The 143,518-nt window shown below is 43.2% G+C and overlaps 3 protein-coding genes and 1 long non-coding RNA gene across 4 annotated transcripts; 2 read left to right on the top strand and 2 right to left on the bottom strand.

Annotated features, from left to right (window-relative positions):
• The first annotated feature begins 1,943 nt into the window (after positions 1-1,943).
• Positions 1,944-4,098, top strand: LOC123017214. The gene is made up of 3 exons (XR_006413553.1): positions 1,944-2,119; positions 3,558-3,680; positions 4,043-4,098. It is a non-coding gene; the product is annotated as an uncharacterized LOC123017214 (long non-coding RNA).
• Positions 4,099-29,602: 25,504 nt separating this feature from the next.
• Positions 29,603-55,819, top strand: BEND4 (BEN domain containing 4). The gene is made up of 5 exons (XM_044418385.1): positions 29,603-30,095; positions 41,743-42,306; positions 45,471-45,562; positions 50,139-50,379; positions 55,602-55,819. Exons 1-5 carry the CDS (start codon positions 29,603-29,605, stop codon positions 55,817-55,819), a joined length of 1,608 nt encoding a protein of 535 aa, XP_044274320.1.
• Positions 55,820-62,969: 7,150 nt separating this feature from the next.
• Positions 62,970-92,264, bottom strand: SLC30A9 (solute carrier family 30 member 9). The gene is made up of 18 exons (XM_044418026.1): positions 91,992-92,264; positions 89,487-89,660; positions 85,830-85,886; positions 84,534-84,633; positions 83,054-83,146; positions 82,546-82,628; positions 81,938-81,996; positions 80,734-80,801; positions 80,097-80,199; positions 79,366-79,421; positions 77,906-78,041; positions 76,699-76,738; positions 75,970-76,041; positions 75,068-75,175; positions 74,092-74,257; positions 73,741-73,870; positions 71,462-71,575; positions 62,970-70,234 (listed from the first exon to the last, which is right to left on the bottom strand). The coding sequence occupies exons 1-18, from the start codon at positions 92,107-92,109 to the stop codon at positions 70,190-70,192; spliced, it is 1,722 nt and encodes a 573-aa protein (XP_044273961.1). The 5' UTR covers positions 92,110-92,264; the 3' UTR covers positions 62,970-70,189.
• A 10,940-nt stretch (positions 92,265-103,204) lies between these two features.
• Positions 103,205-113,071, bottom strand: TMEM33 (transmembrane protein 33). Its single transcript, XM_044418341.1, has 7 exons — positions 112,805-113,071; positions 110,300-110,394; positions 109,417-109,604; positions 108,358-108,425; positions 106,159-106,292; positions 105,002-105,085; positions 103,205-104,089 (listed from the first exon to the last, which is right to left on the bottom strand). Exons 1-7 carry the CDS (start codon positions 112,859-112,861, stop codon positions 103,960-103,962), a joined length of 756 nt encoding a protein of 251 aa, XP_044274276.1. The 5' UTR covers positions 112,862-113,071; the 3' UTR covers positions 103,205-103,959.
• Positions 113,072-143,518: the final 30,447 nt, after the last annotated feature.

Genomic DNA, 143,518 nt, shown 5'->3' with positions numbered 1-143,518 from the left:
CGTGTTCACATGTTACAGGCCGACAGAGTACTGCTCTGCATACCTGGTTGAGGTGGGGGTGCCTGGGGGTGCCCGTACCCCCTACATTTGGGCCTGAGCCTGCCTTTCGAGTTTGTTTTGATGCTGGGGTGGGGCTGGCCACCGGTGGGAGTACCAAATGTGGCTGTAGAAGGAAATCTAGACCTCATTCATGACCTCCCCATCACGAGAATTTTAGTTCTTGGAGGGCAGACAGGGATCTCATACAGAATTCCAGGTGCCCCCACCAAGTCCCAGTTGGTGTAATTCACTGAGGAAAGCCATGACAATCTGACACATGACTAATATAAGCTTGTTTAGATACACCTAGGGGCACTTTCACACTAATAGGTTTAGGAATGATCTAAGTTCCAGCTACCCTCCTCCCCATAGCCCTAAACAGGGTTGCAACTGCATGTTCTGTTGGTGGTGCTTTTTAAGAAGATGCTTAAACTGGTAATTCTTTCTTTGAAGAAGAGCAGGTGTGGTAGTCTGAGCTGGAAGGTGCTCCCAATTAAGATCAGGGCCTCGTCATCAGTTTCCTGTTGGAATGTTTTCTCCCATACCCCCCCCCACACCCCCTGGCTGGAATTTGTCCCCTAAAGTTCCGATTGCATTAAACTTATGGGACAAAAAGCAGCAGGTGGGGATAGATTGTCAGGAGGAAACAAGAGCAGGCTCCTGATGAGGAGCACCTTGCACTTCAGAGCACATTCCCCAAAAACAAGTGAATGGTTCAAGCAACTTGAAAAAGAAAAATGTAATAATGCAACACACCTTGTGCCAAGCAGATTAAGAAGAGTGATCCTCTTCCAATTAACGCTAATCTATGTTATATGGCACCCGAGGTAGGCAGTTGGTACCATTGGACCAGTTTTCCAACCTCCAACCAGCTTTCTTCACACACTTTTTAAAAAAATTAATATTTTTTCTTACCAGTGGTTAGGATTACTGTACAATAGTTTTCTGTTAGTCCCAAAAACTGTGGGTTCAAAGGAGTTGTTTAGTTGGTTGGGACTCAGACCCCACCTCTACCACCTGTTCAGTCTTTTGGACCACTTGCTTGTCCTTTGCCACACTTCTCAGGGCATCCATTTTGTGGTAGTGCCCAGGAGTTTCCAAAATTACCCACATCCTAAAAAGATTGCCTACCATTGAATTAGCAGGATCGGCACAGGGAACACACAACGAGGTGGCCATAGCTCTAACCAGCAGGACATACCTGTTCAGAGGGACTGTTTGTATGTTCTTGGGCTACCATGTGGTCTTTCTGCCCTACCTGTTGATGAATTTTATGGTGTCCATGTTCGGTATTGTCCATTTCACATCATTTTCCCAGCCTCTTGACAGTGTTTTTTAAATGTCTAAATCCTCTTTTAAAAACCCATGCAAGAAAATATTATTGTGCACGTTCCTGATAGCAAAAACACCATCAACTGCTCCGCATACTAGAAATTCAGAGACACAGTAAGAAATCAATAAAAACACAAATTGCTCCATCAATACATGCATTCATTTATACTCTTCAAGGTTATCTTTGCAATGTTGATGCAGAGGCGCATTTTCTCTGTCATGCATATTAAACCAGGCAAAGAGTTATGGAGAGGAAATCCAATCTGTCAGAACAAATCTAGTCTAGCATGTACAATAGATAGGTGCCATGAGTTTCATACCCGCACCTGTCCAACCACACAAACCCTCTAGCTGGATGTAGCTGACATTTCGCAATGTGCATAGACTGTTTGATCAGTACTTCTAACCCATCATATCTTTCAAATATAATCAATAACACCCCAAGGTTGGCACCACTATTATTAGCATGCAGTGGGCTCATATTCGTCTTATCTACATACCAAAGGATTTACTAGTCTGGTATGAAAGGCTTTTATTATTTTTCCAACAGATCGTTCCTGTGCAACAGTTTTCCCACACACAAAACAAAAAGCTAGCAAGTCCTTTCATAACCTATTCACATGTGTAAGCTTTTGGCAAAAATAATGGAAGATTAGGAATCGAGTCTGCTATTCCTCATAAGATTCTGGATCACTAAAAAACCTTGAGATTATTGAAAAAGGAGAAATGGAAACATTGATTGTTGAAGGTAAAGTAATAACTTCTTTTTTTTCTCTGAATGTCAATTGTAAAAGGAAAAATGATGTCAAATAGTCACACATTCATCCTAATTTAAAGTCTAATTTCCATCCTGTTGCACTCCTTTGGATGGGCTGGACTACAATTCCCATCATGGCTCAAATGAGGAAAATCATGGCAGCCATGTGGAAAATCCATGAGGATGAGGAGAGTTTTATCATCATGGAACAGGCCAATAATTGCTTTCTGCATGCTATTTTTTAAACTAGTTCTAAAAATGGTATGTTTAGGACAGGTGGGCAGAGGTTAGATCTCCATATTATAGGGACTTCAACTCCCAGCATTCCTGATCATTGGCCATACTAGCAGGACCTTATGGGAACAGAAGTTCAAAGAGTCAGGGGCCACAGAGCTTGAACTGGGAGCCAGGCAGGTTTGGTTCTGGGTGTCAGCTTTGTGCACCATGGACACATGGCAAAAGGAGGACCCACAATTTGACCAAGGACACTCTTATCAATATGGTCCAGAATCATTTAGGGTTCTGAAGTGGATACGGATATAGGAAAACTCTCTTTCTGTTTGCAAATCCAGTAAACATCTTGTTTGCAATCTCAAATGTGTAGCACGAGTTCTTCTCTCCCCAAGAATATATTTTCAAATTCCCGAATTAGCTGTGGTGCTTGAAAAAAAAATCATTTATTTTTTAAATGTGCTATTTGAAATGTGCACATTTCAAAAATACACATAGTAATATTTTGAAGAAAAGGAACCTCCCTCTGCATTATGTTCAAGTAAGTAGGTAGGTCTACTGAAGTATGTGCACAAACATATGCAAAAGAGAGGATCAAAATTGTCGGAGTGTCCTCTAAAAGCAACAAGAGTTACCAGCCCCCCAAAGAAGTGCCTCTTACATAGCATTCTATGTTTATACAGCGGGAAATAGAAACTTATCCAATTACTATGTTTGTAAATTATAACAGCCACATCAATTTACACACACTTAACTACTTGCCTGTTGGAACAGGCACAGACTTCAACTTGTATTGAAACAAAATGTGAGATGTTAGGACACAGACAACATCCTGGGTTATTACAGATCAGTGAGATTTACTGTATCCTGAGTCTTTGCAAGAATGTGTGCTAATTGGCTTCTCAGCACATACACAGAGTTTACTTTCCCAACAGGCCTAGCTGACCAGACAAATGTTCCAAGGGCTGAGCATCTCCTACTTCTACAAATGTTTATGGGAGAACTGCACCTCTTTGCAGAAATGTGCTCTTTTTCCATTCACAACTAAACAACAATTCACAAATAGCAGAAAGTCAGATTAAACTCCTGAGTAATTTCCGCAGAATTTAAGAGAACTCAAATAGGTTGTTTCTTCTGACCCAAGAATCAAATAACTCCAGAGAGTCAGCCCTGTGTCATGACTTTCTTCTGCCTGTAGCTCCCCTCAGCCTGGACAACTTGTTGCTTGAGGAAGCCACCAGATTTCCTGTCTGTGGTGCTGAATGATCCAGCTGGCTGCTATCTCCTGCAAATCTTCATGCTGCTGCGGGCTGGGTGCCAGGTAGCTTTCCCTGGGGATTTCCTAAACCTTAACTTGCATGTCTAACCATCTAGGACTGGCTTACATATTCTGGGGTGCATTGGAGTACAACTGCCAAGATTCCTGACTGCATTGGCTGGGCTGGTGGAGATGTAGTTGGAAATACGCGGAAGGTCGATCCAGGGTTTTTAAAGGTTAAAAGACTCTTTTTGAGGCTTTTAAGGACTGACTTGGCCATGCATTGGTTGAGGGGAATTGCTAGGTATTGCACAGTCAGTCTTTTTATTATTCTGTGTATTTCCTATTTTATCATCTTGTTTAAAACTTTTTAATGCTTTTTATTTTTCTGACATTTTTATTGCATTTTAATCGTTTGTTTTTAGGGATTGTGGACACCTCCCAGAGATCTTTGGCTGTGGTGTGGTATAGAAATAAAGAAGATGAGGAAGAAGAGGAGGAGGGGAAGGATCTGAAATTATGCCTGCAAAACAACTGGAATCCAATAAGCCCGCTGGTGTAATGAGTTCCCACAACCCACCCTTCCTGTTAGGTGTTTATAAATGAAGAAGCAGCTTGTGTTCTATCATGAAAACAATATTGCATTTTAAGTAGAACCACAAAATTATGCAGAACAAAAGAAATTTCTCTCTATTAAGCAAGGAAAGTGATTTGCAGTGGTACCTTGGCTCACAAACTTAATCCATTCCAGGACTCTAGTCGTGACCCAAATTGGTCGTGAGTCAAGTTAAATTTCCCCATAAGGTTCAATGTAAATAAGGTTAATCCGTTCTGTAACCATTTTTTAAATCAGAAAAATGTGAAGCAAAGTGACAACAACAAAGATCGCGGCCATCTCCCCCCCACCACCCAAGCACAAGCGCAGCCATCTACCCGCCCCACTCCCAGCACGACCGAGATCGCGCCCGTCATCCCTGCAGGCGCCCGTCATCCCGGCGCGCTGGGGGGTGGTGGGGAGAGACAGCCGTGATCGCAGGTGCACTGGGGGGAGGGAGAGATGGGTGCGATCTCGGCCATCTGCCCCGCCCCTGCCCCCTGCACAATCGCAGCCATCTCCCCACTCGGACTGGATGGCCGCGATCGTGCTGACACGTCTTAAATGCACAAACGGAACTATAATCGCGGCCATCTCCACTCGGGGGTGGAGGGGGGGAGATGGCTGCGATCTTGGTCGCCACCCAAAGCGGAGTTTGCGACCCAAGTCAAATTTTCATGAAATTTTTGTTCGTGACCCGATCTGTTCGTGAACCAAGGCGTTCGTGAGCTGAGGTACCACTGTACTTGTTCGTTTCTGTGTGCTGAATGCAAAATTTGGTGCTGCTTCCTGCACCAGAGGTGGGGAAAGTAAACACCAAAGTATCTTAATAATGCAACTGTTGTCATTTTTGGCCATTCAGTGTTCAATATGGAAATCTTTGTAATTATCTGGCAACCTCTGTCCCAGATTTTGTTTTAAGCAGGCAAGACCATAAAGCATTCTGATTAACTCTGATTGTAAAACACCTTCCATATAACAAAGATATAAATTATAGGTTCCCTTAACAACTGCAAATCACTCTTATCTAGTTGCATTATATTATCTTTTTCTGCCGTTTGACTGTTATGAGCTATTAGCCACCAGACCTTGCATGTGCAATACTAATGCTACGTTTTGCTTTCTCCTCCTCAGAAATGCGTATGCTCCCATTGCTAGCCTGGTCCTGGCTGCTGACATGCTACCTAAGACTGTTGAAGATGAAGCAATAACCCTTTTCATCTGCTCTCTCCCCTGCTTCGGGGAGCAAAGCCAAGCAGACAGATCCCATCTCCCTGGCAGAGTCCCTTTGGCTGTGGCTGTGGCAGTGGACACTCAGCTGGAAATGTAAAGCCCATTAAGAATAAGGTCTACAAAGTGAAGTGAGACTTTCCCCCACCATCCCCACTAAAAATGCATTGGTTGGAGCAAGTGATTTGTGGAAAAAGCAACTGCCAGACAGGGGGCTGCTTGATTTGTAGCTCAGCCCCTTAGTCAGGTTTCTGTATAACACAGCAGGAAGTAATCAAACAGCACTGAGGTTGATACGAGGAATAATATCAAACATAAAGACCAAATTTCAGTGGTGCATATTGCATCATGAAACTCTTATTGGCTTTTTATTTCTATCACTTATGTGGTCCACAGAATTATTTTTCTGCTGTACTTTAACAAAGTGATTTGTATTATGTAGAGCTTTAAGCAAAGGAGCCCAGGCCAGACCTCTTATCTTGCATACTGTATAGATATTTCAATGAGACGGTTACTGCCCCAGCTGAGAGGGCAGTAAAACTAAAAGGCCCATTCAAAACAAGGTTGCTGCTGCTTGTATTCACAGAAAGGTATGACTGCTGCAGACATACTGTCAGGTAAGGGTGTGTAGATTGCAGGCACCCGATTCCCAATTCAGAGTCTTCTGTGTGCACATGGAGGGTCTCTTTTGCCTAGGGCTGCCCCATTGTCTGAACACCACACTCACTGGAAACCTGAGTGTGGTTTTAAAACCATATGCTCCAAGTGTTACAGAAAGCCAATCTCTGCCCATCTCTCCTCCCTTTTAATGGCTTTGAGCTACTTTTGGGGGATATATTTATGCTTTGCATTCTAAGGAGTCTTATTGCTAATAGGGTGGGATACAAATCTAATAAATCAATAAATGAGTACTTTTATATCAATTGAAATGTCGCTGTGTTCCATGCTTAAGCACGCTGAGGGGACCGAGATTTAGAGATGGCTAGCAAAGTAGTCTCTTTACAGAACTACAGTCTCAGGATACCTTTGGGCCTAAAAAGACTTATAAGCCCACGTAGTTGTGCCCAGAGTGAGAGAAACAAATATACCAAAGGCTGGACTTTAAGATGCATAGTTACAAGCTAAAAATATGTGAACAGTGTGATTAGTTTCCTAGTTTTTCTTACAAATCCTACAGAGCTAAATTTCATCACAACTGACGTTAAAAAATGGCATTTCAGATGCAGTGAATGACCCAGTAGATCCATTTTCAAGGACATTTCCCAAGTATCAATTTCTCTGCCTTGCTATCGCATCTCAAAAGCCAAAGAAATATAACTGCTGATGATCAAGCACGACAGCAGCAATCTATCTCCATATATTTGTTTGCATAACATTTTGGGTACTTTTGAAGTGGGCCATCTGGTTTTAATTCTTGGGAAAGCCACATTTATAAGAACAGTACCAAACAATGTGCTTACAGATATTCAATCTGCTTTGCATACATTGGGTAATCCCAACAGTGACCCTATAAGGTAGAAAAGTGTTATCACTACTCCCATTAATAAAGTAGATGTCCTTATATAGGTAGGGTTCACCAACCTGGGGAAGGCCAGAAGCAGTTAGCTTTATCCTCAGTTATGCAAGGATCCTGTAAACATATTTATTTGTGTATGGTTCCAGAGCAGTGAACAATAAAAATATAAAAAGAATAAATTCCTATATTAAAAGAGAATATTTTTTAAAAACCACTCCATACAGAGAATGGAAGGCATTCATTGATAGGGTCACCATAAGTTGAAGAGAATTTGACAGCCCATGACAACAAAACTTTCACTACAGCACTACCTTGAGTTTATACATTCAATGTGTATTTTGGGCTTGTTTCATCCATGAAAGAAGAAAAGAGCGAAGGAACGAAGAGGACTGTCAACTTTTGGTGAGCTGTCTATGACGAACTCTATCAACTGAATGTGTGAATTGACTCCATTGAAAAGCATGGCAAACAAAGAAAGCAAAGTGAGGCAAAGTGGAAGTTCTGCCTGTGGTACTGTTTTATTTGCATGTTATTTCCTGATTAGCATGTAGTGTATAAATTCACCCTAAGTGCTATGAATATACGCTGGGTCAGATCCAGACTAAATCAGTGTAATTGCATTTCTGTTGCAATCAGTGGGACCACTTAGTTCCCACTGATTTCCACCCCATGGGAACCTGGTGAAACCAAAATAGGTTAACTAAACCTGCAGAATTGTACACATTAACAAGAAATGATGACGTGCTGTGGGACAGAAACGTTGCAACATTGACATGCAATTCGCTATGTCAAAGCCATGGCGTGAGTGAGTGAAGATGGGACCTTTTCTCATAACCGTCCTCATGGATTTGAGGTTTCCAGTTCAGCAAATTCATGGAGAGGGTTGTTGAGAGCCACAGTTTAAATGTGTACAATTACTAGCTATCGCATTTATTTTAAACTGACCACCTAAACAATGCTATTCTTTCAAAAAGCAATCAGGAATATGCTTCCTTAATTAAATCAAGGGAGTTGCAGAAAAGGCAATTACATGCAGCTCACAAGCCAAAGCTGGAAGCCACTCTTCAAGGAAACATTCCTAAGCTGAACTGTGTCTACTGCATTTTATTTTGTATTAATCGGGATGACATTCTTAATGCTGCCATTTGAAAATCCATAGGCCTCTGTTGCAATCTATTTTCCTTTTTCTTCATCCTGTGACCTTACTGCAGCAAGTATGAAATACGTTTCAAAGTACAGCTATCAACCCATTTGCAACTAATTATAACAGTCAAGTGGTGCAGTAAATGGAACCACCATTTTTTTCTCCATATATATATATATATATATATATATATATATATATGCGCGCGCTGAAGCTTTCTGATCTTCAGCAGGTGAATTCCATGCATAATGTAAGACAGGCAATGCTGTTTGCATAATAAGCTATTTTCTACCACAGAAGCAGAAACATTTTATCACTATAGAGAAAACTCAGATTATGAATACATTTTCCATATATATAAGTTGATTTATGTGAAAATTACCAATAAAAGCAGAGTGTAGCCATCAACAAAATGTTTACTCCCAGCTTAATGTTCTCTGAAAGTTACAAATAAATACTTACAGCAGCCCACTAAATGCAGTATTTTTAATAGGATACAGTAAAGTCCTCACACTGCAATTATATTTGGTGCTAAGTGTTCTTATGGCTGCAGGTACTTGACATATTACTTGTTTTTCCTGCATAGGAAAACCAGCATTAATTTCACCATCATGCGTGTTTCAAATTGTATTTTGTGAACTGCCCAGAGAATTTTGTTCTTGATCAGTTTCTATAAAGCTCATAAATAAGTAACATATTCAGGAAAGCTGCAATTGGCCATGGGTTCCCAGTGTGAGTTCACCAAATGTTTACTCATATATGATAATAATACATAGTTATCTCCATGTGCCTGCATTTTCTACCCAGAAATGCATATCCAAAGAAGCCCCCATTCAGGTTATTTTGGCAATGGGCCAGTAAATCTAATGGTTTCATGCAAGCATTTCATCTTCCATTTCTCTAAAACCACACATAACAACCATCTGATTGTAGCTATGCACATAAGAAGCATTTTAAACTCAGGAGATGAACTTGAACTAAATGCCTACTTCTATTCATGTCCTGTGAAGCAGGAAAGAGTTGGTGACTGGAATGTTAAGATTTATTCCCTGTTTGCACAGTTGCATGATCTTCTCACAATCTCCAGTGAGGTCTGCCTCATCTCATAGGACCTTCCTTCGCGGGAAGAGAAAGAATTTGAAGCAGTAAGGTGAGAAGAGACCACCATAATCTAAAGGCCCCAAATACACAGAATCAGTGCTGTCGTACAAGCTTACTGCCAGCACTAGGGGACGATTTATTCCCACACACCAGCACCAGCTGCTTCCTTCCGCCCCACACATCAGACAGCCTGCCTCAGGCCTTGAACCAGAAGCCCTGCCCTTCAAACACTGCCAGTTCAGAACACAGGTGGCTTTTCTGTGGTTTTGCATGTATTTGTATTGTTTTTGTCTGCACAGTCTTGCAAGGGCTCTGAACTTAAAGATGCCGTAAACATCATTATAAACAGTTCTAGGCAAGTTCAGCTGGGAACATGAAATCCACAACCTAGAATTCTTCTGGTCCTGAGAATCGGACGATGCAGGGAACCAGTTATAAGTCACAGCCTACTATAAAGTTCCGGATCCGGTGTGCTTTTTCAATCCGACAGCAGTGTGGTGTAGTGGTTAAGGGCGCAGGACTGGGACTCAGGAGACCTGGGTTCTACTCCCACTCAGCCATGGAGCTCACTGGGTGACTTTGGGCCAGTCACAGTCTCTTGGCCCAACATGCCTCACAGGGCTGTTGTTGTGTGGACAAGACTGAGAGGAGGAGGAGAAGTATGTGAGCCACTTTGAGTTGTTGGAAAAAGGCAGGATATAAATTTAATAAATAGATAAATAAATTGTAGGAATGGAGTGGGTGGCAGAATGCCTGTGTTCCATGCAGCGCCCATTGCTACATTTCCCGCTGTTGAAACTTCAGTAAGGGAGCAGTCTAACGCCACAGTTATGCAGGAAAGGTCAGCTTAGCATACGTGATGGCCATTAATCAATCCTTCCCATACTCCCTAATTATCCAGGCTGGCTTTACTGAATGAAGTGTGTTTTACAGATCATCTGTGTATTAATTCACTGCCTTGACTCCTGCCACTTCTCTTGGAAACCCAAGGCAAATTTCAGCTGTGACAACTCCCTACAGTGAGGATGCCACCTGCTTTTTGTTCCGAATCACTTTGGGTATTGATTTCTGGGGAAATGGTGGCCTGATATCTACTGCCATGTTCCAGGCTCACCCTAAATGGAGCAGGTGCAACCAAATGGGAGGTAGATGTTGGTGGAGTCGTCTTAGAGTCCAGAGCAGCAGCCACATCTGGGTTCGTGTGACAGAAGGCTTTCAGAGTTTCTTGCCCCTTCCAGGAATAACAAAAGGCTTAAATGACACCAGATCAAACAAGCCAGGGATTAATGCTCAATTTGCTTAATTTATAAAAAAGGTAGCGTGTTACTTTACTCACTGCAGGAAACTGCTTTGATACAGTTTTCTGAAGAGCAGTGAACACCCAGTACAGCCCTTCCTTTGTCCCATTATGATGTAGTTCAATCCAAAGCTACTTTTTTAAAAACCAAGCCAAGAGAGCCAAAATCTGTCTCTCAATGGGGGGGGGGGGGGCTCTCTCCGGCAGGGAATTCCCCTCCACCTGTGGCTCATCATAGGATATCAACTTGGGGGTACGTGTGGCCTTGGGGTGGGGGATGGGGACACAGGCAGTCTCTAGGACAAGTTTCACAGTGTTGCTTTGGGATTAGGGTGGCAATTTTCAATTAGCATTTCCTCCCCACCACCTGTAGGATGTCTCAGCATGGAGTAGGCAATTCACTGAATCTCATTCACTTTATCTACTGGATATGCCATGTTAGTATGATCTTCTTCTGCAATATCCCTTCTTTGGGATGGGAGTGGCATTGATCCTAAGTTGGTCTATCACACAAGGAAGGGGAAATTTCTGCCAGCCCCACCATCTTCTGCAAACCCCCAAAAGATGTTCCAAACGATCAACACTGTCCTTCAGCTGCTGTCCAGGTGCCGACGCGGGTGCTCTGGGTTTTAAAAGATGTTCTGCTGTGGTTCTTTCCTTTGTAAAGCACCTTCTTCTAACGAGTGTGGCTTCCTGATAACTTAGGAGCCTTTATTAGGAGTCTGGCTTTAACAATAAAGCATGATTGTGATGATCAGGTGCTTGCTTAACAGGGACCAATGATCAGTAGAGGATTATACAGCTTTGACTGAAGGTCGCTCCCTCCCTGCCAGGATGGGGTCTCAGACTAGAGAGAGAACATTTGTATGACAGCAGGAAAAATATATAATTTTATTTTCTATCCGTGCTGTTGCTGGCGGTGGGGGATGGGAAGAGGAGTCTCCCTTCCCATAAAACCTGTGCTCATTATTTTTGCCATACAATGTGATGTACTCCACCTACAACAGTCATTAAGGGCTCATTTTGAAGCTCAGCATCTCTTCCAAAATTGCATAGTGCTGCATGCTCAAATTAGCAGACATGCCGCAGTAATTGATGGCCAAAGATTATGTCATATCCAAGTAGGTCCACAGCTGTTATTGCTTATGTGATGGTAGCTCCACTCATGGCTTTGGCTATGTCAATTCACCTAGCGGTGGTGCCTACACGCAGCACACTTCCGGGCTGTGTTCTTATGCTTTGGACTGCTGAATACAAAAATGCACCCACACCTGCTCCCAGGATGTGTGCTAGGTACTGTGATGCCCATCAGCATCGCTGCCTAGCTACCAACAGGGGAACATGGGCTTAGCTTGTTCCCTTAGCTTGCACATTTCTAGTTGCTTAGAAGCAGCCCCAGATCATACAAAATGCAAAACTCCCCCACCAAGTTTTGTCCCCTCCCCCCCCATTTTAGCAGTGTTCAAATTCAGTTTGTTTGGTGTGTTGAGTGACACCAAGAAATACCATATTTCAATCTGTTATATTTTTAAAATATTTTTAAAAAATATGCCATAAATATTTTTATGGCATACTTTACAGCAAGGAGATGATTCCCAACATTTTTTTAAAAATCAAAGGTCAAAATGACCCCTATAAATATTCAAATCGATTATTACAAGAAACAATGGTAATGCGATGAACCATAACAATAGTGCATAATACATATGCTGCACATTTTCAACCTGAGATCCAGTGTGGGGCAGCGGTTAAGAGTGCAGGACTGGGACTCAGGAGCCCTGGGTTCTAGTCCCACTCAGCCATGGAGCCAACTGGGTGACTTTGGGCCAGTCACAGACTCTCGGCCTAGCCTACCTCACAGGGCTGTTGTTGTGAGGATAAGACTGAGGAGAAGGAGAATTATGTAAGCTGCCTTGAGTTCCTTGGAAGGAAAATCGTAGGATGCAAATAATGATAAATATATGTAAAATATATGATAGAGTCTGTCACTGGACAGTCTGAATTTGGAGCCAGTTGTGGCAGTCGCAGTTTGAAGCTGAGAAAGCTTCAAGGAATAACCTAAGGCAAAAACTTGGAGAATGCCTACAAGTGAGGAGTGTGAATCCCCTGAGCAGCCTTCAGGCAGGAGCCAAATGAAACTGATGGCAGGAAGCAGTGGACCTGAGGCAGCAGCAGTTGCAGGACCAAAGAGAAGTCTTGAAGGTACTTGAATGTGCAGAGCCCTTAACAGAGTGAAGACTGCAAGCAAAACCCTCAGTATGGTCTGCTTATTAACTTAGATGGAGCTTTACAGGAAATTGACTTGAGGTTGGATAGTGGACCTAGAGCCACCTAGCTTTGTGCAATGTTTGTTTGAGAATGATCCATTAAAACACACACACAGTAAATTATTCTGAAATTATTGCAGTAAATATACATTTTAAGCAATATAACTTTGTTTTACTTATATGGGTCCCTGGTCTGGTTTGTCCTGTACCCAGATACTAGAAGAAATGGGAATAATAGGTGAATAAGAGTCCACATTTTATGGGTAAAAGAACTGAATAAAGGGATAATTGCCACAAAGAGAGAACCTCCACATCACTCCAGGTAGTAGTCCTTACATGTGAGTGGTGTGGTAACTTGAGGGCTCCCCCACCCCAAACACACACGTGCTGGTTACCTGTGGCAAAATCCTAAAAAGGCTGCTTTCTTCAGCTTATCTGGCAGTGGGATCCCTCACAGCATCATGGTGATTCAACCACAGCAACAGTGACATGTTAAAAGCAAAATGCACTGTTAAGCTGGGCTTGTCCCTGCCCTCAAGCTCTGGGGTCTTGCATTTTTAGTTAGTAGAACAGTTAGTAGAACAATTGTTAGTAGAACAGTTGGAGCTCTGGATGAGAACTTCAGATATCTTGTTTCGTTATGTCATCAAAACTGAATTCAGGCAGAAAAAAATCGCTTGCTGCTGGCAGATTAAGATTTCCCTCTAACTTCTTGCATAGCTTTTGCAAACCACCGGTCTGATGTAAGTCATCCAAAATATCCCCCAGGCGAATTTCCCCGGAGGGTCTATTACTCCCTCAAAACCCGTGATGTGTGACTCCCCCAAAACCTGTGACAGTTACTCATAAATAAACCCACAAATATTTTAAGGCAAAAAGAGCTATTTTGCCTGAGAAAAGTGCATCACACTGAAATGAACCTGCATATAATTCTCTTCAGATCAGGTAAACATCTCTTTGAAAGATGAATAGAAAAATGCTGACATCCATTTTTTATCATTTAACCCTGCAGGGAACAATTGTATGTAACTTATGTTCATTTGCCAACCAAGAGAATTTTTTTGCATTCCAACTTAGTTTTAATGAAGTATTGAAATGAGATATAATCCAGATATCCCATCAATGACTATAACTGTTCATAAGCAAAATCTACAGGGGGCACAGCCCCTTCGTGTGTCAAAGGAGTTGCACTGTAGGTGTCTGCTTCGACTCGATCTACATATGAGATGTAATTCAGACATTCCAGAAAACTTGAAAAAAAAAAGGCTTTGCTACCACTTAGTGATATATTTACTCTATTTTGGTCACATTTTTACAGTGTTTCCTAATGAGCCTATAACAACTGCTGTAGACAGAATTCGTCTCATTCTATGACAAGAGGAACAAGCACATGTTTTCTGGCAAGCATGACCTTGAACATAATTTGATACTTTCGCCTCAATGACAGGAAAAATGTTATGTTGACTGTAGCTTTATCACATCATGCAAAATTTCAACAAAACTGTAATGGGGTGCAAGTAATGATTTGTTGATTCGGCATGCAGTGTCCCCCGTGCACAAGTGCACATGCGCACACACATGTGCACACAAGATGTGACTTTACTGGTTTACTGGCTGGGTTCACCTAATCCACTGTGGTTTATAAGCCACCCATCGGGAGTGGCTTATATTTGCTCACTTGTTCGTTGCCTGGGAGGACTGGATCCCCAGTCCCAATCACAAGAAAACAGACACCAACAGCTCTTTGGTCCAAAAGATTTTACTAAAAGCAAGCTGCTGCCAGGATAGAAGCTCCAGCTCATGCCAAAAAAGGCTGCACACCCAGCCTATACGATCACAGTCAGTTATACTCTTCTGTCCCAGACGGACATACAATCTAAATAGCCAATCAGCAAGCTATGCATTCAACTGTCTGCTACTTGCTCTACCTAATCAATGTCTAACAGTGCAGCTTTTCCAATTTGGCTTGGGAGGCAGCATCTAGGACTTCAAAGACAAGAGCATTTAGGGTGTGTACGTGCTTCAGTTCCTAGAAGCAATGGATAACTGGATCCTTTTCTATCCTACATTTTTGGTGCAATAGCTTGTTCTGGGGTTTAATTATCCAACTGTGGCCCTTTCCTTCTTGTCCCCCATTCCAGGTTCCTTGCACACGCTCCTGCAATTGTGGGAGAGCTGTTCTTCTCACAGGAGTGTGGACCAGGAGGTGGGTGACTGTGGCCCAAGTGCCAGCATGCAGCCACTGTCATCCTGCTCCCCACAGTGCTCGGCACACCTTCAGCATCCCCCAGGAGAAGTAAGGTGGGGAAAAGGGGGGGGACCTCATCCAGCTAGGGGTAGACTCACAGCATTCTGCTTCTGCCCACAAATGTGCCCCTAGATGAGCAGGGCAATGCTTTCCTTGTAATATGTTTAACATTCACTAATTTTAATAATTTTGTAATTCAATGATATACAAATTGTCTAAAGGCTACAACAAAGTCCATCAGCTTGCAGACTGCCACCGTTTAGGGTGCTAGAATGGCTCTCTCCTCAGGCTCATCCTTTTTCTCATTTCTGGTAGTCTACTTTGTTCTTCGAGTGGGTTGATTAGCATTTCTTCTGACTGAATTGAGCTGTAATCTGCTCTGATTCTCAGGGTGTGTGCTCAGGGACTTCACTTTTTCTGCCTCCCTTCTCCTGTTATTTTTTACTCAAGTAAAGCCAATAAATAAGCTCCTCCGAATGCCTTCACCTTGCTTCCCTCAGGATTCTTATGCCTCCTTCGGTATCTGATTGTTCACCTCTAAAAGTCCTTTCTCATCTAATGTAGGGTTGCCTTATTCAGTCAACTAATTGTTTAGATTATTATTCTGATCTATCTCCACCGTGCTACCCAGTGTGTCTGGGATGTTATTCCTCTACTGTGAGTGCTGAATAAGAGTATATCCTGAATTTTATTTATGAATTAGTTAATCCTGAATTTAATGCATGCATGTACACACAGAGAGAGAGAGAGAGCGCACAACCAGAATCAAGTAACTTTTTTATAAAGTCAAGGACAGTGAGGGCAACATCACTAGTTACTTAGTGAGTTAAAATTGACTAGCAAAATGAGTGACATCAAAGATGGTGCTTATCTCACCATTGGACAAGCCAACCATCCATCTCCATTAAGCAACTGCTCTCAGACTTCCATAATTAGGTAAAGCGTCAATTAATTATCTTGCTTCCCAGAAACATGCAATCATAAGTCTAAATATAGTCACACTTTGACTCTTCTCTGTGAGGGACTCTGCCCATGCTCTAAAACCCAAGATCCTATGCAAGCAAGTAAATTGTACTAAGACTTTGTTTTTATTTGAAGAATGTGCTTGCGTTATACAAACGCAATGTGTGTGTCTCACACATTCTCGGATAAATGTCTTATATTTGGGTAGTCTGCACTGTTTTAAAAGTGCATCCCCCCTGCCTGCAGGATTGCACAGTTGCTAAACTCCCCCTTATGTTCTTGGGATAGTTCACAAGGTTTTGTTAAGTGCTGTGTCTTCTGGCCAAGTTAATTCAAAGCACGTCCCGTTCTGTACTGTTCCGTTCTTCCTGGAGCAGTTTGACCGAAGAGCAGAATCTACGCCAGCCCAGGGGGCTTAGAATTCCCAAAGGAGGGATGGGGGCACGGCATGCGATCTGCCACTGACCCATGGTCCCCTATCCCAGCATGCATTTGTATGTGAATGGAGAATACTTACTTAAGTAAGAATACTTACGTGAGCAGGTAGAATACTTACGCAGGCAAGAGCGCTTCCTCTCATCCATTATGTTTGGCAGGCAGCTATGCTGGCCCAGTGGTAGTCTCGCAGCTCCACTCGCAGCTATCTGAAGCACAGGCGTTCCAGAAGCATTCACAGAAGCAAAAGCCCCCAGCTAAGCAAGCGCAAGCCCTTCCTGCCCCTCATCCAAACCCCACCCTTCCTTACATTTTGACAGAGCTCAGTTTGCTTAATTATACTTGCTCTGCCAAGAGCCAGGTGTGAACCACACTGGACCACCCTTGTTATAACTAATGGAGCCAAACTCTCTGCATTACGAGCTGCATTTTATCTTCTGCCCCTAAATAAAACGAGCTTTTCCTTGTGTTCACAATTGGATTCCTTAAAATATTCATATTTCCCCCCACATCTGGTGTCAGAGCCATTACTTCACCCTGCATACCCTTTTGACTATTTTTAAATAATTCATTCATCAGTTCTCTGGGGAGCACGTTCTTCTTTTTGGCATACAACATGCTCTTTCCAAGCAAACACTCTCTCTTTTTCCTTCTATTATTCTTCCTTGCTTTTGTTTACTTCATCCAAGTATTCAATTTGCTATGGTTTCGCTAAACTGCACAAGTTAAAGCCCAGTATGAGTTATATCTGCTTGCCAGTATGCACCAGCTTGTCATCAGTAGAGAACCCTACTGTAATTAAAAACAAAACAAGGCATGGTTATTTACAGATACCATCTTGGTGTGTGTACAATAAAATAGCTTTGTTGAACCTTGTTCTGCCCAGGTGTTGGATAGCCGAGAATGATAGGAGCTGTAGTCTAATCCATCTGGACAGCACCAGGGTGGGGAAAGTTGATGGAGGGGATGGGAGGGGGGAGGGGGAATAGCCCACCCCATGTGCTGGACTTAACATCTTCCTCAGTCAGAGCAATACGACAGAGGAACCAGCTGCCTGGAGAGGTGGTGGGCTCTCCCACGCTAGAGGCATTCAAAAAGAAACTGGACAGCCATCTGAGTGGGATGGTGTAAATCGGTGTCCTGCAACAGCAGGGGGATGGGCCCAATGGCCTTCATGGTCCCTTCCAACTCTACTATTCTATGATTCTTCCTGAGCTACAGAGCAGGCCAGATGCAGCCTTTATTGGGAGCAGAAAAACCACTGTAGTGACAGTGCCCATGACCTCCAAGAATTGCTGGCTTGGCCCAGCTCAGCTAGGTTGATTCACACATACTTGGGTGACTGAGGGTTCAACTGGCAGAGGATGTGGAAGAGCTGTTCAGAGGGCATGTCCCAGAAGAAGGAAGGAAGGAAGGACGGATGGAAGGAAGGACGGAAGGAAGGACGGAAGGACGGAAGGGATTCCATCTTCCATAGGTGCAGGGGTGTGGGCCCCCACCCCAGTTAGCATGCTGGATTTTGACACCGATCAAGATGAGGAGGGTTTGGTGAGACCAGTGGCACCTAGACCATGCCTGAGCTAGAAGCTGAGCCAGCTGGGACCATGGAATCCCAACTAAACCTGCTCACACACCTACCCGTAACAAGCCATCCTCACCAAGGACTTGATGTGTTCCCCTGTCTACCCATCAGGAAAGTAAAAAGGAGGGGCTCCAGGCCAGACACCTGCCCTGAGAAAAGGGCAAAGATTGGGGGATTTAGCCCTGGAAAAATAAGAGGCTTCTGTGGAGCCTTGGAGGAAATGGCTCACCTGGAACTCTCCAAGGTCCTGCAATCCCAGGCTGCTTGCCAGTCCATCAACCTCTTGTTAAGGTCAGAGTGTGGGCATCAGCCCATCTTATGTCAAAAGACAGGGTGAGCTCTCTCCAGATCTCTTTTCTTGGACCTGGAAGCCACAGCTTACTCTAAGGAAAGGTAGAGCATTGTCAGTCCTTCGCTCCAGCATACCTTTCCAGATCCTTTTTCTCTGGGGCTCTCAATGGTAACTGCAAACTCTCTCTTTCTGATCTGTCCTCCTCTCTCCATCTTTTTCTTGCATGCTCTACTGTTTAGGAATCTGCCCCTTCTGCTTTTCACACCCTTCCAGTTGCCAACCTATGCCTTTATTCAGTCCCACTGTTCACGGGCAAGAAGTTAGATTCCGTCTCTCCCTCTCTCAAGCACAAAACAGGATTCCTTCTCTTCCTGGGTTGGCAGGACATCCTATAGAAACTGGAGGGAGGGAGGGCACTGGAAGCGCAGGTATTTAACAGTTTGCTGAGAAATTGCAAGCCAATGTAGAGAGTTAGAAGGAGTATGAGTGTGAGAAAACTGCACCGTAAGACTTAAATTGCAACTTCTACTGCCTAGACAAAAGGAGGATTCAAGGTTCCCTGACCCAAAAGCAACCCTGCACCTAACAGTAAAGCATCAGGGTGCTACCTTTTGGGTTGTGTTTCCTCCTCTGTGGGTCAAGTTGAGGTTATACTCTGTGACTGGGATGGGAGGGCAACTACCACCTGATCCCTAGAAATAGGTAGGTTGAATTAGTTGCAAGACAGTAGGACTTTTTAATAGAAAAATGTGGACTTTCACAATAGTATGCAGTTGTAGCTTGTGCACTGAATATGTGCCATTATGACACACCTGTGCATTTTCCTTGGGTATACAAACATACTTTATTGCACAGAGACAAAGTTCATTACATTGGATCAGGGTTTGGAGTTCTAATGGTGTCTGAATTATTTACATTGCCATTTTATGGTGGCTAATATAATATAATCTTTCTATGACTTGAATTTCTAAACTGGGTAAGATTCTTTTGGCATTGCACATTTTCTTCTGGAACTGCACACATTCTCTGGATGCACATTAAAAACAAAAAAAGAAAGCGTAAAAAACTGCAACACGGGAATTCAGCTGGCAACTCTTTTCTGGCTCTTCGGACTGAAATCACGCTGCCCTGTAGCTATATAAAATATTTGTGTTGCAAGGGACAACAAAGGTTGAAAATCTGGTGAAGTGGAACATTTGTGTGTGTGTTATGACAATCCCCATAAATTTGCTGAATGTTCAAAATGTATTTCCTCTTATTCATTTGAAATCCACATGCTAATGTTGCTTTTATGGCTACCGGTATCACTGGTGTATCTCAGAGTTTTCAGCTTTGACAAAATGTGCCTGGAAACAGCAATGGGAATTGGCACACCAAACTTTGGACATCCACTGTAATATAGCAGTGTAGTTCAATGACTTCAATTCCAGCTTTAAGTATCAGTGACATTAGCAGCTGGCCACCATTTCTTAATAAAATGCAGCTATACATGTCCATAATCTATATTGGGACCATAATGTAGCAGGGTAGAGGGTTTCACTTTTTCTCCTCTGCACCATTTTCCTTTCCAAACTCCCCCAAATCTATTCTTCCCTATTTAAATTATATTATTAATATCAATCCATCATTTTTAATTGATCCAGACAACACCCTCCCCCTATAAGATTTATATATCTGTTGGCATACAGAGTAAAATATAAGGGCTTCACTGACCAAACTCAAGTCCTAAAACTATTAAAACAAAAAAGCAAACCAATACACATGATCAATTAAATACCATTTCAGCCAATTTTCTCTTTGCTTCAACAGATGTCTAGCTACACTTCCTGTAACAAATTCTTTAATATCAGACAGAAGAAAAGGGACACAGTATCCACATGATTGGCTGGATACAGAAAGTAATAAATTAATTAACACATTGTAAAGATGTGTTGTTAAAGGTTATAGAAATGAAAAACACAGCTTAGTGTTGTAATTTCTTCTGAACAACAAGGATATAATCTGCTGGAATAAGGTGTCCCTCTGAATTCTACTACTAAGGTGGTGTATTATTAATATAACAGATGTTTGTATGCAACCTGTACAACCATCTCCCATGCCCATCTGTACTTAATACTTACAGGGACAATAATACTGGCCTGACCTGCAGGGTTGTACACAGTATTAAGATAATGTGTGATAAGTGTTTTGAGCACTTAAAGTGAAATTCTATACATGCCTACTCAAAAGAAACTCATGCAGAGTCCAGTGGGGCTTTTTTCCTAGCTAGGGAATAAGCATTAGTAGCCTTAGAAGTCCACCATAAAGATTATTCTAATTGTAATTAGATTATTATAAACCAAGAGAATCCATGTGGCATCTCAAGTGGAAAACTTATAGCTATTGGACATATGGAATTATTCGGGTATTTATTCTTGTAACCCACCGTATAAACCAGCAACAACTCTAATGTCGATAATCTTATAAAATCACAGAAAAGGCAGTCAGTAACATTTATCAGTTGGAATACACACAGATATACTTCATCACAAAATTACATAATTAGCTTATGGGTTTCTCTGCCCCAACATGAGGTGATGACGGCCATTCCATGAAAGGGCTTCAGAGGGAATGTGGTGGGTTCATTGAGGATGGTTCCCTCAAGCAACTGGCCAAGATCTCAAATGGAATCTCTGGGTTCAGTCCGAAGCAGGCAGCGAGACTCTGAATACCACTTACCGGCAATCCGCCACAGGGGAGTCCTTTGGGCATTTGTCCAGGGCCCCACTCAGTAGAATGAGCAGGAATGACCCTAATTTCAAAAGTGTGGCTTACTACCTTTTGAATAAACACACACATCCCAAACTGGCATCCTCCCTCAGACAATGAAGTCCCGAGTCTAACTGCACATCTGCTTGCGGAAGAATATCCAGTGAACGGGGTGAGTACACTGCCTTTGCACCTTGCTTGTTGGCTTCCCAGAATCATCTGGTTGGTCATGCAGGAATCAGGATGCTGGAATAAACTTTTGGATCGATCCTGCAGGACTTGCCTCCCATTCCTGCTCTCCTAACATTATCAAAGAGTAGATTCTTCTGCATATTTATTTGCCTTACTTTGTCAACTGATTTTCGCATTGATGGTGATATATTCATCAAAATGTAATAATAAGAAAACTATAATTATCTTATTTATTAGCATCAACAAAGTACTGACAGAAGCAAAGAATTTTTTTGGCTTCTTTGGAAATTTGCAGGTTATGAGTGTATTTGTTATATTTGTGTAAGATTCTTTGGCATTCTTATTATTCTTTTACATTTTTCTTCCTTTCTGTACTTTTTTCCTCTTAAGAAAACACAAAATTTTAAAAATGTACTAATAATATTAATTGAAATTAATTTCATTTTAAATTTAAACCAGAAACAGGAAAGAGTGTATCATATGAAACAGCAGGAATATGGAGAGGAAATGTGAGGATCAGTTCCATTCCAAAACCTGACAAAGCAAGGACATTTTTCACCAGTCTGTAGGTAACTCTTCTCCTTGGCAGACTTTCCTTGAAAGAGGGCATGCCCATAAATGTGGTGGTGTTACTACAGAAGAGGCCCTGCCTCATGTAGCCATTAATGATTATCACCTATAAAGGCTTAAATGGCTTGTGGCTAGGATACTGTATCTGAAAGACATCTCCCTCTCATAGAAACCAACCTTCATTCATTTTCAGAGGATCAATTTCATGTCCCATCTCCTAGGAAGGTGAAACTGGGGACGAGACACAGCCTTTTCCACAGCACTATTCCACTGATGGAACTCCCTCCTCAAGAAACATTCAGTTGGCTCCCCCTTTAATAAAATGATATTAAATCAACAATTAAAATATAACAAAAACAATCACTTTCAAAACCCTATGTATATTTATTTATTTATTTATTTATTTATTTATTTTATTTATTAAAACATTTCTATGCCGCCCCATTCACCGAAGCCTCGGGGCGGCTCACAACATAAAGTCTATGTCCTTTTTTTGAGTCCCTTTAGCACAGTCTCAAGAAGAAAATGTTTGGGTTGCTGAAATCAATCCAACCAATGCAAAAATGCACACAAAAGAAATCCTTTGTTATATAATTCTGTACATGTTTAGATAGGAAGCAGTCACACACTGCCCAGCTAGCCGCCGGATGTCGAACTTTTTTCTATCTAGTCATGTTTAGAGTTGCAGCCTAGATGGCTTTGATCCAAGATACCTGGGGAATTGCCTCTGCCCATAATGACCTAACCATTCCCCAAGATCAGAAGAGGCCCATCTCTTCGTCCCACCTCTGGTCAAAACACTGTTGACACTAATAAGAAACCTTCTCAGTGACAACACCAGTACTGCAGAACACCTGAAGCACAGGTGGCCTCCTCATGTTCGATGAACACTTTTTTAGTCCGGCAGCCTTTAAGTCATTTGGTCTTTCCCTCTATCAGATGTTTACTGAATATATAGTAGTATCCCCCTCTTGGATGCACCCCTTAACATGGGGAAAGAGTCTGACAGTGTCAGAGAGGCCAAGAGCAATGACACCAAGAGGCCAGGCTTCCTCACTAGTCTCGTCTCCTAGCAGGGTCACTCAAGGCAGAATGGTCAAAGCCGAGACACACCAGACGAAGATGCCTCCACCCTTCTAAGGAGTAAAGGGCACATCCGCAGAACATGGTGGAGTTTCCAGAGAATGGGGAAACCCCTGAGGGGCAGCAGCGGTGGGCAACACCGATGGAGGATCTTGCCCAGATGACAGGAAGAGGAGGAGGAAGGTGACACATGGGATGGCCCAATTCCAAGCCCACGGCCTTGAGTGTGCAAGGGCTGAGCAGGGCTGTCGAGGACACGATGCCTTCGGGGGCACTCACTCACAGGGCCGCCACAAGTTGGAGACAACGTGATGGCATGTCACAACAACATAGTTTTATGCTACATTGGGGCTTGAAAATGTTCAGAGCTGCTCCAGGTGGTGCCCCAGCACTAAAGGTGCAGGATATACCTTTTTATATGCCAGATAAATAGCGTGTGCTCCAGGGCTTTTCCTGGGTAAGAGCCGGGCAGCGATATTCTACACCGGCTGAGGCCAATGTGCCAGCTCGGCTCCACAAATACCCGGCACGCCACACCCCGAGTTAGCAGGGCATGCACGGCAACCGCAGGATCTCAATGCTTGCAAAATGATTATCGCACGTATGAATACATCGCGACTAGTGCCCTCCCCACCTCTTTTCTCCCTGAATGTACTGGTGAAATACAGCCAAAGGAAAGGCAACATTTCCCCATGGAAAACTGTGTAAATCTATTGAAGGGGGCAGTGCTTAGTTTAGCTGATGAGTTATGGGAGGCCTAAAGTTCAAGATCATGATTCACTGGGCTGACCCCATCTTCACTGCGCAACCTCGAAGCTGGAATCACCAATACGGTTCAAAACAGAAACGAGCCCTGCATAATCTATAACCTCAGGGGACTTTAAAAAAAGAAAAGAGATGCTATGTCAATCCCATTTCCTTGTTAGGCTCATTACCATAATTGAAGGCCTATGGTCTGGAATGCTGCTCTTTGATACCTTTTTTTTTGTTTTTGGTCTATCAGGCAGTGCTGAAACACTGGATTCTGCTGTCATCTTTTCCTTTTGATCCTCCTGACTATTTTGTTTCGCTATTCATAAACATGAACAATCGAGCTAGGCTTCAATTAGCTAGCTAAAGTTAAAGGTTTCTGGAAAGAAACAAAAAAAGATGGTTAGTTAGGTCTGCTCAAAAAGCGTGCTAGATTACAGGGGCGGGGGGGGGGCAGTTGCTGGTTGCAGCATTTATCAGGCATGCCAAATCTAGACAGTAACACTGCATGTGTGGGGCATGGTAGTGCTTGCCCTCTGTAGGGTTGTCAGCAATTGTCCGGCATTAAAGGGAAGAGATTTAGGCATTCCTTGGAAGGTAGACATAAATTGCTTTTGTTCTTTGAGTATTTGCTTTGTTCTTTGAATACCACACCTTCAGACACTGACACATTTCATGATTGATAGCCCATGTCTAGACTGAGTATTTTTCGATCTACTACAAACATGTACTACTATGCGATGTTTTCTCGAAAGATGTTAGAATATAAAGTAATGTAGCCATCTACCCAGCTGCCTTTATTATTTTGCTTGATTTTAATAACAGAAAATATTCAAAAACAGGCCACGTGTTCAAAATTCTGTTCATTTTATAGCAACATTGACTCTCTAGGACATGAGAATAGATAGCACTTTAGTTGCTCCTCTATTAATGGCTGTTCTTTACACTGGGAAATGTAAATACAGTATGTACATGCCATGCACACAGAGTCTTTGCAAATTCTTTTTTGTCCAGCTCCAAGGGCCGTTTTTATTGCAGGGTTTAAGCACTACATAGTTTCTTTAAAATACCTAGTGATTTACTGTATTACATATAAGCTGAGCATGGGGGAACAGGAAAACATCCAGCCGGTCTGTCCGCATCATTTCTCTGCCTGCTTCTGGTGTCCCCAAGTCTTCATCTTGCATTCCGTTTCTATAGACTTCTATGCCCCTTTTTTCTTTGCTGCATTCTGACTGCCAAACTATTTCTTTGTCCAGTTCCCATTCAAGAAGGCAGGTTCTACCAGCCATCAGTGGCCATCAACAGTCATTTAAGCAAGCATCTTCTAGCCATCATGGTGCATTAAAAAAAAACCCTGGCTGGTTGCTTGGGGCACAATGGGAGATATAGGACTTCTTTCTTTTTAAACATGCATAGGAGTGTACCTTTAATTTTCAAAACACAGAGAGTGATTGCTACTTATGTCCTTAATGTAAGGTATGATTAGACCTTCAAAGCAGCTATTTGACTACCAACTGAGAGCAGCTGTACAGCTCTTCTCCCACTAGTTCTTAAACCAGGCCCATGATGATTGTCTGCTTGCAAGACTAATCCGGAGTGATGGAGAGGCGCTCCAAAGATTAACAAGGGACCAGGGGAGGGGCCATTTGTTAGAAGGACCCTCTCTGTGGCATGCCCTGCCCGAGCAGGCTTACCTGCTGCCAGGCTGGATGCAACTTCAACCTGAGGCAACCCCCTTTTTATCTGCCTGGAGATTAGTGTGCATAGCCTAAGCTAGCCTCCATGATGGTTTTATCCATTCTGCTGAACTTGATGCCATTGTTTCAGCTGCACAGGCATTTTTCTGCAAACAGTAAAGACCTTTCTGTTTACAGCTGCCTTTGTGAGGTGGGAATTCAATTACTGAATTTGTAATTGCTTTTTGAGTTCAAAGCAGCAACACCAAGTATTTTGTATGCTTGCTACTGTGGCTGTTAAATTTTGCATCTGACTGTGCTCTTGCATGTATGCCACTTTACGGCTGTGTAGACCTGCAAAGCCACTTTAAAAAGGCACTGAGGGCATAAGCCTATGCATATGCTGTCAGGAAAGCCCTACCAGACCCAGCATGTTTCCAGCCAGCCATGCTGGGAACCACAGAGCTTTTCCTCTGTTTAAATATCCTAGGATCACACCCGAAATGAATACATGGCTGGCACCTTGCAGAACTTTTTCTGTCTAAATATGCATATGAATTGTTCCCTTAAGCTATTAGCTAAACAGAAGGCTTGAGAAAACGTTGTCATCTCACTTGACAGCTGAAACAATGTGGTGCTAAAGCATCTATTTACTCTTCAGCCATTTCCACACCAGCAGGTTTGCTGGTAATTAGTCCGAGTTTATAAGCAAGGCCCAGCACTTTTCTAAGTGGCATCTTCTCAGAAGGTATACCTTTGCTGGCAAGTCACTGGCCTCAAGCAGTCCCCGCAGTGATTGAACTTACTAGGATATTGTAGATGAGGGCAAGCTAATGCAGCCTTCTCTGTCGCACAGCATCACCGGCTCCTAGGAATTGGGAGAAGTCCCTTTGAGATTTTATGCCCCAAGTGTCAAAATAACTTGGTTGGCTTGAGGTATTGGGCACATTAACTGGCAGTGGAGAAACTCCACAGATAGCCCCAAACTCCACAAACAGCCCACTCTGTGCTAACTGGCTTGCTTTCACTGTTAACAGTGAAATATATAGCACTGGCTTTTTTCCTGTATGCCTTTCACACTCCAACTTCCTTCTACGAATTGGCTTGTCCTTCATGTCCAGGTCAGGTTGCGCTGTGCGGATCACCAGGTGCCTCTGGAAGATTTCAAACAGGACATGAAAGCGAGGGCAACCCCAATTTTCACCTGGATTTGATATTCAAAGATATATTGACTCTGCCTACAGAGGCTCCACTGTTCCACATTCAAATAGTTGTTCATTCAGAGGACAGGAAATAAGGGATATGAATCTGGAACCCCTATTTTTTTCCTCCCAATAGGTTATTTTATTCTACCAAGCTAGAGTGAATAAGAAATGAGACAACTAACTTGAAGCACCAACTACTCAGGTAGCACTAAAAATGGCTGGTATAGAAAGGCAGAAAAGGGCAAATGCTTGGAGGCATTTCATTTTATTTAGCAAATATGTCTGTGCCAAGTACTGAATCTTACCAAGCTCTGCAAATGGTGCCCAGCCTCAAGTTTAATTTGCCATTGGAGGACTGAATGTCTCCGAAGTCCTTAGGCTTCAAATACGCAGAATGGCACAATCTATCCAGGGCTAAACCCACTGATATCAAGGGTGAGGCCTTCAGCCCAGCCCAATTCTTGTGTGTCAGCTTTTCAGCTGTGCCTTGATCAGCAGCTTGGCGCATGGGTGGATAATGTTCATCTCCATGGTGTGAAAAGGCAGCCCTCTCAAGGAATCCTGCTCTATTGGCCTGGCCATTTGCTGATCTGTTTCTGAATTTGTTCTTGAGGGCTAGAAAGCAAATGCATTCAGGGATGGGTTGTTCCGCCAATTTGCCAGGCCCTGACTAGAAACACAGGCAGTTGCCTTCTGCTAATTGCAATCTCTGATCTGTCAAGCCCAGTGTGAGCCATACTGACTGGCAGCAGCCACTTTCCAGGGTTTCAGGCAGTATTCCAGCCCTACCTGGAGATGCTGGGATCAAACCTGGGGCTTTTGGGATGCCAAGCAGGTTGAGCAGTGGTACCCAGTTGGCATCTGCAACTCAAGTGGCTTCTTAAAAGGACATGAGCCAGCCAGACAAGGCTGTTTCCCTGGTAAGCTGGCAGTGCTAGAAGCCAGTCGGATTTCTTAGGGCCAAGTAAATGCATTGAGCACTGCATCCTTAATCCTCTGCTTAACTTTCCATTGAATGCTATGTCACTTTAGCTGGAATGCGCAGAACCGGTTTGTCCATCGGGGCCCTCCCAACCCTCCAACAAGAGCCAAACATAAGTTGCTGGGGAAAGGACGAGGTGTGATCCTGGCAAGCAGGTAACCTGCTCTAGGTGACCACACAGCTGCGTTTTCCCACCTTTCAGAAGAATATCAGGAATGAGGAGAGCTGGAATTTGGCACCGAAAAGCCAAAGGCTTTATTGCAGTCCTAATGAGTGGTAGCAGCGAAGCAAGGCCTGGAAGAAAGACAGCGACACTAATGCAAAACGTGTGCGTGGAAAGAATTGGCCTGCCTTGTTTGTTTTCCCTCCATTTCCTCGAACCGCCTGTCTCTCGTCTCGCCCATAGCGCGGCCCCGGCGCTGAGACGCGGGTGCCGGCGGCAGCTTGCCTTGCTTGGCCTGAACTATGCCCCTTCCCTGCCTGGGGGTGGGGGGCGGCCACGTGTCCACCTCGTTAAAGAGTTTGGGAAGCGCGGAACGCCTCTGATCGCGGAGGGAGAGAAAGAGAGCAGCGAGTCTTTCTTGCAAATCACGTCGAAGGACGCGATGAATCTCTGGCGTTCCTGGAGAGCTGACATGCCTGAGTTACAGCGCCGCCGCCGCCGCCTCTCCGATTTCGCCATGGAGCGGCTTTTGCATAATGAGAAACAAAATGTCCTCTGCGCGCTAATCGGCGCTGACGGCTTCCCTAGGCTCCCAAATACTTTTATTTATCGGCATGCTTGATTTCCTCGCTAAGCGGGGCGGGGGCGGGGTGGGGCAGGTATGTCTGTCGGTGTGTGCGCGCACCAAGACCGCCGCCTTCTCGCGGGCGGGCGGGCGGCGCGGGGAGGAAAGGGAGACATGCCGGGATAAGGGGTGCATGGCAATGAGGCAGCCTGCGTGATCCCAGTCCCAGGGGAAAGGGGCCAGCACGATCGCGCCCCCTTGCATTTGCGGGGATGGGGCTTCAGGCGGCGGGCTCTGTAGACTGTCTCGCGCCCAAATTAACGGCGGAACCTTGCGCATGTTTGCTCAGAAGTCCCACTGAGTGCAAATGGATTTAGTCCCCGATTGGTGCGTACAGGACGGGATTGCAGCTTTGCTTGCTATTTTTCTTGAGGGAACGAAGTGCGTGTGCGTGTTTCGGGGGTGGGAGGAGGGGGGTCGGAAAAGCCCAGGACCAAAACTGACCTAAGACTTTCAATGCGCATCTGGAGGTTGTGCCTTCTCGTTTTTACTCTAGAGTAGATGCAACGAGCCCCATCCGGATTCTAATAACCCATTTCTTCCCCGCGCCCGCGTTTTAGGGCGCCTGATCCAGATGGGCTACGCCTACTTTAGAATAAACATGAAAATACACAGCTACTAGACACTCATTTAAAGTAACGTCTTTTTGACCCCCGGATGCAGTCCTGCGCAGGTTTAACAAAGTTGGGAGGAGGATGACACCCCACTGGCTTTGCTTCTGAGTAAAAGTGCCAAGGACCCAACGGCGGGGCTGCCCCCACGCGATGCGCTTCAGTTCTCTCGGTTCAAGGTCTCTATCGCAAAAGTGGGCACGGCCGTGGGCAGACGCACAGCGAGTTCTATGGGGCTTCCTCCAAAATAAGCGCGCAGAAACTAGCAAGCCGCCTACCCACGGAGAAGCCGGACCTGGCTCGGCCAGCCCCACATACTTTTGTGGCGCCCCCGGTCTCCTCCCACCCACCCCCTCGGGCGCTCCCGCTTCAGGCACCTGCCGGGGAGGCGCACTCAGCAGCGCTTCTGGCGCAATCCGCGTCGCCCTTCTCCGGGCGATCCCGCCTCCCCACCCCGGGCCGTTCCCATTAGCGGCTGGGGTGGCAGCTGGGGGCTCCCTCGCTCGCGCTTCACCTCCCTTCTCCCTCCAGGCATTGGCGAAGCTGCCTGTCAATCACACGCCTACAACTCCCCCCGCCCGCATCTCCCCCAGCGCCGCGCGACGGGGCTCAGGAGCGCGGTGCCACCATCAAGCCCAGGCGGCGGCGGCGGCGGGAGACGGTGCTCTGCGAGCCGAGCGCGCACCGGCGGGGCGAGAGCGAGCGCGATGCTGATGGAGGAAGCGATGCAGCCGGCGGCGGAGGAGGGCCCCAGCGTGGCCAAGATCTACAAGCAGCAGCGCAGCCCGTACAGCGTCCTCAAGACCTTTCCCAGCAGCAGGAGACCGGCGCTGAGCAAGCGTTACGAGCGACCCACCATGGTGGAGATCCCGCAGGTCAGGGCGGGCGTCGGGCACCACCAGCAGCAGCACCCCCACCACCACTTCCAGCCGCTGCCGGCCGCCTCCTCCTCGTCGTCCGCCGGCGAGCACCAACAGCCGCCTTACCAAACGCACGGCTCCTACCCCGGCGGTAGAGCCTCCTCGCAGGGCCATCCCCCCCGGACTCCAGCTCCGCAGCTGGGACATCAGGCGGCTCCGGCCGCTTCTTCCTCCTCTTCCTCCTTCTCGGCCAGGTACGGCCACAGCCACCAGGGGGCAGCAAGTAGCAGCAGCAGCGAGGGAAGCGGTAGTAGCACCGGCAGCCTGGAACTGAGCGCAGGTATGAACTTTCGGGAGGGTTTGCCGGCCGCATTTTTATACAGTGCAGCTTCTAGGTACTCACCCCCCCCCCCGACGCTATGTATTTTGTATGCCAGCTTTTCTTTTCCTGGAAGATGTAAAGTAACAAGAGTGTCTCTGAGCATGTGCAGAGTGCACAAGCCATCGTTAACCGCTTTCAGATATTGCAAGGTGCATGTGGAGCATTTGAAGTGTTTATAGGCATTCTTTTGACAGCACTGCTGCAAGGCAGGTTAGTTTTAGATTTGGTCATACGGTTCTTTGAGGATTGGGGTGTGGAGGCTGAGAGAACGTGTTAATACAGGGCTGAGGAGAAAGCAGGGCCTTCTTGCTTGCACCCCAAGCAACAATTATGTGCTTGGGAAAGGCAGGGGATAGCTATTACTGTGAGCAGCTTTGGCTGCCGGACGGTATAGAAATGTGATGAACAATAATAAATAGTAACAACAGTAGTAGTGACGATAAGGCTTCGGGCAGCAGGTGCTGGGGACTGGGCAAAGAGCAGAGGCCCGGTGCTGGCCACAGAATGGCCACATTAGCCTGCCAGTGCGTCCCGGGCTAGTCTGCTGCCCCCCTTTGCGGAACGGGGAGGATCTTGTCCCTTGCTCCAGGCAGCAAAATGTTTAGGGCTGGCACTGCTTATGAAGTACCGTAGCCTCCCTCACTGAAAAGGGCATTTCGACATTTGGAAATGAACCACTCCTGAACGAAATATTGAGTGTCCCTTGGAAATGGCCTAAGGGTAAAGTAACATTTGAGCAGGAGCGATACCTGCAGCAGGGGCTGTGCAAAAGTTTCAGAATCTCTGAGTGGGGGGTATATGTGAGTGGGGGTACATTTTCAGCTGCTATGATACCAGCTGAAAACTAAAGTTCTCGAAAGATTGGGGGAATGGTCCTCCTCACCTCCCATCACCTTCCATAATTCTGCACGGCCTCAGATCCCATTTCCAGTGTTTCAGGATTGTGAGCTGCAAGAAGAGCAATCTCTGCCCATGCACAGAGTATCTTACCCTGGCTGCCAAGCCATAACTATTCCACACACATCCCCACGGAAGATTCACAGGAGGTGCTTTCCAGGCTTGCCTTGAGCCTTGAGCAGTGAAAAAAATGGAGCCGGGTGGGAACACCTTCTGGGGACAACATAGTACAACAGACTCTGTGGGGAGCTGAAGATTCTACATGTGGAGAACAAGGCATGCTTTGGAGCTCCACAGCTGAAGCCCTAGTTTCTTATTTCTCCCTTCCCCATTTGTCTGCTCAGAGACAAGAAGGGGTTGTGGAGCAGGACTTCATGCTGGTCAGATCTGAAGACTAGGAACAAAGCCCAGCCTTGCCACCATCTTCAGTGAGGTCCTCCTACAAATCCTCCTTGCCGACCAGGAGGGGGTTGCTCTTGCTTTTCGTGGAAAAGGGGGCTGGAAAATAGCCTGGTACAATTGTCAGACTGAATTCAGACTGCCCCCTTCAAATCTTTACCTCCAAGCTCCTTCCTCCCACTGTCAGCTCTTTTTTGGGCAGCAAAGCATACAAGACCCTCACAAAGCTCCATGTCAGAATTTGTCATTTGATCGCCTCAGCATTAGAAAAGGACTAGAATGGGACATCTCAGACATCTAGCTAGGAATGGAGGTGGGAAGGGGAAAAGCACCTGCCGTTTAACCGGATGTTCCATGTGTTACCTGTTCTTTGGAGCAAAGTTGTGTCGGAGGTGTCTACAGATGCTGTCCCTCAGATTGTCCCTTTGCTCCAGGAAGCTTCTCCCAATTTCAGCCTCCCTCGGCCTTGTCCAGTTGGAGCAAAGCTGCCATAGAGGGTTATACAAGAAGACCTAAAGAATACCAAGCTTGTCTTGCCTCAGGGACTCCCAATGTGTCCATTGGCCGAAAGTCAAAATAAGCCCTCTTTAAAGCAGAGCTGTGAAAATATCTGCATCTTAAGTCCTGACAAGTCCTTACCATTTCAGTGTGTCCATTCTGGGTAGGACTTCCATCCTGGCCAGATTCACAAATCATGAAAGTCAACCCTGAGTAGCTTCCACTATGCACTGACTGTGCCTGCCACATTTCTGTGTTAGTGTGGTTTCTACCCTCCTTCCTCAGTTCTCCTGCTGTCGGCTCATTAGCCCACCAGCCACTGTGCCTGAAATTCAGTCCCACACTGAATGGCTCTTTCCAGGGGACTCTGGCAGCTGCATACCAGGACCATGAAAACCACTGGCTTTAGACAACTGCAGTAATCCTGGTGAAGTGTGGAAACCATAGAATAGACCATTGTTTCTTATTGTGGTTTCTAAAACCCAAGTATACCATGCTGTAATACCATGACAGGGTTCAGACAACACAACAGACCCATCTTGTGCAAGAAAAAACTGTGGCTTCTTGTGGCAAGCAAACCCACTCCTTGTATTTAACTGTCTTTACCATTTCTGGATCTCTTTTAGCCCTGAGATTCACTGTCGCTCTGATACATCCCTGGTCTGGCCCTATTTCTGCTCCCTTGCAAATGGATTTAGGACTTAATACTTACAGAAGAAGTGGTTATCTGCAGTACGCTTGGTTACAAGCCCCCATGCTTTCACCAAGCTACTTACACTGATTTTTCACTGTAGACCAGAAAGTTCACAGTTTTATCATGGTAAGTTATGTTTTTGCACATGGAAGAGAATCAGGTCCAGTCCATGGAATCTTGAGTTAAATCTCAAGGGCTAAGAAAGACCTCAGAGGCAGGCTAGTAACTGGAGTAGCGAAGTGGATCATGTTGGCTACCTATAGAAGACCCACCTATAGAAGGTCCAACTCCACCTAGGGCAGCTTTGTATGCAGAACTTTTTAGCTTCTGTCAGGCCCATATGATTTCTACCTGAAGGGGTACTGTTGATCTTATACTGTGAAACTCCTGCCCATGTGGGATGGATGGAAAAGACGACAAAGTTTTCCATGCCCTATCTAAACCCTTTTGTTGCAAATGGACCCATTTTCTCATAGTTGCCTTGCAATCAAGATGTTTTGCTTCACTGTTCTAATCTGCAATCGCTCTTTCAGAAGAGAACCAAGTGCTGCTTCTCCAGTAAGCTGAGAAAAGGCAAGGCCAAAATAAGCACCTCTGTTCACTTGCTTCTGTAAAATAGGAAGACCTTATATATGGACTATTAGCAGAAAGCAGACTAAAAATAATCCCAAGAATGGGCCCAGAGAATTTGATTTTTAAAAAATCTTGAGCCTTGGGGAGGTTAACTGAAATGAAAACAAGATCAAAATATTTCTTTCTCTGAAGGTATAACCTACTAAAATGTTAAATGCATCCCTCTCTCTCTCTCTCTCCTTTCTCTCTTCTACTGATGGCTTGGTGTTGGAGCTCACGTAGTTCTTGATATGCAGCCTAAATTTGGCACCAGGAAATGGGAAATTGCATCTTTAAGCAGACTACAATCAAAAATGAATTACAATAAATCCTATATAATTGCATAGGTCATTCTCTTTAATGAGATTTTATTAACCTGACTGTCAGGCTTTTGAGTCAGGCAGATATTTTATCTTCTTCAACTGATAAAAGTGTCAGCTATAAACCACCATATAAATATTCATAAATCTACACATCTGTGGCAGCCTATCAGCATCATTCTTTTGGACATTAAAAGCATTCTAATTACTTTCTGTCTAGCAGAGCTGAAAGGCTGCCTGTTATAGTACAGGGCTTGGCAGGCATGATTGCTTTTGTTTGCCCATCACAAATAACAGCATCTCTGTTTTATAGACTGTGGGTCCAAGAAAATAGTCAGGGTTTGACTGATCAGGCTGAATACTGGGAGGCAACCATCTGGTACTGAGCACACTGGCCATTTCTACTCATTTGTTTATTTTGACACATCCCTTCCTTATTTATTTATTTATTTGCTGGGGACAATGGGGAAGGAGAATGGAAGCCAGGTTATATAGCTGTGATGGCTTCCCCTGCCCCCTCTTTAAGCAAATATGATGATTTTAAAAATGTCTGTTTCCATCAGAACCATTAGTTATGTCAGATGCCTTGCTTAATGTGTGGGCTAAAAGTACCAAGGGGAGAGCCGCTGCATTTGCACCCAGCCACAGAGCTGCTTCCCTGCAGTTTGATTGTGTGCCATGAGAGAGTTTGCTCGGAGGAAGCAACTGTGTTGTTGGGGCTGCTGGAGCAGAGGGCTTCTTGCCACCTGATCACACTGGGCTGGGAAGGAGGGTGACCACCAGGTTGGAAAGACCTATGTGACCGGCCAGCGCATGCCCCTGGGGGTGTGGAGTGGCCCCACGAAGACATGTGACTCCTGCTCTCCCCCTGGGGCGTGTGAAGGAGGGTCACAGGAGTGTCTTTCCCATCTGAAACCTCATGTGAGCTTGCATGCTTGCGTGCAGAGGAATGCCCCAGATTGCTTGTGGCGTTTTGCATATCGTAGGAGGCTGCAGGAAAGTCCAGGGTTTTCTGCCACATGTAAAAGACCACACTCCCGGGCCTTTTCTGAACCAGTCTTTTTGTGATTTCCCTAACTGTTTTCTCAGGGTATATGTACCACGCAAACTGGAGTGTTAGTCATTGTCTCTCCACAGAAACCTAGTTTGAAGGGGCCAGCATATTCTTAGGGCTTTCACCAAACTACAGTTCCCTGTTGCAGAAGGCCAAAAGGTATAGAACCTGGGCATCTGTACACACGCCCAAGGAAGTTTCAATATCCAACATCAGCTTTTTCCAGCTTGGTACCTTTCAGATGTCTTTCACCACACTTCTGCCATCCCTGAATGGGGCTAATGGGTATTCTAGGCACCACTGAAAAGAAGCCCACCCTATATATTTGTATCCTTATTAACCCTTATTCCCTTATTAACCAAGTGTTTTCATTAATGTCTGCAGATTCGATAACATTATTTTTATTTACGTAATATAAATGACATTGTGATATAAATTATCCACATTTTGATTCTTCTTTCCCCTGCCCCACCCTGGATGTTCTTGGATTCTCTGCCGTCTTCTGTGCAATGCCTTATCAGTTACACAAACAGACTTTCCAAACTTGTAATTATCTGTATTTTACTTTGTATTTTACTTTGATGTCCTTATGCGCATTCAGCTTGGCTGGGTGGAAGGGAGAGAGAGAGAGATGATGATCTTGTTTCATTATCAGAATAACAGTACTGCAAAGACAGAAGTAGGATGCCCTTCAGAAGACATTTAACTGTCTGGTAAATATGATTGGATGCAGAGTATTATTGCTTGATTGGTCTAAGAGAATGAAAGGTGCAGGAGGGTAAGAGTTATGCAGAGGTGTTGTGGAAAGAAATAGCAAAACAGCAGCATGCCAGCTCAGTGCTGGCAGTGTTGTTGCTTACTGAAACATATTTTGCACTTGCGGGTAGGTGAGGACACAAATGTTTTTGCATCACAGGGTTATTCTTCACATGAAATGAGAATGATGAACAAGGTGAATGAAAAACATGGCTCACCAAGAATGCAAATATCTTTGTCATTTCAGGCAGGTAGCAACCTAATCACATAAACATGCTGCTGGCATCAGAAAATTGACTAGCAGGGACAAGTGCAGGTTGTTTTTAAGGCCCACAGGCTAGGAGGACCTTGCTTTTGGAACTGAGCAGAAATGCATGGCAAAAGCAAGGCGAAGGACTAATGCTCGGTTCAGAAGAAACCCTCTCTTCCACGTGGTCAGCGAGGGAAAAGGATGACTCTTCTGTCCTGTCTGCAGGATGCTCCTATCCTGTCTGCTGACACCACTAGGCAGCTCCATGTTGCAGTAAAGTTTTCATAGGTTCTTGGTGCAGGAGATCTAGTATTATAAGACCAAATCACAGAGCTGATTCTTGAGCATCACTGGAGTCAAGAGAAAGGTAATTGCACAGTTAAGATCAGGGGAAGCCATCTGCTGCCCTTCTTGATGTTTTGGCTTGCAACCCCTCTAAAACCCCAGCCAGGGGCAGGGGAACTGTACAAAAACTGGGAAACCTCCAAAGTTTGGTAGCTGGAGAGAAAGGGGTGAGGCCATCTGGGAAACCCTGAGGGGCCACGTTAGAACCTTCAGAGGGCCGCATTTGGCCCCAGAGCCTGGGTTCTGCATCCCTGCTGTAAGAAGATCACTAATTTGTCTTCACATGGTAGATTGGAAAGGGAGTGTGAAAAGCTGCAGGTGAGTGGCTTGCCATGTAACCTCATGAATTTATGGCTTAATTGCAAACTTTCCACCTCTTGTTGTGACCTGCATTCTTTGTGGCAGTAAAAAGGCCAAGACCCCCTTCCCATGCCACTGGTCTGATCCAGATTAGACTGCTCTGGGTACAGCATTGTTTCACATCTTGCGGCTTATCCATTCAGCAAAGATGTACCGGCATCTGAGACCAAATCCACGTTATTGCATAGATTCAAGTGCAATTTAGTTATTTTAGAATATGTATACACTGCTTCCCATTTTAAAATCCCAAAGTGGTTTATAACAAATGATAAAACAATATGTCATTATAAAAGCACAGCAGTATTTGAATAAATTAATGGTTGAGAAAAGCCATGAGACATTTTTAATCAGCAGCAAAAGCACATGACCATTGGGACTTGATGTATTACAAAGGGGAGATTATTCCAGAGGGCCACAAAGAAGGCCTCTCTCCCCCTATATGGACCCATTAGACCACCTTATTGGGAGATTATTTTTCAGATAACCTGGTTCTAAGTTGTTTAGAGCTTTATACATCAATAATAATAATAATAATATCTTAAACCCATCTCAGCAGCAAATTTTACAAGGCACACAATATATTATTATTGCCATGGAAAACAGGGATGAGCATTGCAACATTAAGTGACGTGACTTCATCTGCACCTGCACCTTTTCCAATAGCACGTTAGCTGGGCATTAAATCTGCAAGCAACCTGACCTTTTGGAAGGAGGCACAGGTGAACTTCAAGCAGGGCAGAAGGTGCTCATTGTGTGAGCTTTCTCCTTACCTGGAGCACACGCAATGTTTGTTTCTCTGAGGGACCTCCAAATTTTCCATTTGCATATTGCCCCTGAAGAGCGCAAAGAAGACGCATGCCTTGCTGCTGTGCTTTGTCTCCACCAGAAAGCCCACCTTGAATTCTCCATGTTATGACCAGGGTAAGGGACTATTTTGTGAGCGTTTGACTTGTACCACTTCAGATCACTATGTACCACTACACGAGTGGACACCACCTGTTTGAAAGACTTCTTGTGTTTTAAAACAAAAAAAAGACAAATGACACAATTTCCCTGCATGTAGAGAGCTAATGAGTTGGGTGAGGGGGCTTTATCCTAATTTACCCAATCTGCTAACCTGCCACATGTGAGATCTTTTGTTTGTTGCAGTTTGAAGTAGTACAGTCCAGGAAGGACTGTGCTTTGTGCTGTGCCTTTACATGTGGTGCCAGCTCTGTGTTGCAGAGTACCTTTTCAGTAAGATGAAGGGCTCATTATGACCTCTTCTTCATTCGGGCCATCCAGTAGAGAACTTGGTGGTCCCCTTTTATAGCTCAGCTTGTCCGGATAACATCTTTGAACTGGAGCAATGTAGTCAGCTAGTCCATGCATTCTGATTCTGTTTATGAACTATGCGCCCATGCAACTGTTGATAGCACTGGAAGATTAGGAACATTTAGCCAACATTCAGTTGTGCTGAAGATATGGAGAACTTAAACACTCAAAATATCGTTCAAAACTAAGACTACCCAAACCTGTTTTAGATCCACTTTGTTCCTTTCATTGTACAAGCTGGAACTGTTCCTTCACTTGAACAAGGAGGTTCCACACCACAAGTTTTCATTTTGCTTGGATGTGCACAGTTTTGGATGAGCTTCAAAGAAGATGAACTTGAACATGACTCAACATCCTTGCCATGAGCACTGGATCCTAGAGGCAGAGACACAGCCGCAGGGCCCAAGAGGGCAGGCCTACACAGAGAAATTTTAGGGCCCTTTGCTTAGGTACATTTTCATTTGTTGTTTGAGCAAGCCTCTAGTCCCTTTACTTTAAGATGAAAGGAAATGTGTACAGGCATTCTGCTCAGTGCAAAGGAAGCATGTTTCCAGATTCTGGCTAATGAGTGAAAACTTACCAAACTGCTTATATTTTAATTTTTTGCTGTTTTTTAGTAAATTGTGACACCGTCTCTATCATCACAAAATGCACTGCTACAAATTCATGTGTGTTTAAAGGATTGCAACTGCTTAAGATATTAGTTGGAGATAGATTTTCAATTGTCCGACCTTGTTCTGTGGGACACATTTATCTAGCAACAATCCGATCCTTCTAGACATCTCCTCGTCACCATCAAATATGTGAAAGACTTGTGGTCTGGAAGGCTGCAAAGAAATTTATTAAGAAAGGTCCTGTGTTTCCTAGACAGTTGTCACACGGAGCATAGGATGGTTCAGGTGGGAGATGGCGCTCCAGCCTTGGAAGGGAGTTGGAGATCTGACCCCTAACCTCTGCCCCTCACAGAGACAACCACACTTGCTGCCTCATCAAGGCTGGGAAAGCAGCCTTGGAGGAGATGGAGGAAAGAAGCTGTTCAATGGGCCGGGATGGGAGATGATCAGAGAGGCCAAGATACAATTTATCCTGGACCCTGTCCAGTCTTTCCCTTGCCCTCCAAAGCAACTTAGCTAGGCAAGCTAAAAGCCTGCCTAGCAAGGCGCAGCCAAGATGGAGGATCACCTCCACCACTGCTTTTGCCCTGCCAGCTTGAGTCCAGCAGGGTAGAGGATTCTGAATTTGGGGACATCTGAGCAGTGAACATGCAGTCGATTGGCTTGTGCCCTAAATAAATTAAAGAAGAAGAAAGGAATAAATGTGGCAACGACTTCTCTTACAAAGTTGTTGCTCTATTCTGATTGGTTGCTGCCCAATTTTAAAATGTAGCAAGTTATTGACATTTATATTTCTGTTTTGTCAGTAAATGGATCATTCCTCTCTTCCAAGGAAAGCCATAATACTCAACAGATTATATATAACATTTCAAGCATTCATTCATCTCTTGCTTCCTTTGTGCTTGGGAGAGGCAATGAAAAGCTACAAAAGGGAGAAGAACTTCTGAAAATTTGGGACCATTATGATTAGAATGCACACAGTAATGCTTCAAGTCTAGAATCTGATTATAGGATTAAAACGAATGAAAAACTGCTGTGTATCTGCATTACAAAGTTCCAATCAATATCTTCCTTTGATATTTTTCAAAAGAGAAATGGAATGAGTGAATAATGAGGGAAGCCAACCTTGTATTGAGGCTTCCACTGCTATTTAAATTTTCATGATCCTTTTATCATCTAATCAGAATGTTAACAGTTGCTCTCATTTTGTGTGCATGCGCATGCTAATGCATGCCCTCCCCCCCCCAGCCCCCCACCCCACAAAAGCCTATAGTTCCGTGGCTTGTGGTCAGGATTTGGGTTTTTAAAATGTCTCCTATTTGGTGGCCATTACCTACATCAGCATACAAGAGCCGAGGTTGTTGCTGGTCAAGCAGCAACTGAGAAATGCACTCCAAACTCCTTTGCACTATGTTGAAGTGCAATGCACAATCTAGGAGTGTGCAATGTGAAAATTATATCACATATTTTTTAAAGAAGTGAATCCATTTTGGAGCCACACTATAGCTGAGGCTTCCAGGTCAGCTGCAGCCTTACTTGTAGTCTTGGCTCTTAAGAGTCATCGGGCCCCACATGGTATTGAAGCATAAAGAGTCGTACACCGCTGTAGTCTTATCAGCACTGTAGGCCCAAAGTTGGCAAGTGTCCATGAAGAGATCTGTTAGCCCATACAAAATTAAGCCCCATGGATTGGCAGCTTTCCCTTTTCTAAATCATATAGTCAGGACACATATTGTTCTACCCTTTTCCGATCTCTGTCTAGAGACATTAAGATTCAGCTAGACGTTGGATTCTTTCAGAGCCATGCCCGGCATTCCCCAGGAGCTCCGTGGTGCTGTGGTGCCTTTCTCCATTGAACCCTGGGCCAAATTTGAGTGTAATGTTGCCTGGCCCAAGGATGTGGCTGGCTTCGTTTTACTGGAAAGGTAGCCTGCAGTTAGATGTAAAAGAATTTCAGGAAGATGACAAACAAGATGCCACGCACATGTAGCCCGGATCTTGTTTCTCCTACATTTGAAAAATTTTGCTGCAAAATGCCAGTATAAATGGCCTGTTTGCAACTACTGCTTCCCCACTTCAAAGTCTAGTTCCTCCAGAAAAGTGCAAGCATCAGCCATAAGTACTGTAATTACATTGATTATTATTTATGCATGCCTTTATTTTGATTTATAGCCTACTCTTCCTCTCAAAGGGCCCAGAGTGGCTAACGACCTTTATAGAACACAGTACACCTCATAAACACCATTAAAATCATAATGCTAAAAATCACACCTATAAAATACTATAAAACCAACAACTTAATCCTTCAGTCAGAAACCAAAAACGAGCAGAGCACTTCTCCATTCTCCCAAAGCCTGCACAAAGAGATAGGCACTTAACTGGCACTTTTACTGGGAAGGGAGATATGAAACAAAAGCAGACTGAGTTTTTTGGAGCAGGAGTGCCTTTTTGATTGAGAAGGGGGCACTTTCCTCCCCCATAATCTTAAGGCCTTGTGCTCAAGCTTTGGGAGTGCCTACAATTGCTTTCTCCTGAACCCAGAATGCAGTTCCCATCATTCCAAGCCAGCATGGCTGTTGGAGCCAACAGTCTAGATCCAAATCATTGTCTGGTTAGAGTGGGGCTGGGGAACCGGTGTCCCTCCAGATACTATTGGGCATCCACTCCCATCAGCCCTAGTCAGCATAGCCAATGGTGAGGGATGGTGGGAGTTTTAGACCAGAACTTCTAGAAGGACACGAATTGTCAATTGCTGATAGTATTGGAGAGAATACTTAAAGGAACAAGCCCATGTGTTTGGATAGGGGTCATTTCTCACTAATATAATTAGATTGTTAATGAAGCTGCCTTTGCTGCAACATGTGGGAACACACCTTTTGACCAGTGTATACTATTGGGATCATATTGCAAATTGAAGGTGTAGATTTTAACCTTGAAATACCTGAACAGCTTAGGACCTGGCTTTCTAAAGAATCACTTGTTGAATTATCAACCTGTTCCGTTATTGAAAACTGCAGAAAAGGTTCATTTGTCAGGCACATGCAAAAAGGTTTTCTTCTGTGTCACAGTAAATACGTTTCCTCAAAACTACCATTGGTGCCTATCTCTTGGCTTTTAGGCAGGATTTGAAGATGTTTCTATTCATATCTTGCCTCCTGAGTTGCACAGTTTGCTTTTCATGCTTTAAAGCCTTAAGGCTCAATCATAAACATGTTTAGACAGGAGAAGTTCCTACAACTGATTGTAAGACCCTTTCTTGCCTAAATGGGCATACATGTTCTAATGGTTACTGTTTTCAGATTTGCTTGTCTTAAATGGCTGAATAGCCCAGTGGCTTTTTGTTTTTTGTTTCAATGAGGAAGTATTTACAGAAATGTTAATGATAGTTAAGTAGATCTGCCCACTGCCTCACATCTGTCTGCCAGCCAGCATTTGTGCCAGGCGTGTGGCTCTGCCTCGGGTTTCTGCGATTCATCTTTTCTTCTGTTTCAGAGAGCCGTGTGATTCTGGACGCCTTTGCCCAGCAGTGCAGCCGGGTGCTTAGTCTTTTAAACTGTGGTGGAAAACTTCTGGAGAACAGTCGCTCTCACACCTTGGCTTCCTGCGTGAAGCAGGAGGGCATGAGCTTTAACGAGAGACCAGAACAGTGCCAGCTTGGGAAAATGGTCCATAGTCAGACGTCCGACAACCTAGACCTAGAGTTGCAGTACATGCACAAGAAGCAGCAAACCTCTGCTTTTCTGAGGGTATTTACTGATTCTCTGCAAAACTATTTGCTTTCTGGAAGCTTTCCTTCTCAGAACACTTCCTCCATGAGCGATTTTGGCCACCTGGCAGACGTAGATCCACTCTCAACCTCTCCAGTGCACACTTTAGGTGGGTGGACCTCCCCAGCAACCTCCGAGTCCCATGGTCACCCATCATCTTCTACCCTTCCAGAGGAGGAAGAGGAGGAAGAGGAAGGTTACTGTCCTCGATGCCAAGAGCTAGAGCAAGAGGTCATTTCATTACAACAGGAAAATGAAGAACTCCGAAGGAAGCTGGAGAGCATCCCAGGTAATCTCACAAAACCAGGCAAAGTATAAGGCCCAGCAACTAGCATCACTGTTGGATAAAGTGTCCAAACCATTGTTTCTAAGAGCATATTGGCCCAGAAGACTTAGGTTACAATTACAGAGAGCAAATGCTTTCTGAGCCTCCCTCTTAGTAGCTACGGATAGAACTGTACGATTCACTGGTTTTGCGGTCATTGCTTCTCACCAGAGAGGAACTGTTCTTTGAGGAGAGTTTTGGACAGACCTTTCCCAGCACCTGCCCTAATCACAGTTTCCAGGATTTCTTTCTGTGCTTCCAAGGCAGCTATGCAGCTTTCAGATTTCATTCAGCCAGCTGCAGCCACATGGACTTGTAACTATAGATCTTATTCCATATTCTCAGCACAGATCAGGCACCCAGCTTACCAAAATATAAACAAATTAAAAGGAGGCAGCTATAAATATACTGCAGAACATTTCCTCTATATAATCTACTTTCTGGGATGACTTCTTATTGACAATTTTCAGAGCCTTGGCCACATTAACCTGTTGCAGCAAAAGCAAGACTTTAAAAGCAACAGTTTTATTACCACATCAGCAGCCTTGCACTAACTGGCAACCCCTTCCCTCTCTCACACACACACCATGGCTCCCATCATCCCCATCCACTCTGGCCTTTCAGGATAATGGTTGTTGTAGCCCAGTACACAGGGAAGGATAGCCTCCAGGTTTATGGTCCAGAATCCAACTCAGAAAATGCCTGTGCCATAATAATCCATACCATTTAAATAGCACATTCAGGTAGCTTCTGTCCCTTGAGCTCAGCTTTTCAGAGCCAATATACATTGTAGTATTTGGTAGCCACCTTCTCTCCCATTCCTCCAGCATTATCCAAGCATCTGCCTCCCAGTGTTATGCTTCACCGCCCTACTCACCTCTCACTTTTTCTTCCCATCTTTTCATGCCCCAAAGTTTGCCTTGTCCTGTTACTTGAGTTCTGGTTTGTTTGGGGTTTGGGGGCAGAGGTCTGGACTTCCTGTTCCTTCTGTGTTTGCTTTGGTATCTAGGTGTTCCTGTTGAAAACAGGAATGACTGTTCCCCTCTGTTCATTATTCTCTGGCCAACTTTGCATTCCTTTCTCATCTGTTTTGGGTGTGGTGGCAGTGGCATTTTCCTTACTACATCTCCCTGTGTGTAACTAACTTGTGGATGGCTTTTTAAAAGGGTTAGACAAATTCATGGAGGACATGGCTATCCACATTCGGAAACAGTATTTCCTTGCATACTGGAAGCAGAGGGCAAGGAGCAGGAACTGGAAATTTCCATCTTGCTCAGCTTATTTTATTTATTTATTTGGGATATTTCTAACTTGTCCAATCACTATGCATCTTTGGACGGCTTCTAAGCCTGCCAGAAGTGTCTGGCTGATCACCACTGGAGACAGTGCACTGGGTTATATAGAGGCTTTGTGCAATCCAGTATTTTGTTAATGGTGGTTGTTAGAATAATGCCTTCCTCATATAGGCCTGTGTGGCACACAGAATCACTTCTGGCATGACACCATGCCATGCTTTGGTGAATGGGAATACACAAGCCCCCTTCTGCCTTGCATTTGTGTACCCTCCTCCACATCTTGGTTTTCACAGCCCGTAGCTTGCCGTGGCATCTGTCTTGGCCAATGTGTGCTTAGGAGATTGCCTACAAGTCACACTCCATTGAAATGAAATTGCAAACCAGGGTTTGAAGGCTAGTACTAAGCATCATTTGGATAACTTGCCACAGAGAGCTAGGAAGGGGGAGGGGGGACCTGAGGGTGTGAGGTGAGGGAGAGAATGAGGCAGGTGGCCATGAACCTCTGCAGGCCCTCCCCACTACCAGATCTTGGTTAGGTGTGATACCTGACCTAAACTCAAGCTGAGCCCGGACATATCAGAGAGTGAGACTGGGGCACACCTTCCTCTTGGGTGATGAGCTGCGCATCTCCTGCTTGTGCTTCTCAGTGGATATATCTGTATACCTGCAGCCACCAGAATCCATGCCCTTCCTCGTCATCTCTCTCCCCACTGCCAGGCGCTTTAGGTGGGCTGTTTTCTTGCAAGTGCCTTATACCACCTGTATGTAAAGTTCAGTATTTTAGAAAAATCTTTTTTAACAAAGAATATTTAAAAGAAAACAGAAAAGAAAAAGTAAACCAGTAACTATAAGACAAGACTAAGATTTTTTAAAAAAATAAAAAAGAAGCAGTTTTTTATTCATTTAGGTTGCAGTTCCATGCATGTTTAGCCAAGAAAAAGGCCTATGATTCCCAGCACTCCACCTCTGTCAGTGGCTGGAAGGATGTTGAGAGTTGTATGACTTCATTCTGGCAAAGCTTGCCTAGGATTGCACCCTGACTGTGTTTCTCCAAGCCTGCACTCTCATACAGTAGAATACCAATAAGAGTATGGTCAGATGCAAAATTTAACAGCCGTACTTGCAATTATACGGAGCACTTTGTTCAATGTTGCTTTGAACTGAAAATGCAATTACAAACCCCATAATTAAATGCCACCTTATGAAGGAGACTTCAAACAGAAAGGTCTTTACTGTTTGCTGAACAGCACCTGAACAATGGCATAAAGTCAGAAGAATGGTTCAAACCATCATGGAGACCATTTTATGTTACACACTGAAATCTCCAGGCAAATAGCAAGAGGTTTGTCTGGTGTTGAAATGGCATCCAACCTGCATCAGGGAAGCCTCGTTGGGTCCTATTCAGTTAGGGTGGTGACTTAGTGATTGACACAAGAGCCAGCCAATCATGCACAGCATTATCATGTATCGGCCAGGTTTCTCTTGGGCTTGATTCAAGTCTCCTCCTACCAGCAACACAACCTCTCTCTTTTCAAAAGCGGGTCTGTGTTCTCATTTCCCATCCCTGGTGATGTATTTATGCCTTGGCTATAATTGTATCCCACTCATCCTCCACAGGAAGCACTCTTATCCTTGCAACAATCCCAGGGGGGCATTAAGATTGTCCATCAGAGGACTTCTTTGCATATTACAAAGCGGCAAACCCCCAAAGATATGCAACCGGCCTTTGAGGAACCTTTCTCCCCTTTCTGGAACAATGTTTGTTTTGCTGATGCGATTAACTTTTAATTACAAGCCGTGTCTTCACAGTCATGTGTGTGATCTTTTCCACAGTGCCCTGCCAGACGGTTCTAGATTACTTGAAGACTGTACTTCAGCACCATAACCAGCTAATGATTCCGCAGCCAGTGGAGCAGCCGGCTGAGGTAGAGTACGGTGACGTGAAGAGACACTTTTAGACAGGACACCCCAGCAAGCACATCTGGGCAGGGGGAATAAGTCAGTCCACAATGAACACGGGTTGGATCCCAACGTAAATATCCATTGTTTGGCCCTATTAAAGTCAAGGGAACTTGATTTTAGTTAGTTAGTTGGATATAAATCCTAGTTATTTCAGTGGACCTGGTATGATTATAGTAAATCAAATCCAGCTTTATCATCCTGTTAGCATGATGGGTTACCCACGAGTAGTCAAGAACAAGTGGGACTCGGTGTGCTGACGCACTCACATTTGTGCATATACAAACAGCTTCTGCTGAACTCAACAACTTCCTGGGTTATTGATTGTGATGTTAGAATGAGGTATTCTGTATTGTTGGGAAGAGACATGCCAAAGTTGCAACTCAAGAACAAAGCACTGGTTAAAACTCTGGTTTGCGTTCTCACCAACAACCCAGAATTCCCGGTTTGGACATCACAGTCAACAAACCAGGAAAGGGACAAAGTGCGATGTCCAAATGGAACAGTTCTAGGTTGTTTAGCTCAGTAGCAGGGGGCTGATGGGTGCCCACTCACTCCATTTCATCCACAGTTATCCATGGTTAAAATAACCCATGGGTAGTCATAACATGCATTATCATATCTACTACTTGTTTAAAAGTAGTATTTTGTAACAAAACTCTTATTACTCAGATGTAACATATTATTGTATTTATAAGACACAGAAGTCCATTCATTCCCAGCCCAGATTTTCCAGCATACCTGTCCTCTCTCCCACCAGGCATAGATTGTTTAATTTACGTTGGGCACTTCATTGGAAAATGGCTTGACAATTAGGCTTTGTCAAAAAGTAAAGAGGTTCTATGCAACCTGTGAGTAAGGTTTACTTGTATCAGTGAATCTTTAATGCTTTAAATCTGTGAGCAATGTTTGACCTGCAGTTCCCATCAGGCCTTGCCACCAGAGGGGATTGTAGGCCCTTCAAAATGCCTTGGGGGCAACAACTTGCCCAAAGTGTAGAGCTGACACACCTGGTCCATGTGTGGATGAATGATTCATGTTGCTATTTCAGTCTCAGACATAATTCACACTTGCTTCCAGTTCAGGTCAACTGATTGTGTGCTTCTGTCATATGCCGAATTCAATTCATAGTAAGCTGTAAGCATTTAGGTCTGCCTAAAAGCCTAGACTAGATTCCTTCCATAGCTGCAGTGAATTGTGGCCCATACATTTCTGAAGGCAGACCCGTGCTACAGATTTAAACCAGCTTAACAGCGTTTCTCTCTTCCCTAATGCATGTAATTCATCAGGGAAGAGGAGCATTCAGGGATCTGTAATAAAATATATTCTCAGCATATCTCTCTCTCAGTGATCACTCCCATAATTATTAAGAGGAAGGCATGGCAATTAAAGTAATGCAAAATCACTATAGGTTTGCACGAAAAGCTAATGTTGGCCATTAAAAATAAAAGTTCCTCAGAACTGAGGAAGCTTTTGAGATCTGCAAATATTGTCATTAGTCAAGAAGTTACAAAATGTTGGTGGGGTCAGGTGGAGAGGAGTGGGAAAAATGCTTGGTTGCAGATTCTGTGACCTCTGCATCAAGTCAGCTTCATGTTTTTTCCCTTTTGCCTCCCAGTCCATGCACTTTGTTTTAAGTCTTTGCTTATGAAGTGCTCTAGAGATGGCAAAAGCTTGCACATTTTTGTTGACCTTTGAGTTGGCTTAATAAAGGCATTATCCTAATAGGAGTTTATACATTTATAGTGTCAATAAAGCTGTTGTGTCACAGGAAAACAGAAGCACATCTGAACATTACTTCACATCTCTCCATGTCAGGCACCGCTCATGTTCTGTTAGAAGGTTTTTAATTCTGCTTTGCAAGCCTTTGCCTGCCTCTGTAGGTAGCATTTTCCAGTAAAGAGATTAAAATGTTTTTTCTTCTAATATTTGCTACATTCCTAGCGTTTGTGCCAAATAAAGCATATTTCTGCAAAGGGTTATTGCATGTCACTTACAGAGATCCATGTCAGTCCATCCAGACCATCCCTGTGTATGCATTCAATTATAATTGAGGTAAGGGCATGTTAATGCCGAGGGTCAGGGAGTGATTTGAGTGGTGCCATTTGTAAATTAGGTCAGTTTTAATATTTTCTGATAGGAAAAATGAAACATTTTTCCCTCCAAAGCCTCCCTCCAAAGCATTTTGGTTATGCATTTTACATTGCATTTAGAAGCTTACATGTTCACTGGCAGAGAAGCTAATCTTGTGCTGACCTCGAGGGCAAAGAATTGGTTGCTCATTTTGGGGAGATATTAAGCACCCATTGACATTTTACACTCCCACTCCCTTTTCCAAGCAGTGAAACAGGCCAGAGAGCCTTAATGATATAAAGCCACAATTTGCTTATCTAAGAGAGTGTGTCCCATTTAACTTGATGGAAGTTGCTTCCGGGCAAACACACATCTGATCAGATGTTTTGCTCAGAACAGAACACTGGGGATGGTTTCATCTTTGCAAATATATGGGTTAAGCAGGTGTGAAAGGTTGTGTACAGCTAACACCCAAGACACACTGATGTGATTTGGTCCTCTTACTCCTCAGACCACACCCTTCCAGCTCTTCTGGTGTGCACACAAACACACAACACACTCTTACTGGAGACTTAAATTTAGGAAGACTGATTTCAGCTTCTACTGTCCACTGCCTCTCACCAATAATTAGGCCAGAGCTGAGAGAGAGAGAAAAAAGGGAGCAGTTTCTACACAACAGCACAATTCACTGCAAAGCGTGACCTTGAATCCCTGAGCATCTGAGTTTCTTTGGAATTTCCTCATTAAGCTTGTGAAACAAGCCGAGTTTGTTTGTAATTCAAGGCCAGACATGATGAACAATCTGTATAATATAAATTTCTTAAACAAGGGACTTTCCTGTGTTTCATTCTTCATGGAACTCTCAATTTTAATTTGTTTGTGGGAGAATTCATGAGCACCCACCATAGATGTCACCTTTGCAGCTGAGAATTCTGGGCCATGGTCTTAACCACATGCACATATTTTAGGGCACATGCCCTAAAACAGTTGAGCCTCGCTGCTGTGCCCCCTGTAGTGGGAGTGAACAATTGTCTGATTGCAGTTGCAGTGCATCACAACACTAGAGAGACTTCTTACTCCTGTATGAGAGATCCAGCTGTGTGACAACCTATATATGAATGGCCTACGCTCCAGAATGTTTTGCGATCCCTGTTTTTGTATGACTGTATTATTAATTTCTCAGGCACCATCACTATACATGGGTTTTACAGAGTAAAACCATACAGCTCCCTGCCACTGAGAAGCTGTTAATCTAAGCAAGTAGCCATTAAAAAAGAGGAAAGGAAGTGGCAAGGAAAAACAAGACGAACATAATATATTATGTGAAGTGTGCAATCCCATGCATGTTTTGATGGGGAAAAGAATCTTACAACTCCCAGAGTTCTTCAGCCAGCCTTCTCCAGAGTTCACCAGGGAGTCATAGGGAGATTTTTTTCTGAATGAGTACCCTGAAAGCATTGTTAATTGTGGGTAGAATTACCCTGCTGTCATTCATTAGAAAACCTCCTCACTCGGTCTCTTGATCTGGACTGCAGAATGGCCAAAAGCATCATTTCCCTACCACCAGCACCCCATTTACTCTTTCCCCAGCTCCTCTTTCCCCTTGAAATCCTCTTTGCTGCAAATTGATGTTTTGTGTGGGTGGGTGATTGGATGGCAGTTTTTGGAAGGGTAGCCCAGTTCCAGTCTGGTTGGTGTAGCTGGTTCCGCTAAAGACGTTCGGTCAGTTTGGCCTGCAGTCACTGACATGCAAGATGAACGTCACAGTGAATATCTGAGTCTAGGCTCCCTTTTTACCCATTTAGAGCAGAGTAATGAAGGTAATTCCAACCAGGAGAGTCCATGGGAAGGGTTGTCTCTGACAGACATGGCAGGGTTTGCACAAAGCTGTCGTTTGCATTCTGGCAGAGCTCATTAATAGTCATGCTGCTTTTCATCTTATAGTTTTAACTTTGCTTATGTGCTTTAAAGTTTTTCCCGCGACATAACTGCTGTCAGGTTCTAAGAATGTTAAACAAAAGGTAATATATTAATTATGTAAATAGATTTATTCAAAAAATAACTTCTGAAGTAGCTTTCTGTCAGCTGCCATGAAAAGGCCTGTTTGATCATGCTCTTCAAAAAACATTTTTACACATTTTAATAGATTAAGAGAGAAGATTATATTTAAATAGCTTTCCCAATCACTGGATCTTGACACTTTTTAACCTACCTGTGAAAGCACGTTATAAATAGCTTTTTGCTCTCTCAAGGTGTTCATTATACCTCACTGGTTCTTGTTATAAAAAATGCAAATGCAATTTTCCGTTCTTTTTTTATTTTTTCCTTCTTAATGCGCATTGTCGGGATGAGCAATCCCTTGTTCCCGGCAATGTGTTCTCATTGTCAGCATTTCACAGCTGCCCAGTTCTTATTTGACTCTGTCCATTTAATTAGCCTTCCGAGAAACCGCTCTGCTTCTTTCTCCAGGGGAGCAAGCAGTTGCTGAACAACTACCCCGTGTACATCACTAGCAAACAGTGGGACGAGGCTGTAAACTCCTCAAAGAAAGATGGGCGGCGGCTCCTTCGCTACCTCATTCGATTCGTCTTCACAACCGATGAGCTTAAGTACTCGTGCGGCCTTGGAAAAAGGAAAAGGTCAGTGCAGTCAGGAGACACTGGTCCTGAAAGACGTCCTCTGGATCCAGTAAAAGTAACATGTCTCAGAGGTACTGCATCTTTTCACTCGGTGTCCACCATATGCAATCTCATTTCACCACATCGGCTCTGGCTTAATGCAAAAGCAGCTAGCTCCCTGTAAGCGAGAGGGAAAGGGGGATGCTTGCAAACATGAGAGGCCTTGGGGCTTAGACAGATGAAGGAGCTGCAAATTAAATTACCTGCCTTTTAATGAATTGACAAACTGTACTCTCAGGAGCGTTGAGGCTTCTCGGTGAGAAAATTAGCAATAGTGGGGAAATGGCTCTGGAAGCGGCTTTGCCTGGCACCATGACCCATCCTCCCCTGCACTTCCCAGCTCTTGGAGGTGGGCTCTATGAAGCCTACACCACTGTTGCTGGCCCTCACCAGAGCATTTGCCATAGAGCTTCCCCACAATCTTTCGCAGCCAGCTGAGGCACTCTTCACGGGACAAGTTGGTGGAATAAAATGTCTGAAAGAGGAAAAGTTTGCTTGCTACAGAGATAATTGCCTTTTAAGCAAGCATGTTTATCATCAAAACCTCGACATAGTTGCTATCCATAGTTAGCACTTCCTTCATAATTTACAATGTAATAAATGTAAGTGTTTCATTGTTAAATGAGAGGGCCATGTTTGACATGTTATTTTTTCATTCATCATAGCAGAATTTCTGATTAAAATAGCCTCCATGGAGTGCTCTTACACCCAAGCCACATTGATTAAAACACACGCACGCATGCGCGAAGAGCAAGCTGGTGCACTTCTTCTCAGAAGTAAACTCCATTGAGTCCAATGGAATTTATTCATGGGTCAATGAGAATAGGCATGGAACCGTAGGTTAGAGTGTCTGACTTCCTGACATCATTGAGGATGGCATAGGATTATTCAAGTCAGCTCTGAGAACCTGTGACTCCAGTGGATGAGCTTCCACCCTGGGAAAAATTGCCCCGACCTCCTCACTGAGGTGGCAGATTGGCTCCAGGGGAGAGGAAAGGTTGGGGCAGTGAAGGGACAGAGCTGGGCCTGACTGCTTGAACCATGTCCTGATGGTACCCCAGCCTTCTTCTCTCCCCTTCACAGGTTTCATCTAGGCAGTTGGAAATAGCCATCTAGATTTCAAAAGTGTGAAATAGCTTAAATGAGATGCTTTGTTTAAAGGAAATAAGGTTCAAAATTTTTTCTGAAACCTATCTTTCATAAGGAAATTATTGGTAATTTATTGAAAGAAATAATAAGCAAAACATATTGAATTGTACAGGCCCAATCCAGTTCCAGTAGCACACAACTAGTCAGTCACATCTGGATCTGAGACTAGTGGGGCACAAATAAACAGCATAACACCAAGACAGGTTGGCATATCGGCATTAGCCACGTTCATCCCATGCTGGATTGGAACACTTCTTTTGTACCTTCTAAATGCGAGGGGTGCCTTTCTAACCTTGCAGTGTGACTATTCCATTTTGCTTTGCCTGTATTTTCTAGAAGTTGCAAGAGGTGGCATGCTAAAGTTATATAAAATAGCAAATATTTTCAGATGAAAATTAAATATGCTGCCTGACCTGTATACTGCTCAGGGAAAGGAGAAATGCAGAGGCAGGGGGAAAAGAGAATAAAGCAGAGACTGGCCCCATTCCAGCTCAAGGGGCCTGCAGGCAGAACCACAGCTCATCCCTGTGGCAGGCCCAGGTCAGCCCTGAGCATCCTGGAGCATTTCCAGCACAGTTGAGTCTGCGGGGGCAGATGCTTTGCTCACCCTTCCCATCCTCTCTCTCACACTACGCAAAAGCAGTGGCTGCAGTGAGCTGGAGCAACACACGGCACAGCTTGTGTAGGCCTGCTTACGTGTGAGAGGGAGGCCAAGGTGGGCAGCTCTGGCGGTGCAGCCAGGGGGGAACCCAGGCCTGGGGTGGGGCAGCAGGGCATCCTGCCCAGGATCCACAAAAATCCGGGCTCTCAAATGGGATGTGCCAACACTTGCATCTGATTAGCTCAGTGGGGCCCAGCTGCGAGGCAGGTGCATATTTGCATGTACCCATGGAAGGTTAGCTTGCAGCCATATGCCTTGCTGGGTTGAGGCAATTATTAAAAAGTCACCATTCAGAGGCCCCTGGCAACTGGGCTTATTTAGTGGCCAAATCAAATATAACACGCAGGTGTTAAACCTTCTGAGTGTAAACTGTGCATTCAAGTCTCATCAACATTGAATAGGTCATTGGTTTTGTTCCTATCCTCGTTTTGTTTTCTGAGGGTATTCGACACAGTGAACACTGCTTTGTTGTTGAGCTTGTTAAAAATGTGGCATGGGTTGGTTACCATTTGTGTGACTTCTGAAGGCTTAAAATAACTTGTATTTAGGCCCAACCAAATGTGGCCTAATTTGGCCTTGATAAATCCTATGCTTGAGATTTTAAATACAGGGGGCGGGAGTAGGGGAGGCTGTCCAGCCTCTGCCCCCACTGGCTGCATTCAGCTTGGGGAGGCACAAACCATACAGACCGATGTCCTGCTACACTAAAAAACCCTGAAAATTATCAAGAAAGGAAGCACCAGCATGTTTCCTGGTGCTTAGAGAAATCTATCTGTATAGTACCGAGCTTTCAGTCCCCCTGTTGGATGCAAACCGTCCAAAGTTCATTTGAAACTAAAGGGTCCAAGATTTGAATTCAAGTTCAGTTAAATGCCTTTTAATTTCAGATTTTAAGTTCTGTTGAAACTGATGCACAATATCAAACTTAGTCCCTCTCTCATTCTCTCATGTACCTACCCCTGTCTCTGCCACATAAGGCGCAGTATCAGGTTTTGGTCAAGGCCAATCCCTCCCTTGATTGGAAAAAGATGTGCAGACTGGATGATGACCAGTATCCATAATGTGATGTGCATTCAGTGTGTCCCTTTCTCATTACACGGTGCATTTTTGTTCACATTGCAGCTTTTTCTTTGGGGTGGATAGGGGGCCTCAATCTATCATCCCCTCAAAATAGCAAGCTGCCAATAGGCTGAGATGCCTGGCAATAGAAAACCATATGTACCTTGCTGGATATCTAGATAAAAGGCTCACTGGATGAACAGGGTCTCTGGATAAATTTGAAAGGTTGCCTCAAAACCCATGATAACCTACATGCAAGGAATATGGGTGGCTGTCTGACTATGGGTTTTTGGACAGCCATGGCTTGGTAACCACAAACAAACCATGAAAAAAACCTGTGGTTCATTTCTGGGTTGTGAACTGTGGATTGCTTACCACATTGGCACCCCTGGGTTCAGACAACATGATAAACCACAGTTCAGCAACAGTCCACACTCAACCCTTGAACATGGGTTATCCTGTTGTCTGAACCCAGGCATCAAGATGGTCCTTTAGGCATCAAATGACTTTTGTTCCTGGAAAATTCCTTAGGTACCTAATGCACAAACCCCTAGAGGATTTTATGATGCCATTGGAATCTTGAAGGTGTGGATGAGCTTTTAAGCAAGACCTTTTCACTGGCAGACTGGGCCTAGTTAGGGCATTTCCACATGGGGCATACACTGTGCACTCATAGCTCCTCCCTCTTGAAAGTTTACAGGTCCTTTACATGCTGGCCTCATCTTCCCAGGCCCTCTCCTGTATGTTCCCACTATTTTTGCAGTAAGGTGTGGGCTTTGGAACAAGGAAAATGCAGTAATTTGATGGCTGGCACCATCACATGTCACAAAAGCCTACTCTGAAGTCTAAACTCAATGTGACAGCAACATCCCCCTCTGTTGCATGTAATGAAAGGTACAGAAACATCTAAAAAGGCAGAGAGGAAAAGCTCTGATGAGAAATCCCCCTTGTAGAAGGACCTCTTCCTCTCACATCCTGGGTGAAGCACCAGATTAAAAGCTTCTTGTAGAGAAGCACTTACTGCAGTGTGGCGAGATCGTGAAATCATCCCACTTCTTGAGTTCTTCAGTTTCTTTAGAATTCTAAGACGTTTCCATTAAAAGAAAATTATGCTTGGAAGCATCCTCATTAGGCTGATGAAACTGAAAAGACACAAGTGGGTTCTTCAGTCCCATTGGCACGTCTGCTGGCAAGGGTACAGAGATCGCCATACGCTGCAATTCCACAGGAACAGGAGAAAAGCACAGAATATAGGGAATAGAAGCAGACTCTGACTTTTAGAAAAGCAAAAGGAAGTGCCTAGCCCTTTGTGATTGCAAAACTGTGCTTGGAAACAGCTGGGCTGTGCCTGCTGATCCTCCAAAGCCAGTTTCAGGCCTGAGAGAAGCCTTTCACGCCCTACACAGCTCCATGGCGCTCTTGCAGTGCCCAGCGGAATCAACAAAAAGTGTGCACAACAGCATGAAACAGGGAACGAAGTATGCAAAAGCAGTCACAGAAACAGGAAGCTATCCCAGGTTCTTCTACCTGCATTAATTTTGCAAACTAAACTGGCCACTTTTTGGTGCAGAATTTTATTTAGTTAGTTATCAATGTAGATAAGCAAAGTCCCAGTCAGAGAACAGCAGTGTATCTCCAGTGCGTACATTTTCACACTCTTCTTCCTCCATGTACACCTGCCCGTATGCTGGCTCTCCCTGCATCCCATCACTCTTTTCTCATAACCTGATTACTAACCAAAGAGGAAAAACTTGTGGTGCAACCATCCTTCTACAAATTATTTTAATTTTCATAATATATTGCATTCCCATAATAGAAGCTGGAGGGAGGGTAACTTCCTAAGTGATGATGTTCCATAGCTGTTTATTGCATGGGTAAAGCAAATGTATTCTAGCAGCTTTTCATCTGACTGCCATTCCATTACCTATGACAGGGATGCAAAAGCTCAGAACAGGGGCCAGATCTTGCCTGCTCATTTTCCCAGATGGACATGCCCACTTCCAAAGTCCTTTTCTCTATCCAACAACGATTTGGTGGTTTCCTGACTTGTGCACCATTTTACTCCCATTCGAAAGGGTTGAAGTTTCTCTGCTATAGTTCAGTTACTGTGAGAGGAGCCTTCAACTGAAACAGTGGGTTTTCTGTCCCTGCCCCTTTTATCTTTGGCTCCTCCCACAAGTGGAATGCAGCCCCCAAGATTCTCTGAAAAGGAATTCAGCTGTCAGGCTAGATGAGGTTCAACATCCAAGGAGGTCTCCAAGGATGCATCCCTGGAAATGGGGCACTATCTCGGCTGTGTAGCTAAAGGTACCAGCCCAGCTAGCAAGAACTAATGACATTGCATGCCAGTGAGGCAGATGGCCTAACGTCACATTTTCCTCTCAGAATTCATTAGGATGCACTGCACGTCCAACCCAGATTGGTGGATGCCTTCTGAAGAACAGATCAACAAGGTGTTCAGCGATGCCGTGGGACATGCTCGGCAAGGGCGTGCGGTGGGGACGTTCCTTCATAACGGGAACTCGTACTATGAAGGGATTGACCAGCACAGCTCACAAGATGATCTTTTCAGTAGGGGTGTCCATGATGGGACTGGAGACTGAGGAGCGAGTGGTGGAAATCCACACAGACGTGTCTGAGGCAGATGCCAGAGACTGTGTGTTCAGTGTACTGTTTTAATGTGACTTAAGTATCCAAAGCATGTTCTGAGCCCTGTTTCATCCAAGGCCTACTGATGAAAGTCCATAGTATTTAATGCCTAGTCCACACAAACCGAATGTCAGGACATAAACCTGTATTGGGCAGTAGCACTTTAGACTCTAGATGGGGGATGGAGGACTCTTCCACACAAGAACAAGCAAAATCACTACCCCTTCAAAATTGGTTTGTCAGGGGAACATGCCTGGCTGGGACCCTTTTACCTTCAGCATTAGTCTCATTTATGTAAAAGATTTATTTGCTTCCTTTCTACTTCCCACCTTTTGCATTTTCTCTTATGTGAGCTTCCACCTGAGATCTTAAAGGATACAAAGCCAAATACAGGTTTACCTTCTCACAAGCTCCTTAGGAGAAATAGGCACAAATGTGAGAACTAGTTTCACATATGAACATCTCATTGACTTTACTTGGGTGTTCACCTGCTTACGTGAAGGGCTGAGCCATGCAAGGAGACATGGGCCATGCGCTTAAGTCTCTGAACTTCCACACAGAGGCCTGTGCAGATCTCATGAGCGTGAACCCTGCCTTATCAGCACTTCTGCTCAAGGAACTCTATGAGCATGTTCAGCAGAATGTGCTTGTGGAGACCTGCACAGTTCTTCCGCAATGCACAAAGGTATACAATGGAAGCTGGAGATGCAGGGATGTTGGGGCAAGGCTTCTGTGCCTTCTCACATGGCCCTACAAATTTAGCTCTACACACAAACAAATGTCTTCTTAGGGCTTTGCCCTCTCCTTATATAGAAATATCTGTATCTTCACAGGAATGGCCAAATCGGAATTGTTTTTCACCCATCTGCACACTTCCCGCATTATTCTGCGTTATTGTGCAATTTTAGGATGGAACAAAATAGGTTGTCCTTCACAATGAAGTTGGAATGTGTATACATTCCATTTTATTGAAACTGCAAGGTATCAAAATCAGGGAGAGATCTTACACTTTTTTGTTTTGCTTTGGAAGTTTCCTGTCTTTAGTTTATACTGCATTTGTTTTTGGTCACCTAAAAGAGTAGTACTGCTCTGTACTGTTTTTGCATTACCAATGGATTAGGAAATCAAAGCACAGTTCTAAGAAAGAACTTGCTACTCTGCAAGCTTTCTGCATTGCTTCAAAGATCCATAGTCTTGTTTTTGCTTGGGCCATACTTCTTGTTTTATTCACTATTACCATTTCAGGAACACTCTTCTTCTGTCTCTCAGGCATGCAACTTCGACAATTGGTTTGATTAGTTAAGCTTTTCCACTGAAGGAGGATTGCTGACTCAGTAGGATGAATCAGGATCCAAGCCAAGGGCTCTCTTGTAACCTCCTCCGTGTTCAGAAGAGCAACGGAGAGGGTGGAAGATGTCCTGCCGTCATCCCCTTGGCCACTGGTTCCCATGCCAAAACCCATGCTATCCCGGACGGTCTCCTAAGCTTCAGGTGACTCCTTTGGGTGGGCATCAGGGCCTACAGTAGGAAAGAGAGACTAGGAAAGCCCCTCCTTTGGATTCAAGCTCCTGTCACAGAGACCAAGTCTTCCACCTCCAGTGTAGATACCAGATTGGCTGTTCTGGAGCTGCCGGTGGCCTGTTTGAATGGTCAGTTGTATCCGTGCCACCCTTTCTCAGGGCAAGCGACCAGCTCCCTCCTTAAAAAAGCAAACAAAATGCATTCTCAGGATCCCCAGTTGGATCACGTGCATGCTGGAGATCAGGACTGTGTCCATGCCCTAGGCACAGTGCTCCCATTTCTGGTCCTCCTCGCAGCCATGTACTGAGAGGCTTTAATGCCAGAACAAGGCAAAGGTAGACCTAAACCATCATTGTATGGCTTGCACCTACACATGGCCCCTGCCAGCAGTAGGAAGTCAGTGATTTTGAGACTGCCATGTCCCTGCCCAGTTCCAGTATAATGTCCGGCCAGGCCCCAAGACAGGCTAGACTGACTTAGAGGCTTGGGCAGGTAGGTATTGATCTATGTTCCTCCAATGACTTGACCCCAAAGGAGGTAATTTGGTGATCTCTGTGAATGTTTTGGCCTACAACTCTCTTAATCCCTGATCATTGGCCATGCTGGTTGGAGCGTATGAGAGTTGCAGTGCAAACCTTAAACATCAAGTTGTTTACTGCTGCTTTACCTGTATAGGGTCTTGCATGAACCATGCCAAGAGGTGGCAAAGGCTCCAGAGATCAACTGTAACCTCAGCAGGGTAGAGCACCTGTGTCTTTTGTTGAACGGCTCCTGTGGAATGAAAGTTACCAAGTTATGTTGGGGAATTCCTGCCAAGCAGGTTTGTGCTCAGTGCAAGCCGGGAGGCCCCTGTATCCTTTGTGAAGGAATGTTCCTAAGTCACTGGGATATGTGTGTATACAGCAAAGTGTGAGCAGGGCTAATTGAATGGGGTTCCTATCCCATCTGGGAGGAAATAGGATGGGATGTGACTAAACCATGCAAATTGGCCTCCCCAGGCCACACCTGGGAAGTCTTGCATGTGAAGGTAGTATGCCTGCCCTGCCACTGGATGTGTGAATGAACCTGTGGCCGACATTGCTGTAAATGGGACTGTTTTCAGGCTGTAGGCAATACGTAATCAAATACCCAGTTTCTCCTGAAATCATATGTATTCCAATTCATTTTAAGGTATGGCCCAATACAGCCAATGCTAAGCACTTTTCCAGTGCCCTCCTGTGCATTCTCCGAAGTAAACCTCCCAGTGCTCAGTGGGCATTTCTCTTAGGTAAGTGGGAATGGGATTTACAGCCTCAAGCCCCACTCCAGCACATTCTCAGCCACTTTCCATTTAAACCGATAGGGATTAAAGGGGCTTAACTTCAGCTGGATTAATTTTTTTGCTCAGAGCAAATCTTAACAATACAGCCTGAGTCGATCAGTGCCATCCATTGTAATTGGCAGGGCATTGTCATTGCCACAAGAAGGCCCGTTGGGAAGATAAATGCAACCATCATTCAAAAATTACAGCGTTTCTGTTCTAGCTGTTCAGTGTTGTGTTTAACTAACACATCGGCTAGCACATTGCTAAGCTGGTGCAGGCCTTGCTGGTGTATGTTTCCTGTGGTGACAATTGTCCATCTACTTGGTAAAATTTGTCAGATAGAATGCATGAGTCCACATTTGTCCACAGTATAATCTCATTGTGGTGTATTTTTGAATAAGCAGTGTGAAATCCAATGTTTGTGTGCAAAGTTAAAAGTAGAAATGTTTCATTCGAATTATGCATATCAAGGTTCACATAACAGACCTCACTAAAGCAATACCTTTTGGGATTTGCTAAGGCAATGGGTAAGCCTAGCTCTGTTTTAACGGGAAGGTTGTCTTCAGATGTTTCTCCTGGCCCCATTCCTGTGTTAGAAAGGGCAGCACAGAAGTTGCTTGCATGAGCTCTGGCCTCATGGTCACATCTATAGAGAGGAACCACATGGCTCAACTCGAGGGGATGGGTCTGACCTACAGTAGGCTTGGCCTTCCTTGAGGCTGTGGAGAGGATCCAGCTGTGCCATTCCACTGGCACAAATGACATTGTGCTAGCAGAAACCAGGTCCCAAATTACGTGTATCCTCGTGAAGGAGCAGTTGTGCATGGTGCTTGTGCAACCCACTGTGAGACCTGTTGGACAGGCAAAATACATAACCGCTTGTGCACTGGGAAGATTTGGTGGAGCTGCAGTAATGCTATGACTTGGCAGAATGACACCATTGTCTATTATCCTATGGAACAATGGCATGGAAAGAGCCCACTTAATTTAACTGCGTCAAGTGGAGTCTCTTAATGGGTGTAATTGGTGTGGATGAAGCTAGACCCATTGAAGCGCTTCCCACATTGACTCGAGGGAACCCTTCTGCTCTTCCAACACCACCTCAGCTATATCGGAAGAAGTTGGCCACGGAATGGCATTTGCACAATGCAGCTCCTTCCTGTCCCTTCCATGAAATTGGGGACATAGCACAGCACTGGGCTGGTTTCCCCCAGGGAATCTAGATCTTATGGTGTCCAAGGGGAACAGGATATGACCATTCAGCAGCTTCCACGCTCTTTAGGTAGCATGAGAAGGGGCCCTTATTTTGGATGCCATGAACTGGGCTTTTCCTTCAGTGTGATTTGAAACTGGAACAGCTTATTTGATATAGAAACCTCTATTATCTCCTTATTCTAGCCAAGGAATATGTTCTCACTCAAAATCTGAAAGGCCTTAAATTGAGAACATGATCCTTTGGCCTCTGTGGAATAAGGAACCTAAGGCCCAGACGTAATAGGATCACTGGAGCTGATCCTTCACTGACCACTGCCACATTTATGTATCATTAAATGGGGTTACTCAGGCTGCAATTCTACCCTTACTTGGGAGTAAGTCCCAGTGAACTGTGTGGGAATAACTTTTGGGTACACATGGATAGGATTGCATTCTTAAGGCAGCATTGCAAATATGTCTGCTAAACCTTTACTCTCTTTCATTTTAACTCATCCGGTCTCTTGTCAATATGTTTGCCCCCAAAACAGTTGCTGCTTGGAGACAGAGTGGCTATTTACAAGTATGTGTGAATCAGGTTTAATAAAAAAGAGGGCAGGTGAAGCAATAACATTGTTGCTGGACTGTAACACTCGAGAATGTGGGTGGGACTGTACCACTAAACAGCAATGTATGCACTGTGGGAAGAGCGCTAGATAAGAACCCTTCTTCCTGACATTTAGGACTTTTGCTATGTGCAGGTCATTTCCAGTATGACAGAAGCCATACATCATTCTCCCCCTGCAGTCTGAAATGGTACAGCCCAGCATCAGTTTTCACCATTCATCCACTGTTTGTGTGACTTTGTTGAATGGCACTACAAGGAACAAGCACCTTAGGATGGGAAGCTCTAACTTACTTTTCTGTGTTTAAATGTCATCAGTGGCAGAATTACCTCAATTAGGCCAGGATTTGCCTTTGACTTTGGGTGCCACATCTTGTTTGGGCTGTCCCAGTAAAACCTCACTATTAAAGTCTGTCATGAACTGACTTTTCTTTTGTTTTGTTTTGACTCAAGGTACCTCCACCCAGACCGTAGATACCATCTCCCCCCAGTGCATTTGACTGATATGCTAACCCTAATGTGCGGTAGAAGCCACAGTGTACAGTAGTTAAATGAGAAGACGGATTTTAGCAGTTGCAGTGCCCTTCGGGGAAATGTATCATTGCCTTACCCTCTCTCTGGTTGTTGAAACTTCCTCCCATTTCTGCAGCAACCTTTTCAAAGTGTGTCTTGCTACTGCACACACACCGGTGCCAACCTGCCTTTGCTGTATTTTCTATGACAAAACACTGGTGGAGATACTGTGACCAAGGGACCCATTCCGCCTAATATTTCTTATTGTTATAGTGTAAGTTAATTCTGTTAACAATTTGTCCTGTGTAGAGTAAAATAAATGCTTAGGGATAGACAAATACCTGATTCTGTACAAAGTGAATAGTGTAATATAGGCTAGTATGTTGAAAATTTCTATAGAATATGTGACTTGTTTTCTATGTGACATCAAGACACCTTTCTTTTAAGGAAGTAAACATATAAAGTTTAGACAAGTTTTTTAAGACAGTGATATTTTTTGATTATAAAAAAACCTTTGTTACTAGAGTTTACTATTTCAGGTGTTACCTCTTATTTAAATAATTGGGTTTTATTACAACATGCCTCCACATCCGTTTGTTCTGTTGCATAACAGTGCATAATAAAAAGTTAGCCTCTCCCAGAGTGTTTGGTGTATATCTGTGTACCAAGTATTTTAAAGCAGGGATGTGCAGGAAATTTTGAGATTTCCAAGGCCCAGAAGTCCCCAAATCCAGCATGACAAGTTTGAAAGCTGAAGACCAAAACATCTGCAAGACTGCCTACCCATCTATAGAGACATGCAGAATTGCTGTGGTCACTAATTTGAACCTAGTAAGCATGTGTGAATATAGCTGCCTTAACAACCGTAGTTAACCACAACCCAGAAACAGAATCTATGGTTTACTGCAGGGTTATGAACTTGTGAATGATTAAACCATGGATTAATGGCTAGCTTTGCCTAATGGGCAAAGCCACTGCAGCTTATCTTCCCATCCCTCACATACCTGTTGGACACCATCAAATTAATGTAATTATCTTTTCCAGGCATGGATTGTCATATTGTCTGAAGCCAGCAAAGACTGGCAGGTGAATGGGGAGAGGTTCTGACATGACAAACCACATTGCGCAAGCACCATCGTGGCAATTTGGTAGCATGCAACTAGCATGCACAGGGTGGAAAATAATCCTTCCTTGACTGTTGAAACAAATGCAGTTTGGTTAAGAGTCCCTTCTAGCTACTGAGATGGCAGGCAAGAATGGTAAAAAACCCTGAATTAGCATTATGTGTAAACTAGATCACTGTCTTCTTCTGTCCTGCTAATTCTCCCCACTTGGATGCAGGTATGTGCAAAGGAAGCCTATTCGATGTACTGCTTATTTTGGTCACTTATTATTACCAACTTTTGCAAGCTGCCTTGAATTCAATAGTTGGTGATGCAATGGGTAGAATTCTTTAAAATAAACGAACCATCAAAATATTGCATGGCCAATCAAGATTAGGCCCCCACAAAGTGGCCTCGAACACAGTGTGATCACAGTTACCACTTGGCAAATTATCTTTGCTCACATCAAAATGTCATAAAATGTGGCCATAACATAGCTGGAAGCTATAGAGTAGTGGAATCAAACGTTGCAAAGTAATTTGTGGCCACAACAGGGCAAACTCTGCTGCAGTCACGCAGTCTTTTCAAATGCTTTTCATTCATGTTCTTTGTGCAACTTACAGCAGAGGATAAGCTGGACTAAATGTCCAATTAAATACACGCCAACCTATCCCATGGCTATGTTGTACAGCTTTATGAAAAGCACTTCAATTCTCAACTCATATTGAAACAGCAGAGGAAAGAAGATTCTTGATTTTTAAAACTTTTTTCTCTGAATAAAGGTTCTAGCTTTTTCATGAGATACAGTCTGTACAAATATTGCATGGAATTATAAAATAAAATCTGTCTCAAGGCAAATACTTTATTCGGGATCATCAGCAGTTCATCTGAAATAATACACAATCATTACTCAAGATGGTGGAGCAGACATATATAAGAAATAACTGGAGAGGCACAACAGAAGCAAAACTTTCCCGGTAGAGCCCTGTTAGTTGAATGGAACTCCTTGTATCCTTGATTTCAGACTTAACAAAATAGAAAGGGTTTAACAATACTGATTATGTATAGCTGCACTATACATACACCCATATGAATAATGTGAATGTCAGCAAAAGAAAATATATTTGTGAGAGAATGAAAAAGAGAAAGAATGCGTATTGCATGACAGACAGAAAATTGAAACACCTCAGGAATAGCGAATCAGATACATTTGAAGTCAAACATCCATTTCCACAGCTAGAAACATTGCAGAAGAAAAGGTCTAGCGATGGATAGAGGGTGGTGGACACACTGAAGAGCTTTACACTACTTTTCTTATGAAAGAAACCACGTTAGGGACCACTGGACAGGTCCCCACTCCTTCCCTGTCACACTGCATATGCAATTACTACCCAGGAGCACTTTATGACTTATGAAACAAAGCAAATTTTCTTAGAAGAAAATCTAATCATGAATATACCTTTGATGGTACAGAGGGCCTACTCTCTGAGAAGCATAACTCCATGTTCCAGCAAGCATTCAGCAAATGGAACCAACTGGATGGTTCTTTAGATCTGGGTCACATATCTACATTTTCAGTCTGCTTAAGGATGCAAACCTATGCATGTTTAGAAAGCAAAATGTCCTGCAATGCAGCATGGGTGGATGAAGCATGCTGGAGCTGTAGAAGTTTTTTCTGTCTAAATATGCCTGGGATTGCACCTTAAAAGGTGTGTGCCTCAGAAGCTAAGATTACCAGTAACAAGTAGTTATGATGGCTGTATATTACTTCCAGTATCAAAGGCAATACACCTCTGCATACCAGATATTGGGGAACATGGGCTGCAGGGTGCTGTTATGCTTTTGCCCTGCTTGTGGGCTTTTTACGGGCAGCTAGATGGCCACTGTAGGACCAGCAAGCTGGCCTGGGCTAGGTGGACTTTGCTCTGATTCGGCATGACAAACATACCATGTGGTCAGAACAGAAATCTAAGGAAACAAGAAAAAATGTTCAGTTGAGGCTAGGCATTATGAATTGGCGACAAGAGGACCAGTGGCTGCAACATGCAAAGTAGAAGGCTGCAATGACACAAGAAATGAAAAACAGCAAGACAGAAATTAGAGCAAGTAGACTGTTCCTGAGAATGTTAAACAGATGACCACCACCACCACCAAAGTACCCGCAACCACACTGGTAAACATTAGCATAAAGTTTCAGTTGGCTTTGGTTATTTTAGCAAAAACTACATTAACGGTCCATGAAATTTTAAAGGTGCAGGAAGGAGGATCTGATTATTTCCCCTTTGCCCCTCCTCCAAATTGCACAAGGAAGAGATTTTGCAAAGCATTCACTAGAGCCATTCACATCCATCCTTCAAAGCAAGATCTCTAATCAACCTTCCCCAGTTTGTCACACACTGAGCTCAAAATCTCAGAACATTACAAGGAGAGATAATGTAAGGAAAGAAGGATGTGATGCTGAGGAGGCTCATACTTAACTGGAAGCTTCAAATAAAATTACTAAGAAGAGTGTGACTGTATCCAAGGACAACAATAGCTGCTCCAAAGTTATCCCAAATTCAGTTAAGAAAGATGGCGCAAGACTGTGTACCACAGCAGTATAGCCACAAGAAGTGAGAGTGTTCTTCAGCAGAGCTCCAATGTACACACTAGAAAATTCAACCATGGATATCAGGCACATCAGAATGGAAATTCAAGTTAACAAAATGAAAAAGTTTGCAAATTCACAATTTTATTTTATTTTATGGCTTCCATGCCTTTAAACTAGCAGATAGCTTATTTGGGTGAAAAATTAAAAAATACATATCCTCAAATTTGGTTTCATTTCCCTGACCAGTACACGGAAGAGGGAGAGGGAGACTGGGGGGCAGGAGGAGGTGTTCAAAAACAAAGAACTAATAGCATAACGCTTCTCAATCTGATTATACCAGCCATAGCATTGCAACACATCAGAAGGCTTCCCTGACAACTCGGAAAAGTCTGTTAAATGTACCACTTATTGAAAAGCAAAATGGTATTACCATATATCATAAAAGTGGAAGGGTTATCATCTGTTTCCACCCAAAAACTTCAGAACTACCACATGGATTTGCATTCATAAGGTGTCATTTTCTTTATTAAATATATATTCTGCCTTTCCACCCAAAATGGCATTCATTCCCAAGCCTATGGCATCTAGGCAATATTTATTCAATTCAGCAAAAATTCCTCATGGACTTCAATATTCCATTGTTAAGGTCCACCAGATCCTCCCTTGGCACTTAGTGGTCTAAAGCAACACACTTCAGGTCCTTTGTGATATCAAAACAGATAAACCAATAGCATCAATGGAAGTGGGACAGAGAGAGACATCACAGCTCAAAAAGACATCTCACAGAATGAAGAGGAAAGGGACGCAGTGCAGCAGTTCCAAGTAAGGTTCTAGTTCTGCGTTCAGTCTTACTAAATACTTCGTTAACTTAGTCTTGGGGCAGCTCCATCGTTTTAACCTCAAAAGAGACACAACTCAAATGTCACCCGCAACCATTCAAGCATTTATGCACATAAATAGAGAAACTCCACCATCTTATTCGCAGTGCTCTAGATGGGTCACTTGGGACAACCAAATCATAGGTAAACTTCATTGATGTTCACACACACAACCTCCCTATCAAGGGGCATGATTTACTCATTCTGTCATTCTCCCACTTTTTACTTCAAGGAACTCAACTTCAAGGAAGCTTTGTCTCAATCAGATATTAAACACCATTTTAATCTTCAAGTGTTCAATGCTGTACACCAAAGGAGTTAGGAAAGATGGGGAAGTGCCATGCGCATCACAGGCACATTCCAGTCCACCCAGTGTTTCTTAAACTTTCTGAACATACCCTGCCTTATAGTTACACTTAATTCATCAAAGAAGTATCTTCCAGAGCAGAGAATTAGAAATGCTCAAGTACATCCGCACATGTCTTATTTTTGCACCAAGGAAATGACGGATAGGAATACTTACCCAACAGTGGCATTAGGAAAGGGACAGACCAAGAGAACCAAAATGGTACCCTTCTAAAACTATTCGAGCAAACTAAATCATTCCAGCAAAGCACCAGCTCTTTTCCCTTGGTCAGGTTGAAGTGATGGGGCAGGGGAGGAGAACTTATCCCACAAATCCAATGTGGACCAGAAGGGTCCAATTTTGCAAGAAATTCAATTTTGATGTCTTGGCAGGTACAAGAAGGGATGCTCTGACAGCTTCAGGATCATATCCCTCCCTGGAATTTTGTACACCAATGAGGGCCCACTCCCAGAATTTGAAAACCACCCAGTTAAGCTTCCCAGATTAGGCATTCATGAGCATACTAGGAGGTGATAAAAGAGCATTCCAGAAGACAACTTTGGAGTACAGCACACAAAAGAGAACTTAAAACCCACCAGGGTTGTAAGTTTATACAAATATGCACACCTTGCCTTTAAATTAGCACTCTTGATTATTTGTTATTGGCAATTACATTTACAGCTATACTATTAACCTAAGATGTAGTCTGAAGTCAACCTTGCAAGTCCACCAGTCCACAAACACACCATTGGCCTGCCCACACCAACATACCTATGTAACGATAAAACCACACTAGTTAATTTAATTGCATAGCACGTGGCATAAAAAACAACCCTCTTACTTTCTTGAGAGTAAGTGCACAGCCCCAACTGGGATGCGGACCAGCATGCAACAGAAGGGGAGGATCAAACCATTCCTCCCCAGGCAACTGCTTCATGAAACCTACATAAAATAGACACTTCATAGAATCATAGAATAGCAGAGTTGGAGGTGGCCAGATGGCCATTGGATCCAACCTCCTGCTCAGTGCAGGACGCCAAGTTAAACCTTTTTCTCTTTTAAAACCCCTGCACAGTGAGAGGTGGGTTTCAGGAGGCAAACGGGTAGTGGGGGATGGGTTAATCCTCCCTTCCTGGAGCACACTAGTCTTTATCCAATCTAGTCACATACACCGACTTTCAAGTAAGAAATCAAGAGAGGAGGTCTGTCACCCAATACAATCAGTATAGCAAATAGTTCCCCCCTAACTAACCTGTGGCCCACAGAGAAAAACATTGGTTATGTTTCTCTCCTCATTTGCTTGAAGAAAATTCCTACTAGCGCAAGTGAGAGCTTGCAAGTGGCCACAAAGCAGCCTTTGTACAGACTGAAGTTCCACTTAGACATCCCAACATTGTTCTGGAGCCTAACAGCACACAGAGCTCCAGAACAAGCAGGCTTCCCCATCCACTGCCATGAAAGAATCAGCCACACAACCAAAGGGGCATACATATGAAAGCAACATCTCCATTCACTTCAGTGTGGGCAATGCTTTGACTTTTGCTTCAACCAGAGATGTGTGTGCACAGAGGAGCTCAGATGTGTGTGTATGCACACACGCAATAGTTACTTGCAGTGAACACAGTTAAGAGTGGGATACTTGTAATATACACCAGGATGCAAGTAAGCATTTACTAAATAATTGTCTTGAAAATGTCAGAATTTAACACAAGTCTAAATGTATGCAACACATTTTCATTACACTCTAATTACAATATGTACAACTTAGTTTCCGGAACCTGAAATCTGGAACATTGTTACACTAAAAAAAATGCATGGGATTTCCAGAAATCATAGTACTTTAAATTGTTCCTAATTCAGGAAGTGATACATTATATTTACAAACTGAGCTGACACATTTTGGTCTCCATCATAATCTTTATCACCAGTACATATCACTTTCAAGGCAGGTTCCCACAGCACTATCAAAGCCACTGTGCATCACTGAGAAGTCAGAGAAACTGCCTTCATGTCAAAGACTTTCCAATATTTTAAAGTGCATAAAATCTTTTGCTTGTAAAGTACATTTGCACAAAGCCTCTCTAAGGAAGAGCTGACTTCTACACATGGGTGCTCATCACATTACAAAAGACATCAAAAGGAACATGAATCTGTGAACAAGCCATCACAGAACCAATACCAGATGGAGTTCATCAGAACATTCAAAACAATGCTTTGAGACAGTCACTTGTCAAATCTCATCCTGAATATTCATGTGATGTAAAATGTGAGGACCAGCTCCTAAACTATAGAATTTCTATTCAATTTTCATCTCCAACAAGCTACAACCCTCTTAATCACTTACCTTCAGAGTACACTTCCTCTTACTTAAAAAAAAAAAAAAAACCTCTTCCAAACTACAAAGTTCCAAGATTATCACACAAGTATAGGAGTTTACAATCTGGATTTCCATGTCTTTCAGGCTCCTACTGTCTCTGAATTCCGTTTTACAATTACCGAAAGCAAGAATTTCATACAATGCGGCTGCTGTACTCTCCACAGGCAAGATGCTTCATGCTATAAAATTTCATCTGCCATTTAGAGCTACATAAGCTGCACCAGTTATAAATAAACTAAATATTCTAGCCGGGATCCAAACAGTCACTTGAAATGCTGCTTGTGCTATTTTAAGTGATATTTTGGAGCATGTATTTATTATCATGAATTGCTTCTGAAACCCCCTCCATTTCACAAACAGCTTGCTGTTTGAAAAACGGAAGTCCAAAGTCCTCTTAGGAGTACAAAGCATGTTGCACAGTTCTTTGGAGGCGGAATTATGACAATAGTCTCAATGCGTTTTAGAGCATGTTAAAAACATGGTTACATTCACAGACATTAAGCCAAAATTCCAAAGGATCCTGGCTTATCGGAACAAGCTGTATGTTTATTGATGCAGAATGTTTGCTCCTGCACTGCTCCTCCCTACTCCCAGGTAGGTTTTGTTTAGTGTTGTCCAATCTGAGGACTCCTGGCTTGCTGATTTCAAACAAAAAACCATAACCCAAGAATAAATTCTGGACTGCAATTCCGACTTATGAGGAGAGCAACAAGTCAGAAGTCTGGGTTTCAGTGACATGTTAAGCAACCTTTCTAGCTTAATAGTTGTACCAGCAGATAGCAGCAAGCAGGAGGGAATGTGCAACTCCTTCTGTATCATATATTTTCCTGCATCAAACAAAATATAGACAGAATGCCACAGAACTGAGAAAAATTAAACAGGAAAAAGAACAATGGGTATTTAGAGCAAGCAACCAACATTAACACACAAGCTCCATGTTGTACTTTCATTCATTAAAAGGTAGGCAGCAATAAAGTTAGCAAGTGGATTAAAAAACTAAGATTCTTAGGAGAAAGAGGAGAGACATACCATGTCTCTACCCTACCACAAAGACCATGGCTATTGCCATTGCATAGTTGCTCCCATATGGCTCACAGGAATACCTGCAACTTTCATCTATGTGGTCAGCACAAATTGTCCATAAGGAGTACATGCCAATGCCACAACAACAAAACCGCCCAATCTGCTCTGATCACATAGACTTTGCCAGAAGCAGCTATAGGTCACAACCCTGATGTAGGAGCCTAACGTCCTGTCAACTTGTTGATATAGTCCTGACACAGTATCTCACCTTATTCTAGGACAATAAATGGCAGCATTCTAACTGGTGTGTACTTGTAAGTTGTTGAGAACCACTAAACACAACAACAAGGAATGTTTCCCACTCATGCCAAGAAAGATTAAACAGTTCTGAGTTCCTATCATGAAAGTCAGAGAAAGACTACAGAACTGAGCTACACTGATTTGACTCGAGAAGGAAAGCAGCCTTTAGAAGGGCATGGACACATCTCCAAGATTTCCAAGAAATGCTTAGGAATAGCAGCTGCATGGGAACTAATATGCAAACAAGGTACAAAAACTTGAAAATATATAGTGTATATTTTCAGAAACTTGCATTTCAATAACTTAGTTAATTTAAAGTTTCTAGTCCCAAGTTTTCATCTGTGCTACAGATTCAAATGTAAAGAAATGGCAAAGCAGTTGTCCCAGGAAACCAGTCCAACAAAAGCCACTGCTGTTCCAGAAAAGAAGAATCAGCACTAAGATCCTGACCCTGAAAGCAACAACAGCTTGAGATCCCTGTTGCTTCAGATGCTGTTCTGTTCCTAAAATTGGTTTATCCAGACCAGTGATCTTAAAAGTGGCTTCCATGAAGTCTACAATATTTCCAAATCGACATGTCGCACCTCAGGATTCCGTTTCTGAAAGAAAAGTAAACACACTTTCAGCATCCATACAATGAGAGCATCAACACAGCATAATAGATCATGCGTTGGATCTGGATTGAAAAGAGGTTAGTGGCTAGGGGCAAGTCACTTGCAAACTAACTCCCCTTACCAAGATAACACAGGACAACAAGTTATGAAGAAAATGTATTACTCCCAAAACATAGCTGCAAAAATAATACACCTCTAGAGAAATGTCTGGAGAAGTATCATGTATACAGTGTGAATAAGGAATCATAATATGAGGGGGAAATGCAGGGCGTTCAGAACCAACATTGGTTCTCGCAAAATTCAACATGTGTCCTCAGGAAGCCAGTAGCACTGGTCCTCACTGACTTCTTTGCTCCATTTTGCTACCACTTGAGAAGTGGTATGGAGTAAGATGCTTTAAACTCCTAAGAGTGCCATCCACTGAGGTTGCTCCTCAAGCTCAGAGAACTACAAGCATCCCCTTGCATGGTGGGAGGAGCACAGAGACCAAGGCTGCCGCCATGCTCCTCCCACCATGCAAACCATTTAGAGAGCTGATTTCAGCCATCTTAGTGTTCCTCCTTGGAGTGAGGAATGTGAGGCATCCTCAGGATGCTGCAAAAGCTTCCGCTACCTGCCCCCCGGAAGTTGCAACCAGAGCAGTACTTTCTGCACTAACTGTGAGGGTCAGGGGAGGGTGCTTTGAGTTTGGAGTCCCAGCTCCAACTTCAGACCAAGTTTTCAAGGTCAGAGCTGTGACTCTGAAAAATCCTGTGGTCATCTAGATTGACCAGCAGCCATCGAACTATGCTGTAAAAATAAACAATGAAAGACACTCCTGATCTCAAGACTTCTTTATTAAACAACAACAACATGTGTTAACACCAGGAATGTGCTAAATGTAGAGTTTCTTGGTGACACACTGCCTCAAATATGACATGGGATGAGCAATGCAGAAACTTCTTACCATAATATCACTAAATAAGGACAAATCTGTCACACTGTGCCTGCAGGGACTTCCCTGGAAGGTGTAGTCCAAAACACCTGAGCTTCTACCTTCTGTCCACGTCTGTTTTAAGTCTTTGTTCATCATAGGTTTTAGCCATCTCAATGCCTAAAATATACTCAGTGGCTTAATGAAGCACTAATTACTACAAAAGGAGTTTTTTGCAGACTCTTCCAGTTTCCCAATCAAATATTTATCATTATCCCTGTTCTTCAGACAACACTTACCTTTAGCTCCTTCTCAAGTCGATCTACTTCAGCTCCTAGTGTGTCAATGATATTTTCACCATGTTTAAGCATGAAAGTCTCTAATTCCTCAAGAGTCTTCACTTGCTGGATTTCCTGTCACGAAATTAAGCATAAGAGCTAAAGACAAGTAAGCTATGAAATAGATGCCAGTTCTATGTTGCATTTCTATAATAATATGTAGTATTAGCAAAGGGACAGTGTTTTTTAAAGCATTTATTTTCAAATGCCACTTGTCATGTAACTATGAATAAGGGTTTATCTTTGAACTGTTTAAATCATTGCCTAGTCTTATTTCCATGTCAACTAAGGGAAAATCAGAAAACAAAACTAGAATAACACAACACTGTCATAGACATCAACTGGTTATTTCCAGGACCATGCATATCAAAAGATTTTGCACAAGTGCAGAAATTGTGTTGCAATACTGAGAAACTCACTATTTTTAAAATAATTGTCACTCTCTCGTGGATGTGAAAGTAAGATTTATGGCCCACAAACAATGACTACTAAAATCTCCAAAGGTTCATTTGGACTCCCAGAAGTGAGACAGCAAGGCCTACATTCCAAATTGCCCATTGCACAGAAACACAATGAACTCTATGGAGATATGCACACATCTACTTAAATTACATTATTCATATAGGCCGCAGAATCCAGCTTTCCTCAGAGCTATATAGGACTGACTTTGGCACAGGTTTTTATCTGAAGGTAGGTTAAAAACAGTTCCATTTGTATTTAAATTACAATCATTCTTCAGCTGTAAAACAATTATTCAAAGCTAAGAAGGCTTTCCTTTTTAAGCTACATTTTTGGGTAATGAATGAAAAGCTGATGATCACATAGCAGAATTCAGTACAAAGGACATGCCCAGCCCTTTAAAGCACTTTAAGTCCCATTATTTTAATAGAAAAACAAATAATTTAAATAGCTGTGTGCTAGCAAGATCAGAAGAGTTTAATTTTGGATAGATTATGCCAGAATTTGCCAGCTAAACCTTTAAGCAGCCAATTTACCTGGGAGAAAGACCCACTGAGTACAATGAGACTTTCTTCTGAGGACGCACACAGAGGACTGTGCTGTTAGAATTTGTCAGCACTAGATTAGATGGACCAAAGGTTTGACTTCCTGGTAGCGACTTTCCATAGTTTTGGATGGAATTTTGCATTTCTAGTCTTAGGAAGTGGAGCTTCAGACTAAAGAGAAAAGCAATTCTGAAGAACAGATAAACCATTGATTGGGTCCAATACTGATCAAAAATGCTCACGTTAGAAAAATAGTGAGATGTTGATAAGAAGCATAGATACATTCTACGTCAGGTAATCATCACATTTTCTTCCATGCTACACAAGTATATGGATGATCATATGATGGAACACAGCTTTCAGAAATGTATGTGTTGTTCTAACAGACTTACAGACAGCAGCAAGGGGGCATACAAAATCTCCAAAACATTGTTTCTGCACTGAGTTGCTTTCTATCTCCATGAGGTGCCAAACTGAAGTGCACCCCCCAAAACTATGGATAACTACTTCACTAGTTGCAAATTGATTTCTTATCAAGAGAGCTGCTGAATGTCAGAGGAGCGGACAATCATTTTGAGGTTCTATCTAAGCTGAACTTGTCCTTGGCTTACATACAATCATAAGCGATAAAGCTATTCTGTATTACTACAATGTCAGATTGGGTTTAAAGGGAAGCTGTAAGTCTGTATGTTCCACTACACACAATCCGTCCCCCAAATATTTTCATGTCAGGAGATATAGGCTAGGCTGAACAAAGTCTAGGTTGAGTTTCCCTGCATGATAGTTTTCTACCGTCAGGACCCTTTGGCAACAGGCAATAGTCAAATCAGTAACACCACCTGTAGCCTGAAGTTGTACAGTGCAAGAAAAGCATGACTTTTTGATTTTCTAAAAGGAGACCTTTTGATATTGACCATTTCCACTTTTCTACCACTTGAAATGTCTGTGAACATTTTAAGGCTTCCCCTTTTAAAAAGGGGAAAACCGCTTTTCACTTACGCTGCCATGTGCTGTGAAGTAATACAGCAATTTCAAATCTCTCTTTGATTTTAGATACTAAAACATTTATACACCTCTTTTCCATCTGAAAATCTACACAGTAGATTGTATAGAGTTCATCAATATGACAGTAATTATGTATATGTATAGCGTATGCAACATCTATTACCAGCAAAATGTGCTTTCAGTGCACATTTGAAAAACTTATTGTTGGAAACAATGCATATTTCAACATACTTGTAGCAGCTGTTCAATGTCTTGTTTCTCCAGGTAAGACCGAGTAACAACCCGTCCATCAAAGTCTACTTCTGCTTTGAATCTCACCTTGCTCATTCCCATATCTGTAGCTTTAACATCATGAATTGCTCTGAGGTAAGTATTATGTAAGATGTGGCAGGACAAAGCAAAAAGACAACAAGCCATTAGGTGTTTAAAAACTGATAAATGTAAAGTACTTCACAACAAAATTGTTACTTTTTTCCCTTAAACAGTTTCCCTCCAATGAGAATTCCATCCATGTCATTACCCTACCAGTTAGTGGATAATGATCTTTCTGCAATCATAAGGTTGTCAATCTAAGCCTCTCACCTGACTGCAGGGTCACTCTCCAATAACTCTGTAAGCCTCTGTAGCTGGTCAGGCTGGATAGATCGCCCCAGCAGTGCTTCCGTGTTCGTATAGATAAGAAATGCTGAGACAATTCCCAACAAAGTTCCCACACCTAGAGACCCCAGACTGTCATAGTATGGGTTACCTGAAAGGACACAGATACACATCAATTCCCCAAAAGGGAATCCTTTCACATATTCAACTTTATGGAAACAGTAACCTAGAAATAAGTCACCCACACTATACACTTTGCTAAAGAGCCCTTACCATGTTATCTTAATTTGTTGGAGCAAACTTTTAAAATGTCTGTCACTCTTTAACAAAATTAAGTGTATTACTGCATAAACTTTTGTGGATTAGAATCCACTACAGATAAATGTGGCTTATCCATGTTTGGAAATGACAAATGTATTGTTGCTGTTGTTGTTAATTCAAATTATTATTGCCTCCCAAAAGGAAGTTGCCATATTTTTTGTCTCTTCAAGGTATGGTTTGGTTCTGTTTTGTTACACACACTTTCTAAAAAATCAAACTACTATTAACTAATTTCACAGGGGCTTACACAGCTAACACAATGTTGACAACTCTTTTTCTAGGATATAGCCTTAAGGCTTTAGTTGGGAGTTTGCATGTTGGATGCTGCCCCAGTAAAGAAAACTCCTTATATATAACCTGAGACTAGCCTTGCCCCAGCAGGCCCAAATTTTACAGATTGTCTTCATGGTAATACATTTGAACACACAATCTCTATGCTGCAACTTGAAGTGATACAATCCAGGTAAAATTTTGTCTTGCAATCTTCCATACATTCTAGTTTGTTCTGACCATGCCAAAAATGCTATTACCAACTTTACTGTTTGTATAAAGTGACCCTGCTTTACACCTTGCTTGCAAATTTCAGGAAAATTGTCAGGCTAGCATTCCATGCTAGTGTTTACTTAATGCAGATGCCTACCTGTTATGGAGGTTAAACCCATACACGTAGCAGCTAACGTCACACCCAGAACTGCTGCGGTGTCTTCTAACAACACAACATTGGTACTGGGATCACAAGCCTGCATAACTGGATAATGAACAAGGTCTCAGACAGTGCATTTCAATGTCCTGAAGTACAGTTAACGCTATTGTCCAAACCTCTAATTCAAAACGATCTAAACATCGTTTCTTAAACGTGGTCTTATGGATAAAGTAGAATTTGGGACCTGTTAATGCTGACATTGCATGCTGACATGCAATACATTGCTGACATGCAATGTATATATTTTAATTGTTATTGTTTTAATTTATTGTGTATTTTATTATGTTGTGAGCCGCCCCGAGGCTACGGCAAGGGGCGGCATAGAAATGTTTTAATAAATAAATAAAATTCAATAGTAGTCATTTCCTCAGTATCAACAGATGACCCAAAAGGCTTTTCCTCCCATTTATGAAGAACAAGGAAGGAATTAAAAGTTATCTAAATTCAAAACCAGTTAGGAAGGGAGGGAGGGAGGGAAGGAATTCTCATCTGATCAATTTCTGTCCTGCTTTTTCACCAAAAAATGGCATCCATAGGTTGCCTTTCCATGAACAGAAGGCTCCTGCTCTTGGCAAAGGGGAGGCTTCCAATGCAGGAAGCCGGTGGGAGTGGCAGTTTATGCTAATTCCTCCACCTCATACAGCCCCCAGCACTACTGCACACTGTTCCAGAGGGCGGCCAAACCCTTGAGAACAGATTTTGGGGCAGGCAGACAGCAAATGGAAGGGGTAACTGGTAAAAAAGGTCTTCCCAGAGTTAATTCCACACAATACTGGATCCAAATCATTACTTCTATTCCTGTTTTTTAACACAGTGAGCAAATTTAAATATATACATACCATATTGATAGAATGACACCCCTCTGGCCCGGGCACTCCTCCGAATTTCATTTATAGCTACAAGAAGAGTAGCTGAAACAAAAATGGATGTATGTGAAGAAAAGGAAACCTTCAAGGAAATCAGTTTCTTGTTTTTTCAAAATCCAGAAAAGACTACCTTTAACAAATCAATTTGTTAAACAGAATATTTAAATATGGGCATAAAGGGATAAAGGAGATATCTGAAATGGTGAAATATTTACAGAGGAAAATGTCCAGTTCAATCCATTATGCACTTATTTTTTAATGTTTCCTTCAAGTTTTACAGAAGTGTTATGGCTCAAACTATTGCGAATCACAGCTTCCATTCAAATGCATCTTGACATGCCTGCTAAAAATCCTGGAAAATCAGGATCATGGGTGGTGCAACTTTCATTATATAAGCAATGGCATTCATAGCTCTGAGCCTCAGAAAGAAGGGCACACACTCAAATACTGAACGTATCTTCAGTGTCCGTAAGTTAACTGTATTAGACTACAGTGTTAGCAGCCTGGGAGTGCCCAACACTGATGGCAAAATCTATCTGGTTTGGCATTCATGCTTCAAACTAAAGTGGCACTATTAGGAAATGCGAATGTGTGCATACATTTAGCAGCAAGTGAACTCTGAATGTGAAGAATCTACTAATACACCTGCAAAATAATGGCACACTACTAAGTAATAGCACATGGTGCTGCTAGGTAGCATACCTCCTTCAGAGACCAATGATCCTGCTAAAATACAGTAAGCCTAAAAGTAACGGGGGGAAAAAAGAATGTCGTTACACATAGGGTAGGGGGCCTTGCAAATCATACAAAATTTAAAAATAACTTTCTATATCTTGGGAATGTTCTGAAACAGGAGATCTAAAATATTAAGTTGTAATAATTGTTTGCCTTCCGGAAAGCAAGCTTCTCTTATGTCAAGAACCACTCCTTCAAATATCAGAACCTGCATATATATTTTAACCTAAGACTCCATAATAGAATGATGCAATCTGACAAGAGCTTCCAAGCTCTAAAATGCATGCACTCAAATACAGACACACATTTATATATTACATTCAAGAGCAAAGAGTTTTGGTATTAAAATATTATATCTATCTTATTTCAGACAAGTTGAAAGTTCTCTCTCTCTCTCCCCCCCCCCACCCAAATGGAGAAACTGCATGAAAATAGGCACTGTGCAGGCCCAGTGCCCATATGTGTGATGCACAGAGACCACAGCAAAGAATGGAGAAATTGCAAGAAAGTCTAACCCTCTGGGTCTGGATCTTGTCCACAGGGTGACAGTTGCCAAATCCTTACTTTCTCCCCAAACTACAAGAAGCTACCAAACTCAGCTGGGCAGGGATGAGGATGCCGCTTCAAAACCTGTCTCTCCTGTTCTTAGCCTTTACATGTGCCAACTGAGCGAAATTTCATCCAAAATCTGTGCATGTACAAGGTAATATTGAAAAAGGATATAGGAAGTGTTCCACAAATAATTTAAAGTATTTTCCGTTTGGTTCCAGCAATATACACATCCCAAAGTCTGTGAATTTTTGATAAACATAAGCAAAGTTATGGGACTTGACTAGCAAGCAACTGAACGGTCTATTATATCGGGCAGGAAATCTGCAGCCTTCCAGATATTGTTGGACTACCACTCCCATCGTCCTTGACTGTTGGCCATACTGTATGCGAGTTAAAGGCTCAACAACATCTGGAGGGCAACATGCTGCACACAACAGTCAAAAAGATCTGGAGCATACCAAACAGTTACTATTTTAAAAAAAATCTCCATAGAAGTTCCCATCTCAGTTGGTTTTCCTCATTGATTGTCTTGCAATGGTTGGAGATTTTTTAAGGGAAAAAATACAGGATTATAACTAAGCACAGCTTTGTTAAAGCACTGCAATTTTAAAACACAACTTACCCAAAGAAGAGATTCTATGGGTTGTGGATTAAGTAAACCTATAATACCATGATACCATGACAGACCTGCACCCATCATGAAAATGCCAACACCGCTAATCAGGGATGCAATGTAGCGCATGTTTGTGAAGCCGTACCTGGATGGGGAGGGGGGGAAATGACACTTTTACACAGGAATCACACCACTGATCCACCCAGCCTACAACCTGCTCTCATGAGTAATGCCACTAAATGAAAAGCCTCAGATAAGGAGAATCCAAGCGATGCCCTCCTCTCAACACATGGATAAAGAACTTCCCTCACCCTGTTTTCCATTGGACAAAGGCTGCTGGGGGCATAGGCAGGAGGGCTGGAACCATCACATATTCACTTTCCTACAGATGCAGGTCATAATGGTAGCTTTTGCCCTGAAAGCCTTATTGCCATAAGGAGGGGATTTTGAGAAAAGGGGGGGGACTCCCAAGACATAGGCAGGAGAAAGGTAACCTTGCCTCTCCAGCTGCTATCCCATGAAAATAAGCCACTCTGGCAACAGTTGGGCTTTCTAAAAATCTTTGTCTGGTGCCAATGAAAGTTCTTCCTATGACTACCTGGCCTAGGAGGAAACTTTCAGGAGGACGACAACACATCACCACTAACCCTTCTATTCACAGCTGCGATCTCCCCAAAATTACCGGGATGGCACTTATGGCTTTAAAACATTCTCCACTGGCATCAATGAAAGATTTCAGTGTGCAAAGAAGGAATGAACCCCAGTTACTCATTAATTTTTCACATGGGATCACAGAGCCTTAGAAAGAGGAAAAGCACAAAAACAGAAGCTGGGAAACCACCACATGTTCAGCCGTTGGCAAAACGGTAGTGGGGCCAGGGTAGGGAGGGACTGGGTCTTCAAGCCTGAGGTTCCCCCACCCATCTTAATATCATGCTTCGGAGCTTGCCATTTGCCACCTGTTACCTTCAAGTGCCAAAGGGAGCCACCACCAGAACCCAGTCAGGTCAAAATAAAAAGGCCCAAGGTGCCAGCTCTTTTCTTCAGAGCTTCAGCTTGAGCACGAGCGACAATCCTTACCCAGCAAGATGCATGCGGGGGGCGGGGGAGGCTTCCCAAGCACTCCAGAGGCTACAATAAGCCATGAGTTTTGGGATGGTTTAGAAGCAACCCACACCATGCCCTTTGCCAGGTTCTGATCATACAGCAACCTGCACTCCATGAAGGTAATTGGGTAAATTATACAGTATATGTTCAGCTCACATGGGACAGAAAAGAGAAGCCAGTATGGCTTCTTTTCCCTGGTGATTGCGTGAACTCTGTCATTAGCTCATGAAGCTGGGAAAACTCAAAAGGGAAACACAGATGTCAAATCTGGGCATCAAAAGTTATTTTAAGCCTGTGTTCAATTCAAAAATGAAGTCAATTATTTCAGAAACACATGTAAACAAAGAAGATAAAATCCTTACGGATGACTTGGGTCTGGTGTCCTTACAGACTGACTGATTCCCAATGCTAGCAAAGCCTGTACATGAAAAAAATGGTCATGAAATTTCAACATTGACAAATACATTTGAAATAATTCTACTCTAGTAAACCAGCTACTTTTCTTCCCTGTACTTTTCAAGAAAATGCATGTTAAACCAATTGAGGCAAAATTAACAAATTGTAAGTTACTATTTTGCAGCTGCCAACACAAATGGCAAAACTTATCATCAAGCTGAAGTTGCTACTTTGAGAAATAACAACTCATTGTGGGTTCTTACATACATCACAGCAACATCCAATGTCTTCAGCTTGGCACAATTTTGAAAATATTGCTTGAAAACCATTCAGGAGTATTTTGTCATTTCTAACACTGGCTTCATAAAATGATATACTATTTTGCATTCCTTTCATACAGGTTGGCCATTATGGCTCACAGTAAACTCTCCTCCTGTTGTTGTTTTCTGTTCCATCAGCACCACACGGCCTCTTACCTACCAACGAAACTAAGAGGAAAATCACACAGTGCCCAGGCAAGTTTTATTTGCTGTCTGAACCGGTTTGCAGCAAGAAATTGCACACTGCTGCAGCTCTGGTAAGTTTAGAAATGTCCTGTCACTAACCTTCCTGATTTTTGGAACCTACTAAAAACTTACTTTTTCCATACTTGAAATTTAATGCCCAACACAAATGCACAACTGGAGAGATTACTCACTTGATTGCAAGTATCTGCTAATGAATGTATGGCTTCAGAGAACATGCTTGCAGAACCCGTGTAAACCCAAGCAAGAAGCTTGAAAAAAAAATTCAATCCATTTCTGGGAATGAAAAAAAAAGATCATCACCACCATGATTCACAGGATTCCTAAAATGTTCATGTAAATGTTCCTATCCCTTCCATGGTTTTCTTTTACCACCCTTATGCCCGCATCAGCACTAACCATAGTAACAATGCCACATAATCAGGATGCTCAAGTCTACTTCAAACCTGGATTCCCACACTAGTTAGAAAATGGAAAAGCTGGTTCTGGTCAACACAGATGTTAGAACAGGCATTTCAACATTTTAGAATGGGCAGTAGGGAAAAAACACAGACAACAGACAGGAAACCACCAAAAGATCAGCTGTCAGGGAAAGGGGAAAGGCCCAAATTGTTGCTTATTTAGCATAAATTAGATGAGTCTCATATGGTGGCTTCATTTTTTACATACACAAAACATATAAAGTAAAATTCTATCTTCTGGCATTAAATTGTTCAATCCAGTTCTAAAGAATCAAAATATCATGTGCATCTACAACCCTGTCAGCTTTTAGGTGAACCATATCATGCATAGCTTCAAAAAGAAACTTACATGCAAATAGCAACCATGACCACTTTTCCTGGTCCACTCAGAAACATAGCTGACGCTCTGGACCGTGGCTAAATTAAAAACAAGAACACAGTTTTAAATACATGTTTACTTGGCCTTCTAAGTGCAATTCTATATTATTATAATTTCAAGTACTCAGTTATACTCCAGATTAAAGAAGCATTAAAATATGCAGACATTGTATAGATGTTTATCAATTAAATCTGCATAAATCTACATCTAAATAAAGCAAGAGAACTGAAGACACACTTTGTTTTTAGCTGATGCGAAACAAACATCTTAGGAAAAAGAATGGCTTCCTGCAAGGGACATTCACCTGGTTCATACATGACAGGCCAGAGTGTGAGTTGAATGTGGGTGTCCAAAAAACCATGGGTTTCTGAGCTGAGTTAATCCAGTTACAGTAACAAATAATGGCTTGTTAACCAAGAACAGCTTAGAGTTCACAGCCCAACAACCATGGGTTCCCTTCATGGGTTGTTCATGGTTAATAAACCAGTTTGTTAGTACAACCAGAGTCACACAGAACAACCAAAAATTTAACAACAATCCTGAGTTCAATGACAACACGCTCTCAGAAGTTCTTCTAGCCTGTCGTATTATATGCACCCAGCCACAGAAAGAAGGAATACCTCTTCAAAGACAGAGTATGCCATGCTGCTTTTGGTAACTGGATGTATTAAAACATCTACAGTGCTCGAGATGTTGTCAAGCTACAACTCTCACCATCCATGCCTACTAACCAGGTTGACTGAGGCTGATAGGAACTGCAGTCTAACATCAACCATAAAGCAACAGGTCCTGTCTTCTACCTTTAAAAAATACTTTAAAAAAAGAAACTGCTGTCTAATTAACTGAAGGCACTTTTTAGCTATAAAAAAAAAGTAATGTCATGAATTAATCAGCCAAACACTGTAGGCTTCCTAACAATGAAGTAACTATATATAAGAGGATGGTCCATATTGGAACCGTTCATGGCCAAACTATGCTGTACTTTTCCTGTTGACTGTATCTCTTCTAAGCCTGCATAATGTAGGATTCCTTGCAGAAACAAATGAAAAATAGGCACAGCAAGTATAGAAAACTCCACTATGGGTAATTATACCATAGAGCCAATACCATGCATTTTCAAGTACACCTTTGCACCCCTAAGACATAAAAAACATAACAAATATAATCTTCTTACCTTTGTTTCTCCTAGGAAGTCTCTATATTCTTTCAACAACTGCTGACTTCTAAACAAATCTGCAAAGATCCATTCGCAATATGAAAGGAGGGACAAAACAGAATTTCAGCTACTCTTTTCCTAACCAAACACAAAACTATGCTGCATATAAATCTCATGAAAAGAGTTCTGGGACAGATCAAGCTATCAAAAAATGTAAATGAGCGCTGCTGTGGTGCTGCTTAAGATACTGCCTTTTTATGTATAGCTGTAAAATGTTTTATGCACACATATAATGAGAAAACATGTGTACTATAGGTATACTTGTAGACAGGCAGCTATGATTGGCGCTTTTCTCCAACAAAGGTATATGCCAACAAACCAACATGTTCTCCCGTTGATGTATGTGTACATGCATAAATAATAAGGTTGAAAGGGACTCTGGAGGTCATTTTCAAACAACAGCAGAAAACAAACATTCTAAGATCTTTCTCCCATGTTTCTTGTAATGACTTCAATCCCAGGGGCTGGCATCACACATAATTTACTAATTAAATATATCATATTTCTTGTTAGGTAATGCTCACAATCAGAGCAATGAAGAGATTCCTGTGGCATTCTACACTTACTTTCTCGGTATTCTATTTCTGCTTCTTTACGCCTTTTTCTCTCTCGAGCAAGAGCTTCTGGACTTCCCCAGACTTCTAAAGACCTGTATTGAGGGGGGAATTAAAGAGAGAAAAAGCTTCCTTCCAGTCCTATGCCTGATGCTTTGTGAAATATATTTTCCTTTTTCTAATACTTCTGATCAAAAAGGGAAAGTAAGTGAAGCACTCATTTTATTCTTCTTAAGGATTTTTAATACAGGTGATCTGAAAGTATGTTGTCAGCCTCAGCAGTTACCCAAGCCAGTCAACCCAAAGTGGAGACATCAGTTAACTTTCAAAGTTAAGGGAGACCTCCTTCTGCCAAGCTCACTTTCAGACAGATTAAGGTTTCATTGTTACCACTGGACACTCATGATGTTATAATGAGGAACAAACTACCAATTATAAAAGGTAGCCAAACACTACACAATGTTAAAAACTGTTACTCTGAATAACCAAAACCAAACAGTGTTTTCAGAGATGCTCTTACTTGGCCTCCACATCTGTTCTCAAAAACACTGTAAAAGATTCTGTATCATCATGAGGGCTTCGCCGTCTGATTTTCCTGAGCTGATCAAGGTCACTGTTGAAAGACAAAAAGTGCTTCTTGAAAATATATTTTATATATAATTGCCAAAGGACCTGAAGATATTTGATGCAAATAAAGATAATCACCATTTGTCCATCGGTCCCACTTTTCTGGCTGAATAATGGCATACAGGCAGTCCCAGACTTATGAACATCCGAGTTATGAACATCCGAGTTACGAGTAACCCATACTTATCAACAAACTGCCAGAAAGCCTATTAATTTAAAAATATCACTGCAAAAATCATCACCATAGAGAGAAAAAGCGAAAGAAGAGAGAGGGAGGCCTCCAAAGCATGCCTTCCTGCCCCACCCATTCAGAGAGGGAGATCTTTCTGGCATTTCCTTTCTGCAGGCACTGGTGAGGTTGGGGCGGTGAGAAGGTTTATTTGGGTTTTTTCCACTTTCAAAGGAGTCCTGCATCCCAACCACCGCAAATGTGGGAGGGGGGCAACTATACATGATCTGATTTCTATTTTCTCAGGAACAGAACTCGTTTGTAAACCAGGAACTGCCTGTAAAGCCATTTAACAGCATCCTTACTTACAACACAGAGTTTGCAGTTAATAGTGTTTGACCACGTTCTTTGCATCTTGGTAGAGCACTTTAAAATACTTAAACACTAAACAACGCAAAATGCAATCCTGCCCAAACTGCCAGGTAGCATGCAGCACACATGATAGGAAGGGAAGAGGGAGAAGAGGCAAACAGGGGCCTAAGAAACCTAATAAGGAACAGAACTGAAGTTATGAGTTCTTGCACAGTGAAGCTCCACTTACTTACTTACTTACTTAAGACATAAATAGGCTGAAGCCCGGCTGAAGCCCAGCTCCTGGAGAGGGAAAGCCAACCTGACCCAAAGCTTGGAAAGACCCAAACATGCACCTCCAACTGATTCCTGACAGGCTCAACCGACCTGAAACCAGTCTGCAAATATAGCTCTTAGTGTCTCCATCAGCCTGGCTACTGTCTTAGTTCAGAGACACTTGTAGAAGGACAGTTTGGTTCCTCACAGCCTACTGTAGGTCTGGAAAATCAAACCATGCTATAGGGATCTTGGCTATAGTTAGTACACTCCATGATTTGGCACAAGGTCTGAAATGAACATCTCTCTTTTGGATTTTCTATGTAATACATCAATGGCCACATTTATTTAGACAGTGGTGCCTGCACACATGTTCTCAATTAACTGCAAAAGTCTTAGCTTTATGCCAATTACTAGCCCCTGGACTACTGTCTGTTAAATAAGAGTAGCCACAAGATGGATGCTGCACATCTCTGATCACTGCCATTTTCATTTCCTATGGGCTAGCATTTCAGCACAAGTAAGGAAGAATTTCATTCTTTAAACTTTAAATTTTTAAACTCAAAAATGATCATACCTGGACTTAAGACAGAACTCATTTATTGCTCTGACACCAGTGATGAAATTATTCTTCATGTATTTTGGTCCATATTCTCTTTTTTTAAGAACAGCTTTCACTTTAAAGGAAAAAAATATTAAGTTTAATCTCAGACGTCGCCAATCCCTCTGTAATGGAGGTGCCACAATATACAGAATGGCAGGTGTACACACACAGTTCACTGAAAATAGGTGGGTATTCTATTTTGCCACAGGAATGAGGCTTACTATGCACGTAACTGGAAAAGTACACGTAATAAGGAAATGACCAAGTAAATGCAGGCTGTCAGTGAGAGCAACAGGGAATGATCATTCAAGCAGATAAGCATAGGCCGCTTTCCCATGCAGTCCATTTACACTCACCTGGCTCTTCCTGCTAGCACAAGAGGTTAGGGCGAGTGCTGCACTGGGGAGAAGCAGGATGTGGGCACTGTGCAAAGCCAAGGACTCCGTGGCACCAGGAGGAGCCCCTCTTCCAGATGCTGCCCAAGGTAGCCTTGGCACACTGTGCACCGCCCCACTGAAGATGGTGGGAGGTGTGCAAAGCTGGGACTCAGCTGCTGCTGGGAGGTACTGCTTCTCCAGACGCAAGCCAAGTGATCTTTTGGATTCTGCACACAGCCCGGATGGGAACTGTAAGAGCTATGCAAAGGAACTTGGCTGGCACTCAGAGGAGCCAATCCTTTGGGTACTGCTTCAGTCCATATTTCCCTGTGCCCTGTGGCAATTGTGTCAGTGGACGTGGAAATGCATGTCCACGGATGTTATGGAGCACACAGAGAGCCTAATGAACTGGCTCCAAACAGTAAAGAAGCTGCTTTGTTTCTGGGCTAAACAAACCAGGAATGGGTTTGCAAAGCATGTTATCCAAACCCAGGATCACAGTGGTTACTTCCCAACAAGTAAGAATGCACAAGTCATGAACAAACCTAGTTTATGATTTCTGGTTTATTTAGCCATTTGTGCTACCAAAAGATGCAAAGCAGGGGCAAACAGGTTGTGAAAGGGAAGATGCCCCAGAATCCTGACTTGGTCCTGTGCATAGAGGGCCAAAGACTGAGATTTTGGGAATTAAATAATCTTTAAAAAGTTTATTTAAGATTCTGCATTTGACTGAAAGGAATGAGAAAACTCATTCAGCATAAATGAGACAGAAGACTTTGCTTTCAGATGCAACCTCATTTGTTGCAGCTTCATTCACAACATTTGAAGAGAATTTGCAAATATACTTCACTCATGCACACATCCCATGCAAAGTCATGCCTCTATCAATTACCTTTTACATGAATAGGTTGCTGTGACAAAATGGATGTTTGACTGCTAGCATCACGAGCTGTAAAAATAAATGTATAAATAAATAACCAAAAAAGATTGTTCTTTTTCAAAAGTAAAATAAAACTGCTTGGACAACAGTTATTATATGCCTTGCATTTCTCTTTAAGTATCTTGCAAGTATAAACATTTGAAATTACAATCATAGTTCAAAATAAGAATTTAGGAGTTGGTCCAGTGCTTATATTTGGCATTTTGCTACATTTGAAAGAAGGTAAAAAAGACTCATAACAGCGGATTTTCAAAGGTCCTATGAATTAAAGAACAATTCAATGCAAAAAATTAAAGTACAATCTGTAACTGAAAAAGCATGAATTGACCTTCGATGACATCTCAATCTGAACTTCAGGAGTCACTTTCTGGATGATAAGTGCAAAAAAGGGGAAGAGGAGAGGAAAAATGCACTGTTGCAAGTTGTTGTATTGTGCTAACCCAGCCTCACTAACAAACCATAGTTTCTTAACCATGAACAATCCACAGTTTATACCCCAACAAACCTTAGGTCCCCTTTGTGGGTTGTTTGTGGGTAACAACCTCAGCTTGTTAGGGCAGCTGGGTTCACACAAGAGCCTGAGTTTCAATGGCAACCCACAGTTCAATGACAACTTGCTCTCAACCCATACTCCACCCTGAATATGGGTTTTCTTTTTGTGGGAATCCAGTCAGTCTTCATATATGAAATAGCAGAAAAGATTATTCATTCAGCCCTGGAACACACATCTGGGTTTGCAAAACATGGCAACCCAAAGTGAGTAACTAGCCACAGTAGGTTGTCATCTTGTACAAATCCGTACCACTTCTCACAGGGTGGCTTGTTTGGGGGCAAAAGGCACCCCAAAAACCCATGCTTGTTGCAGGGTTTGTTGAACTCATAATGGGTTGTCATATTATCTGCACTCAGGAAAACTGATTGTGGGTTAAGGAACGTGACAAGCAAGCTGTGCAATAAAACCCCCTTGCCACTCTTGGCTATCTCATCTGTGCTGCTGCCAGTAACAGCCAACTTCACTGATGCAAAGCCCCAGGGAAAAACAAAGGTGGATGAAAACAGGGCCAGGTGGAGAACGAGGAGAAGGAGGTAACATGGGTGCTGCAGTGCAGGATCCTGGCATATCATATGGAGGGCTGGGAGGAAGGGGGGGGTGGGAACAACCCACAGGAAGCCCACTCATCTGTCAGGCATGCTGTGAGTTCTTCTGCAAATATGTTCCTGAAGAATGTATTCACAGGCTGAGTTGCTGGGTCATGCAAACTAGACAAGGTACATCACAGCACAAGTGCCATATTTTGTTGGGACAGATACACCACAAATCCATGCATTTCCTTTGCACATCTCTGTCCTAATTAAATGCATCAACAAAATTAAGTTCTTATGACTTCAATAACAACAGCACTATAGTTTTGCTTCATTCTCTAGATTTGGATGCTTGCCATGCATCCGCTACCAGTAAATTGAAACTAATTTTACTGAAACTGAAAACATTAGCCCTCTGAACTGTGAAGTACAACAAGGTGGTCTGTGTTTTATGTATAAAAGGGTTGGCATGTGCTATGAATTACTCAGAACTGAAGTATTATTAAAGTACACATGGGCTATATAATTTATTTTTATGTCAAGCAATTAGTTCCTACTTAACTTATGCTGGTCTTTTATTTTATAATTTATATAGAGAAGACAGATATCATAAATATCGAAGTTTTTGTTTATCCCATTACACGGCAGTAATGCTTTAGACTCAAAACAGACCCTTCATCAAGAGCAATGATATCGAAGGCTGGCTCCTCCCTATCTTCAGAGTACTAAATTGGCAGGTTTTATACTGATAAGACCATGGCTGGTATCATAGTTTTGCTCAGGCTTGCCAGCAGTAAGTGAGCATTATTAGGATGAGCTTGTAAAATGGACACTCAGTGACATTATTTAGGAAAAGGTTATACTATAAAGTTTGATCAGCAAAAATAATCACCTACCAAATGTCAAGATTTACTACTGAAGATTCAAGCAATATTATGTGCCCTTTAAAAAATATACAACAGTGGCTTGAAGGCTTAACCGTAATATGGCGGTAGAATGAAGGAAAATCTGACCTATTCAAACACAGAATAGTTGATCTCTAGATCAAGCAAGGTTCAAGAAGATAATGTGTAAAGCCACTGTACAGAAAATTAACACTCTGGAAAGAGAGCCCCTCAGAGAACCTTATGGGGAAAACCACAGCATAGCAGTGGTCTGTGCATTGCAAGTATAAGGACCTAAATTCATTCCCTGGCATCTGCAGAAACAGCTGGGAAAGATCCCCCTCTGAAACTCTGGAGACCCACTGCCAGTCAGTATAGACAACACTGAACAAGACAGAGCAGTAATCTGACTCACTGAAAGGCAACTTCCTAGATTATCTCCTATGAATCGCTTTGTGTCTTCCCCACTCCATGAACAGATGCCACCCGCAGCCCTTCTACCTGGACAAGGACAGCTTGGCCATACTGGAACAGGTGCTAGTAAACACAAGACTAGAGTTTGCTGCTATATATTCTGTTTGGAGCCATCCAACAAATAGGTTCAGAAACTGCAATTGGACAATGCAGCAGCTCAACTGCAGTCAGAAGCTGCCCTCTTTGGGCGTGTAATACCTTTGCAAGTAGAATTGCACTGGCTGCCTATTTGCGACTGGATCAAGCTTAAGGTTGTGTTATTGGTGTATTAGTGAATAAAACCCTAAACAACTCAGGACTGGGAGGCATGAGAAAGCACTTCTCCCACATCAGTTTGCTCAGCCAGAAATCAACAGATGAAAAACTCCTCATGGTTCTGCATGGACTGGAGTCCACTCAAAGTAAACCTTTTAGGGTAGTATCATCCTCTCATCCAATGTTGCTTCATTCCAGACATTTGCTAAAAACATTTTATTTAAATAAGCATTTCCTGTTTGCCAACCATGATTTTATTGGTATAACCTGATTTTAAATATTTTAATTCTCTTCTATTGTGATTTCTCTTCTACTGTTCATTGCTCAGGAATCTTTTTGTTAGACCTACAGCAGTTTATTAATTTTCCAAATAAACAAGCATACATAACTTGAAAACCATGACCTTTAACTATCATTTCACCTTTAATAAAAGTTGCATTACAATAGTTAAGCTTAGACCAGGCCCATAAAAATGGAAGTCAGCAGGCACCCTTAGAATTTCAGCACCAAAATAGTTATGGATTCCAGAATTCCTGTTTTCAATCAAAACACCATACAATAATTAGAAGCTTTCATTTCTCCTTTACACTTATCTTAAAATCAAGTTGTGATTCATAGTTGCTAAACTTCCCCTCACAAAAAAAAATCATTAATACTATACATATGGCAAATGTGCAAATTACTTCAAAATGTCTCAAGTACCATTCAGTTAGTTTGATTTCCACTTGATAAAACCCTTGATACTTAATACCAGAAATGTGGTTATCACATCTACAGATTAATTTCTATAAAACAAGAAGATAGACTTAACAATCTGAGATAGAGGATTAAAGGTTGCTGCCAAAGAAATCTCTGGTTGCAATTAAAATATTATTAAAACTTGGAAGAAAATGTTGAAGCAGGGTAGGTATACCTGTTGCTATTTTGGATGCATTGCCTTCAGGGGCTGACGAAGTTGCATCTTGTGCTCCTGTGCTATTTTTCTGACCATCAGAGGTATAAACACGCACTTGTCTTGAATAAACAGGTTTAGGGAAACCTGATGAGACAGGCAAAAGACTTCCAAATTTAAGGGGAACTTGCCATCCTAAAGAAAACAGAGGGGAAAAAACATTATTGATACATTTATCAGGCAATGAATGTCCTTGGGGTACATTAAAAACCAGGCAAGAAGAAATCATAATTGCTGAACTGATACAATTGACAAAACTTTGGACAACAGCTAGAATACTTAGTCTTTAGTACAACACATCTAAAGAGTGTCCCATTGCAAGAGATTGCTACACAGGATCAAAAATACATACTTAAATAGAAATACTGTGTATATAAAATCTAGAAAATAAAAAGCAACCTATAACAAGAAGGCAGTAAGTAAAAGGAAAAAGTCCAGAGAGCCTAAATGTGGATTTTCACATTCAGAGGTTTCACAAGTAATTAAAGTAGAATAGATATTATCATTGAATTAAACACTCTGTGGAAAAACTAGATACTCGTATTTCCCCAATTTGTCCCATAGCTCTTCTTATTTCCCTCAAATTTCCAACTATATTTATTCATTCATTCAACTGCTACACTAGTCCAAAGGCTCCTCAAGCAGTTATGTTTGTGCACAATATAACTGCCAAAACCACAAACACAGAAAACAAGGAATACCTTATTATGCTCACTAACCATCTGCTTTAAGATTAGCTACTGCTCCAGTAAGCCTTGCTGGCAGATATAGAAGGCATTAAAGGTTTGTAAATAGCCACTTGCCAGTCACCTTTGATAAGTAATGTGGACATTCAGGCACAGATGTTTTAATGGGCATGTCTTAGACCCAAAATAAAATATGTATATGTGCTTCCTGGCCTAATCAGTCTACCTTTTTTCAGTGAGGGAAAGAGGGGATGGATTGGGAAAAATAGCTGAGGCCTACAGGATTCCTCCAAGCACAAGTGTGGCATCTGCACAGGGAAGGATCCTGTCCATTGTGTTTAAACAGAGTGGGGTCTTGTGTAAAGCAGGGGTGGGCAGAAAGTCCATCTCCAGTTATTTTGGACCCTAAAGCCCCTGCCAACATGGCCAATGATGAAGAATGCTTGAAAATGCAGCCCAAAATCTCTTAAATGTACTTTCTGCACACCTCGATCTAAAAGGTATTAGCTATATAGATAACAGAGAATAGCTAGGATGGCAAAGGATTCCCCAGTTCAGTGGCAGAACACATGCTTGAATACAGAAGGGCCAGGTTCACTTGCACACACAACTGCTTCCCTCTGCTCACCTATTTCTCAGCTTGCAGAGATGGGTAGGTTTAAATACCCACTAGCTGAGACCTAGTAATGGGATTTATTTATTCATTTTTTTTATTTATTTCCTGCCTTTTTCCTACAAAGGGCTCAAGGCAGCTTACATCTCCTCCTCCAACAACAGCCCTGTGAGGTAGGTTGGGCTGAGAGTCCGTGACTGGCCCAAAGTCACTCCAGATCGTCTGAGTCCCAGTCCCATGCTCTTAACCACTACACCACACTGGCTCTCTGTTAGGGTGAGGGAGTTTACAGCCTCCCCTTGCCCCAACTATCCTGAACTAGGTTTCTGGGAGAAGGGTAAAATTCAAGCTTCCGTCCCCACAACCAGTTCAGATCACTGTTTCTCTGAGGACTGCACAGAGAGTAGTCAAGTGCCCCAGCTTGCCAACATGTCTGCACACAGCTGTTATTTCATATCTGACACCAACTGACAGCCTATGTGGTCCTAGTAAAACAAAAAACCCACCCCAGCTCCACAGCAGAATCAAGAAACAGGGTCCAAGATGCTGCCATGCAGATGAAGGGGTTGCACTGTGCCAGCAGGGTCAGGCTTGGCTCCCAGCAGCTGGGGCCACCAGACAGAGGAAGCAGGTACCGGCCTCACATTCCACCACTCACACCGAAAGTGAAAGGTTGCCACTCAAGTCTGTCTGGGAAGAAGAAAAATACCGCAGCCCTTTGCCTCTACCCCAAACACGGATGTCTTGGCCTTTGCCAATAGCGGGCTCTTCCTCCCCACAGATACACATACACACATCCCTGTCATGGCAATACAATTCTGTTAGTAAAGAACAAGCAACGTTAGAAAGTATTTTCCACACGAGAGTTCAAAATACTTCATATATTTTATCTCAATAATCCTTAAAAGAAACCCTGTAAGGCAGGCCACTACTATGTTCTATATAAAGGCAAAGGGTTTACAGCATGCCCCATTCCAACCAGTTAATATTAATACTAATATTCCGGCATTCGTGCGCTTAACCTCACTTTTGCTAGAAGAACAACCCATTCTGCCCTGTTGAGAAGTATCAAGCGTCTAGTCCTCAAGCTACAGGAAATCGTGGGGAGAATGCTGTAGACCGGATCCGAAAGTGTTTACTGCCAAACCCTCTTCCTGCCCTGCTCACCGTAGCAGCCTGTCCGCGCGACGGAGACCCCCGGCTGGCACCGGTCCCTCCGCCGCAGCAGATGGAGTTGATAAAAGCAGCCCCATCCCCTGCGCTGGGAGGCCAGAGCCGACAGCATCCTCCTGCTCTCGGGCGGCTACTGCTGCGGCGAGGCCGCGAGAGGAGAGGAGAGGAAAGGAAAGCAAAGGAGGGGCGCGCAGGACCCAACCCTCATGGACACGTCCGGGCCCGCAGGGCACCGGGCGCCCCAGTGGTCTCCATTGACCGAGGGCGGGACCGCAGGATCCGGATGTGGTGCTCAACCCGGCCGTTCTGTCCTCCTCGCGTCTATGCCCCAGCCTCCATGGAGCCGCCTGCATGCACTACTGCGCATGCGCTCCAATTAAGCAGCCAGGCGGGACTACAAGGTCCCCCCCTCCCCCGCAAATGTTCATGAAGTGAACGTGTGAGACGTGCGCGAATGTTTATTGCAAGGGACTGTTCAAAAATGGTTTTGCCTCACATGCTGTCTGAAATGGTACAGCCCGTTCTATGCCCTCGTGTTCTGGCACGTGCAGGGCAGACCTCCATTAAAGACAAGGGGGTGGCGTGTGGGTGCAAACGGCTGAACAGCTGGATTGGTTTTAGAGTTTGGGCTGTTAGTCCGAGGTCTTGTGAGCGCTTACTCAGGAGTAAGTCTCATTGTTTGTTTTCACTGTGATCCAGTAAATGATTTTATAGTAAATAAGAGCTGGTGGCAAACCTGTGAGCATTGCTAAAATAAAATACAGATTAAAATATAATATAAAACAACAATTACAAATAAAAATATTAAAACCAATATAAGATCAAAAATAGTTTGTTGTGATTGGACATTCACATCACATAGTGGATCAGAGATTTCTGTTCAGTTTCCTTAGAGAGGCGTGTGTAGTGCTGCCGCAGTAGCAATTCTAGTTGTGTGAACTGATTCTGCTTTGTGGGAAGGTGACTCAGAGAAGACACCTTGCCAGGTCCCAAGCCAGCCTTTCCCAGTTTGATGCCCTGAAGATGTTTTGACCAACTCTTAGCATTCGTGATCATTTGCTATGCTAGCTGTGCCCTTCTGAGAGTTGAAGTCCACAACATCTGGAAGGAATAATATTGAGGAAGACTGCCCTAAACCCAGATCTTTCAGACCAAACCTTTGGGTGATAGCTTGGAGATCTTATCCACTTGACTGTAAATTGCATCATTCTAAATAACTGTACTTGAGATAGGCATGTAGCTGTGATGGAGGCACATATATCAAGATCTACTTAGACCAGAATCTTTCTGGTGTAAAGGCTTTAAACTTCCATAAGAGGGCTCTTGGTGTGGCATTTTACCCAGGTTTGGCTCTCCAGAATGCATCAGGTAGGAATTGTGCTGCTTTGGCAAATGGGGTTGCAATCCCATGCAAATGTTGCCAGAATTGGCATCTGTGTAGCTTTCCCTACATACCCCATAGTTATAAGTAGTGGAATCACTGCAGCCGTATTGAACTTCCTATCCAAGGAGAGAGGTGGGAGATGAGAGCAAGATGAACTCTGTGTAACCTAATGTTGACACGTCAGCATAACCTCAATTTGAGGATCAAAGGAGGGGGTCTAGAGAGGTGAGAACTGGTTTGAACAGCAATAAAACTAACAAAATGCAGTATGAATTGCAGAGGGTGGGAAAACAACAGACTGGTGTGAATTGCAAAGAAATAAGGAATGGGCATGAGGGAAAGGCAGTCCTTGAAAGAAGAAAGGACTCTTTGAACCAGATAGCAGGGGGGAAGTATTGATGTACTAATGTATTGGATGAATATTAGGAAATCAAGCTTCTGACACAGGGATTGTATTGTAAGTATAACTGGAAGTGGATGGATGAGATGCACTTGCATGTGATGGACAGCGTCCAAAGATCAGCTGATCTAGTTCCATCATGATCCTAAGGTGGACTTTGAGTTTCTGCTTCCTGAATGGCAACCTCCTGACATGCCTTCCTTGAAACTGAGTGCCTGGAGAGAACCTGCTGTTCAAAGAAAAATGAACCTTGCAAAGCATGCCCATGTAATTCTTTTGATCCAAGCCAATAGCCCTGGTCAAGTTGCAGTTAGTTATAAATTGTGATCCTGGCATAACAGTTGCCCGAGGATCCACAGTAGAATTGAGTGTACATGCAAGTCACAAGTAATACTAAAATAAGTTTCTTCAAGCTCAGTGAGACATACTTTACATGTGCATAGGACCGGTCTCTGCATCTCCCTGAAACCAAAGATACCAGCTAGTTGCAGGTGACTTAAGTCATATGTATTTCTCTATGATTTTGCAATGATTTTCTTCAGACAGGATTAGGAACAGGATGGTTAGGAAAAGGATGTTGAAGCTTTATCTATAGCCTAGATAAATGAAAGGAATCGAATTTAAAACAGTTTTGCTCCATAAAAGATTAATCTACTTAATGCCAAATATTAGTATAACAGGGTTGAACACTGGAGAGTTAAAGAGTTAACAATATTTTTCAAAATGCAGCTCTCACGCTGTCAGTTCCTTGTATTCCAAGTACATCACTAACACTGCAACAGATGCTGCCACGTTAAGCACCTTCAGAGAGTTACAAACCAACAGGGTGATTCTGTGCAGAAACTCCTTACCCATTCACAATAGGATAGTCCGCAGGTAAGCCATTTTGTGAAATGCCTCCATAAATGGCTAGTCCATCACCAAATCTGCAAAGTTTCTGCACTTCCCCATCCTTCAAAAAGTTGCACTTTCTGTTTCCACCCATCAGAACAAAGTAGTGGGATTTGTGTGGAGTGAGGAGAGATGCACAAGACAAGGAAAGTTTAAGTACTTCCATCATTCCCTGTCCAAAATGCACTTTAAATCAGCCACAGTCCACTTTGCAGGGATTCGCTGGTAACCGATTCTGACACAGGAGTGGTCTGCTATCATTATGTCAAGTGTGATACATTCTGCTTCAAGAGAAGACTTCAGGAAATTCTGGAATTAAATTGATTGTGCTTTGCCACTTATTTTTTCCCCACAATTATTTTGGCAAACAGATAGTGAGCAATACTGGAATTTCTCAATAACATTACAGAGTAACAGAAAATCAAAGAAAGAATCACTTTTTGCAGTGTGTGTGTGTGTGTGTGTGTGTGAGAGAGAGAGAGAGAGAGAGAGAGAGAGAGAGAGAGAGAGAAAGAGAGAGAGAGAGAGAGAGAGAGAGAGAGAGAGAGATTTAAGTCTACCACCAGAGGGCAGTGTTTGGGAGAGAATAAAATAACTATTACAATAGGAAGTTTCTTCAAGTCAAAGGCTGTCATGCATCTCTTATACTGAATTAAGCATCGATTTAAATTGCAAGCTCCCTTGAGAACTACCCGAGACAGTGAAACGTAGTTTAATCATAAGCTGTTGTTTTGTAGTTGTTATTATTATAATTTGCTTATTTGTTGTGTTGTAGCTAAGCAGGTGTGCCTCTGACTCCTCCCCGCAAAACCCAAAATAATAGGGTAACATGAGGTTAGTGTGCAGGCTTTCTGCACTCCTAAAGACAGCTCCTAATGCAGGAGTGCACAGCCCAAGGGCTACACCCAATATTGGCTGGAGGACAGTCGCAAATGGGTGTGTGTTTGCACACGCACAGAGGGACAGAGATGCTTTGGAGTTACAGATGCGGGGAAGGAAAAAAGCTAAGCTTCAGCTAAAGACTCCTCCCCACTCCACGAACTACAGCACAATGGCTGCTTTGTTGCCATTATTTAGATTTATTTCTTATTTATTTGTACTATTTCTGTACCACTAAATATTAAAGAAAACCCCTCAGCAATTTGAATATAAATTTTAAAATCAAATTTAAAATACGATTTGAAGATACAGCACTTTGGGTGTAGAGGAAGGGCTTCTGCTCAGGTGGAGGGGTACAACCTCATCCCTTCTGCCCTCCATCTTTCTTCATGTTCTCTTTTTCTCTCCCCAAATGGTTGCAGTTATACCTTGGTAAGGGGCATGACTGCAACTTCAAGCCATATGCATTATAAAGCCCCTCAGTAGAAACAAAATCAGGGTGTCCAAGCAGAAGTGCCTCTAATAGGAGGGGACACACTTAGGGGGCAGGAATGCCAAGTGGCTTCTCCAGCAGACCACAAGAAGATGAAAGAGAACCCATTGGTGAAGTTGCCGCTTTCTTCTCTGGCCCTGTATCATTATCTGTTCCTGTGGACCTGCGGAAATTCACCTGGTGAAGTTATTTCCATCACTTATCTCCAACTCAGGGGGGAAGAGGTTTATTTTGGGGTAATAGGATATATATTGCAGGGGGAAGAATCTGCACCAGGTATACCGGTGGCCTTTGTCTTGTAGAGCTCGTCCTCCTTCTGCTATTCCGTGTTGTTTTCAATTTACTCACTCCAACTTTCTAGTGAGTCTCCCTCCAGAAGCAAAGATCTGGTCCTCACGTGCTTAGCTTCCCAGTGCTATGCCACTGGTTCCTCCTAGGCCAAGGCTGAGTGATGCTACTCCTTTCAAGATATGGATATGATGCAACCTTTTATAGAACCTCTGAGCATACGGAGTGGCTCCCCCACACTACTTCTGCTTGATCCATAAGGTCTTCCATGCAAGTCCATGGCACCTGCCTTTGCAGAAATTAAGTGCTGCTCTGCCAGCTGCATGACAGTATTCCTACAGCACGCCAAGAAAGTTTGTGAATGTTTAGAGCAGGGATGGGGAACTTGCCTCCTGTGAGCAGAATATGATCCACCAACCTTTCCACCTTGCCCCTCTTTCGCAACCCCCAGGAAGTGCCCTTGGAGGGTGTGCGTATGTGTGGGGGAGGTGGCGAAAGCAAAGGTGAGTTGCGTGCATGGTGCCACCCACAGCCAAATGGGACTCCTGAGCACCTTTTCCCAAGAGAACATGGCCCTTGAAGCAGTGGGGAAAGGTTCCTCATTCTTGCTTTGGGATGAACAGTAGTACTTCTGTGGCACTTCCATTTAATCTTATGGCTGAACTTGGTGCCAAACCGCATTCCTTCTTTTTCTCAATGTCTATAAAGATGATAGTGTCTGAATTCTGCCAACATGATAACCAAGGGCTGAGTATGGATTATCCTTGAAACATGGCTTATTGTCAAACCATGAGTTATTTTGCTATGTCCAAACCAGGTTGTGCTAACAAGCCATGGCTTATTAATCACAAAGAACAGAACCCATGGTTTGTGGGTTATAAGTGATTCATCACAGTTTCCTATCTTGCCTGAGTTCAGACAATACAAGAACCCATGTTTCAACAACAATCCACAGTACAACGACAACCCACACTCAGTCATTGAGTGTGCTATCTTGAATCCAGGGGGTATGGAGACACAGAGAAAGGAATCTGCATTAAGGAAGAAATTCCCAGGCTCAGTGAAAGCCACCCAGAATGCAACAGGCAACCAATACAGAAACAGGATACTTGGTTATAAGCTGGTTCTAGCAACTGAGAATCTAGTCCTATGTACCTATTCTCATCCATCATTTCACCAAATCACTTCCACAATACCACTCCCAACTTGATGCACAAAATAAACAATCCCAGTGATTCTGGAGTCTGGCACCATTCAAGCCAGAATGGCAACGTTAGGGGAATCACACCATCTGATAACAGATGTTCTTTTCCAATATAAACTGGTGCTACTGTGACTGTTTTGAATCTGAGGTATGCGTGGAGGGAGGACCACAATTTGATTTTGACAATATCAATAAAACCAAAGATGTGACAATATAAGAGGGAGCAATTTAATTTGCGTTGAAATAAATATTAGACATACGAAGTGTCTAGAATGAAAGAGGGTCACAATAAATTATGAGTGGGGACATTTTGCTCAATCATTGCAGAAAGCCCTTGGTATTTCCAATTTCAGGCCATTGAATTTATCATTTTTGCTGATTTAAGCACAACTCCAAACAAATATGGATCTCAGTGCTTACTTTCACAGGTACTGGCATGGATAATTTACTGTAGTGATCCAATTTGTAAATCAGTAGGGGCCACTAAATTGCAGCATAAAAAAGAAAGAGCGAATGAGGTCCTTTTTCCTTTGTGTCAGCAGGCTGTGATGATTATGTTTATTAGATTTCCTTGAAAGGGTTTCACATTTTCTCAAATATGCAGGAGAACTATTTCCCCTCTGAGGCTAACATTAGCATTTTGTGCTTCAGTCCTTGAAGACAGGGAAAATGATGAATTTTTCAATTTATTTTTTTCAAATTTATGCTCAGCCCCATGACACCTGGGGTGCAGAGACAATCTGCTACCTAACAGTGGCTCTGTTACTAAGGACAAACAAGATTCTTTGCACAGAAATCTTAGGAATACAGAATATATGCCTACAGACAAGCTTTCTCCAACCCAGTGCCCTCCAGGTGCTCTGGGCTACATGTGCAGTATAGTGTCCATCTGGCCATGAAGGTTTCTGGGTGACTTTGGGCCAGCCACTGACTCTCAACCTGACCTCCTTCACAAGATTGTTGTGAAATTTAAATGGCGATAAGGAGAACCAAGTAAGCCAACTTGGTTCCTTGCAAGGGAAAAATTATTAGAAATATCAAAAAATAAGAAACTGCCATCCTGTCCGACCATTGGCCTGCAGGCTGGGGCTGATGGGAACTGAAGTCCAAAACCTGTGAAGGATACTACACTGGGAAATCCGTAACAGACTGAGGCACTGTGATTCACTGGCACATCTGTGGGATAAGGCTTGTGTGTACACATCCCTTCCTGAAGGCAATGGGTGCTAGCAATGCAGACACCTTGTCCCAAATCCAACAGCTGGGCCATACTTACAGATCACCTTAAGGCAGTGATCATCCTGCCAATCAGCTGCTTTGGGGACTGGATTCTGGGATTCATGCCACTCCATCTGTGCCCAGCATTTTAGGTGTCCCCCAAGAATTTCACATGCAGTCCCAGCCACTCATCAGATCTGCTATCATTAAGCTTGGCTCTCCAACTTGGACAGCAAACAAAGGTAGCTAGTGTGGCTCGTAGAGTTTGCTGAAGTGGGATACCAACATGCCTCATGCACCCAGCACCTGCAGCCTCTACTCACCATGTCTGGGACCTGAATGGGCAGGTGCTGCTATAACTGAAGAAAAAACTCAGGTGCATTGCATTGCACTTGCATGTATTTATACCTTTTCCACTCTCCCTTTGTTTCCTGTGCAGAAATTTGTATTGTGAGCTCCTTGATGAACAGACCTCTCTCTTACATACACAGAGCAGCAGTATTACACACATGTCCAAGAAAGCTGAGGGGCCCTATTTTCCTGTAGGCTGTGGAGAAAACAAATGGGGATGTGTGTCCCCATCCACATTCAACATCTCAGTTGGAATGAGCATCAGATGCCTGGTGTCTGGATGCTCACTGTATACCAGTGCGAATTTGAATGCCAGATGCCTTGCATCAACGGGCATCATCTCCCTGAGCATCTTGGTAATTTTATTTCAGTAGCTGCCCACCCAGAAAACACCCCATCCAGTTCTTACAACCCCCTTGAATCAGAAATCCCCCCCAACCCATTTTCAAACTTGGCAGTTTCATCAGCAGTTTAATGTTTTGCCAAGACAGATCCTAAGAGGAAATCTGAGAAAAATGTGAGTGCAAGAAGAGAACAGAGGCTCATCCCTGCAGAATGAGAGCAGAGGGAACCAAGCTCTCTGCACTCCACTTACTCAATCAACTCTCTCCGTGGTCCCTTTTCTAGGACTCTCTATTCTTTAAGTTCTGCTCCTCCAGTTGCAGAAGCACAGGATGGACACTGACAGCTCCATACAGCAGTTGTCAGAGGATTCTCTGCTCCTCACAAGGGACATTAGTGCAAGGTCACCAAATAAGATCTGAGAAAGCCCTATCCATGAGATGCAGAATACCAGAGTAATAAAAGCAAGCATTGCTTGGGAAGGCTGTGCCTATACTGCAGTTGCTGAGAGGGGAAGAATGGGGTAGCAGGGGAAGAAATCACGTTGTTTTTAAGCAACTGCCTAGTTTTTATAGCTGTAAAGAGAGACCTGAAAGTGTGGACATGGCTCACGGAATGGTCTGGATCCAGAGGGACAGCTGAACACATTTTTCAGTGGACATGGAGAGGGTTGATCTTGCTCCTCCCTTGACTAGCAAAACCAAAATTGTGAAAAGAGCAAACCTCTTCCCGAACCTGGTGCCCTACACCAGGGCACTACAACTACAACTCTCATGGGGTCTAGCCAGCACAATTAGGGAACGTTGAGCAAATCATATGGAGGGCACCATGTTGGATAAGACTGCTTCAGAAATATGGAAATGTATTCAGTTTGCATAAATGATAAGTGTATTTGGCTTTTTGTTGAGAACTGGTGCAGAATTGTATTTTTAATGTGAAGTATACACTGTTTTGGCCAATAAAGACAGATGTTTAGACTGAAGAAAAACATATTTGCCTAGGACAGTCTTTTCCAGATGCATTGTACTGCAAGTCCCAGTCATCAATTATGGGAATTGGAGTCCAAAGAATCTGGAAACCACCAGTATAGGAAAGGCTGGGCTAGGATTGAATTGCAGGGCTACTTCCAGAAAGGAGGGCAAGCTTTTGATTTGTTTTGCATGAACAGCCGCCCCCACTGCCATTCAACATATTTTGAAGCTGTGTCAAAGGCTGTTTGAGATAGGGAACAAGGGGCTACTGTTTAAAGAAAAAGAAGATTCCACCCAGCTCCTGTAAGACCCTTGCTGGAAACCTATGCAGATCTTTGGTTACTAGTTATTTAGCTGCAAAATCCAAAATGCAAAACCACATCAAGGACGCATTGCTCCAAGAGATACACAGTTTATTTTCAGAAGGACTGCAGACTGGCTTTGACCCAGTCTCAGGAGATAGTCTAAGTTAAATGAAGCTGATGTATCAACCTTCCCTTATTAACACCCCTTCCCCAACCATCTCCCCAACCTAGTGAAAAGACCACCCCTTCTCTCCCCTTCACCCCAGCCTAACAGATATGGGGTGAAGGGGAGAGAAATAATAGTGTTCATATATATGTGCATGTATATTCTAAAACGAGCAAAGCAACTAGAGCTGTGATCTTAAAAGCAACAGTGATTCAACCTTACTGTTGCTTAGACAAGACACTGCCTGGGACAGAAGAATGGGATGGAGACTTCTATTCCACTCCTTTCTTCTGACAGAATGCTCAGTTTCAGAATTCCAATACTATGATCAGATTCTGTCCTTACAGCTACAAATGAGGCTGAAACGGGTTCAGACATTACATGTCAGGCTACCCACAACATTCACTTCATTGCTATAATTATGTTTGTCTTATAAAACTTTCAAAACATGGTAAACAGCCTACAGGAAAACCTCATTAAATGTTCCTGCACTCTTCTATGCATCTTCTCCATAAATAGATGTTTGAGGCAAAATGCTAAAAGGAACATAATCAAGCAGTATTATCTCATCCCAATTTTTAAAACCACTGCTTTTGTCTGTAGCTTTAGGCTTGGCAAGCAATGTACCCAACTAGCCATTGACAAGCTAATAAATGAGTTTAATCTAAATGGCTATCACTCCACTCAAAAAATAAATAAATCAGATTGTTACACAGAAACATTTCCTTTAAAACAGTGGCATCATTCCAAACAATTTAGCGTATCAATTCATGCAAAGTTATCAAACGCTAAATTATGAAGTGGCTTAGAAGAATCAATGAACATATATATTGCCTGGGGAAGTCATCCTGTAATCCTAAAATGCAGGTCCTTGAAAGATGGAAGGAATTTGGTCTTCTTAGGCAAAAGGTTCAGCATTATCTACCTCCACTGCAATGAAGCAGAAGCAAAATATACAATTACATACCTGCCTAGCATAGGTATGTAAGGCAGTGGTATATTTGCTTGTGGTCCCTTCTTATGGTACTCAGTTCCTGCTACCCTCAATTTCATTGGATTTCCCCCTCCCCTCAAGTGGGACAGAACATATAATCACTTGACAGTAAAGCCCAGAAAGTCAGTGGTATTTACACCCACCCACCCATGGAGGGAGGGAGGAAGGGGGTATATGGCTCCAAGTGCATTGAGGTTCACAGTCAGTTAAGCCATCATCTGAGCAACATGCTTCCAATGATTTCTTATGAACAGATGATAGTCTAAGAGGTATATTCAATGAATCTGTGATTCAGGCCTAATACACACAAATGGCTTGGGATTAAATCATTCCTTGATCATACTAGTTTAGTCTACAATTGAGAGAAAGCACGTAACTATGCTCCCAAAAGTAGAAAAAAAAGAATGGCCCTTGAGTAACCTTTTCACAAATAAACTCAGTTTTTACAAGTGTGCATGTAAGAAAGGGGAGGAAAGCACAGGAAGGAATATTTAAAGATGCAGCCTGTTTGCACCCACTGCAGCCTGAAGTCCAGAAAGCATTTCACTAAGTGATAAGCTGTTCATTTAGACTGGTCCTTTTTTAAAACAGAGAAAGCAAACAAAACATTGGGCAGCAATCAGAGCCATTTTCAGATGAAGGGTTTCTATCAATACTAATCAAAAGGTCATTGCAAATAGGTAGACCTTCATATTATCAAGCCTCTACCTCAGAAGATGATGTCCATGCTTCAGTAATTGCATCTTTACTTCAATCACTACTTCTGCAGGTGGTAACTGCTAAAGCATTACTATACACTAAGGCTGGGCAGAAAACAGACCTACAGAGGTTTTGAACTTCATATCCCAGCTGGCCATGCTGGCATAGGCTTCTGGGAGTTGAAGTCCAAAACACCTGGAGGTCAACCTTTCTGCCCACCTTTGTTTTACACAGTATCCCACTGTATTCTAAATACAATGGGCAGGATCCTTCCCTGTGCAGATGAAGGGAAGAATCCCATAGGATTCAGCAGAGCCCACCCCCACATCAGGCAAGGAGGCACATACTCATTCCTATTATGGTCTAGGGCAGCTCCTGAGCACACATTTCACATGCTGAAAGGGGAACAGGATTTGTAAACCCTGACAGGGACACCTCCAGTACTCAGGGGTTGTATCTGCATAGGAAATTCTTGTGCTAATTACCTAGAAGTGAGCCCTTTTGATTTCAACTTAATGTACATCTATAAACGGGCCTAGTATTGTGGCAGAAATCATTTCAAGAGTGTGGGAGTTACACTGAAGTAAAGTAGCTATATGAAATGTAGGCAATGACACTTCAGTTTGTCTTGGAAATAACTGTAACATCTGTCTTTATTATTCAGAATCTTCAAAGATTGGCATATTAAGAGTCCGTGCTTTTGGACGACAGCAAAAATAGTAGGGCATTCAGATGATTTAGAAAAATATTTACAAAGAAATAAACATCTCAGAAATGGTGGAGAGCTTTCCATCTCAAAATCATTAAATAAATCAGAACAAAATGAGATGTTTTTGCCTATTGTTCACATTGAGCAGATGCCAACTGATTTGTATTGGATATAATGATTTTCTCAATTGAATGAAATGCTTTCATTTACTGCATGGAAGGAATACTGACTCAAATGTACCGCATATGTAGATAGTCCAATTGCTACTCCTAAGAGGCTACCAACTATGCTGCAGCAACATCTTTATAGCTTGTTAGACACAATCCAGCTAGCATTGCCTGAACATTTTTAAATAAGTATTTTCATTCGGAATTGATGAGAGCAAACATAACAGCACATAAGCCATATTGCAAGTTATTTTTTGACTTGAAAAGTAATTTCTCTAAGGTGGCAGGCATTCATCTTCCACAAGCACAGAAACATGTTGAAAAACAAGACTTTTCTTTTAAACACATAGAATACAAGTCACAAAACAGGCTCTTGGAAGAAAACAACATTTTTTTTTTTCATACAACCTTGACTGAGATCCTGAATTTATAAATCATCAGCAGAAATACCAGCTGCTCAAAATGTTCATTAAACACACAGATGCATTTTTCCAATTTGGGCTATGCAACGGTTGGTGCCAGTCTGCTGATAAATGAAATGCTGCTGACACAGAGTCTTCGTACAAATACAGGGCATGACGGCTTCATTATGACATGCTCAACAACAATCCGCAGCTCTGTGAAGAGAGTTCTGAAAAAGACAAAGGGGGTTGTTTTCATAAACAGGTTTACATTACAGCAGTAGCTACTATACCTTACTTGAAAACCCTGATTAAAATATCTGTTAAGGTAAGTTAAAAGAATAAGGCTGCAATCCAAGGCACCTATGTGTAGGAAAAAGCACCATTGAATTCAATGGACTTACTTCTTAGTATGCTGCCCGGCATGCATTCAAGTGTATTTGCACTGGCAACCTCTGACTACTCCTATTACAATGGAAACTCAAGTAGTGAGTATTGACCTCAAACAGCGCCACTGAAAATATGCGTGCTTGCAGGAAACCAGAATTTTGCACAAGTACCAAAAATAGAATTGTAAAAAGCAACCTAAAAGGGAAAGCTCGTAAAAACCCAACAGCTGAGCATGTTCAGTTGCCATGAAATTAGAATGGAAAACTTGGAAAACACAGAAGACAGAAGGTGAGGACAGCTGTAACATTTGGTTGCAGATCCCACCTTTCCTATGCAACATCTTATAAAATGCAAGAATTCTGCATGCTATAAGGGATGTATTTCTCCATAAGATGAGACCTTTACTCAGTACCAAGATGCTACTCTGGCAGCCAGACTGCAGTGTAAGACCACTGGTCCAAATTGCCCTGTAAACCAGAAATTCCAAGGACCAAAGTGAGGGCCCTTGGCATGCTGAGCAACTGCTCTGTTACTGAACTACGGTCCTCCTCTGCATTTACTTTTGCTTATTCTCCTGATGCATTTCAAGAAACTATGAAAGCAACTTGGAGAACCATTTTTATTTTCATATGGATACAAAAGCCAAGTTAGTGCTGTTCGTTGTTCGTGGCACAGCAACAGTTGTCTGAGTTGCACATTTCTAGTTTCAACAACATTATATGAATATAGGATGATCTGAATTGACATCTTACCGGCAATATGGATTTCGGCGTGAAGAATAACGGAGTGTAAGAAACCTGTAATAAATGAAAGGCTGCAGCAAACTTCCCTGCCCACTGAAAAGAACAAAAGGGGGTGGAGATAGTGGGTAGAGAGGACAGATTTATAGTGAGTCATCACCTTTAGATTTCATTACACAGTAATCGCTTTGAACCTGCAAAATATCTTACATCTAAATGTTTTAACATTGTATTTCTTCCTCTCTCTCTCACATGCACACGCAGAGTGAAGAGTGGACAAATGCATAGTAGCTAGTCATTAAATATGGATCACCTGCCAAAATGGCTGAAATATTAAAAGTCATCAAAGTAGCAAAGAGTCATCTCATCCAAATGAAATGAAATGCTCCTGTAGTTTAGTTCAATCACTCACATGTGCGCAAGTGTGTGATCTGAATCCTATCCCCATCACACCAACATTAACAACGTCCACTCTTCTCCCCACACCCTCTCCTAGAAGGGACAGTAATTCTTCTAGCTTAAGAGAAGTTTTTAAAATTATATTAACATGAGAACTGCAAAATTCTCATGGTATTCCCTCAGAAGCAGCACTGAGAATTATCACTACAGTAGTATATGAATAATCAAATAAGCTTTTATAAATATGCATTTAGACAACATGCAGCTATTCACGAAAAATAGGTCTCTTCTACTTGATTCCATTAGCTGCTACACCTGTTAAAACAAGGCACATTTAAGTCTAAATTGATTTGGTGAGTTTTACTGAAATAACATACTGCATACAGGGATTCTTTCCCAACCATTTAATATGGGTGGGAAGATTTTATCAGTGTCCAAGGCAGCTTAGAAACACAATTAACACAATACACAAATACAAATACAATGCTCCCTTAAAATCCAATCCCTTAAAATCTTGTGGATAACTGAATCTGAGTTGTTAAGCACTTGAAAATCAAGTTTCTCCAAATGCAGACCACATAGATCTTCCAGCTTAGGCTCACAGAAACTGTGCTTAGATAGTCAACCAGCAAACACTTTACAACTTAAAACTCAGCCTTGAGCCTTAGTTTTCAGTTTGTAAAGTTGGTTCCCCATATTTCTGTAGTCTAGTGGTGTTCTGTAACAGCTTTAGAAGAACAATAATAAAGAGTTAACATGCGATCTCATACCTGAAAAGCATAAACACAGTAGCTGGCATCAAGAAGATTTCATTGCAGGCTACAAATTTTAGGATATTTTGCTGATTAGCATTTAACTTATCCAAAAGATTCCTTAGAAAAGGAAGGCTATTTGATCCTCGTGCCTTAAAAAGAAATGGGTGGGGGAAATGCAATGTCAGGAAAAATAGCAACTCTTAATAAATTATTACAAAACCAAGTCATGCCATGAAGATATTTTGAACAATGCTATTTATATACCTGAAAGGTAATTGCCACATACCTATAATCTCAAATTTAAAGAACATTATGGAAAATTACTTTAAAATGTTTCAAATAGATAAATTATATTTGATATCCATTAAAAAAACTACAGTATTCAATGTGAATAACAAGGATTTTAAGTGACTCGAAGCTGCTTTATATACGACTTTTCAAGGGCTCCCTTGAGTATTTTAATGTTTGTTTTCTATATTGCCCTTCTAGACTGCCCAATAGCTAGCATTCGCTGGGTGGTGTACAGGCAAATTAAAAACATAAAGCAGTATCCAATGGTGTCACAGGACTAATGGAAATGAATGCAGGCACAATGGGGAACTAGGACCTTCTAGTACAGCCAGAAACTAGCCCAAACTAGTGCTTCTGGAATGTGACAAGCCAGAAGACCAAAGCTGATCTGTCCCATTCTGGAAGCACTACTTAGGCAAGTTGCCAGGGCTGTGCCTGCAACGCTTAGTTCCTTGTTGCACTAGAACTCACTTCTGACAGCAGAACATGTTTAGCACTGACTAATATGTGAATCATTCCTCAGGATTACACAAAGAAGAAACTTCCATGTTTTGCATTTGCTTAAGTTTAAGGCAGCCTGGCATCTAACAACTCTCCTAGAAGCCATAGGCAGGAAAAAAAGCTGCCTGCAGGCTCGTGGAGAATGGTAGCTGTAGTGAAAAGGGCTTTCTGGCATGGAAAAGAGGTAGGCCAGTGGAAGAAGGGTGGTGTGATCTGGTTCTCCTTACCGGTCCACTTAACCTCCATGCTAGCCACAGAGGAAGGAAAGCCCCTTCCTCCACAACCAGCGCTGGTCTGACTGTCCTGTTCTCCTACCACTATCCACTTGGTAAAAGGCAATTTTAACCTAGCCTGCTGAGAGGCCAGTAGCCTGCACTTTCTTCCTCCATGGAACAAGTTGCACTGGTTTCTGGGAGGCTAATAACTACTGTGCATTTACGTGGCTGGCTTCAGGGAAAGAGCTGATTTTGGGGATCAAGATTCAAAACTGAGGCATGTGATCCCATTAATTCCAATGACCATTGGATGGCCAATGAAATGAAGTATCTACCAACGGCTTTGAGGTCTACATTAGTCAAGGAAACAGAAGACAGGAACTGCATTTTGATCATTTAAAAGTTTGCTTCATGTTCCACACATCCATCAGAATTACAGACCATTAGGAACACTTTTGGCACAGGCCCCCATGAAGTGAATGGGAGATCTGGAAAAGCACACATTCCCTCTCACACAGCTCTGATATACCCCTGTACTGCTTGCAACATTCCACTTTCATTTCTACCTGCCAGCTAACAATCCTGTTGGTCAGGTTTTGCCAAGTCAGGGATGAGCAACTTCAGGAAGTCCAGGAGGTATAACTCACATGGAACACTCTCTGTGGGGCACTGAAGAGGGAAACTGGCAATTTACCACCAAAATTCAGCAATAAGTCATTCCATAGCTCTCCAAAGCTTAAATCTGAATATTTTAGTACTATGTAGTGGCTATCTAGCATTAAAAGAATCAGATTTAGCTTCAGGACTAGCGAAATGTGACACTTTCAGTGCTCCAGAGTGCCAAAAGCACCATAAAAATGTTTCCACCAAAATCACTAAGATCTGAGTGACAGTGATCGGCTCAAGGTCATCCAGAGAGCTTCAGTGCTGACTGGGAAGTTGAACCTACATTTCATTAGTGCTAGATCAACCCACACAATGCCAGTTCCCACTGCCTTTTCTTTCCTGCCCTATTCACTTCCCCATGATGCAACAAGCTTCAGGAGCAAGCCCCCAGCCTTCCACTCTAGCCATCTCCGAAAATAACCAAAATCCCCACTCACACCTGCCCAATCCAGCATTTGTCACATCTGTATCATGACCTCCATTAGCAGGACTGAGCTGGCATGACATATGGAGTATACGCCCTTAGCATGCAATTACTTACATCAAGAACCTTTTTTGTGTAGGTAGCAGCATGAAGCAAAGAAAACAACAGAACTGGGAAGATACTCACTGAAGAGAACATTAAGGAAAATTACAACACAGCATACCACTTAGCCCACACTTATCCCATAAGCTGAATATTCTAGATCTCTCCCATCTATGATGCTGGAATGCTAGCCAGTGGTCTTCATTTTTTAATAATATCATAAGTGTGTCATCTGAGGAACTTTTTTTTTATTGAAAGTGTTTTTCGAAGCAGAGCCATTCCAATCAGGAATTTGAAGCTAGGCTACTTTATTAATAATGTTAATATACCCAGTATATTTCCCAGATAAATATATGTCAGAATTGAAATTTTGCTGTACGCAGTTATATAACTGTAGATCTCTAGCAGCTGAGGTGTATTTATATACACTAGAGATGTAGTTTAAATCAGTTCAAATTATCAGGATAATTTGAGTCTGATAAAGCACATCTACAAAGAATGAAGAAGGTGTTTGCAACAAACAAACAGTGACAATCTTAGGACCAAACTAGATAGGATGAGGCTATAATTCATCAACCCATTCACAAATCAAGCTAGAACAGAGTGGGATTTTAATATTTAGCAGCAAAAGAAGCACACAAGGAAGAAATGTGAGAGGGAGCAGGTATAAGTGAAGAAGCAAACATGGGGAGGGGGATGTGACCTACCATCTCACCAAATTTAACCCTTAATTGAACCTGCAGAGTTGAGAATGTGTTGTTCATTTTGGGAAATGCTTGAATCATTAGGTTATGCAGTACTCAAAAGACATGAGTAATTTATTATATTTTTTCCTCAGTCCAAGGGAGGAGGGAAACATAGTCATTTCCCCTTTTAACCTCACAACAACCCTGTAAGTGTTACAGAGTGTTACAGCAAATGGCTCAGCAGCACTCTGTCAGCTTTGCAGTTAACCAAGGATTTGTACCAGGAATCTCACATGACCGAAGTCTAAAATCCTAAGTGCTACAACAATACCATGAAATTACTTAGGAAATATAACACTTTTGCAGAAAAGACTTCGATAAAGGATACTTGTAACAGGGTAGGAATTAACAAAGATGAGGGAATACAAAAGGTAGTGACAGCTGTCCTCCAGCAAGGCCTGAGCCAGAAACGCCCTGCTTAACTGAAAGTGTGGCAGCCTTTGATGAAGCCGAAGAGCGCTGGTAAGAGCATTTGCCAGCAAGGCACGTTGATAAAAGCTGGCTGCTTCGTGCAACCTGGAATCGTCAAAGGAGATGTTACCATACAAACCAAGCCATAGCTTCAGGGCCTTCTCCCATGAGTATTGCATCATCACTGCTCTGATTCTCAAGCCCTCCTTGCTAGCAAGAGCCAAAATATGACTGTGACTCATTCTCCATAGTATGTCTTGCACTTGGCACTTTACACCACAGGTCTAGTGGGTGTGGGAGGAAATAGTTATGAAACAATGGTAACACACACCAATCTATGTGTTGCTTCTCTGGAGAGGAAAAAAGAGCCATGGAAATCTAACACTGCAAACAACTTTATATGAGGTTACATGTCGAAACATGAACAATCTACACACATTTGAGCTTGGTGGGTATTATGTACAGATTACAGAACAAGCACAGAATAAATTATTTACCATCATGAAATATAAGTAGTAATATTTCTAGAATATAAGCCAAGGTGCAACCATACTTGTACATCCCACAGATTTCAGAAGGAAGCTTAAAGACATGCTTTCATCTCTCCCACTAAAATCAAAAGGACAGACAAGTACTTAACCCAGAGCTTGTATATGTGATATACTATAAAATGATAGCACCAAGCTTTCTGATACTACGCATGCTTTCTGTTCTACTATATTCTCAAGCAATGTAGTATCATTTCAAAGGATCAAGATATTGGGGCATCACTGCTTTTAAAAAGATACATACATACATACCCTAGCAGAGGCAGGACAAATAACGCCGAACAGTAAACTGTGAATATACGAGAAAGCCACATTGCTGTGTCCAACTTATTAGTCATCAGAAATTGCTATAATGAAAGGAAAAGAAGTTAGCTTCAAAATGCTTCATACTGTTGAAGTACAAATACCCAAATGCCCATAACCCATTGATAATAGAAGACCCATTAAAATGAATTACATTTACTGAAAACCAAAATGAGCTTTTTATATGCCTGTAAAATGCATACATGTTTAAGTGGATAACTAAGAGGCAAAATCCACACCGTTGTGTTTTTATCTGAAACAGTTATGAGACTTTTAATGAAAGGTTTATGCTTAATACCTGTTGCTTGAGCAATGTGGTTTCCAACAAGCACTCAACATAAGTTATGGATGCAGATGGTAGGCCAGTCTACAACTCCCACTCCACCCCAGGACAGATGACATCATGGGCATCACCTCATTCAGTGATGGCATATTAAGAGGTGCAGCCATTGCCACTGACATCAAATTCTGTCTAAGCAGAAACTGTAGCTACCTGGGGATTTTGCCAAAGGGCCTGCCTGCCTCTAAACTAAATACAGTAGGATAAATCTGGCTTTTGACAAGTCAAAGTTGCACCCATACAGACAACACACAGAAAATAATGCCAAGAGACTTACTGTTACCTGGCCAGCATCCTACCTTTCTTCACAACACACTTAGCAACTTCTAGATGCATTCATTAGCCAACACGTGTGTATGGAAGCAGGTGCAGTGCCACTGACACAGAGTTAAGATTGGGTTTTGACAACACATGTGGGTTATTTAAGCCACAATGAGCTATAGCACCTACAGGCACCAGAATGAACAGACAACCTCCACTCGGGTTGTTGTGATATGCAAACCTGGCAAGAATGGGTAATATGAGTGTTAAAACAGACACTGTGTTATGTGAGGATTGTTTAACCCTCACATAAGGCTCATCAGGTCCACAAGTCCTGAGTAGGGGCTGAATATTCAAAATAGCAGCAGCATATGCTCCATTATTTAATCAACAAGGAACAAACACTCCCCGAGTGTTGCTTTGGGGAAATGAGCCTGAAATCCAAAGAACACATGAAGGGAGCCTTAGAGTCTATAGTCAACAATATATAATTCAGAGTAAATGTGACTGATACTTTGCTGTGAGAATGCATCCAGATGCTAATACATGAAACTAACCCCCAACAGAAACCCAAACAGCAGTGTACTGCAAACCCATTCAAAATACCATCTCTCAATTGCCCCCACCACTGTTATCTGCACAGAGTGTAAAGTAATGTTATATCTTGGTACAGGAGAACAAGTTTTCTACATTCCCTTCTACTTACAAGAAAGTAATGCTTTCATATAGCCTGATGTGCCTGATCTTGCCTAATCTTGGAAGCTAAGCTGGGTGAGACCTGGTTGAAATCTGGATGGATGACTTAAATGTTGTGAACCGCCTAGAGAGCTTCAGCTACAGGCGGTACACAAATATAATTAACAACATATTTGGGGTTACTTAATAAGTGGAAATACATCCACAAATGCATTTTTTGAACTAGAACAACCACTCTGAGAAGATGGCATGGTTTAATGGCACACACTTTGCATGCAAAGGGTCCCAGCTTCCATTCCAGGCGTTCCTGGCAGGGCAGGAAATGACCCTGGTATGAAACCCTAAAGATCCTCTGCCAGTCAGTGCACTGAACTAGATAAATGCCATGATTTGGTATAAGGCAGCTTCCCATGTGCCCTGTAGTCATACAAATTTCTGTTTAATAAACAACATACAGCTCAAAAACTTTCAAATGCAGGCAGCTGGCTCTTTCCTCCTATATCGCAAACTTTTACTAATGGCAGAAGAAACAACAAAAAGTTTAAAAAGGAATAAATTACAGAGAGGGCGGAAGGGTTGTAACAAGCAAAATTCCTTTTAAAAAGAGGAAGTTGAACCTACTAAGGGAAATCATATGCAATGACAGGTAGGCCTCTGATGCCTTTAGTGATAATGAAGAACAGGGACTCTCGAATACTATTACTGATCAATTCCCTTTCCACGTCTTAATCGTAGATTTACTGGAGGAGAGGATGCGTGACTCAGAAAGCCCCTCAACTGCTCAGAAACACCACCGTGGCTCCAAAAACAGGACTGGGGGCCCCTACTAATGCTGCACAGAAGAATGGCGATGGAAAAGAAGAGGCTACTCGCTGAGCTTCTCTTCAAGCCTGTTTAAATTACAGCCGCTTTCCCACTAGGGCCTTACCCCGTATAACGCAGAGGGCCGGGAGGCCATCAGAACGGAAGAGGGCCGAACCCGGTTTAACACGCGTTGTGCAGACAGACCTTTAAGCTCAGTGTCGCCCTATCAGCGGTGGAGTGTGTGGAAGGTGAGGCGTACGGCTAGGCCGGGATGTTCGCCGGCTGCCTGCCTCCCTCCCTCCCAGCCCGCCACTCACTCACTCACTCACTCACTCACTCACTCACTCACTCACCACGGCTCCGCCGCCCGCGCCTCCCTGCATGGGCCCATTCTGCGCCGTGTCCGCCATGGCCGCGCCGTCGCCCGGCTCCGCTGGGGAAAGAGAGGGTCGGGGGCGCGCGAGCTATTCCGCTGCGAGGGGAGTGAGAGGAGGCTGAGCGCGAGGCCGTCGCGCGCTGCCCGTACCCGGCGGGGCTGGCGGCAAGTGCGCGGACGAAGACGGCCTTTGAGCAGGTGGCGAGATCCACGGTGCTCAGAGCAATCCGGCCGCCGGGAGACTAGCAGTGCGCACGCGCCAAGGGGGTCTCTTCCGGGCCAACGGGCTGACAAGAGCACGCTGGGCGATGTAGTCCTTGTGGAACAGCTCCCTGGTCTTCCCCGTCAGAGAGGGGCTGGCGCTCCCATTCGCGCCTCCTTCTCTTATCAGCTCCACCGCTTTTGCCCATCATTCAGTCTGCTGACAATGGCTGTACTGGGCAAGGTCTGATGGGCATTGTAGGCCAAATGTCCAGTGGGTCACAAGTTGCCTACCCATGGTCTAAGATGCGAAAAAGGATCTTGCTCAAGAAACCCCCTCGGAGAAATCTTATGGCCACTACACAGAGCCTAGGGGACGAAGGACTTGGATTTTCAGCTTTGAGGATGGGGCTTGGAATCAGGAAGTGATGGTAGCAGGGCACACGGTCATGCACTGAGAGAATACATACCATGTGAGCATGTTGAATCAATTAGACCCATGCATTTTATTGCACCATTAAGGATGGAACTGCACGCTACCTTGCCTACTCTGCTGGTGAGAGGTAAAAGCAGGTGAGAGGCAAGTGAAAAAGCAGCATATGGAGGAAGGGTTAATCACCATTCTCTGAACGAGCACTCCTTCCATTCTGCTATCTACTACTTTATGTCCATATCCACCACAGTCTTCTCACTGTTGCTTTTGCATCGGGGCAATGAAGAGGTTTGGATGTCATGCTAAGTCACCGTGAGAACAAGACGTGGGTTTCATGGTCTTGTGTCAGCGTCTTGCATTCATGTGCAACAATGCACGACCCCCCATCCACTATTTTGCAAAGTACCAACATCCCCATCTTGTCAATGTCATCCAGTTTTATTTTTAAAAGAAAAAAAAGCTATTTCACATTACACTAAAATAAGAACCCCTGCCCCTGAAGTGCCTTCGCTCCTGCAGCTGCAGGCTGCTTTCAGCTGCCTCCCACCGTTTTGTTTATGTCGCCTCCTCCTGTTGCTAGCCATTGCATATAACCAGGGGTTACAGAGCAGTGCACAGGATTGTGGCACTTACGCAAATACAGTGGTCCCTCGGCTCACGAACTTAATCCATTCCACGACTTTGGTCACGACCCAAATTGGTCATGAGCCAAGTCAACTTTCCCCATGAGGTTCAATGTAAATAAGGTTAATCCATTCTGTAACTATATTTTTTTAATCACAAAAATTTGAAGCAAAGTGACAAGGATTATTCTTTACATCGTGGCCATCTCCCCCCCCCCGCCCCCCCCAGCATGATTGCGATCATGCCCATGCAGGGAATCGCAATCGTCACCCAATGCGGAGTTCGTGACCTGGGGCATTTTTTTTGCTGAAATTTCTGTTTCCGATCCGATTTGGTCGTGAACTGAGGCGTTTGTGAGCCGAGGTGTGCCGAGGTACCATGGGAAAGCAGCAACACAGAGGTAGAAATTGTGCACATCTCATGGCAGAACAGTGAAAGGAAAGGAAATTGCACAAATCTCATGGTAGAAGAGCAAAACAGAAGGGGAAATTATGTAAATCTCATGGCACTTGTGCACGGCTGAAGATAATAAAGCAAGTCTCTAAAGGTATTTGGGACACTCTCTGGTGCCCTCTCTTTTTTAGGAGCATGAAGGGGAAAGAACTGGGAAAGGATCAGTGAGATCGAGTTGCTTGGAGGAAAATAGTCTTGATTGGTTAGTCAGATGTGTTGCACATTTTCTTAAATCCATGCTTCAGTGGGTCATGGATCAGGTTGCTGTTCTCCCCAAAACAAACAAACAAAAAAAGGATCACAGCTTCAGCCATATATGGCAGCAAATGAACCTGACATTTAAAATCCCAGAATCCATAGAATATTTCACCCCATTCAACCCTACTTAGAGTACATCCACTGAAATAAATAGAAATTCGGTTATGCTAACATTGGGTGGAATTCAATACACTTCTCATCCCCCACCCAACAGAACAGAAATAGCGAGGAAAGAGAGAATAAAAGCAATGACATTTGACTCAGTTTATTCATAGGACAACCAGTGAAGAGGACTCTTGGACTAATTTTATCCACTGCACACAACAACGAATTTTGGCTGATGCAATTTATTATGCTGGGATAAGCAAAGCTGCACCTGGTCAAATTTCCACCTGCCCAGCCATTAAAGTTTTAGGATCACTATTCTCCTTGGCATCTGGCGAGCCTATTTTCCCCTTGTTCCATGATGCAGGGTCAGGAACTGACAATTCTGAGTTGCCGGCCTTGTCTCCCAATATCCTGATGTGCCTATTTGAGGTGTGGGGTGGAGGGAGAGAGACAAAAGGGATGGGAAATTACTTAAGAAAGTGTTCAAATGTTTGTGTCAAACCCTAATGGAAAGGCCAAAGAGACGAGGGGCGAAGAAAGTTTGAAGAAAAGAACAAAGCTGCCTGTCAGTTAGACTAGGTGAAGCTAAAGCTAATGGATCCTCTGCCAGAAGAGATGAAACATGGAAAGAAAGGAACTAAGAATACAAACACAAAGGGGCGGACATTAATTGTGCAGCTAAAGCTTTGGATGCACGTGCCCCTCCCTCAGATGCAAACAGAGAACCGTACAAAAGATGGCCGTAGCTTTCCAAAGAGTGACTGCCTAGCACTTGTTTCAGGGATTGTTTGACTCAGCACATCAGATTCCCATAGACCTCAGGCACTAAGAGCCTGACAGCCCTTCTAGCCCCTTAGCCACCTGCATGGTTAATGGAAGGAGACTGCCGGAGCTTTGATTCCTCCACATGGAAGGTTTCGCAACTTGCTCACTGGTCCTTCAGATGTTTCAGTCTACAACTCCAATCAGCTCTAGCTGGCATAACCAACAGTGAGGAGTGATGTGAGTTGCAGGCAGAAACATATGGAGAGCCACAAGTTGCCCATCAGATGACATCATTCATTATGTATCCTTCCCAGTAGCCAAAGTGCTCTGGGTGGTTCACAGCATGAAAAAATGTAACTATAAAACCATAACATTCAAAAATTTAAAAGAGTTTAAAACCAAGTTGCAACAACAACAAAGCTAAAGCACCTCCTTGTATGCTGCCAAGTGCCTGTCAGTAGAAGAAAGTCCCCAGCATGTTGGTGTCAGAAGGACCTCAGATGGCGAGGAGAACATTTTACACCAAGAAGGCAGTTCCCTTTATTGCCGCCTTCTAAACCTCCCGTGCAGGAGGGCCTGCAATGTTGTACCTGTAAAACTAGAATGGCAGAGAGAGGGGTGTTCCTCACCGTAGTTGGTTTAAAACTAGCCAGCCAACCATGAGCTGTTACTCAGACTTTCCATCGCCCACATGTACCACTTCCATCCACTAGCAGCTATACCATCTGAGCTTGCTGACTATATTGCTCAGTCCTTGCTGCCTACATACAAAGGAACGTAAGACGTGTCACATCGGAGCACACCAAGGATCCATCTAGTCCAGCATTCTGTTCACACAGTGGTCAAATCATTGCCCATGGGATCCCCTAATAGGCCATGAACAACTAACCCTCCCACCCATGTTCCCCAGCAAGTGGTATACATAGCTGTATTGTCTCTGATACTAAAGGTGGCATATAGCCAAATAGCAAGTACTCATTGATAGCCTTATCCATGAATCTGTTTAATCCCCTTTCAAAACCATCCAAATTGGTGGCCATCACTCCATCTTATGGAAATAAACTCCATGGTTTAACTATGTGCTCTATGAAGAAGTGCTACATTTGATCTGTTCTGACTCTCCCACCAAACAGCTTCACAGGGTGACCCTGGGCTCTAGTATTATGAAACAGAGAGAAACTATCTACTTATATATTTTCTCCAGACCATGCATAATGTCCTGTACCTCTCCTCATGTCTCCTTTGAGCTAAACTGACCTAGATATTGTAACCTTTCCGCATAGGGGAATTGCTCCAGCCTTTGGATCATTTTATTTGTCATTTGCTGCACTTTTTCAATGCTACAAAATCCTTTCTTAGGTGTGGCAATCAAAATTGTACACAATATTCCAGTTGCACCATCAATATGTACAAAGGCAGTATGATACTGGCAGTGCTATTTTCAATTCCTTTCCTAATTATACCTAACATGGAATTTGCTACCTCCTCCTCCCCTTCCTTTTTCTTCTTTTTCACAATCTGCACAATGGGCAAATGATTTCCTCCATCTATCCATGAGAATCTCAAGATCCCTTTACTGGTCAATCACCACTAGTTAGATTGCAGTCTAACATGCCTTGCTTTACATTTGCTTGCTCCAAACAGTATTCCCAGTTTGAATACATCCTTTTGGAGCTCCCTACAGTCCCTTTTTGTTTAACTCACCCTTAATAATTTGACTTCATTTCTAAACCTAGCCACATCACTGCTCGCTCCTAATTCCAGATCATTTATGAACTTGAAATTAACTCCTCCTGCAGCAGCAACAGCCAAGAGGGCTTAATTCCAGTAGAGTTAAGCAGGGTTTGCATCCTTAGTCCTGGTGAAAAGACATCTTCCCTTCCCAGGAAAACTTCCCATGCTTGGGATGGGAACTAAACAACCAAGCTTAAAAGGTGGGAAGCAGCATTGTAGATGATCTCCTGGCCTCTAGGTGTATTTCAAAAGTGATCTGAAAATTGCTTGATTCCCCACACCCACCCCAATAGCTGCCCCTGCCATTCCATCAGACCTTGATTTTTTATTTTCACAGGTGATCAAAAGTCCCCTCTAGCTCTAAAGAGAGACGCTCTTCTAGCTGCTGATTTCAAAAGGCCTTATCATGGTGGATGAAGCACTACCGGTAAATCACATCAGACGGGACTCATTTTACCTAAGGACAAAAAGGCAGATATGAACCCACTTTTCCAAGTGACCCTCAACATGATTTTTTGCCCATTTTTTGGCTTAAATCAGGTTTTGTTATTGTTATTACATCCTTCAATTTGCCTTGCGCATGGTAATCTTATGGCTAGAATGACCATTTCAATTTAGTAAGGCTCCTTTTGCTTTAATGACACGTACACGCATGTTGAAAGTGCAAGGAAAAATCCCATACAATTAACTTCCCCCAGTCAATATGATGTACATTTAAAACTCACTTGACATAGAATGTCATCTAGATTTCTATATCTATCCAGTCCAAAAGACCAGGTTTAAATGAAATGTTTTGGGCTGTGGAACGAGCAGTCCTGTAGTTGCTCTCCTATCATTAAGTGTAGCTCTCACAATACTAACATTATACATATATGCTCCCCATATATCACTGGAACAGCTACTGTGGCCCCAGATCCTGAGAGGTTTAGCCTGCCAGCCTTCAGACTCCCTTGAAAAAAGCCTTGCTCAGTTCTTATGCATACAATTATGCCATGATAATTTAGAATGGGCAAACAATGAGGAAAGGGCACAAATGTCCTTTTAAAGTGCCACTACCAAGGGAGTGAACATTTCTCCAGCTGATTTAGAAACCAGTTCCTGAACATTTGACATTTTATTGCAGCTATTCATGCCTTTATATTAATAGAGCCACAGGAGTTAAAAGTGCTTTCATTGTTGGCGATTAAAAAATTAAAACTGACATATCTAATTGGTTAATTTGGTGCACATTCCTTATCCCAAGCATTCATTTTGGCATATGATGTTTCGCTGGTAGAACCATGTAAATCACCAGCATTTGTTTGAAAATAAATAAATGAATGGAAAGGAATTAGATGAAAAATCAAGGGTGGCAGGCACTGTATCCAAGATCTCCCTATTCTCTTTCACACACCTATTTAGAAAGATGATTAACATCAATCCCTTCTGAAAATAGTTCCTTGGTTAATGTTGTTTAGCCCAAAAAAACCCCCTATCCTGGGCTTCTAAACGTTTCAAAATCACGGTCTTTTAAAAGCATGCTACATTTTAAATATTTCATTCTTTTCTCTTTTTATTCCTCCCCCACCCTCCCCCTTTACTATTCTTTTTCTTCTAGGTTCAGAGCAGTCGATCAATGTAAACAAATAAACAAACCTATCTTGATAACCATACTCTTTTGCTACAATGTCAGCTTTAGCAAAAACTGCCTAACCGTACCTAATCTAGACTAGGGTCACAATAATGGAAATCAATAGGTTTTAATAGCCAATAAACATATTTAAGAAACAATCCTATGAAAGTTTGGACAGGAAAAAAACCCGTGCAATTCTCAGCATTCCCTAACCATCCTGGCTGGAGAATGCTGGGAGTTGTGGAGGATTTTTTCTGTCCAAACATGCTTTGGATCGCGCTCTAGGGTATGATCACATCGCGGTTTTAGCGATTCCTTTAAAAACAGCAGAGGCGGCAGTCCTAGGAAAGAAGCCCCGAGGAACTCCGCGCGATTTCCGTGCAAGAAAAGGCGGGCAAGAGGCCGGGAGCGCGGGAAAAGGAAATGAGACTGTGCGGGTGACACGGCGAGAGGCGAGGGGGCGGCGGGGTTCTGGGCACAGAGCCGCTTGTGCCCGCAAATGGTGCATGCAGGCCAGTCGTGGCGCACCGCCAGTCTATGGGCCAGGCGGCGGCAAGGGCGAAGGGCCGCAGCAAGACTCCCACACGGGAGAGCTGCCCCGCCGAGCAGACCAGCGTCCCCGAAACCGGGCGCCTTCCAGCGGTGCTGCAGTCGACCACACCTGGAGCGTGCGCAGCTGCAGAAGGCTGGCGCAAGTGCGGGCCCTCTGCAAGGATGCGTGATTTATAGCGGGGATCCTGAGCTTGGCTTCGGGGGCGGTTGCTTTTCACGGATCCATGCTCTGGATGGCATTGTGGTTTTATGGAAATAAAGTTGTTGCGATCGAAACTGCGCTCGACTCCAAACGGAGCTACTTCCCCGCGCACGCACACCGCTTGAAGAGGCGTGCCGACGTGGCTCAGACCCGTAGTCGGCCCATAATATCGCGGGGGGGGGGGGCAGAGAAGTGGGGGAGGAGTTGGCAGGCTCTGCAGAAGCAAAACTGTAAACTGTTTTTTAATGGGTTGCAAAAACAAAAGACAAAAAGGGCGGGGAGAGAAAATTTAGGGAGCAGAGACCCCTGGCTCGCTCTTCTCTTGCCCCGAACACCCTCGTCAGTGCGTGAAGGCGGCGCGACGCTCCGACTGAAAGTCGAATTTAAAACCCACCCAGTTTAAAACTGCAGGACTCGAGCGGGAGGCTTGTGTCGAGGTCCAGGCCCAAAGGAAAAACAAAAGAGCGGAGAATGGGGACTGCAGGGTGGAGGTCCACGGAGGAAGGATGCGCTTTTTGCACTGAAAACCGGAGACTGCCACCTTGTCCCAGTGCGCCGTGTGGCGTCGATCCGCTCTCCCTTCCATCGGAAGGACGTACGTGGCTCCTTCCATTTTCTCTTCCCATCACAGGCAATCCTACCGCTTGCGGCCTGGACTAGAGTAGAGAAGGACGCCATCCAAGGCGCCGTTGCTTGGGAGAGAAGCCCCCTAGAATCCAGAGGGCTTACTTCAGAGTAAGCACACGCAGGATTCTTCTGCAGGACCGCAGCCTCAGAACGCAGTCCTGTCCGTGTTTACTCGGAAGTAAATCGCACTGTGTTCAAGGGACCTTCCAGCATAGAATTGCACAGTTCAACACACTCATTTGCCTCTTAATGCCATTTATTACAGTCGGGTTTTTTTCTGAGTAAGCACGTGTTGAAGTGGAGAAAGAGAATCCTCGGGTCAGTTAAAAAAATGCAGTTTGTGTTTCGGTGTCATACATCCTCCGTTGGGTTGATTTTAAATATTTTAAATTAGTTTGCATTCCTATACACGCTTATCTGAGAGTAATTCCCACCGGTACTTCACGAGTAAGAGTAATCCTAATGCCTATCCCCCTAGGAATTGCAAGATTTTCTCCGTCTGAAGGATCTGTCTGCTTCAGCAGTGGGATTTCCTTGCTACTGCTCTCCCTCTGTAACAGCCCCCCAGGTTGACAATAATTGCCCGTTTCCATCGATCCTGCTACGCAAACTGGCAGGGAACCGATCATCACGCTCTTACAGTATGCAGCATGCCTCTGTTTTGAATAATAATTAAATCGTCCGATCTGAACAATGGCTTTCCCGTTCATGTCCCGCTAATCATCGCAAATACCACGTCCATTTTACAGGTTGCACCTAAACATTTGCAAAAGCGGGAACGTCTGAGCCCAGGTCGGCGCTTTCCTCCGTTCGGCCGCTAGAGGGCACCGCTCTCCTCTTTTCTGGCCTGTAAATTGATCAAGGCAGAAGCCCAAGATAATTAGTTTTATGTATATAATATTCGATCATGAAAATATTCTTTGCCTTATCCTAGGATAGGGAGTCCGTAATATATGTTAAAACGGTTAATTCTTTTATTATCTCTCCGAATTGTTTTACCAGTCCTGGCCCCCAAAATTATTGTAGCATCCACTGAAAATGCAGGCAATGTAAGCAATGTTAAATCTAATTTTTTCCTGTGCAAAACCTAATTAGCCATTAAAAAAAAAGGTTAACGCCAGCGCCTGAGAAGGTTTTTGTTTAATAATCCTATTACTGACGGCTCATCATGTATAAAATGGTGCTGTAGGATGCAAAATTTTCCACTTGTTTGTGGGAGAAATGTATAAGCACAGGAGGTAGGGCAGTGCGGATGGAAGGCACACGCCTCAAATGTAAGTAGTCATTCTCCCCCCACCCCTCCAACCTTGCTTTTATCGCCGTCAAAATAAGAATGTTATGTCTGCCCGGAAAAGGATCTGTTTCGTTTGCTGGGTCTTTGTTGGCTGGCTGGCTGGCTGGCTTGCTTATTTTCCTTGCAGAGCTTCGGAGAGTGAGCGCTCGTCGTGCTTTTGGACTGGGTTTTTGTTTCCTGGGAAGGGGGACCAAATTATTAATATTGCTTAGAGACCTCGTTCTCTCCCCTACAAGCCACGGCACCCTCCCACCCACACGAGCTTGCCCTGTCCGGCAGAAACGCATGGCCATCACAAGAGGTTAAGGCTGCGATCCATCCTGGTTGCGCTGACTTAGGAGTAAGGGGCGCTGCACTCGCTGCAGTTTGCTTCGCCCAGATAAGAGCACGGATCTTGCCCAGCGCTGAGGGTTTCGCTTCTCACATGCGGGGCAATCCGCGAACTTTCGCGAGGCGCCTGCCAAAGCGCAGGCTCTTCTGAAAAACACCGAGCCTCTGTCAAGCCCCCCAGAATCTACCCCGACTTGCTACACCCGTCGCTTTGGGCTGCCCCTCTCTTCCTCGTCTCCTGAAATTGCCCAGGCATTTCGCTCTTTTTGAGCATTTCATAGTAGTCCGTCCGGGTCTCGAGTGAGACGTTTGCAGTACAATCCTACCGCTATCTGCTTCGAAGTAAGTCCCATTGCGTTCAATGGGATTTACTATCCGCTGAGCATGAATAGGATTGCACCATCAATAAAGGAGGACAGATTTATTCTTCGGAAAAATTAAGAATAGATTAGTAGCCCTATTTTTTTCTGGAAGGAATGGGGGGGAAAGAGCGACTTTTATAGGGTTTTTTTTGTTTGTATGTATTTATTTACAAGACTTACAATCCGACTTTCCGGGTGCATTCCAGCTGTATTCTTAAGGTGTTAGATACACACACGGGGATGAAAGAGAGAGAGAAGTACAAGAATGTATGAGAAAAAACGAGTTATCTTTGCCTTGGTAATGGGATGGGTTCGTGCCATTCTTTTCTTGGTCGGCTAAAAGGTAAAACGGGTCAACACAACTACAAGACCCATCTGCCGCGGACTAAATATGAAACCTTTTCCATTTTTATCCCGGTTTATTTCCACCTTGGCATAGACTTACATCATTAAAAGAGGGACGCTTATGTATTTCCTCCTTCCTAAAATTGTCCATACTTGCTGTAAAAGAAACGTTGATTATTTTCGTGCGCAGGTGTCAAATACGCACGAGCTGAAATCTGTTTATTTTTCAAATAATAATTCTTACATGCTGATTCTAACGCCATCGTGGATTGAGTTTGTTTGTTTTTCGTTTTAACTCATAGAAATCAGTAGCGCTTAAGGTATGGGTGTGGAAAACGAGAGAAACGGCCGGGCGAACAATTGTCTGTGTGGCTGCAGGAAAATTCTCACTTCGGGGGAGCTTTCCGTGCGATCACGTTGAAACAAAGTGGGTTCGAGTGATGTGGTGCGAAGCGAAGTGTACAGAAGCGAGAATTCGCTTCCAAAAGGGAACCCACCACCTCCTCCTCCTCCTCCTCACTTCCAGTATGCTCAAGAAATTTTAGATTCGGAGTGCTGCTTTTGGTGTGTTTTTAACCGCCCCCCCCCCCGCGCTGGCTCCGGTTTTTCTCCACCTTTCTACATCGGAGGAAAGCGCTTTGCATTTTCACCCCAAAGGGAGCAAGGAGTAGGGAGACGGAGCTGGCACGCTTGGAGCTCTCTCCCTCCCGACCCTTTCGAAAGCGGACCCATCAGTGGGGACCGGGCGCTTAACGGTTTTCCTCCTTCGAAGGGAAGTGCGGGCGGCAACAAAGGGGTGGCATTCCGAGGAAGGGGACACCAAAAGGGCACTCCAAAGTGGAATCCGGGTCCGAGCGGAAGGAAGGCGGGAAGGGCGGTGGCGCGGCAGCGGCGTTGGTGGGAGAAAAAGATTTCGTTTCTTTGTCTCTTGGAAGAATGAGGCGAAGTCCCGGAGAAGACCGGGGGGGGGGGGGGGGGGAAGGAACGGGGGGGCGTGTGTGTTTGTTTTTTTGCGGGTGTGGGAGAGAGCAGGGCGAGCAAGAGCGAGGCGGGTCAGGCGCCCCCTTGCCCAGGCGTTTCGCTGGCTTGCAAGGCGGTGCAGGGCCGAGGCCGCTTCGCGCTCGCCTGCCCTTGCCCTACCCAAACTTTCCGGGCCAAGCCGATTCTCTGCTCGCCGCTTGCTAATCCCAAACCGGCGTCGATTTTCTACCTGGCCTATTTGGAAAGCGGATCGGACTTTATTTTCCGCCGGGGTTCTTTTTTTGAGAAGGGGGAGAAGGGGGGGTAAGAGAAGAATAAGCTGCCGTCCCGTTCTTCGCAAGGAATGTGTTTCAATAGGCAAGCACTCACTTTTTTGAAAAAGAGGAAGCAGTCAGTTGTGCGTTGGAGCGGTTTCGGGTTTGGGGGAATTTGGCGGTTGGAGACATAAAACGAAATTAATCCGCCTCTTAAAGAAAATAGGGTGGGGGACCTCACTCTGTAAACACGATTAAGATTGCTGCTGGACCGACAAATTTTTCGGGATTTTCTTACACAGCCCAGATTTAACAGACCCAGTTCGTTTCCATGGGAGCTTTACGAGGGTGATTCTGAAATCCGCCACAACTTTGTGGGAGTTCGATTGAACTCCATGGGCTGCCACCAGTCTTACATAGCGCGTCGCAATGAAGGGTAGTCCAGGCAGAATGACACTGTATACGACCCAGAGGGGCCCTACTCCAGAGAAAACCAGTATAGCATCGGGCTATAAATTTCTCCTATACATTTTACCTCTCATACAATGGTAAATGCACGGCTGCAGCACGATCGCCGCATGTTTCTACAGACCACTGAAGGGAGGGGGACACATTTCGAAAGAAGAAGGTCTATCGTTTTAGGCCGGGTGTTTTGGGCCTTTCTTTCCTGTTGAAACGTGCCTACCATCATGTCTTAGAGCCAGAAGGGAAAAAAGAATGGCAGGTTGTATTTCCTCTTTCCCGCTGATAATCTTCATTCTGTGCTCCACTTTAGATGTTAATTTATACACGGGAAACAGAAACACGCAATATATCTCCAAATTTATATGACCACCAGGAGGGTAGATTTATGTCAAGTGTTAGGAAGAGAAAGTTTGCAGCAAGTAGAAATTCGAAGCCTGTTTACACTGACAGACTTAAAATGAAAATCACTAGTCCTGAGTGAGGCTTCAGTCCATTTGCTTGCTTGCTAGTACTGCTGGACTAGCTCTGGTTTGGAATTACGACTCCTTGGAGAGGAAATACCTGTTTGTTTATCCTCTTCAGATAAAGAGAAACTTTTTTGCGCCTTCCCAACATTCACTTGCTTACCACCCTCACTCCAGACAATATATTTCCTAAACTTCCATTAAATCTTTGTGATTTGTCTTTTTGTCTTTGTGACTTGCCTTAGCTGCTATTATTCTTGTTATCGATATACATCATTTTCATTTATTTTGCTTTTTAAAACTGCCTTTTGTTGCCTTTATAATCACCCTTGGCCATGCTGAGGGCTCCACTACTAGGTGAAACAAGGAAAGGGAATCCAAAACTTTGTGTCCTCAGTGTCAAAACAGCTGAGCCACAGCTCAGAATTATTCTGTCTATGGCCAGAGCCAAAACAACTGGATTTCAGTCCCTCTGAAATAAATGGAGCTAAAATTGTCCTTAAAATCCTAATACTTTTGTCCGGTTGGGATAGGACTGATCTCTACTCTCACCTGGTCCATTCCCACATTTAGCCCAGCCTGTTGCTGTGCATTTCAGTTGAATTCCTCAGACAAGTCCAATCCACAGCATTGCCCCGCACATATGTTGTAAGCAGCTTGGTTCTGTGGCCATTGCTCTGTGCCGCAACCCAGGCCCAAAGCATCTGTGCCATCTCTCTTCATTTTTCCCTTTTCAATCTAGAATAGCAATGAGGAGCTGATCCACATCAGGAAGAAGAGGGCAGCCTGACTGCCAGTTCTGGATTTAAAGTGAAGTCTGGTTTGGTCTCCAGTATAGAATCCAGTGATGGGGAAGGGTGTGTTGAAGACTCCTCAAATGCTTCTCAGTGGCAGCCCGATGGGAGTCTGGATGATGGGTGGGTTTGGGGCTGTGCCTTCAGCCCGCTCCAATAGACTTTGGTGAGGGATTAGGCTCTTTTGGGATCCAAAAGAGACTCTTTGCTGACAGACCCACAAGCTAGTGCTGAACGTCAGTGAGCGGTCTCCCCACGCCCCCGCCCCATCAGGACAGCCGAAGTCTGCACTTCTCTACCACCTCTCCTCCAGAGAAAGCCCCTTCTGAGGAGGGAGGGAAAGGGCCAGTCCCCAGGGCAAGGAACTCCCCTTTGGTCTCAGTGTGTGTTCTGTAAAGTTGTGACAGATTATTAGTCAAGGGAGGGATTTCGCAGTTTGATGAAGATCTAACACACTCTGGACCATCCATCCTTGCGCCCCCTTCATTCATCAGCAGAGGGGAGAGGCAGCCACAGAGAAACGGCTTTTCCCAAAAGCAATTAATCACCCTGGCCTGGCCACATCGAGGCCGTTTTGTTTTGTTTCTCTTGGGCCAAAGTCTGTTTCAGACCTTTGCTAACCACCTCAATGACTTTTTCAGAAAGGAGCCATCTTCACGTGGACTGTCTTAAAAGCCAGCTGCCCATTGCTGCTTAATGACTCCAAGGCATGTCTACATAGAAGTAAACCCCATTGGGACTTACTCCCAGGTAACTGTCTAGAGGGTTGCAGCCTAAAGTCAGAAACGTTCACAATTGGCAAAATCACAAGCAAATGGACTCTTCCCCCAACTCCACACACAAATTCCTTACAACCCCCCCCCCACAAGCAGAGATACAATCATGATATGCCAATGAAACTAAGAACCACTTCTCACATGCCACTTTTCCTACACCTGTATATGCAGGTGAGGAAAATACAGAGGGCTACTCTGGGAAATACACAGTGATTGCAAAGCTTCCCAAAACTAACTGTGGTGTGCATGCATGAAAGTGCACGCATGCGCATACACACACACACACACACACACACACACACACGTAAAGATAACTTTCAATAGAATCATACACATTCTTCCTACAATCCAATCTTGGGGAAAAACGTAGCAGAATGCTATTCATGCAGACAAACAGGTAATATTTTGGATTACAGTTATTGTAATCCATGACCTTCTGTCATACTACCTGAGGCTGACAGAAGTTGTAGTCCAAAACACCCAGTGGTACCTACATTGCCCACCCTTCTAAACAAAATTATTGACTGTGATATATGCATGGAGAAAGAGAATATATTACCAATTATATATACTATATATTATATAATGTATGCATCCTTTCATATGTTATCTGACTTATTCACTTTGAGAGAGAGAGAGAGAGAGAGAGAGAGAGAGAGAGAGAGAGAGAGAGATCTGTAGCCCAGGTCAAGAAACAGCAGCGGCGTGTGCACAAGTGTACAGCAAAGGTGGACCTTGGATTCCATCTGATAAGAAGCAGGGGAGGCTCAGCACGGTGACCAAAGGCTACAGCTCAGTGAAGGCCCTCCTGCTTTGTACACAGAAAGTTCTAGGTTCAGTCCTTGCTACCTCCAGGTAGGGCTGGGGAAGCATCTGCCTGAAACCCTGGTGTGGGGTCCCAGGCTCCTTCGCTTAGAAAATTTCAATAGATTTTCCTTGATCAGGATTTCCTTCCAAACAGGAGTGTCTCAAGATCAGGGTGAAGGAACGCGGGTGCCACTGGTCACAAGGATTCAAATTGCAATAGATCAAGTCATGAGAACACAGCTGTAAAGCAGGTTTGTGTTTGTGTGTGGTTTTTTGGTGCTTGTGATGGCAGAACAAAGGAATGAGCACATTCTGCACTGATTCATTTATTAATAACATATGTCAGAGTTAATCATTCTAGGATAAGCAAAGAATGATGCCACCTCTGTTTTCTCTTGGTATGAATCAGAGGAAGATTTTCTTCTTTGTGCAAGCACCAATACTTTGATTTTCTGATACTCATTTCCAAACTGTCACCTCTGCTATAGCTCTGCTGTGGTTTTAGAGTCTTCTGTATCTTAAAATAGATTTTTAAAGGAGAGCAGGTGGTTGTTTTAGCAAAATTATTGAAAAGCAAAAAATCAAAATGTGGCATTTTAGCCACAGGACTCCTTCCCTCCCCCCCCCACAAAAAAAAAAAAAAAACATTGCTACCAAAATCAAACTAAGAAATATAATCTTATAACTTAACACACTGAACAGCTTTGAGCAATTCAGCAATAAATTAGTAATTGGTAAACAGATATAATTGTTGAAGGAGTTGAGAATTAAGGATTTACTTGTCTATTTTCTGGAGCTATTTTGGTTCTGTGGCTGTTTTTACAATTCAGTGAAGGGTCATCTTTTTCTTGAGTGAGGCAATAACCCTGTATATACAAACTCACCTGGGTGCGAGTTTGGTTGAACACAGCTGTACTTCTGAATAGACGCAATTATTTATATTATAAATCTGCAATCCTCTCCTGAGAATCCTAAGAGTAGCTCCTTGCTAAATTCAGCTTTTGAGCTGGTAAGTACTTAGGTCTGGATTGTGTGTAAATCATAAAGAGACATCCACAGCCCCTCCAGATGATTTGGACTGCAAATCCTGTCAGCCCCAACCATCATAGTTAATGTTCAGGGATGATGAGTTGTAGTTGAAAAAGCTGGAAGGCACCAGGTTGCAAAAGTTCTTTGACATTTCCTCCAACCACATCAAAAAGTCACTATCCCAAGGGTTTGAATCTATGGGCATGTATTTGATTGATCAAGAACCAGGAGAATTGTCCATTAAAATGAAAAATAATATGTTATGAACTGCCCAGAGAGCCTCAGCTATTGGTGGTATAGAAAATAAATAACCTTAATTGGCTAGGTTTAACTGATTAAGATGCTAATTGGTTAATCACTTAAAGCCTTAATAAACACAGATAAAGTTTATAGAAAGGGGAGAACAGCCTCTGTTACATTTTTGAGGGGGAGACCTAGGGCTTTAAAGCTGTAAATACTTACCTGGGAGTAGGTACTATTGAACTTAGTGGGTGTTACTTTTGAGTAGTCATACATGGAACTGTGCTCTGTTGATTTATTAAGTGAAGGCTGTGATCCTACACAGCACAGGGTGAAGGGAAGTTCCTCTGAAAATGGGTTTAGGGAAACTACTCTGTTCTAAGCAATGTCATCATGGAGGTCCTTTTAAGAGTCAGATGAGTCACTTGTGAACGCTGTTGGTGCTTAGTAAAGAAACAGAAGACCTTATTCATGTATTTATGGCCAGATGTCTGTGTTTCCCAAGTAATGCAGCCTTTTTGCACACTGGGAACATTTGGGCGAATGGCAAACAACAAAACCCAAACAAAAGCAAAAACTGTTTTCAGCCTCACCAGTGAGATAGTAAATCGGACAACAGTTACTTTGAACAATTTGCTCAGGAAGGTTTTAACTGAGACTGAGGGGAGGGTTGCCCCAGAGTTTGGGAATCCCACAGCCGCGGCATGTAAACTAAACTACCCGGAAACAAATCTTAAGAAGAGAAGAAAGTTTGCACCTTTGCCATCTTTGCTGTAAGTTCCTACAGTTTGATTCGGGCAGAATAATAGGAGGCAGTCATGTGAGTGAGAATCACAGTTCCACATGGTACAGTCCTTGTCCTCTCTACCTCCAGGTTTGGGTGGGCTAGAGAGGGCATTAGCTCTTACACTGGTGGCAGGGATAGGCATTAAGATGCTACTTGTCAGCGAGGAGAAAGGGTAGAAATTAATTGCAAGCAGTTAATAATTAATCCTGTTTTAAACAGCTTCATTATCTTCCATTCTCCTCCCTCCTCCTCCACCCTTCACCAGCGCTCCCTTGAACCTGGGGGAATTTTGTCTGATAACCCCCCGAAGACCAAATGTCAAGTTTAACCAAATACTTATTGCTTTATCAAGCCTAGCCTGCAAATAAATTAATCAAAAGCAAATATGTCCTCGGCGAGCCTCATTTGCCCATAATGGATGGAGAGGAAGCTCTGCCGATATTATTGTCTGTCATTCAATCTAACAAAGTGAACATTTATTGCATATATATTAAAAATTATCCCTTAATCGAGTGGGGAATCGGAGCAAGTGATGTGTGTGTGTTGAGGGGGAGTTGCAGTTATTGGAGTTCTCCCAGAGGTGAAGTCCCCCTCGGATAGAACTGAGGAGAAGAAACAGGAGGGCTTTGTGTTGTCTCTCCTGTAGCGACCCCCCACCAAAAAAGAGGAAAAATTTTTTAAAGGCTTGATAATGCCAGGGATACATTGCTACTAGGAGCCTTACAACTAACTGCCCCGGAAAAACCACTGTATTGAAAAAAGTGAAGGAACAGCCGGACTGATATCTTGATCAGCGCTGTTAGGGGCGTATGGAAGGTGCATGAAGGGTAATCGGTTTCCCCTGGGAGGGGGTGGCTGGGGAGCCAGCCAGGGGAAACCCTTTTGTCCATCCCTGCCCGCTTGCGGATCGCATCATTTTCTAATTAGGCATAAAATTGCCTTCATACACGGCCATCGCCGGCTTCATAAACATAACCGTTATGGTTCATAAAGGAGGCCATTGTGGCCAAAATAGAAGTTTGGAGAGGCTTAAGAAAGGACCTTCTCTTTGTTCCCCTTCCAGGGAAGATGGATAGGCCAGTGTCGTGCAGATGATGACTTGGGCTGGGACATTGTCCAAAAAAGAAAATCTCTCCTCATCATCACAAGAATAATAACATGGAGAATTATAGCGTTTTCTTCCAGAGGAGACAGATTGCTTTCCCTGGGGGTGCGGGTAGGACAGTTTGGACTCTAAGAGAGGAAGGAGGCTTGTGGGAAGGAAAAGGCATGACCTTATGCAAGTTTAGCCAGAAAAAACTCCCACAACTGCCAGGAAGCCCTTAACCAGCAGTTTTTGAACGTAAATTGCTCTGATTTTCATGAGAGTTATTTCGTAGGATTGCCACCAATTCTCTCATTAAGGAATCGCTGAAAGCACAGTGTGCTTATGCCATAGGTTGCAATCCTACATGTTTTGACAAGAAGAAGGCTCTGTGTTGCTGACTGGGGCATGCTGGGAGTTGTAGGCCGTTTTAATGTTCCAACTTGCATAGGATTGTGCCTTAGATAAACTGGGATAAGTGAAGATCGGTAACTGTGGAGAAGGTAAAAAAGAGGCAAACAATTTGGTAAGAAAGAAAATGCAGAACACGTGTGCCCTAGATGGAAAGAAGCTGCAGACTGGATGTAAGGTACAATTACTGGGTTGTAATCAACGTTATATACAAGCCATTTGGATTTAGCCAACATAAAATCAGGCTGTATATTTCTCCTGCTGAACTGTTTTCCATTACAACTGGCATACATTACTACCCATTGCAGTAATGTCCGATGTGTGTAGCAGAAATACAAATGATGAACAGCATGATCTTCTGCAAACTTAGGTAGATACAATAACCTGAAACTTCTAGCATGCTCTGTTTTGCTTGGTAGGTCATGCTGGGATTTGTAGGCCATTTTTCCTGTCTGAATTCACGTAAGATTGCACTTTTACAAACATTGGACCAGTAGAAAGTATAATACAAAAAGTTTGGATGGAGACATTATTTATGTACATTTCTTCATACCCCGACATCCTAATATTAATATGTGTATAATCTTCCACCCAAAGATAAGCCCCCTTTACCTGGCAAAGCTACATCTCTATGCAGATGTCAGCCCTGTTGACTCAAGTGGCATTTACTACACACATTTCCTTGGGAGTCTGTCATTGAACTCAATGGGGCTGACTTCTGAGTAGATATATATCCAGTTGCACATTGATTTCAGCTGGGAAGAATGGAACACATGGTTAGGACTTCCCTTGAAATCGACAGGACCTGTATAATGCCAATTCGCATCTGTTCAAAAGCAAGCAGTTTTGAGTCCAATGGGACAGGCACCCAAGAAAATGGGAGAGGCCTAAAATTGTAGCCTGAAGCCGCAATTTTTAACTTACTCATCTGATGGAAGTCATGCTAGAACTCATTCTGAATAGAAGAGTATAGGGGCTGCACTGTTAAAGGAGGGTAACCTTGTGCTGCAGATGCCCAGTTAACAAAAAAAAGTGGGATGCATTTAGGAACCCTAAGAACATTGCCAACCCCTCACCACTTGCTTTCCTTTCCATTTCAGCAACTCTTTCCCCATAGAATAAAAGAACAGAATCTATGAAACAGAATTGCTGTATATTAAAGTATGGTCCTTTTCTTTGCTTCAGTGGTGCTTCATTTTAAAGTATTTTACTGTTAAAGAAAATACATTATTCTGGGGAAATCACCTCTACCTCCACCCTGATGATCACAGAAGCTGAGAATAAATGACAGATAAGGGAGCAATTGCTTAAGCTGAGAATGTAAACTGCAAGCAACAAGGACAGTTCCCAGCCTCCACCAGTTCCAAAGCCTTACATAATTTTGCAGTGTGCCAACTGCCAGGTATTTTGAAGGCATTCCTGCTTAGTTTGTATGTATGTATGTGTGCATGTATGTCTTACATTTCTATCATGTCCTTCTTCCAGGAAATTAAAGGTAGGAAACATCATTCCCTGCCCCCCACTGCATAATCATAGCAACAACAATCATAGAAGTGCCTGATCCTGCCTTATCTTGGAAGCTAAGCAGGGTCAGGTCTGGTTAGAATCTGGATGAGAGACTTGAGTCCTGCACTGAGCAGGGGTTGGACCTGAAGGCCTTCTAGTCCCCTTCCAACTGCATGATTCTATGAAGTTCTATGAAGTGCTTAGGCTAGCAGATACTGACCCACCCAAGGCTCATGTTCAAGTGAGGATTTAAACCTGGCTCTCCTCAGCTGGGAAGAGAGGTCCTATATCTCCAGGAGGTTTGGAAGCACCAGACTTTGACATGAAGCTCTACTCTGCAGCATGAGAATTCTCTGGTGAAGGATTATTGTTCTATAGTATATAAACTGCAGGAAACCAGCATCGCTACTACTGTTCTGTAGTTATTGAGAAATACAACCTATACCCACTCAAAGAGCCTTACTACTTTTTCCTCCAGGTAGACAAGACTTGAGCCCCAGCATTGAAAAAAAGATGCAAGGACTCAAACCTGATGCAAATTAAACCCTAGATTATCCCTCCCTGCTCTTATTTAATATTTTCTCTGACTATTCAGTTCTGACCACAGTGAGAGACAGTATACTGGGTCCAGATGTTGGATCAGGAAGCCTGATGTGTATTGCCAGAACGCCAGTGCAGCCCAGTTGAATTTTCATCATTTCCTGAAAGGGGAGGCAAAGAGAGAGGGCAGTTCCATTAAAGCCAATGACTAAATGTTGCTGAGAATTATTTATCTCCAGTCTGGGACAGGCCAAGCCCTGCTGGGAGCACAAGCACTAAGTGGATGGAGATGGATGGAGCAGCCCCAGTCCCCATGCCGTAGTGTCAGCCTCGGGACAATTACTGTCTCCCGGAGGCTGCCGGACAGACTGGACTGCCACTGACCTCAACATGCTGGCCCACTGGCAGCAGCCCCAAGGAGCTTCTCCTCTGCAAATTGCTGGCTTGCCTTTACAATAAGCTGATTTGACACAAATAACTCCCATGCTGTGTGTACGCCTGCGTGACCTCTTGACCTGGGGTGGAGACACTTCACTTCTGCTTCGCACAATCAGGACTGGAGTCGATTGGAGCTTTTACAGTATAGCCATTAACGGATATATTTAAAAACATTCTAGCTGGACAAAAATCCTGACTGCAGACTTGCTCTGCCTGATAACAAACTAATGTTAACCGTCAAAACAATTCTTTGACCCATTCATAGAACAATCAAGCTCTCAGAAGTCCTAGAAATGTCAGTTCTGCCCAAGCATCTAAAGATGGATGTGAAAAGTTTAGTTGCATGTACTTCATTTGTGTCTTGGTAGAAATGAGCAGTAAGCACTTGGACCAAATTTTTTTTAGAAAAGATAGGATTTAGAGAGCAAGAGATCTGGGAGCAGGTTCCTGGTTTACAGCAGGAGTGGAATTGTGAGATTGGTAGGCTAGCCAATCCTACTTTGTTTTTGTCTGGGGTTGCCACTTGTGTTAAATTAGAAAATCCACAACAAGGTACCCTCTGGTACCTTAACAAATTCATGATGGCATAAACTTTCAAGGACTGGAGCTCTTTCCATCAGAATGATGTTCCTGATGAGATTTGAGCCCACATAAGATTATGCCCTGTCTTCAAGATGTCTCAAGATTTTTTAGGCTACACCTAGTATTACATGCATGCATGCATACATACGTATTATATTACATACATGTACAGACTTCTCCTGGAAGAAAGATAGTTTCCCCTCCTTCCCTTTGCAGCTTCTTACATGTTCCCCCAAATCGGCTCCAGAAAGACCTCCAACCCTCTAGAGCAGAGCTAAACAGTGCAGGGAGGAATTTCAGCTTGCCAGTGGTGTCCATCCCATCGGTTTTGTTGCAACAGGCTAATTTTCAGCCCTGTGGAAATTAGAAAACTGAATTTCAATAGTCTACCCAATCTTTAAACCCAAGCAACAGGGCTCTTCAGTGCTTGGTTCATTCTAATTTTAAAGCATTTAACCACATCATCATATATTCTTCTTAGCTCATTTTATAATTTGGATGCACAACTTGAATGCATGAGCCATCCTTCTCCTATAAGGCCATAGACTGGCACCTAGCAGACATGATCACAAATCACTCAGCAAAATTTGCAGACTGCTGAGTGACACAATGAATTTTCCCATGAACAATAACTAATTGTGAAAAAGTAAAAGAACGTTAACACAATGCTGGCTGTGGTGGTCAGGACTGCCAGCTTTACAAGTGAAGCTGAGCTCTTCATTCTATTGGTTTCATTGATAAGCAGATAGCTGGGTAATCCAGGCCGGGCACATAGCCTGCTATCTCCCAAACCCCTCAACCTGGCCCAAGATTAAAGGCAGAAAGATACGAAGATGTAAGGGCAAAAAGCCGTGGAGATCTCTAAAAGTAAGGTCCAAGGAGTTTATGCTGGAACTCCCTGTGAAGGTTTGAAGAGAGGCATCACAAATTCAGAACAAAGAGAGAAGTGCTATAAACATCTGGATAGAGGTGTCAGGACAAAATGAACAAAGCCTTTGCCATAATCAGGCTGCTAAAAGCCTGCTACTTACTGTAAGAATAGCTTTAGACTTAAGATGGGATTCCTGATCAGATAGGAATTCATGTGACAAGTCTTGTTTCCCATGTATACCTTAGAGATGCTAATGCTTGCCTGTCCTTTAGATGTACACTCTTAGATATGGTTTACCTGTCCTGAAGGCTCTTTCTGTACTGTGTTGTCCTAGCCCCATTCAATCCCTTTTGTTTTATTCTAATGTGCCAATAGCATGCTGTGAACTGATCCCCCACCCTTCCTCCAACTGAATGTACTGTAACAGACAGGTTATAAAAGCATCTTGTACAGACTCCATCTTTGCAGTCGCTTTGGGGGCTGCCTACATGCTACATGTATTTCCTGTATATCTGAACTGTACACCCACAGTAGACCTCTTTGGGTGGTTTTCTCACGCCTGTCAGAGGTAACAGGAGTAAGGCAGAGATTCAGAAGCTCAGGTGTAGCAATCCAATATGGCCTACCTGGGGTCCCAAACAGGCTTTCTGGGGTTCCCCAGGGGGCTCAGCTTTGACCAATGATCCTTGCTTTGGTGGATTTTTTCCCCATTCTAAAAGACTGAACAGGCTCTCCTATGGCTTAGATCCTGGCAAAAAGAATGTGAAGCTACATGAGGCTGCCATCGTTTGGTATCTCAGACCCTGCTGTTGCATTGTCTGTGGCTCTGCCCCCTTTTGCTTTTGGCATTTCCCACTCCTAGAAAGCCCCCTCTCCTAGGAGAAGCCTCTCCAAAGTCTCCAGGTCATCAGCCCTCAGGCTTAAAGAGGTTCAACTGGGCAGTAGTCCCCAGACTTTTTTGGGCTGCTGCCCGCTTTCCTCTTGGGCAACATCCCTACCATTATCATGTCTCTTTTTTGTATTAGGTCTGTTGCTCTACTACAAATTTAAAACAACCAACCACTGCCCCCCTGGATCTTTCCACCACTCCCAGGGGGGCAGTAACACTGGGAATCACTGTACTAGGGGAAGGTCAGAGGGGTAGCAATTTATTTAATTCTTAACAACTATGTCAGTTTTATCAATACATGTCAAACACTTCCCATAAAAAGAGAGATTAGTACATGGGTCCATTTAATGCTTTACAGCAACAGTTGAACTAATAGTGGGGTTCAGAGGAGCAATCACAAATTCTCCTAAAATTCTCCTAGGCCTGAGCAGCAGTATTATTAGTGATAGTTATGAGTGATGATGGTTTTAGAGCACTAGATTTAAAAGTCTAGCACTAAAAGTCATAATGGAAGTTAGTAGGAATACTTGCAGCAGTGGCAGCAGCAACTATCTGTAGGATGGTTTTCTAGACCCTGTTATCCCATTTCTAAAATGATTTTATTTTTACATTTTGCATCCCGCTGATGAAGATCTCAACACAACAAACATCTCTAAATAAAAACTAAAATCAAGCCACTGAAATCAGGATCAACTTTTCGTGAACAGAAGGGGTTCCACTCACAGAAAATCCCTTTCCCTGAGTTTTGGGGGACTCCTATCCGCAGCACCATACCACACCCCATTCAGTAAGGTATAGTATTTTAAGGGGATGGACTGGCTGATGTAGAGTGTAGGGATGGAAGCAGAAAGGATATCTTCTACCAGTCCAGTTGTATGGGTCTAAAGTTGAATCCATCCTGTTATTTTTACAGCCTCATCCATTGTCCAGTGAACTGGAGGAGATTTAAAACTGACATGTAACACTATCTTAAACGTATTTAGTCTGAAAAGAGTCCCATTAAGTTCAATGGGACTTACTTCCTCGTGAGCATGCTGAAAATTGTGGCCTCAATTCTATTTGAATGGGACAAGTCTGAACTAGCCAGTTGCCAGATGCATCAATGCAACTGATGTGCTGATTGGACTGCTTTTCTTTTCTTTTTCCGAATCAGTGGGAGCTAGTTCTAGCTGAATGTATGGGGAGGGGGGGGGGTCCAGGAAATGGCTATTGTTGCTAATAGAATGGAGTTGTATTTACATGGTACAAGCAAACTTAGATGCTAGGGAGAAGGGAAAGTACTATTTCCAAGAGTCTGTTATAAGGAAGGAAGGAGGTCTGCATGCTATCTCTTTCAGCCACTAAAGAAGTTGGCATGTATCAAAATTCACATCTTCCTTGTTTCCAAACAGTTACATTTTCCTTCCATGTCCAGTGGTTCCATGAAGCCCATTTCATTCATCCTGCTGCTCCATATCTCATTAAAAGCCTCCTTTCTACTGATTCACAGGCAATGACACCCTAACATAGAAACAGCCCACCTGAGCAAGCCTGTCGCTGCCTCCAAGGGGTGCCTTTTCTTTTGCCTTTTGCATTTACCGACCGATCAGAACAACCCGGCTGCTGCTGACCTCCTTGGGGTCTCTCTTGCTGAGGGAATGTTGACTCGGACGCTGCCTCCTTGTCTGCCTGTTGGGAGCCAGCAGATTTATGGATTTTTGATATTAAATTCTTGCCATCATTAAGCCTGCTCTCCTGTTGACTTTCATTGACCCCTTGACCTCAGTTCTCCCCTCCTGCCTCATCCTTTTTCCTCCCATTGAAGCCTGATCTCATTTTTTCTGCTCCTTCTTCATTGTGGCCCCCTAGTTGACTGCTGCTCCTAATGGCCTGGGCTTGTTTGCTCTGTTCTTGAACTTGGTGGGGGTCACAGAGTCTAGGCCCGGGTTACCCTCTGCCTGCCTGCCTGCCTGGATCCCTAGCTACCAACTTCCTAATGACTTAAACAAACACCTTCTTCTCCTCTGCCCCCCCCCCCCACTAATGATCCCCCAGGCTCCCCTGCACTCTTTGGGGGTTTTTGTTCAGCTGCAGGCCTGGCTTGGCCTACCGACGCTTTGGCCTTTCTGACCTGAGCCATCACCAGCCCTTCCCTTGCCTTGTCCAGCTCCCCCTGGGCCAAAGGCCAACCCCGTGGGAGCCTTGCGTGCCACCAGCTGCCTTGAGGTGACACCCCAGTCACAAAGGGAGAAAATGCTCTGCTCACAGGCCAATGAATGTGCCCATTGATCTTCCTTTTCTCCCCCCACTGATGCTTGTTTATTTTTTCCCCAGTTGCCCCCTTTAAATTGCTGCATGGAGGAGAATAGGAAGCAATAGAAAGCAATCCCTAGAAAGATTGGCTTTCTCTCATATCTTGGGGGTCTGTTCAATATCACTGTAGCCAATTTCTTTCTCTTTGCCCGCCCCCCAGCTTCTTGATGATGTTTTTGCCTGCCTGCCTGCCTGCCTGTGCATTTGAGGCCCGGAGGTCCCTTTCCAAATGGATACTAATTGCAGGGGCTGCACACTGCTTGGCTGCTGCAGTTGCCCCGGGGGCTTCCAGGACCTGTTCTTCAATGGCTTAATTGACAAGGGCTTGTCTCTCGTTAGGAGCAGCTGGTCCAGAGCATTGGCACATCAGGGCCAGCTTAACACAGCAGCCTTACTTCGCCTGGAGGAGGAGGGGGGCGGGGGGAGAAAGAGGGTTAATCGTGGTTAAAATGAAGAAAGATTTATTGTTGCCCCCTTTGGGGAAAGTGACAAGAGACTGCTCCCAAGTTGTTGCCCCCCCCCACCCTTCTTTGAAAAGAAAAGAGCAAAAAATGGGGGAAGCATCTTTCGTTCATCAAAAGCCAAGTCTTGGCAATACACTCAGGTGCCACATTCTAGCTTTGGTAAAGAAGAGGAAGTGTATCTCCAGCCATAAAACAGGTGAGCATCTTCCATTAAGATGCTGGGTTCTAAGACCGAAAGAACATGTGCAGAAAAACCCTTCTTCTATACTGACTTCTCTGTTTCATTATCAGAGATGAAAGAAACCAAGAAAGGTCCAGTACAGGACAATGGCAAAACATTTGATAATAATTTGGCAGTGCAAACAGAAGGAATCAACTTTTGACACTGTAGAAGAAAGTTTTGAACCATGCTCTCTAAAGATGTGCAGGAAGATGTTTCCAAACAAGACCTGCTAAGGCTTATGCTCACATGGGAAGCCTTCTCTCTTGGAAGGAAGCATTGCTCCAGTACTGAGATATATAGAGGTAGGCTACAACTGCATCATAGTGAGGCAAAGGCACTCTTATATGCCCAGAGGCAATTTTAAATCAGGTATTACTTAATATCTGTTAGAAGTCTGGCTGCTGATACCTATTGCTTTCAAAGGGACATTGGGCACTTAATTATACAGGGAACTGGCTGGGTGCCTTTACTCAGTGAGAACAGACTATAGGTTCCTATGCTCTCAAAAATTTGAAAATTAAAATGTGAAAGAATATATAACCTAGGGCTTACTTGAAAAAAAAAACAGTGGACATTAAGAAATGCTTAATTCTCCCATTGATATGAATGGGACTGATACATGCCAAACATTGGCTGGATTGTGCTCCTTGTTTTATTTGAAAAATGCAGGTAAGACACTCATCCAGCTATACACCACTACATTTTCTTTCATAGATTTTTAAAAATCATCTTCCCCCAAAAAAGAAGTGGCAGAGGAAACACTAATGGCATCCTATGCCTGGCACACTGCAGCTGAGCAATAATGTGAAATGGCATCAGGATAAATCCTTTCCCCCTTGCTTAAGAGTTCATTCCCATGAATTCAGAGGGATTTATCTCTAAGTAAACCTACACAGTATTTGTCTGTACAGCATGTGCTTAAGTCTGCCCCTGGTACATGAATAAGACTTAAGTGCTTCAACTTAGCTGGATCAATCCCAATCAATCCCTTTTCCATTTAGACTTACATTCTGTTTCAAACCCTCTGTTTAATATTTGATTTTAACATGAGAGTCGTTTCTCTTTCTTTCCTGCGATGCTTATTTAGCACTTTACAAAGCAAGCATTGGTTGAAAAGCTGGGTTTTGTTGTCCTCATGTGTGGGAAATCACTGGGACATTCGCCCACTTTGCCCCTGTGTGAATAAGGATAATAGTTTTGGGGATCCTCATTGAAATTTGAAGTTTTCTTAAATAGAAATTCCCTAACTTTTGCTCATTTTCTCCACTTTTTTTCTACCCTGCAGGAACAATGCCAACATTGAAGCCCTCGGTTGGAGTCTGCACAGTTGGAGATCTTTGGTGCCATTTTAGACATCTTTGGATTTCATCAATCAAACTGACTGCAATTTTCCATAAAAACCCCTGAATTTGGGTCAGAAAGTGGGCAGAGCAGATAAAGATCATTGGAGCTGTCTTATGAGATGATAAATAGATAGCCTTTCAGGCCAACAATGCAAGAAAGTGCATTTCCCCCCCTTTTGCTAATTCACCCCCAAATGGGTTTGAATGCAGTGAGTCTAAACAATTTCTCCATGTTTTCCCATGGTTTAGAAGATGTCTTCACAGACATGTCAATAGTAACTTGACCCCCTTCCCCCTCCCACCAAGTTAACTAAGTTTTTTTAAATCCCCTCAGCAAAGTCCTCACTCCTCCTCTTTCCATGAACTAAAATAAATAATGGAATTATTCCCCCTTACCCCAATCTTTAAACAAATCATAGGTAGCTGATATGTAAAAATGCTATTCTGCATGAATGGCTTACTGCTTTAGCTTGATAGGATATGTCAGGTAGTTTTAAGAGCAATAGGAAATGGTTGGACTTGCTCTTGAACTTGATGAATGACTTCTTAAATAAGGGGAACCTTAAAGGTAAGCTATAACTTTATATATAGTCTACTTTATTGGAATATCTCAAAAAGGATAGAGCATTTAGAGGTTATAAACTGGATTGCAGATCCTATGCATGTTCATTTGGGAATAAGTCTGGTGTGCTGCACACACAAATACTGGGAAGCTTCTTTGAGATCAAAGATAAATAGGCCTGGGCCAGACTTACCATAATGGGAATCCAGTTGCTAATCAGAGAAAAAATATATCTGCAGGGCTTAGTAGCATTGGACCTATATAACTATCCCCAGCAACAGCTTGTTGTGCAGGCAATCTAGGTATAAATGTTTATCCTTGGATTATTATAAACATCACCTGCTACTGTCTGTACGTAAAGCTGCTGTTAAAGTCATAAGAGCAGTGTGCATTCTGGACAGCTGACAACCCCCAGTCCAAAACAGGCTGCTTGTAATCACAATGAATACTTTGTGCAGACTCAGTTGATTTTTCTGGTGGGTCAATGGCCTTTTATAGGAAAAAGTTTCCCCATTCCCAGAGCACAGCATAATTACCAGATTTGATGTTATAAGCTCTTCAAGATACCACAGAGTTCTGCTAAGCCAGATAATGGATGGATATGTACATGGCCACTGGTGACAATATGGTTCACAAAGTAAAATGTTTATACAGCAAATATGGATACAGTTAATAAAATGTGGGATTATGACAATGGCTTCATTCAACATTCTTGGCTTTTAGAAGGCTAAGAATAGAATAGAATAGAATAGAATAGAATTAGAGTTGGAAGGGGCCTATAAGGCCATTGAGTCTTCCCCTGCTCCACTTCCACATGTGATCACCCATCCAGTTGCAGGCCTGCACCTTTCCAGCTTAGCAAAGGTGGCTTGACATGCTAGCTCGAGCTCACTACCCTTATACCACTGAAGGAAGCTGAGTCACAAAAGCTATTATCCACCTGGCTGAAAGTCAGTCTCATTGAGTTCAATGGGACTTGTTTTCTAATGACAGCTGCTTCATACATAAATGTTAATCACTTCTGATGATATCTTATGATGCCATGCATGTGAACAGGCTGTCAGAGATCTGATAATGGCAGACAGAATTATCATTCTATCTCTCATCTTCTCAATCACCCACTCTAACATCAGCAATATCTCTTCCTTCACCACCACCATTGCTGCCCAGCATGTAAAAAAAGCTCCCTGTGGCAGTGGCAGGAGTTATGTCCAATCCCTCAAGTGGGGAGATCATGATAGAAAAGTCAAGTTTTGAAGCCAAAATCAGCTCAAGGACATACTCTAATATTCATTTTCCACTAGAAAGCAAAAATAACTGAAACAGTTCTACGGAGGTCGAACTCAGGCTGCCTTCAGATCTTCCATCTCTAATTTAGCAGAATCATTATTCTTCTACTGAGGAGATTGAGAATGAAGTCTCTCGCACACACTTTCTCTTTTCCCACATAAACACAACACTGTTAAGTCACAGGGGTTTCAGTGCACAAGCAGCCACTTCATCTTAATGCATCCCTTTTGCAAATGCATTTACTTGCTTGAAATTTGATTGTCCAATGAATATATGAACATTTACAGTATCAACCTGCAATCCAATGCACATTACTTGAGAATAAATGCAAAAAGTACTTGTCCAGCTAAGGGTGTCACACACTTACCATTTGAAAATGTTGATTCATCTACAGAACTAGAAATCTGCAATCAGTGTCCCAGCCAGCTGTGCTGTTGTCTTCATGTCTATACCCACCCCGCTTAGCTGATAGGCTAACTCTGCAAACAAATTTAGCTGTCTTTCGCATGTGAGCATGCATGCATGCATATCCACAAAGAATGCTCACGTTCATTCAGTTACATTGCACAAGTAAAGACAGCAGAGGCAAATATCCTAACCTTAACCCTAACCCTTTCGTACCCACAGGGTAAAATGAGTGGGCTTTGATGTTGGTACAGTTATGGTGAGATCATATACAGAAAGTCACTGGCTTACACCATAATTCTAAATATGTTTACTTGGAAGTTGATCCCATTTAATTCAATGCAATATACCATGTGGTGTAAGAAGACAGGAGATGTTCCTCTCCTTTAGTAGTCCAACAATGCTAAGTGCTAGCCGCTATCAGTTAATGGATAGTACAGTAACCCATGACCCAGAAAATGCAACTTCCTCTTAAGCATCTGGTGAAAGATGCTCTTACTATTAATTGCATTTTGTAACCTAAGCCGAGATAAGTTTCCAGCTCTGAGGAAGTTTTAGAAATAACATTTATTTGCTCTTCTTCTTCTCTGGCTCAAGGGTAATGACAGTGTTTGGCTTGCCAAAATCAGAATATATGTGAAACCCACAGTGCAGAATGCAGAAAACAAAAGACTACCCATGTAGTGAATTAATTAAGAATGAATAAAAATAACAATAATTCTCTCTAAAATGCTGATTAATTTCTGGTAAAATTTTATTCTACCCTTCTGCACATCCTTAATAAAATAGTTGGCTTATAATTCAGTGTTAGGTACCAGCTCACCATCATTATTAATGTTCATATTTCATTGCTATTATTATCCTGCCCCCAAAGCCCTTGGAGATATACTGTGGTAGCATGAAAAAGGCACCTCTGGCAATAGGTAAACCAAACTTTCCTTACTATTAAAGAACATATTTTACAACTCAGCAGGCAAATCTGCTAAAACCCTGGGGACAGAAGAAAGGGAAAGAAGTTTCTTTCTATCAAAGTCTCCAAGTCATGATATTTCAAGTCTCTTTCTTTCTTGAAATAAACCAGATACTGTGATTCTGGAGATCCTGTATATGCCACCAAAATTAGTACAGGGCAGAAAAGCTGAAAAATGAAGACACGAGTGGCCCCCCTAAGGAAATTAAGATTACACATATGCAAACAAAGCATTACTACTTTGACAACATGAATATGAGAAGAAGCTGGTCATTTAAAGACAAGATGAAGGCAGATATTTGCAGGACAAGCTGATGATGCCAT

The sequence above is a fragment of the Varanus komodoensis genome, unplaced genomic scaffold, assembly GCF_004798865.1.
Source record: "Varanus komodoensis strain SLA01 unplaced genomic scaffold, ASM479886v1 scaffold9, whole genome shotgun sequence".
In the NCBI taxonomy this organism is placed as follows: domain Eukaryota; kingdom Metazoa; phylum Chordata; class Lepidosauria; order Squamata; family Varanidae; genus Varanus; species Varanus komodoensis.
This window is presented reverse-complemented; position numbering and strand designations above follow the sequence as displayed.

Coding starts and splice junctions, on each gene's coding strand:
- BEND4 (XM_044418385.1), top strand. CDS start 29,603: ATGCTGATGGAGGAAGCGATGCAGCCGGCGGCGGAGGAGGGCCCCAGC. Junction 30,096..41,742: donor CAGCCTGGAACTGAGCGCAG/GTATGAACTTTC, acceptor CTTCTGTTTCAG/AGAGCCGTGTGATTCTGGAC. Junction 50,380..55,601: donor AAAAGTAACATGTCTCAGAG/GTACTGCATCTT, acceptor TTTTCCTCTCAG/AATTCATTAGGATGCACTGC.
- TMEM33 (XM_044418341.1), bottom strand. CDS start 112,861: ATGGCGGACACGGCGCAGAATGGGCCCATGCAGGGAGGCGCGGGCGGC. Junction 109,605..110,299: donor TTTGTCCTGCCTCTGCTAGG/GTATGTATGTAT, acceptor TGACGATTCCAG/GTTGCACGAAGCAGCCAGCT. Junction 106,293..108,357: donor ACACAAAAAAGGTTCTTGAT/GTAAGTAATTGC, acceptor TTTCTTTTTAAG/GCACGAGGATCAAATAGCCT.
- SLC30A9 (XM_044418026.1), bottom strand. CDS start 92,109: ATGCTGTCGGCTCTGGCCTCCCAGCGCAGGGGATGGGGCTGCTTTTAT. Junction 83,147..84,533: donor GAGTTCTGTCTTAAGTCCAG/GTATGATCATTT, acceptor GTCTTTCAACAG/TGACCTTGATCAGCTCAGGA. Junction 74,258..75,067: donor GGGTTTAACCTCCATAACAG/GTAGGCATCTGC, acceptor GTGTCCTTTCAG/GTAACCCATACTATGACAGT.